This window comes from Ranitomeya imitator, chromosome 5, assembly GCF_032444005.1.
Source record: "Ranitomeya imitator isolate aRanImi1 chromosome 5, aRanImi1.pri, whole genome shotgun sequence".
NCBI lineage: Eukaryota > Metazoa > Chordata > Amphibia > Anura > Dendrobatidae > Ranitomeya > Ranitomeya imitator.
Window position 1 is genome coordinate 674392397 of NC_091286.1, and position 138775 is coordinate 674531171.

Here is a 138775-nt window from a genome sequence, read left to right on the forward strand (position 1 = left end):
CCCTGGAACCAATTATAAAGTGCCTACTGCCATATGTTATTATGTTAGGCCTTCGAAGCCTGTCTGCGGCCCGTTCTTTCTACTACTCCTAAACTGACCAGACCACTGCTGCCCGTGTACCCCTGAAACCTATTTAAAAGTGCCTACAGCCCAATTTTTTTTTTATGTTAGGCCTTCGAAGCCCGTCTGCTGTCCCTCCTTCCACTAGGCCTCCACTGACCAGACCACTGCTGCCCGTGTAACCCTGGAACCAATTATAAATTGCCTACAGCCATATGTTATTATGTTAAGCCTTAGAAGCCTGTCTGCGGCCCGTTCTTTCTACTACTCCTACACTGACCAGACCACTGCTGCCCGTGTACCCCTGAAACCTATTTAAAAGTGCCTACAGCCCAATTTTTTTTATGCTAGGCCTTCGAAGCCTGTCTGCGGTCCCTCCTTCCAATAGGCCTCCACTGACCAGACCACTGCTGCCCGTGTACCCCTGGAACCTATTTAAAAGTGCCTACAGCCCAATTTTATTATGTTAGGCCTTAGAAGCCTGTCTACGGCCCGTTCTTTCTACTACTCCTCCACTGACCAGACCACTGCTGCCCGTGTACCCCTGGAACCAATTATAAAGTGCCTACAGCCATATGTTATTATGTTAGGCCTTCGAAGCCTGTCTGCGGCCCGTTCTTTCTACTACTCCTACACTGACCAGACCACTGCTGCCCGTGTATCCCTGGAACCTATTTAAAAGTGCCTACAGCCCGATTTTATTATGTTAGGCCTTAGAAGCCTGTCTGCGGCCCGTTCTTTCTACTACTCCTCCACTGACCAGACCACTGCTGCCCGTGTACCCCTGAAACCTATTTAAAAGTGCCTACAGCCCAATTTTATTATGTTAGGCCTTAGAAGCCTGTCTGCGGCCCGTTCTTTCTACTACTCCTCCACTGACCAGACCACTGCTGCCCGTATACCCCTGGAACCTATTTAAATGTGCCTACAGCCCAATTTTTTTATGTTAGGCCTTCGAAGCCTGTCTGCGGTCCCTCATTCCACTAGGCCTCCACTGACCAGACCACTGCTGCCCGTGTACCCCTGGAACCAATTATAAAGTGCCTGCAGCCATATGTTATTATGTTAGGCCTTAGAAGCCTGTCTGCGGCCCGTTCTTTCTACTACTCCCACACTGACCAGACCACTGCTGCCCGTGTACCCCTGAAACCTATTTAAAAGTGCCTACAGCCCAATTTTTTTTTATGTTAGGCCTTCGAAGCCTGTCTGCGGTCCCTCCTTCCACTAGGCCTCCACTGACCAGACCACTGCTGCCCGTGTACCCCTGGAACCAATTATAAAGTGCCTACAGCCATATGTTATTATGTTAGGCCTTCAAAGCCTGTCTGCGGCCCGTTCTTTCTACTACTCCTACACTGACCAGACCACTGCTGCCCGTGTACCCCTGAAACCTATTTAAAAGTGCCTACAGCCCAATTTTTTTTTATTTTAGGCCTTCGAAGCCTGTCTGCGGTCCCTCCTTCCACTAGGCCTCCACTGACCAGACCACTGCTGCCCGTGTACCCCTGGAACCAATTATAAAGTGCCTACAGCCATATGTTATTATGTTAGGCCTTCGAAGCCTGTCTGCGGCCCGTTCTTTCTACTACTCCTACACTGACCAGACCACTGCTGCCTGTGTACCCCTGAAACCTATTTAAAAGTGCCTACAGCCCAATTTCTTTTTATGTTAGGCCTTCGAAGCCTGTCTGCGGTCCCTCCTTCCACTAGGCCTCCACTAACCAGACCAGTGTTGCCCGTGTACCCCTGGAACCAATTATAAAGTGCCTACAGCCATATGTTATTATGTTAGGCCTTCGAAGCCTGTCTGCGGCCTGTTCTTTCTACTACTCCTACACTGACCAGACCACTGCTGCCCGTGTACCCCTGGAACCAATTATAAAGTGCCTACAGCCATATGTTATTATGTTAGGTCTTAGAAGCCTGTCTGCGGCCCGTTCTTTCTACTACTCCTACACTGACCAGACCACTGCTGCCCGTGTACCTCTGAAACCTATTTAATAGTGCCTACAGCCCAATTTTTTTTTATGTTAGGCCTTCAAAGCCTGTCTGCGGTCCCTCCTTCCACTAGGCCTCCACTGACCAGACCACTGCTGCCCGTGTACCCCTGGAACCAATTATAAAGTGCCTACAGCCATATGTTATTATGTTAGGCCTTCGAAGCCTGTCTGCGGTCAATCCTTCCACTAGGCCTCCACTGACCAGACCACTGCTGCCTGTGTACCCCTGGAACCAATTATAAAGTGCCTACAGCCATATGTTATTATGTTAGGCCTCGAAGCCTGTCTGCGGCCTGTTCTTTCTACTACTCCTACACTGACCAGACCACTGCTGCCCGTGTACCCCTGGAACCAATTATAAAGTGCCTACAGCCATATGTTATTATGTTAGGCCTTCGAAGCCTGTCTGCGGCCTGTTCTTTCTACTACTCCTACACTGACCAGACCACTGCTGCCTGTGTACCCCTGGAACCAATTATAAAGTGCCTACAGCCATATGTTATTATGTTAGGCCTTAGAAGCCTGTCTGCGGCCCGTTCTTTCTACTACTCCTCCACTGACCACACCACTGCTGCCCGTGGACCCCTGGAACCTATTTTTAATTGCATAGAGCATCCTTTTTTTAATAGTAGGCGTACAAAGTCTGTCTGCGGTCCACTATTGAAAATTTCCTCCACTGCCCAGAGCAATGCTGCCTGTGTACCCCTGTAATCTTTTTGAAACTGCAGTGAGCCACATTTTTGGTTTAAGGCCTACTACCTGTGTCTGTCAGCGCCACTCAATACAGCTGTCTTCCTTTGAAAAAAGCAGAGCGTCAATAGTCTTGTTTTCAGCCTCTGGAATTTTAAAACTGCATTGGGGCTACAACTTTGGTAGGGCCTACTAACGGTGTCTGCCGCCCCAAGGTGTGCCCCAGGTTTCGTCCACATTGCTTCAATCTTCCTACTCTTGTTTAGTAGTTGTTGCAAACTACACTGCATTAGGCCTACAAATTTGGTATGGGGTGTAGAGAGACGGTGTGTTACACTCCAAGGTGTTCCCTAGGTTTCGTCCACATTGCTTCGATCTTCCTACTCTCGTTTAGTAGTTGTTGGAAACTACACTGCATTAGGCCTACAAATTGGGTATGGGGTGTAGAGACGGTGTCTTCCGCTCCAAGGTGTTCTCCAGGTTGCCTTTCCTGAGCTTCTATCTTCAGGCTCTTGTTAAATAGTGGTTAAATGGAACAACTGCATTTGGCGTACTAGTTGGTTTGGGGCCTACTAACAGTGTCTGCCGCTCCTTGCTGTTCTCCTGGTTTCCTGCCCTGAAATTCCATTTTCAGGCTCTCGTTAAGTAGTTGTTAATGTTAGACTGCATTTGGCCTACTAGTTGGGTTGGGGCCTCCTTGCTGTTCTCCTCCACTGAACAAAGCTGTGCCGCCTGTTTACTACGGTTGCCAATTTTGAACTGCATTTCGACTACTTACTGATTTGGGCCTACTCTCTGTGTCAGCCTCTCATTCCAGTTGTCCTCCACTGCAATGCCCCCTGGTTAGTCCTGTGTTACCAATTTTGAACTGCATTTAGCCCACTTTATTCTTTGGGCCTATATCTGTGTTTCCTCCTCATCCTGCCCATTGCCCAGCCAGTGATAGATGAGTCTGCTGGTACATTGATCCATAACGCAACATTTCCCGTGCACGCTACACTGCAAGATTGTGACCCTGCTGAAAGTCAGGTCCCCCTTCCCGCATACCATACCACCTTACACAGGGACAAAGAGGAAGGTGCAGATGAAAGTGCAGGTTCCTTCATCAGGTGGGGGGAGGAATACTAGTTGGCGACGTCACTGGCACAGGGCCCCTCATAGTACGCAAAAGTGTTGCTGCCGGTGGGAGGCGCCCCGCCGTGCAAACACACCGCTGTACTTTGAGGGGCCCAGTGCCAATGCCAACGAGTGGGCCCCCCCTGCTTGCTCTGGATCACAGCACTTGCAAAGTTGAAATACTTACCTCTCCCTGCTCCACTGCCGTGACGTGGTCCAGATTTACTGGGCCCACTAATTACTTGAACCAGCCCTACCCACCACAACTTTAGCCAAATGACCCCCAATTTCAAATGCCTTCCAATTATTATAAGCTAAATTACGATTGACAAGCTTCTGTAACAAGAATGGATGTTTTTGCCATTAAAATGGGCAGTGTAGGTGTTTTCCTGGCCTCCACTCACTGCCGACTATGCTCCCCCATTGACTTGCATTGGGTTTCGTGTTTCGGTCGATACCCGACTTTTCGCGTTAATCGGCCGATTCCACTCGACTCGACTTTTAAGATAGTCGGTTTTCGCTAAACATGGCTCGACTCTAAAAAGGTCAAGGTCGCTCAACCCTATTTATTACTCCTACTCCTCTGACTATATTTGTCAATAGTGGTATCTATTATTAACCTGCTTTGTTGCTCCTTTGGTCCAATATTAACAGCTATTTCTCTTTTTTCTATAACCGATTATATTGATGCTTATATGTGACTTCATCCTTCTGGCACAATGCCTCCCACTGAGGCTACTTCCACTGGATCGCTCCACCACCACGAGCTGTTCCATCTATCCACCTCTATTTAGACCTGTGTCCTATTCGCCTTCCTATAGACTTCACTATAGCCTCTCTGACTGCTCCGTTACCTCCCCCTCTCAGGGACCTCCCCCTACAGCATGAAAAACCGGCCCCTCACATAGTGGAACACACAGCGTTCATTTAGTGACACGCACGGCCATACCACTTCTGCCGGCGTCACTTCCGGTCTCACCACAGCGCTCTCCCATTGACCGGCAACACATCCCGATACCGCCCCTTGTCTATATAACGCGCGTAGCTACTCTCCACACCAGACGAGCGGGGGACACCGCGTCTGGACACTGAGGCACACTTGCTGCTAGAGGTAAATTCTGTTCTCCGGTAGTAGATTTTTTTCTCTGGCTATTTATCCTTTACCATATTCCCTGCATATTTACACATGAGCCGTTCTGTCCAGCGTGTCCACATGGACATTCCTTTTCTGAATCCTGCTCATACAGGTATTGTACATATGACCAGGTTCAGGTTTTAAATACATCAGATAGGGATTACATACATCAGTTAGGACTGCTCTATATGGGTATACCTTGACGTTTGGTAGAGCTGCTTAACATACATTTTTTGCAAAAAACGTATCAACCAAATACCCTGTTTTTTCCATCTTTTACTAGCACTTGCTGTCCACTGTGTATTTTTTTTGCAACAGAGTGTTTTTGGTTTTACTGTGCTTTTTGTGTTTTCAAGTCTCTTGGTGGTGTGAACATGTCTCTACTGGCTTGTTCACTGTGCGCGCAACTCATGTGTTCTGGTTTCACGTGTTTACACATGAGTCTAATGCTATTTATTGTAACTCCTTTTTATTATAGCCCATCCTAATCGCTATACGGCAAAATATAAGCTACTCATTAGCAGCTATGATTCATTACTCCCTCCACATATGTCTTCAGTACGCACGGGCATTATCAGCAACTATATCCAATTTTCTCTAGACGCAGATTACAGTGTATCCTCTGACACAATTACCTGATACATCCACCAATTAGTACGGTACGTTTTCTCATGGTCTTTACTTCACGCCTGATCACTCACATGTGCCTGATACTTTTTTGGTCTCATTCTGCTGGACGCTAAACCGTCTTTTCCTTGTTTCTCCATTGAGACCATATCATGTTGTTTCTCACTGTCATATTTGTTCATTTTGTATATACTTCTTGTCATGTATTTATTCTATTTTTTCTTTCATATATATATGACGTATAACTTTCATTTCCCCTCTGTAGTAACTGATGAAGGTCCTGAACTAGGACCGAAACGTTTCGGGCACTACAATTAAACCTCTCACAAGCATTAAGTTGAGTGCCGGAATCTTTCTTTTCAGATGAGAAGTCAGACTTTTGAACCTAACTTCGCTGATGGTATTTTAAGTTTAATGTTTGTGTATGACAGCCGGAGCCTATCACCCACTTTTAAAACAAGATTCGCCGAACATCTTCTATTAACCTTCTGTTTTTGGCAAGCCCCAATATTCCATTAAACTGTTTTTAAAACATTCTTGAGCTTTTTTTATAACGACCTCCACCATATCTTACACTCAGAACTTATCCTGAAAAATTCACTAATATGGGGATGAAAACCGTAATTACAGAAAAATGAAAAAAGTTCAATATGGATTGATTGACCCGACTTTTAACGGTTTAGCTCTGCCAGATATAGGAATGAGTACCCGTCCTCCTGCAGAGTTGGAACAAATCTGCAGGTGGGGACTACAGACCACATCTCAGTACCAATGCTTTCTGGCTGATGTTTTGGTCACTTTTGAATGTTGGTTGTGCTTTCACACTCGTGTTAACATGAGATGGACTCTACAACCCACACAAGTGGCTTAGGTAGTGCAGCTCATACAGGATGGCACATCAATGTGAGCTGTGGCAAGAAGGTTTGCTGTGTCTGTCAGCGTAGTGTCCAGAGGCTGGAGGCGCTATCAGGAGAGAGGCCAGTACACCAGGAGACGTGGAGGGGGTCGTAGGAGGGCATCAACCCAGCTGCAGAACTGCTACCTCCACATTTGTGCAGGGAAGAACAGGAGGAGCACTGCCAGAGCCCTGCAAAATGACCTCCAGTAGGCCAAACATGTGCGTGTGTTTCTGCACAAATGGTTAGAAACTGAATTCACGAGGATGGTCTGAGGGACCGATGTCCACAGATGGGGGATGTGCTCACAGCCCAACACTGTGAAGGACACTTGGTATTTGCCACAGAACACCAGGATTGGCAAATTTGCCACTGGTGCCCTGTGCTCTTCACAGATGAAAGCAGGTTCACACTGAGCATATGTGACAGACGTGACAGAGTCTGGAGATTGTTATGAAAGGCAATTCAGTACTACAATGGACATAGCGGTCAGAGCACATACAGTGATCTGACAATAACCCCAAATCATAGAACGAGCTCTGAGACGTGGGAAATCTGCAGACCGCAATCCCTAATCCTCTCCAAACAACACTAGAGGCAGCCGTGGATTGCGCCTAACTCTGCCTATGCAACTTGGCACAGCCTGAGAAACTAACTAGCCTGAAGATAGAAAATAAGCCTACCTTGCCTCAGAGAAATACCCCAAAGGAAAAGGCAGCCCCCCACATATAATGACTGTGAGTTAAGATGAAAAGACAAACGTAGAGATGAAATAGATTCAGCAAAGTGAGGCCTGACTTTCTTAACAGATCGAGGATAGAAAAGGTAACTTTGCGGTCTACACAAAACCCTAAAGAAAACCACGCAAAGGGGGCAAAAAGACCCTCCGTACCGAACTAACGGCACGGAGGTACACCCTTTGCGTCCCAGAGCTTCCAGCAACAAATTAGACAAGCTGGACAGAAAAAATAGCAAACAAATAGCAAAGAAGAACTTAGCTATGCAGAGCAGCAGGCCACAGGAATGATCTAGGGAAAAGCAAGTCCAACACTGGAACATTGACAGATAGCCAGGATCAAAGCATTAGGTGGAGTTAAGTAGAGAAGCACCTAACGACCTCACCAGATCACCTGAGGGAGGAAACTCAGAAGCCGCAGTACCACTTCCCTTCACCAACAGAAGCTCACAGAGAGAACCAGCCGAAGTACCACTTGTGACCACAGGAGGGAGCTCTGCCACAGAATTCACAACAGTACCCCCCCCTTGAGGAGGGGTCACCGAACCCTCACCAGAGCCCCCAGGCCGACCAGGATGAGCCACATGAAAGGCACGAACAAGATCGGGAGCATGGACATCAGAGGCAAAAACCCAGGAATTATCTTCCTGAGCATAACCCTTCCATTTAACCAGATTCTGGAGTTTCCGTCTAGAAACACGAGAATCCAAAATCTTCTCCACAATATACTTCAATTCCCCCTCCACCAAAACCGGGGCAGGAGGATCAACAGATGGAACCATAGGTGCCACGTATCTCCGCAACAATGACCTATGGAATACGTTATGTATGGAAAAAGAATCTGGAAGGGTCAGACGAAAAGACACAGGATTAAGAACCTCAGAAATCCCAATGAAACGAGGTTTAAACTTAGGAGAGGAAACCTTTATAGGAATATGACGAGAAGATAACCAAACCAGATCCCCAACACGAAGTCGGGGACCCACACGGCATCTGCGATTAGCGAAACGTTGAGCCTACTCCTGGGACAAGGTCAAATTGTCCACTACATGAGTCCAAATCTGCTGCAACCTGTCCACCACAGTATCCACACCAGGACAGTCCGAAGACTCAACCTGTCCTGAAGAGAAACGAGGATGGAACCCAGAATTGCAGAAAAATGGCGAAACCAAGGTAGCCGAGCTGGCCCGATTATTAAGGGCGAACTCAGCCAAAGGCAAAAAGGACACCCAGTCATCCTGATCGGCAGAAACAAAGCATCTCAGATATGTTTCCAAGGTCTGATTGGTTCGTTCGGTCTGGCCATTAGTCTGAGGATGGAAAGCCGAGGAAAAAGACAAGTCAATGCCCATCCTACCACAAAAGGCTCGCCAAAACCTTGAAACAAACTGGGAACCTCTGTCAGAAACGATATTCTCTGGAATGCCATGTAAACGAACCACATGCTGGAAGAACAATGGCACCAAATCAGAGGAGGAAGGCAATTTAGACAAGGGTACCAGATGGACCATCTTAGAAAAGCGATCACAGACCACCCAAATGACTGACATCTTTTGAGAAACGGGAAGATCAGAAATAAAATCCATAGAGATATGTGTCCAAGGCCTCTTCGGGACCGGCAAGGGCAAAAGCAACCCACTGGCACGAGAACAGCAGGGCTTAGCCGAGCACAAATCCCACAGGACTGCACAAAAACACGCCTACTGCCATATGTTATTATGTTAGGCCTTCGAAGCCTGTCTGCGGCCCGTTCTTTCTACTACTCCTACACTGAACAGACCACTGCTGCCCGTGTACCCCTGAAACCTATTTAAAAGTGCCTACAGCCCAATTTTTTTTTATGTTAGGCCTTCGAAGCCTGTCTGCGGTCCCTCCTTCCACTAGGCCTCCACTGACCAGACCACTGCTGCCCGTGTAACCCTGGAACCAATTATAAATTGCCTACAGCCATATGTTATTATGTTAAGCCTTAGAAGCCTGTCTGCGGCCCGTTCTTTCTACTACTCCTACACTGACCAGACCACTGCTGCCCGTGTACCCCTGAAACCTATTTAAAAGTGCCTACAGCCCAATTTTTTTTATGCTAGGCCTTCGAAGCCTGTCTGCGGTCTCTCCTTCCACTAGGCCTCCACTGACCAGACCACTGCTGCCCGTGTACCCCTGGAACCTATTTAAAAGTGCCTACAGCCCAATTTTATTATGTTAGGCCTTAGAAGCCTGTCTGCGGCCCGTTCTTTCTACTACTCCTCCACTGTCCAGACCACTGCTGCCCGTGTACCCCTGGAACCAATTATAAAGTGCCTACAGCCATATGTTATTATGTTAGGCCTTCGAAGCCTGTCTGCGGCCCGTTCTTTCTACTACTCCTACACTGACCAGACCACTGCTGCCCGTGTACCCCTGGAACCTATTTAAAAGTGCCTACAGCCCAATTTTATTATGTTAGGCCTTAGAAGCCTGTCTGCGGCCCGTTCTTTCTACTACTCCTCCACTGACCAGACCACTGCTGCCCGTGTACCCCTGAAACCTATTTAAAAGTGCCTACAGCCCAATTTTATTATGTTAGGCCTTAGAAGCCTGTCTGCGGCCTGTTCTTTCTACTACTCCTCCACTGACCAGACCACTGCTGCCCGTGTACCCCTGGAACCTATTTAAATGTGCCAACAGCCCAATTTTTTTATGTTAGGCCTTCGAAGCCTGTCTGCGGTCCCTCCTTCCACTAGGCCTCTACTGACCAGACCACTGCTGCCCGTGTACCCCTGGAAACAATTATAAAGTGCCTACAGCCATATGTTATAATGTTAGGCCTTAGAAGCCTGTCTGCGGCCCGTTCTTTCTACTACTCCCACACTGACCAGACCACTGCTGCCCGTGTACCCCTGAAACCTATTTAAAAGTGCCTACAGCCCAATTTTTTTTTATGTTAGGCCTTCGAAGCCTGTCTGCGGTCCCTCCTTCCACTAGGCCTCCACTGACCAGACCACTGCTGCCCGTGTACCCCTGGAACCAATTATAAAGTGCCTACAGCCATATGTTATTATGTTAGGCCTTCGAAGCCTGTCTGCGGCCCGTTCTTTCTACTACTCCTACACTGACCAGACCACTGCTGCCCGTGTACCCCTGAAACCTATTTAAAAGTGCCTACAGCCCAATTTTTTTTTATTTTAGGCCTTCGAAGCCTGTCTGCGGTCCCTCCTTCCACTAGGCCTCCACTGACCAGACCACTGCTGCCCATGTACCCCTGGAACCAATTATAAAGTGCCTACAGCCATATGTTATTATGTTAGGCCTTCGAAGCCTGTCTGCGGCCCGTTCTTTCTACTACTCCTACACTGACCAGACCACTGCTGCCTGTGTACCCCTGAAACCTATTTAAAAGTGCCTACAGCCCAATTTTTTTTTATGTTAGGCCTTCGAAGCCTGTCTGCGGTCCCTCCTTCCACTAGGCCTCCACTGACCAGACCACTGCTGCCCGTGTACCCCTGGAACCAATTATAAAGTGCCTACAGCCATATGTTATTATGTTAGGCCTTCGAAGCCTGTCTGCGGCCCGTTCTTTCTACTACTCCTACACTGACCAGACCACTGCTGCCCGTGTACCCCTGAAACCTATTTAAAAGTGCCTACAGCCCAATTTTTTTTTATGTTAGGCCTTCAAAGCCTTTCTGCGGTCCCTCCTTCCACTAGGCCTCCACTGACCAGACCACTGCTGCCTGTGTACCCCTGGAACCAATTATAAAGTGCCTACAGCCATATGTTATTATGTTAGGCCTTAGAAGCCTGTCTGCGGCCCGTTCTTTCTACTACTCCTCCACTGACCACACCACTGCTGCCCGTGGACCCCTGGAACCTATTTTTAATTGCATAGAGCATCCTTTTTTTAATAGTAGGCGTACAAAGTCTGTCTGCGGTCCACTATTGAAAATGTCCTCCACTGCCCAGAGCAATGCTGCCTGTGTACCCCTGTAATCTTTTTGAAACTGCAGTGAGCCACATTTTTGGTTTAAGGCCTACTACCTGTGTCTGTCAGCGCCACTCAATACAGCTGTCTTCCTTTGAAAAAAGCAGAGCGTCAATAGTCTTGATTTCAGCCTCTAGGAATTTTAAAACTGCATTGGGGCTACAACTTTGGTAGGGCCTACTAACGGTGTCTGCCGCCCCAAGGTGTGCCCCAGGTTTCGTCCACATTGCTTCGATCTTCCTACTCTCGTTTAGTAGTTGTTGCAAACTACACTGCATTAGGCCTACAAATTTGGTATGGGGTGTAGAGAGACGGTGTGTTACACTCCAAGGTGTTCCCTAGGTTTCGTCCACATTGCTTCGATCTTCCTACTCTCGTTTAGTAGTTGTTGGAAACTACACTGCATTAGGCCTACAAATTGGGTATGGGGTGTAGAGACGGTGTCTTCCGCTCCAAGGTGTTCTCCAGGTTGCCTTTCCTGAGCTTCTATCTTCAGGCTCTTGTTAAATAGTGGTTAAATGGAACAACTGCATTTGGCGTACTAGTTGGTTTGGGGCCTACTAACAGTGTCTGCCGCTCCTTGCTGTTCTCCTGGTTTCCTGCCCTGAAATTCCATTTTCAGGCTCTCGTTAAGTAGTTGTTAATGTTAGACTGCATTTGGCCTACTAGTTGGGTTGGGGCCTCCTTGCTGTTCTCCTCCACTGAACAAAGCTGTGCCACCTGTTTACTACTGTTGCCAATTTTGAACTGCATTTCGACTACTTACTGATTTGGGCCTACTCTCTGTGTCAGCCTCTCATTCCAGTTGTCCTCCACTGCAATGCCCCCTGGTTAGTCCTGTGTTACCAATTTTGAACTGCATTTAGCCCACTTTATTCTTTGGGCCTATATCTGTGTTTCCTCCTCATCCTGCCCATTGCCCAGCCAGTGATAGATGAGTCTGCTGGTACATTGATCCATAACGCAACATTTCCCGTGCACGCTACACTGCAAGATTGTGACCCTGCTGAAAGTCAGGTCCCCCTTCCCGCATACCATACCACCTTACACGGGGACAAAGAGGAAGGTGCAGATGAAAGTGCAGGTTCCTTCATCAGGTGGGGGGAGGAATACTAGTTGGCCACGTCACTGGCACAGGGCCCCTCATAGTACGCAAAAGTGTTGCTGCCGGTTGGAGGCGCCCCCGCCGTGCAAACACACCGCTGTACTTTGAGGGGCCCAGTGCCAATGCCAACGAGTGGGCCCCCCCTGCTTGCTCTGGATCACAGCACTTGCAAAGTTGAAATACTTACCTCTCCCTGCTCCACTGCCGTGACGTGGTCCAGATTTACTGGGCCCACTAATTACTTGAACCAGCCCTACCCCCCACAACTTTAGCCAAATGACCCCCAATTTCAAATGCCTTCCAATTATTATAAGCTAAATTACGATTGACAAGCTTCTGTAACAAGAATGGATGTTTTTGCCATTAAAATGGGCAGTGTAGGTGTTTTCCTGGCCTCCACTCACTGCCGACTATGCTCCCCCATTGACTTGCATTGGGTTTCGTGTTTCGGTCGATACCCGACTTTTCGCGTTAATCGGCCGATTCCACTCGACTCGACTTTTAAGATAGTCGGTTTTCGCTAAACACGGCTCGACTCTAAAAGGTCAAGGTCGCTCAACCCTATTTATTACTCCTACTCCTCTGACTATATTTGTCAATAGTGGTATCTATTATTAACCTGCTTTGTTGCTCCTTTGGTCCAATATTAACAGCTATTTCTCTTTTTTCTATAACCGATTATATTGATGCTTACATGTGACTTCATCCTTCTGGCACAATGCCTCCCACTGAGGCTACTTCCACTGGATCGCTCCACCACCACGAGCTGTTCCATCTATCCACCTCTATTTAGACCTGTGTCCTATTCGCCTTCCTATAGACTTCACTATAGCCTCTCTGACTGCTCCGTTACCTCCCCCTCTCAGGGACCTCCCCCTACAGCATGAAAAACCGGCCCCTCACATAGTGGAACACACAGCGTTCATTTAGTGACACGCACGGCCATACCACTTCTGCCGGCGTCACTTCCGGTCTCACCACAGCGCTCTCCCATTGACCGGCAACACATCCCCGATACCGCCCCTTGTCTATATAACGCGCGTAGCTACTCTCCACACCAGACGAGCGGGGGACACCGCGTCTGGACACTGAGGCACACTTGCTGCTAGAGGTAAATTCTGTTCTCCGGTAGTAGATTTTTTTCTCTGGCTATTTATCCTTTACCATATTCCCTGCATATTTACACATGAGCCGTTCTGTCCAGCGTGTCCACATGGACATTCCTTTTCTGAATCCTGCTCATACAGGTATTGTACATATGACCAGGTTCAGGTTTTAAATACATCAGATAGGGATTACATACATCAGTTAGGACTGCGCTATATGGGTATACCTTGACGTTTGGTAGAGCTGCTTAACATACATTTTTTGCAAAAAACGTATCAACCAAATACCCTGTTTTTTCCATCTTTTACTAGCACTTGCTGTCCACTGTGTTTTTTTTTTTGCAACAGAGTGTTTTTGGTTTTACTGTGCTTTTTGTGTTTTCAAGTCTCTTGGTGGTGTGAACATGTCTCTACTGGCTTGTTCACTGTGCGCGCAACTCATGTGTTCTGGTTTCACGTGTTTACACATGAGTCTAATGCTATTTATTGTAACTCATTTTTATTATAGCCCATCCTAATCGCTATACGGCAAAATATAAGCTACTCATTAGCAGCTATGATTCATTACTCCCTCCACATATGTCTTCAGTACGCACGGGCATTATCAGCAACTATATCCAATTTTCTCTAGACGCAGATTACAGTGTATCCTCTGACACAATTACCTGATACATCCACCAATTAGTACGGTACGTTTTCTCATGGTCTTTACTTCACCCCTGATCACTCACATGTGCCTGATACTTTTTTGGTCTCATTCTGCTGGACGCTAAACCGTCTTTTCCTTGTTTCTCCATTGAGACCATATCATGTTGTTTCTCACTGTCATATTTGTTCATTTTGTATATACTTCTTGTCATGTATTTATTCTATTTTTTCTTTTATATACAGTTAGGTCCATATATATTTGGACAAAGACAACATTTTTCTAATTTTATTTAGAGACATTACCACAATGAATTTTAAACAAAACAATTCAGATGCAGTTGAAGTTTAGACATTCAGCTTTCATTTAAGGGTATCCACATTAAAATTGGATGAAGGGTTTAGGAGTTTCAGCTCCTTAACATGTGCCACCCTGTTTTTAAAGGGACCAAAAGTAATTGGACAGATTCAATAATTTTAAATAAAATGTTCATTTTTAGTACTTGGTTGAAAACCCTTTGTTGGCAATGACTGCCTGAAGTCTTGAACTCATGGACATCACCAGACGCCGTGTTTCCTCCTTTTTGATGCTCTGCCAGGCCTTCACTGCAGTGGTTTTCAGTTGCTGTTTGTTTTTGGGCCTTTCTTCCTGAAGTTTAGTCTTTAACAAGTGAAATGCTGCTCAATTGGGTTGAGATCAGGTGACTAACTTGGCCATTCAAGAATATTCCACTTCTTTGCTTTAATAAACTCCTGGGTTGCTTTGGCTTTATGTTTTGGGTCATTGTCCATCTGTAGTATGAAACGACGACCAATCAGTTTGGCTGCATTTGGCTGGATCTGAGCACACAGTATGTCTCTGAATACCTCAGAATTCATTCGGCTGCTTCTGTCCTGTGTCACATCATCAATAAACACTAGTGACCCAGTGCCACTGGCAGTCATGCATGCCCAAGCCATTACACTGCCTCCGCCGTGTTTTACAGATGATGTGCTATGCTTTGGATCATGAGCTGTACCACGCCTTTGCCATACTTTTCTCTTTCCATCATTCTGGTAGAGGTTGATCTTGGTTTCATCTGTCCAAAGAAAGTTCTTCCAGAACTTTGCTGGCTTTTTTAGATGGTTTTTAGCATAGTCAAGTCTAGCCTTTTTATTCTTGAATCTTGTGAGTGGCTTGCACCGTTCAGTGAACCCTCTGTATTTACTTTCATGCAGTCTTCTCTTTATGGTAGATTAGAATATTGATACGCCTACCTCCTGGAGAGTGTTGTTCACTTGGTTGGCTGTTGTGAAGGGGTTTCTCTTGACCATGGAGATTATTCTGCGATCATCCACCACTGTTGTCTTCCGTGGGCGCCCAGGTCTTTTTGCATTGATGAGTTCACCAGTGCTTTCTTTCTTTCTCAGGATGTACCAAATTGTAGATTTTGCCACTCCTAATATTGTAGCAGTTTCTCGGATGGGTTTTTTCTGTTTTCGCAGCTTAAGGATGGCTTGTTTCACCTGCATGGAGAGCTCCTTTGACCGCATGTTTACTTCACAGCAAAATCTTCCAAATGCAAGCACCACACCTCGAATCAACTCCAGGCCTTTTATCTGCTTAATTGAGAATGACATAACGAAGGGATTGCCCACACCTTTCCATGAAATAGCTTTGGATTCAATTGTCCAATTACTTTTGGTCCCTTTAAAAACAGGGTGGCACATGTTAAGGAGCTGAAACTCCTAAACCCTTCAACCAATTTTAATGTGGATACCCTCAAATGAAAGCTGAAAGTCTGAACTTCAACTGCATCTGAATTGTTTTGTTTAAAATTCATTGTGGTAATGTCTATAACCAAAATTAGAAAAATGTTGTCTCTGTCCAAATATATATGGACCTAACTGTATATATGACGTATAACTTTCATATCCCCTCTGTAGTAACTGATGAAGGTCCTGAACTAGGACCGAAACGTTTCGGGCACTACAATTAAACCTCTCACAAGCATTAAGTTGAGTGCCGGAATCTTTCTTTTCAGATGAGAAGTCAGACTTTTGAACCTAACTTCGCTGATGGTATTTTAAGTTTAATGTTTGTGTATGACAGCCGGAGCCTATCGCCCACTTTTAAAACAAGACTCGCCGAACATCTTCTATTAACCTTCTGTTTTTGGCAAGCCCCAATATTCCATTAAACTGTTTTTAAAACATTCTTGAGCTTTTTTTATAACGACCTCCACCATATCTTACACTCAGAACTTATTCTGAAAAATTCACTAATATGGGGATGAAAACCGTAATTACAGAAAAATGAAAAAAGTTCAATATGGATTGATTGACCCGACTTTTAACGGTAAGCTCTGCCAGATATAGAAATGAGTACCCGTCCTCCTGCAAAGTTGGAACAAATCTGCAGGTGGGGACTACAGACCACATCTCAGTACCAATGCTTTCTGGCTGATGTTTTGGTCACTTTTGAATGTTGGTTGTGCTTTCACACTCGTGTTAACATGAGATGGACTCTACAACCCACACAAGTGGCTTAGGTAGTGCAGCTCATACAGGATGGCACATCAATGCGAGCTGTGGCAAGAAGGTTTGCTGTGTCTGTCAGCGTAGTGTCCAGAGGCTGGAGGCGCTATCAGGAGACAGGCCAGTACACCAGGAGACGTGGAGGGGGTCGTAGGAGGGCATCAACCCAGCTGCAGAACTGCTACCTCCACATTTGTGCAGGGAAGAACAGGAGGAGCACTGCCAGAGCCCTGCAAAATGGCCTCCAGTAGGCCAAACATGTGCGTGTGTTTCTGCACAAATGGTTAGAAACTGAATTCACGAGGATGGTCTGAGGGACCGATGTCCACAGATGAGGGATGTGCTCACAGCCCAGCACTGTGCAGGACACTTGGTATTTGCCACAGAACACCAGGATTGGCAAATTTGCCACTGGTGCCCTGTGCTCTTCACAGATGAAAGCAGGTTCACACTGAGCATATGTGACAGACGTGACAGAGTCTGGAGATGCCGTGGAAAGCAATATGCTGCCTGCAACATCCTTCAGCATGACCTTTTTGGCGGTTGGTTAGTAATGGTGTGGGGTGGCATTTCTTTGGAGGGCCGCACAGCCATCCATGTGCTCGGCAGAAGTAGCCTGACTGCCATTAGGTACTGAGATGAGATCCTCAGATCCCTTTTGAGGCCATATCCTTGTGTGGTTGGCCATGGTTTTCTCCTAATGCAGGACAATGCCAGACCTCATGTGGCTGGAGTGTGTCAGCAGTACCAGCAAGATGAAAGCATTGAAGCTATGGGCTAGCCCACCCGTTCCCCAGACCTGAATCCGATTGAGCATATCTGGGACATCATGTCTCACTCCATCCACCAATGTCACATTGCACCACAGACTGAGGAGTTGGCGGATGCTTTAGTCCAGGTCTGGGAGGAGATCCCTAAGGAGACTATCCGCCGCCTCATGAGCATGCCCAAGCATTTTAGGTAGTTCATACAGGCACGTAGAGGCCACACACAATACTGAGAAACTTTTCCTTGTCATGAGGCATTTCCACTGAAGTAGGATCAAACTGTAATTTGATTTTCCACTTTAATTTTGAGTATCTTTCCAATTCCAGACCTCCATGGGATATTAATTTTGATTTACATTGAAAATTGTTATGATTTACTGTTATGAACACTTTCCACTATGCAATGAATAAAAATTTGCAGCTGGAATATTTCATTCAGAGATATCTAGGATGTGGTATTTTAGTGTTTCCATTATTTTTTGAGCAGTATATATATATATATATATATGTATATATATATATGTATATATATATATATACATATACAGTGGGGCAAAAAAGTATTTAGTCAGTCAGCAATAGTGCAAGTTCCACCACTTAAAAAAATGAGAGGCGTCTGTAATTTACATCATAGGTAGACCTCAACTATGGGAGACAAACTGAGAAAAAAAATCCAGAAAATCACATTGTCTGTTTTTTTAACATTTTATTTGCATATTATGGTGGAAAATAAGTATTTGGTCAGAAACAAACAATCAAGATTTCTGGCTCTCACAGACCTGTAACTTCTTCTTTAAGAGTCTCCTCTTTCCTCCACTCATTACCTTTAGTAATGGCACCTGTTTAAACTTGTTATCAGTATGAAAAGACACCTGTGCACACCCTCAAAAAGTCTGACTCCAAACTCCACTATGGTGAAGACCAAAGAGCTGTCAAAGGACACCAGAAACAAAATTGTAGCCCTGCACCAGGCTGGGAAGACTGAATCTGCAATAGCCAACCAGCTTGGAGTGAAGAAATCAACAGTGGGAGCAATAATTAGAAAATGGAAGACATACAAGACCACTGATAATCTCCCTCGATCTGGGGCTCCACGCAAAATCCCACCTCGTGGGGTCAGAATGATCACAAGAACGGTGAGCAAAAATCCCAGAACCACGCGGGGGGACCTAGTGAATGAACTGCAGAGAGCTGGGACCAATGTAACAAGGCCTACCATAAGTAACACACTATGCCACCATGGACTCAGATCCTGCAGTGCCAGACGTGTCCCACTGCTTAAGCCAGTACATGTCCAGGCCCGTCTGAAGTTTGCTAGAGAGCATTTGGATGATCCATTAGAGTTTTGGGAGAATGTCCTATGGTCTGATGAAACCAAACTGGAACTGTTTGGTAGAAACACAACTTGTCGTGTTTGGAGGAAAAAGAATACTGAGTTGCATCCATCAAACACCATACCTACTGTAAAGCATGGTGGTGGAAACATCATGCTTTGGGGCTGTTTCTCTGCAAAGGGGCCAGGACGACTGATCCGGGTACATGAAAGAATGAATGGGGCCATGTATCGTGAGATTTTGAGTGCAAACCTCCTTCCATCAGCAAGGGCATTGAAGATGAAACGTGGCTGGGTCTTTCAACATGACAATGATCCAAAGCACACCGCCAGGGCAACGAAGGAGTGGCTTCGTAAGAAGCATTTCAAGGTCCTGGAGTGGCCTAGCCAGTCTCCAGATCTCAACCCTATAGAAAACCTTTGGAGGGAGTTGAAAGTCCGTGTTGCCAAGCGAAAAGCCAAAAACATCACTGCTCTAGAGGAGATCTGCATGGAGGAATGGGCCAACATACCAACAACAGTGTGTGGCAACCTTGTGAAGACTTACAGAAAACGTTTGACCTCTGTCATTGCTGTTGTGAATTCTGTGGCTGAATTCACTCCTGTGGTCACAAGTGGTACTGCAGCTTCTGAGCTTCCTCCCTCAGGTGTTCTGGTGAGCTCGTTAACTGCTTCATTACTTAACTCCGCCTGATGCTGCTATCCTTGCTCCTTGTCAATGTTTCAATGTTGGATCTGAGCTTCTCCTGATTGTTCCTGTGACCTGCTGCTCTGTATAGCTAAGTGCTTTTTGCTTTTTTGTTGCTTTTTTTCTGTCCAGCTTGTCTTTTGTTTTGCTGGAAGCTCTGAGACGCAAAGGGTGTACCGCCGTGCCGTTAGTTCGGCACGGTGGGTTTTTTTTTTGCCTCCTTTGCGTGGTTTTGCTTTAGGGTTTTTTGTAGACTGCAAAGTTCGCTTTACTGTCCTCGCTCTGTCCTAGAATATCGGGCCCCACTTTGCTGAATCTATTTCATCCCTACGTTTTGTCTTTTCATCTTACTCACAGTCATTATATGTGGGGGGCTGCCTTTTCCTTTGGGGAATTTCTCTGGGGCAAGTCAGGCCTATTTTTCTATCTTCAGGCTAGCTAGTTTCTTAGGCTGTGCCGAGTTGCCTAGGTAGTTGTTAGGCGCAATCCACAGCCGCTTTTAGTTGTGTTTAGGATAGGATCAGGTGTGCAGTCTACAGAGTTTCCACGTCTCAGAGCTCGTTCTTGTATTTTTGGGTATTTGTCAGATCACTGTGTGCGCTCTGATCGCTAAGCACACTGTGTTTCTGGATTGCCTTCATAACACCTGTCATTAGCAAACATAACAGTACAAGGAGCCCAACTAATGATTCTCAATAGAGGGAAAGAAAAAGTTCTGACATCATTTTTTTTTTTTTTTTTCTCAGCTCTGTGTTCACTTTTTTTTTTTTTCCCCTAGACATTTGGGTGATTCTGGACACAGGTGTGGACATGGATATTCAGGGTCTGTGCTCTTCAATGGATAATCTCGTTATAAATGTACAAAAAATTCAAGATACTATTGATCAGAAATCTATGTTAGAACCAAGAATTCCTATTCCTGATTTGTTTTTTGGAGATAGAACTAAGTTTCTAAGTTTCAAAAATAATTGTAAGCTATTTCTGGCCTTGAAACCTCATTCTTCTGGTAATCCTATTCAACAGGTTTTGATTATTATTTCTTTTTTGCGCGGCGACCCTCAAGACTGGGCATTTTCTCTTGCGCCAGGAGACCCTGCATTGAGTAGTGTCGATGAGTTTTTCCTGGCGCTCGGATTGCTGTACGATGAGCCTAATTCAGTGGATCAGGCTGAGAAAAATTTGCTGGCTTTGTGCCAGGGTCAGGATGATATAGAAGTATATTGTCAGAAATTTAGGAAATGGTCAGTACTCACTCAGTGGAATGAATCTGCGCTGGCAGCTGTTAGGGGTCGAGTTCCCGCTTCTGCACAGGGGGAATCTCGAGCCACTTCCGCTGCGGTCTCCCATTCTTGTCCAGCCGCAGTGGAGCCTGCTCAGCAAGGACGTCGGTCCCAGCGTCTTGCTCATTCTCACTCTGTTCTGAGAGTTACTGCTGCTTCTCCAGTCTCTGCCATTAAAGTCAGTGCTGGTCAGCAGCGAGCGGACTTCTCTGGGACTAAGTCCTTGTCTGCATGTACTGAGCATGCCCAGCGTAAGGTCTCCCGTTGGAGATCGAGGGTCATGTGCTCAGGCTCTGCAGCACATTCCATTGGTCCTCTTGGCAGGTCCTAGAAGGGCAAAAGTGCTGTGGCCACTTCCTGTGCTGCTGCTATATAAACTGCGCATGACCGCACGGCCATGCGCTAGTATTGTCAAACAATTGCTAATGTGTGTATGTTGTGAGTGCAAGTCGTCCTTGGATACCCCTACCCTATAGTATGACTGTTTGCGGAAGGTGTATGGCTGCTACCTAGCGCCCGACTTATCCTACAGCACTAGTCACACATTATAGCGTCCAGTTGCTGTGACCGCCAGTACGGCGCCGTGCACTTCCTCTGTGCTTTCCTTACCCAAGCCTGGGTAGTTAGTGGCGTTCGTCAGTGCGGCACTGCATGCTCTTCTGTTTCTTTTCACACCCAGTTGCGGTGTTGCGCCAGCAAGGGTCTAATCGGACTTCAATCCCAGTTGGGGTTAAGTTCGCTGACTACTTGCTCGCGCTTTAGGTGCGGTACCGCGGTCCTGTGCCTTAACAGGATTGCTTCTTTCACGCTGGGTGAGGTTAACCCACGCGTGTATACTCTAGTGTACCGCCATATAGTCTGCTAATTGCTAGCAGCAGGTTTTCACCTGCACGGTGGACCCCGGACTGCGAACGCATCTATACCATCTGTCTTGGTGCGTTCCGCCAGTCCTAACAGCAGCTTTGTTCAGAAAGGGTCTCTCTGAGGCTCTTAAGGATGTCATGGTGGGATTTCCTATGCCTGCTGGTTTGAATGAGTCTTTGTCTTTGGCCATTCAGATTGGTCGACGCTTGCGCGAGCGTAAATCTGTGCACCATTTGGCGGTACTGCCTGAGGTTAAACCTGAGCCTATGCAGTGCGATAGGACTATGACTAGAGTTGAACGGCAGGAATACAGACGTCTGAATGGGCTGTGTTTCTACTGTGGTGATTCCACTCATGCTATTTCTGATTGTCCTAAGCGCACTAAGCGGTCCGCTAGGTCTGCCGTCATTGGTACTGTACAGTCCAAATTCCTTCTGTCCATTACCTTGATATGCTCTTTGTCGTCGTTTTCTGTCATGGCGTTTGTGGATTCGGGCGCTGCCCTGAATCTGATGGATTTGGATTATGCTAAACGTTGTGGGTTTTTCTTGGAGCCTTTGCGGTGTCCTATTCCATTGAGAGGAATTGATGCTACACCTTTGGCCAAGAATAAACCTCAATACTGGGCCCAGCTGACCATGTGCATGGCTCCTACACATCAGGAAGTTATTCGCTTTCTGGTGTTGCATAATCTGCATGATGTGGTCGTGTTGGGGTTGCCATGGCTACAAACCCATAATCCAGTATTGGATTGGAATTCCATGTCGGTATCCAGCTGGGGTTGTCAGGGGGTACATGGTGATGTTCCATTTTTGTCGATTTCGTCATCCACCCCTTCTGAAGTCCCAGAGTTCTTGTCTGATTATCAGGATGTATTTGAAGAGCCCAAGTCCGATGCTCTACCTCCGCATAGGGATTGTGATTGTGCTATCAATTTGATTCCTGGTAGTAAATTCCCTAAAGGTCGATTATTTTATTTATCCGTGCCCGAACACGCCGCTATGCGCAGTTATGTGAAGGAATCCCTGGAGAAGGGACATATTCGCCCATCGTCATCACCACTGGGAGCAGGGTTCTTCTTTGTAGCCAAGAAGGATGGTTCGCTGAGACCGTGTATTGATTACCGCCTTCTTAATAAGATCACTGTTAAATTTCAGTATCCCTTGCCATTGTTATCTGACTTGTTTGCTCGGATTAAGGGGGCTAGTTGGTTCACTAAGATAGATCTTCGTGGTGCGTATAATCTGGTGAGAATCAGGCAAGGAGATGAATGGAAAACTGCATTCAATACGCCCGAGGGTCATTTTGAGTATCTAGTGATGCCGTTCGGACTTGCCAATGCTCCATCTGTGTTTCAGTCTTTTATGCATGACATCTTCCGTGAGTATCTGGATAAATTCCTGATTGTTTACTTGGATGACATTTTGATCTTCTCAGATGATTGGGAGTCTCATGTGAAGCAGGTCAGAATGGTTTTTCAGGTCCTGCGTGCTAACTCTTTGTTTGTGAAGGGATCAAAGTGTCTCTTCGGTGTGCAGAAAGTTTCCTTTTTTGGGTTCATCTTTACCCCTTCTACTATCGAGATGGATCCAGTTAAGGTCCAAGCCATCCAGGATTGGATTCAGCCGACATCTCTGAAAAGTCTGCAAAAGTTCCTGGGCTTTGCTAATTTTTATCGTCGCTTCATCTGTAATTTTTCTAGCATTGCCAAACCATTGACCGATTTGACCAAGAAGGGTGCTGATTTGGTTAATTGGTCTTCTGCTGCTGTGGAAGCTTTTCAGGAGTTGAAGCGTCGTTTTTGTTCTGCCCCTGTGTTGTGTCAGCCAGATGTTTCTCTTCCGTTCCAGGTCGAGGTTGATGCTTCTGAGATTGGAGCAGGGGCGGTTTTGTCACAGAGAGGTTCTGATTGCTCAGTGATGAAACCATGTGCTTTCTTTTCCAGGAAGTTTTCGCCCGCTGAGCGTAATTATGATGTGGGCAATCGAGAGTTGCTGGCCATGAAGTGGGCATTCGAGGAGTGGCGTCATTGACTTGAAGTAGCTAAGCATCGCGTGGTGGTATTGACTGATCATAAGAACTTGACTTATCTCGAGTCTGCCAAGCACTTGAATCCTAGACAGGCCCGTTGGTCGTTATTTTTTGCCCGCTTCGACTTTGTGATTTCGTACCTTCTGGGCTCTAAAAATGTGAAGGCGGATGCTCTGTCTAGGAGTTTTGTGCCCGACTCTCCGGGTTTATCTGAGCCAGCGGGTATCCTCAAGGAAGGAGTCATTGTGTCTGCCATCTCCCCTGATTTGCGGCGGGTGCTGCAAAAATTTCAGGCGAATAAACCTGATCGTTGTCCAGCAGAGAAACTGTTCGTCCCTGATAGGTGGACTAATAAACTTATCTCTGAACTTGTTCGGTGTTGGCTGGTCATCCTGGAATCTTTGGTACCACAGAGTTAGTGGCTAGATCCTTCTGGTGGCCATCTCTGTCACGGGATGTACGTACTTTTGTGCAGTCCTGTGGGATTTGTGCTAGGGCTAAGCCCTGCTGTTCTCGTGCCAGTGGGTTGCTTTTGCCCTTGCCGGTCCCAAAGAGGCCTTGGACACATATTTCGATGGATTTCATTTCTGACCTTCCCGTTTCTCAAAAGATGTCAGTCATTTGGGTGGTCTGTGATCGCTTTTCTAAAATGGTCCATCTGGTGCCCTTGGCTAAATTGCCTTCCTCCTCTGATTTGGTACCTTTGTTCTTTCAGCATGTGGTTCGGTTGCATGGCATTCCTGAGAATATTGTTTCTGACAGAGGTTCCCAGTTTGTTTCAAGGTTTTGGCGAGCCTTTTGTGGTAGGATGGGCATTGACCTATCCTTTTCCTCGGCTTTCCATCCTCAGACTAATGGCCAGACCGAACGAACCAATCAGACCTTGGAAACATATCTGAGATGTTTTGTTTCTGCAGACTAGGATGATTGGGTGTCCTTTTTGCCGTTGGCTGAGTTCGCCCTTAATAATCGGGCCAGCTCGGCTACCTTGGTTTCTCCATTTTTTTGCAATTCTGGGTTCCATCCTCGTTTCTCTTCAGGACAGGTTGAGTCTTCGGACTGTCCTGGTGTGGATTCTGTGGTGGATAGGTTGCAGCAGATCTGGACTCAGGTAGTGGACAATTTGATCTTGTCCCAGGAGAAAGCTCAACTTTTCGCTAATCGCAGACGCCGTGTGGGTCCCCGACTTCGTGTTGGGGATCTGGTTTGGTTATCTTCTCGTCATATTCCTATGAAGGTTTCCTCTCCTAAATTTAAACCTCATTTTATTGGTCCGTATAGGATTTCTGAGGTTCTCCATCCTGTGTCTTTTCGTTTTACCCTCCCAGACTCCTTTTCCATACATAATGTATTCCATAGGTCGTTGTTGCGGAGATACGTGGCACCTATGGTTCCATCTGTTGAGCCTCCTGCCCCGGTTTTGGTGGAGGGGGAATTGGAGTATATTGTGGAGAAGATTTTGGATTCTCGTGTTTCTAGACGGAAACTCCAGTATCTGGTTAAATGGAAGGGTTATGCTCAGGAAGATAATTCCTGGGTTTTTGCCTCTGATGTTCATGCTTCCGATCTTGTTCGTGCCTTTCATGCGGCTCATCCTGGTCGGCCTGGGGGCTCTGGTGAGGGTTCGGTGACCCCTCCTCAAGGGGGGGGTACTGTTGTGAATTCTGTGGCTGAATTCACTCCTGTGGTCACAAGTGGTACTGCAGCTTCTGAGCTTCCTCCCTCAGGTGTTCTGGTGAGCTCGTTAACTGCTTCATTACTTAACTCCGCCTGATGCTGCTATCCTTGCTCCTTGTCAATGTTTCAATGTTGGATCTGAGCTTCTCCTGATTGTTCCTGTGACCTGCTGCTCTGTATAGCTAAGTGCTTTTTGCTTTTTTGTTGCTTTTTTTCTGTCCAGCTTGTCTTTTGTTTTGCTGGAAGCTCTGAGACGCAAAGGGTGTACCGCCGTGCCGTTAGTTCGGCACGGTGGGTTTTTTTTTTGCCTCCTTTGCGTGGTTTTGCTTTAGGGTTTTTTGTAGACTGCAAAGTTCGCTTTACTGTCCTCGCTCTGTCCTAGAATATCGGGCCCCACTTTGCTGAATCTATTTCATCCCTACGTTTTGTCTTTTCATCTTACTCACAGTCATTATATGTGGGGGGCTGCCTTTTCCTTTGGGGAATTTCTCTGGGGCAAGTCAGGCCTATTTTTCTATTTTCAGGCTAGCTAGTTTCTTAGGCTGTGCCGAGTTGCCTAGGTAGTTGTTAGGCGCAATCCACAGCCGCTTTTAGTTGTGTTTAGGATAGGATCAGGTGTGCAGTCTACAGAGTTTCCACGTCTCAGAGCTCGTTCTTGTATTTTTGGGTATTTGTCAGATCACTGTGTGCGCTCTGATCGCTAAGCACACTGTGTTTCTGGATTGCCTTCATAACACCTGTCATTAGCAAACATAACACATTGCCAACAAAGGATATATTTCAAAGTATTGAGATGAAATTTTGTTTCTGACCAAATACTTATTTTCCACCATAATATGCAAATAAAATGTTAAAAAAACAGACAATGTGATTTTCTGGATTTTTTTTTCTCAGTTTGTCTTCCATAGTGGAGGTCTACCTATGATGTAAATTACAGACGCCTCTCATCTTTTTAAGTGGTGGAACTTGCACTATTGCTGACTGACTAAATACTTTTTTGCCCCACTGTATATATATATATATATACATATATATGACCAATACCTGGTCATAAAGTTTTTTTGGATGATGAAAAGCCACCTGATAATAAGCAGCGACAGTGCAGATGCAAAATACTGATAAAATAATCACTCACACACTTGCCAATCATGGGGGGTTGATTGTCTAACATTCTTGATGCCAATAGATTTGGCTAATAAAGGGTGCCAGTCACATAATCTGTGTAACTCCAGTATATATCTGATATGCTATATATGGCTTCAGTCAGCTAACAAGTTCATACTTCCAATTTTAGGCTAAGTTCACATTGCGTTAGCAGCAGCCCGTTCAGCACAAAAGCTCACGGGCTGCTGCTAGCGCAAGTGCCGGCACTACACCATGGTAGCGCAGATGGAGCATCTGCTAGCTCCATCTGCGCTAGCAGTGACGGACCCGGAAACGCTGCAGCCCGCGTCTCGGGTCCGTCACTCAAATGACGGCACATATCGCAAGCGCACGCCCATTGTGGGCGTGCACTAGCGAGATGCGTCCAACATTGCATTCAATGGCGCCGTTAATGGACTACGTTACACCGCGTTATGCTTTGGTGTAACGTAGTCCAGTTAACGTAGTCACTGAATGCAGTGTGAACTTAGCCTTAGAGTAGCATAGACATACTAACATAGAGATGAGGAAAGGTCGTGGTTATGCATAAACTGAGAAGGAAAAATGCAGCTAGAGTTTGCATATAGGAGGGCTACATTTAAAGGGGCTATTGTTTGTGATTACATGGCAGCTTTAATAATGACTACAACAGACAGGCTTGGCTTTAGCCCCTTCATTTACCAGATCCCTGGGATGTATTTACGCTCCCTCCAATCTCCAAATGGCTGTCATATACCGACCACCTGGCTCAGCCACTGCCTTCATCGACCAATTCTCTACCTGGCTCCTTCACTTTCTCTCTGCCGACATCCCCACCATCATCATGGGCGACTTTAATATCCCTACTGACACCCACCAGCCAGCAGCCTCCAAACTACTGTCCCTTACTTCATCCATTGGACTCACCCAGTGGTCCTCCACAGCCACCCACACAGACGGACATACGCTAGACCTCCTCTTCACCCGCCTCTGTTCCATATCTAATCTCACAACCTCTCCCTTCCCCCTATCTGACCACCATCTACTGACCTTCTCATCCTTGTCCTCCTCACCTGCCCCCCAGGTCCAGCCACTACCACATCCTCGCAGAAACCTCGCAAACCTAGACATTCACAGACTCTCAGACTCTTTCCTACCCCTGTCCTCCATATCTTCACTCCACGACAAGGACAGCGCCACCGTTTCCTATAACTCCACCCTCATATCAGCCATAGACTCAGTTGCCCCTCTCATGCATGGCAGAGTGCGACAAACCAATAGGCAACCCTGGCATAACAATATCACAAAAAAACTTCGACAAACATCCAGGGTCGCGGAGCGGCGTTGGAAAAAAACACGCCTGCCAGACGACTTCACTGCTTTCAAACAAGCTACACTTGACTTCAAATCAGCCCTCACCTCCGCTAAACAGACCTATTTTACCAAACTTGTATCTTCACTATCCTACAACCCAAATCAACTATTCAGCACATTTAACTCTCTCCTCTGCCCACCACTGCCACCTCCAACTCCCTTCATCTCTTCCGAGGACTTTGCCACCTACTTCAAAAACAAGATCGACCAAACAAGGCAAACCTTTACTGTTCCATCACCCCAACCACTCCATATACCAGACCTCTGCCCTTCCCTAATAACCTCCCTCTCCAACATCACTGAAGGAGAGCTTACTCGCCTCTTTCCAAATCACACCTCACCACCTGTGCACTTGACCCCATCCCTTCCCACCTGCTCCCCAACCTCACTAACATGCTCATTCCAGCTCTAACCCATCTCTTCAACCTATCGCTATCTTCCGGTACCTTCCCCTCTGCCTTCAAACATGCCACCATCACACCCATCCTCAAAAAACTAACCTTGACCCAACTGCTATGCCCAGCTATTGCCCCATATCACTGCTCCCGTTTGCTTCAAAACTCCTTGAGAAGCATGTCCATGCTCAACTTTCCTCCCACCTCTCATCTAACTCTCTTCTTGACAACCTCCATTCTGGCTTCCGCCCCCACTACTCCACCGAAACTGCCCTGACAAAAATTACTAATGACTTAGTCACAGCCAAAACTAACAGACAGTTCTCCATCCTCCTCCTTCTTGACCTGTCCACTGCTTTCGACACAGTCGATCACTGCCTACTGCTAGAGATTCTCTCTTCCCTTGCGCTATCCTGGATTGCCTCATACCTATCCAACCGCACATTTAGCGTTTCCCACTCCCATACTACCTCCTCATCCCGCCCTCTCTCTATTGGAGTCCCTCAAGGCTCTGTCCTTGGGCCCCTACTTTTTTCCATCTATACCCTTGGCCAAGGACAACTCATAGAGTCCCATGGCATCCAGTACCACCTGTATGCGGACGACACTCAGATCTACCTCTCTGGTCCAGATGTCACCTCTCTGCTGTCCAGAATCCCGAAATGTCTGTCAGCCATATCCTCCTTCTTCACCTCTCGCTTCATTAAACTCAATGTAGACAAAACCGAATTCATCATCTTTTCCCCACCTCACGTGTTCCCCCCACTTGATCTATCTATTATGGTAAATGGCATCACGCTCTCACCCGCACCTGAAATCCGCTGCCTCGGGGTAACTCTCGACTCTGCACTGTCCTTCAAACCTCACGTCCAAGCTCTTGCCACCTCATGTCGCCTCCAACTCAAAAATATTGCTAGAATCCGTTCCTTCCTCAGCCCACAATCTACCAAAACTCTTGTGCATGCTCTCATCATCTCCCGCCTCGATTACTGCAACACCCTCCTCTGTGGCCTCCCAGCTAACTCTCTTGCACCACTCCAGTCTGTCCTTAACTCTGCTGCCCGGCTAGTCCACCTCTCTCCTCGCTACTCCCCTGCTTCTCCCCTCTGCAAATCCCTCCACTGGCTCCCAATTGCCCAACAAATCCAGTTCAAACTACTAACACTGATCTACAAAGCCATTCACAACCTGTCCCCTCCCTATATCTCTGAACTAATCTCCCAATATCTTCCCTCACGTAATCTTCGATCCTCCCAAGACCTCCTCCACACTTATTCGTTCCTCACACAACCGCCTCCAAGATTTCTCCCTAATATCCCCCATCCTCTGGAATTCCATGCCTCAACACGTCCGATTATCCACCACCCTCAGATCCTCCAGACGGAACCTGAAAACCCACCTCTTCAGGAAAGCCTACAGCCTACAATAACCAAGCCGCCGCCTCGCCGCTGCCTCAGCCTCACCGCCGCCGCCTCGCTGCCTCAACGCCGCCAGAGCCGCTACCTCACCGCTGCCAGAGCCGCCGCCTCACCCCTACCTTCCGTCTCTTCCCCACTATCCCATAGAATGTAAGTCCGCAAGGGCAGGGTCCTCTCCCCTCTGTACCAGTCTGTCACTGTAAACCTGTTTACTGTAAACGATATCTATAACCCTGTATGTAACCCCTTTCTCATGTACAGCACCATGGAATTAATAGTGCTATAAAAATAAATAATAATAATAATGTCCTGGCCTTCAAAATTGTACCTTTGTTTCGGGATCTGTACTTTCACAGGGTCCCCAGGGTTGGGGCCATGGAGTAGACAATTGACTGGTGGTGCAGGCTGACAGGATTGTCCAAGTTACCAATGTAGAATCAGGAGGGCAGAGATGGTACAAAATCGAAATGCAGAAGAATCATTATGAAAAGGTCTGACATCAAAACAAGTGTAACTCTGGCTTAACATGCTGGAGAAGAGATGTAGATAAGGGCTAGTAAAACTATATCTGGCAGATCTCAGCAGTAAACTGGGAGTATTAGAAGGGTGTTTTTGTCCCAATGGCCAAAGCAGGGAGGGACAGGATGCACAGTCAAATTTCCAGACTGGACAGCATTATATGTCCAACTTCTCCATCACCAGTGATGCACACAGAAAAAATATGATGATAGTGGTCTATGAAAACAGTGTCTGTGTTCTGCACCTTTTAGGAAATAACGTTGTTCCTAAAAATGCTCACTAGATTGCTAACAATTCACAGGTATCAGTTTAATTTGTCTGTTTTATGAAAAGTGTTGGTGTACCTTGAGATAACACTGAACCATGTCCACTAGGGTTGAGCGAAACGGGTCGGCCAGATTCAGAAGTCGCCGACTTTTGGCAAAGTCGGGTTTCATGAAACCCGACCCGACCCCTTTGTGGGGTCGGCCATGAGGTCGGCGATCTTCTGAACTGGAATCGGAATTCCAATACCGATTCCCGATATGTTTAAGATATCGGGAATCGGTATCGGAATTCAGATTTAAGTGTAAAATAAAGATGCCCACGTGATGCCCACGTGAGCAGTCACATGGGCATCACGCGACCAATCACAAGCCGCGACATCATCGAAGGTCCTTTAGGCGCTAATTCTTAGGAAGGAAGCGTCCGAGGGCGCGTCCGAGGGTGAGTATATTCCTAATAGGTATATACTTACCCTCGGATGCGCCCTGGTTCTAATCCGCAGCCTTCCTTCCTAAGAATCAGCGCTTGAAGGACCTTTCGATGACGTCGTGGCTTGTGATTGGTCGCGTGACGCCCATGTGACCGCTCACGCGACCAATCACAAGCCGCGACATCATCGAAAGGTCCTTCAGGTGCTCATTCTTAGGAAGGAAGGCTCCCGGTTACAACCAGGGCGCGTCCGAGGGTGAGTATAGCAATATTTTTTATTTTTATTCTTTATTTTACACATTAATATGGATCGCAGGGCCTGAAGGAGAGTTTCCTCTCCTTCAGACCCTGGGAACCATTAGAAACCCAATGCACTGCATTGGGTTTCGTGTTTCGGCCGACCCCGACCCCGACTTTTCTATAGGATTGGCTGATTTCACTCGACCTGACTTTTGAAAAAGTCGGGTTTTGTGAAATCCGTCCCGATCCTATAAAAACAAAAGTCACTCAACCCTAATGTCCACTGAAAGATCTATGCAAATGAAGATTATTTAGAAGTTTGCTTAATTTAGCATTTATAAAGCAATCACACAATAATGTTTAATGGCTGACACAGTGTTGCATTCATTTTGCTTTACATCTGTACATCACACACAGATTAAAGACAAGTGCAATTTTTCTAGATACTGTATCATTCACAAATATTCCCATGTATTTTATAACTAGCTTTCTATGCATCTTCTTGGATCCGTGGAATAGCACAAATCTTTTGAGGAACTGGAGCTCGAGTAAATCCAACAGCTGTGGTTAGATTTGCCTCACTGACCCCAGGAGGAAGTCGGAAAGTAAATTTCTGTAAAAGACTGGTAAAAAAGAGGAAAAGCTCCATTCTGGCCAAATTTTCTCCTGCACATACTCTACGACCTGCAGAATAAAGCAAAGGCAATAAATATGAATTTGACAGCAAAGACATGATTGCATTACTTTGCAGATACAGTGAATCCTTTAAAATAAAAATATGGAGAGATGTGAAAGATAAATATGAGATAGATAAATAGATAGATAGATAGATAGATAGATAGATAGATAGATAGACTTTGTCTAGGTTACTCTTAAAGCTAATAAGGACCTCTTATGCACATCTAAAACTATAGAGACGTCCAAATCTGGAGAAACAATTAATTAGAAGCTTATGAATTTTAATGATCAGGAACCCACTGCTCCCATGCTTTACATATACTCTTTCATCCTACATAAAAATTCCCCCCTTACGATGTGTCTTTCTAGTAGTGAGATATTACATAGTTATTAAGGTTGAAGGAAGACTATAAGTCCATCTAGTTCAACCCATAGCCTAACCTAACATGCCCTAACATGTTGATCCAGAGGAAGGCAAAAAAATAAAACCATGTAGCAATGAGTAAGCTCCACATTGAGGAAAAAAATTCCTTCCCGCCTCCACATACGGCAATCAGACTAATTCCCTGGATCAGCGCCCTATCAAGGAATCTAGTGTATATACCCTGTAACATTTTACTTTTCCAGAAATGTATCCAGTCCTCTCTTAAATTTAAGTAATGAATCACTCATTACAACATCATACGGCAGAGAGTTCCATAGTCTCACTGCTCTTACAGTAAAGAACCCGCATCTGTTATTATGCTTAAACCTTCTTTCCTCCAGATGCAGAGGATGCCCCCTTGTCCCTGTTTCAGGTCTATGATTAAAAAGATCATCAGAAAGGTCTTTGTACTGTCCCCTCATATATTTATACATTAACATAAGATCACCCCTTAGTCTTCGTTTTTCCAAACTAAATAGCCCCAAGTGTAATAACCTATCTTGGTATTGCAGACCCCCCAGTCCTCTAATAACCTTGGTCGCTCTTCTCTGCACCCGCTCCAGTTCAGCTATGTATTTCTTTTACACCGGAGACCAGAACTGTGCACAGTATTCTAAGTGTGGTCGAACTAGTGACTTGTAAAAGTGACTTGGTAAAATTATGTTCTCCTCATGAGCATCTATGCCTCTTTTAATGCATCCTATTATTTTATTTGCCTTTGTAGCAGCTGCCTGACACTGGCCACTAAATGTGAGTTAGTCATCCACCCATACACCCAGGTCTTTTTCATTAACGGTTTTGCCCAGAGTTTTAGAATTAAGCATATAATTATACATCTTATTACTTCTACCCAAGTGCATGACCTTACATGTATCCCCATTAAAGCTCATTTGCCATTTATCAGCCCAAGCTTCTAGTTTACATAAATCATCCTGTAATATAAAATTGTCCTCCTCTGTATTGATTACCCTGCAGAGTTTAGTGTCATCTGCAAATATTGAAATTCTACTCTGAATGCCCCCTACAAGGTCATTAATAAATATGTTAAAAAGAAGAGGGCCCAATACTGACCCCTGTGGTACCCCACTGCTAACCGCTACCCAGTCTGAGTGTGCTCCATTAATAACCACCCTTTGTTTCCTATCCCTGAGCCAGCTCTTAACCCACTTACACATATTTTCCCCTATCCCCATTATTCTCATTTCATGTATCAACCTTTTGTGTGGCACCGTATCAAAAGCTTTTGAAAAGTCCATATACACTACATCCACTGGGTTCCCTTGGTCCAGTCCGGAACTTACCTCTTCATAGAAACTGATCAAATTAGTCTGACATGAACGGTCCCTAGTAAACCCGTGCTGATACTGGGTCATGAGGTTATTCCTCTTCAGATACTCCAGTATATCATCCCTTAGAATGCCCTCCAGTATTTTACCCACAGTAGAGGTTAAGCTTACTGGCCTATAATTTCCGAGTTCAGTTTTTGTCCCCTTTTTGAATATTGGCACCACATTTGCTATACGCCAGTCCTGCGGCACAGACCCTGTTATTATGGAGTCTTTAAAGATTAAAAATAATGGTCTATCAATGACTGTACTTAATTCCTGCAGTACTCGAGGGTGAATCCCATCCGGGCCCGGAGATTTGTCAATTTTAGTGATTTTTAGACGCCGCCGCACTTCCTGCTGGGTTAAGCAGGTGACATTTAATTGGGAATTTTTATCACTAGTCATTTTGTCTGACATTGGATTTTCTTTTGTAAATACTGATGAAAAAAAGTCATTTAGCATATTGGCTTTTTCCTCATCCTCATCCACCATTTCACCCAGACTATTTTTAAGGGGGCCAACACTATCATTTTTTAGTTTCTTACTATTTTGCATAGTTAAAGAATATTTTGGGATTATTTTTACTCTCTCTGGCACTGAGTCTCTCTGTCTCAATCTTTGCTGCCTTGATTTGCTTTTTACAGAATTTATTTAATTTTCTGTATTTATTTAATGCCTCCTCGTTACCTACTGCCTTTAATTCTCTAAATGCTTTCTTTTTGTCACTTATTGCGCCCCTTACAGCTCTATTTAGCCATATTGGTTTCCTCCTATTTCTAATATGTTTATTCCCATACGGTATATACTGTGCACAGGTCCTATCCAGGATGCTAATAAATGTCTCCCATTTTCTTTGTGTATTTTTGTGTCTCAGGATATCGTCCCAGTTAATTGCACCAAGATCCTCTCTCATCCTTTGGAAATTTGCCCTCCTGAAGTTTAGTGTCCTTGTAACCCCTCTATTACGCATCTTTTTAAAGGATACAAGAAAACTTATTATTTTGTGATCGCTATTTCCCAAGTGACCCCCAACCCTTATATTTGATATGCGGTCTGGCCTGTTGGTTAATATTAGGTCTAGCAGTGCCCCCCTTCTTGTTGGGTCCTGAACCAGTTGTGAAAGGTAATTGTCTCTCATAGTTGTCAAAAACCGATTGCCTTTGCTGGAACTGCAGGTTTCTGTTCTTCAATCTATTTCAGGGTAGTTGAAGTCCTCCATAATAATGACTTCGCCTTGAGCTGCAGCTTCATCTATTTGCTTTACGAGGATATTCTCCATTGCTTCCAATATTTTTGGAGATTTAGAACCAACCCCTATCAGTAATTTATTATTTTTCCCCTCCCCTTATCTCCACCCACAGGGATTCTACATTTTCATTAAATTCACCTATATTATCACGCAGTATGGGTTTTAAGGACAATTTTACATATAGACACACCCCACCCCCTCGCTTATCTGTACGGTCATTTCTGAACAGACTATAGCCCTGCAAGTTAACAGCCCAGTCATGGCTCTCATCCAGCCATGTCTCAGATATCCCCACCATGTCATAATTATGCTCCAACCACATTAGTTCTAATTCGTCCATTTTGTTGGCAAAACAGAGAAGGTAGTGGTGTCAAGATATTGGTGAGGTTACCTCTGAAAAATTCCATCCATACAATGAAAATCTCATGTCTGGTTATGATGTCCTCCTCTAGACTTCCATTTGGCTAATGGCACCTAATTGTGACTGGAACTAAAGAAATGTATGAAGCGAATACCTGCTGAAAATGCCAAGAAGGCTTCATTCTTCACGAACTGCCCATTTGAGTCGAGGAAATTATTTGGGTCAAATTCTTTTGGGACTTTGAATTGTTTCTTGTCACGTAAGACAGATGTCAGCAATGTAATGATGTATGTACCCTATAAAAAAGGCATGACATATATGATATATCTCTCATACTTGCTAACATTTATCACTATGATATCTTTTATTTACATTAACTCATGAACGTAAATTTTCATGATAAGTCATTGAGGAAAGCATGGAGCCAGCCCAGGAGCTAAGTCTGGTTTATTTGCGGCGGATATCGGCTGTGTTATATTTAGGATAACGTAGCCTACCCATGCCAAAGTCTTTGTTATCTTTAATCTAAATCTCTAATAGTAAGGATGCAAATTGCTTCTTCTGAGAAAAAGAGGACTTAAACTCTATAGCACCATCTGTTGGAAGTAGCGATCCTACAAGTCACAATCAACTCTTTAACGAGTCATGCAATATGACTTAGGGTAAACGCCAAATCAGTATCTCAATTCGCAGACACGGTGTTTCGGGCTGTTGGCCCTCGTTAGTGCGAAGCATGAGAACGAATTTGGCTAGATGAGAGGCTCTGGACTGGGGTCTAAGGGGTATCGTTTCTCCTTATGAAGAGTGACATACCATAAGAGTAAGGAGACACCCAATAGTCTTGTTGTACTTTTCCATTTTTGTTTCTTTTTTACCACTACTCGGCAAGATATCAGTCCTTGCCATAAGAAGATTTTCTGTGTTATGAGGAGAACCTACCCAAAGCAAGAAATGGTAAGAAAATAATAAAATAATCTGTACTTCCCAATTTACTTTGCTGCTTAAATGCCATATCGTCATTCATCCAGCCGCTTTTAGTGCACTTACAGGCGCTTCTCACAAAATTAGAATATCGCCAAAAAGTTAATTTATTTCAGTTCTTCAATACAAAAAGTGAAACTCATATATTACATAGAGTCATTACAAACAGAGTGATCTATTTCAAGTGTTTATTTCTGTTAATGTTGATGATTATGGCTTACAGCCAATGAAAACCCAAAAGTTATAATAAGTTATGAATACTTTATAGAATACTTTATAACATCAGCTTGAAAAATTATTTTAAAATCCGAAATGTTGGCCTACTGAAATGTATGTTCAGTAAATGCACTCAATACTTGGTCGGAGCTCCTTTTGCATTAATTACTGCATCAATGCGGCTTGGTATGGAGGCGATCAGTCTGAGGCACTGCTGAGGTGTTATGGAAGCCCAGGTTGCTTTGATAGCAGCCTTCAGCTCATCTGCATTGTTGGGTCTGGTGTCTCTCATCTTCCTCTTGCCAATACCCCATAGATTCTCTATGGGTTTAAGGTCAGGTGAGTTTGCTGCCAATCAAGCCCAGTGATACTGTTGTTTTTACACCAGGTACTGATACTTTTGGCAGTGTGGACAGGTGCCAAGTCCTGCTGGAGAATCATATTTCTCTCTCCAGAAAGCTTGTTGGCAGAGGGAAGCATAACTTGATCTAAAATTTCCTGGTAGACGGCTGCACTGACTTTTGTCTTGATAAAAGACCGTGGACTTACACCAGCAGATGACGTGTCTCCCCAAACCATCACTGATTGTGGATACTTCACACTAGACCTCAAGAATCATAGATTGTATGCCTTTACACTCTTCCTCCAGACTCTGGGACCTTGATTTCCAAATGAAATGCAAAATATCCTTTCATCTGAAAACAACACCTTGGACCACTGATCAACAGTTTAGTTCTTTTTCTCCTTGGCCCAGGTAACACACTTCTGACATTGTTTATTAGTCATGAGTGGCTAGACGCAAGGAATGAGACACTTGCAGCCCATGTCCTGGATACGTCTGTGTGTGAAGCTTTTCTTAACAATCCTATCAAGGCTGCGGTTATCCCGGTTGCTTGTGCACTTTTTTCTACCACACTTTTTCTTTCCACTCAACTTTCCATTAATATGCTTGGATACAGCCCTCTGTGAACAGCCGGCTTCTTTAGCAATGACCTTTTGTAGCTTACCCTCCTTTTGAAGTTTGCCAATGACTGCCTTAGGAACATCTGTCAAGTCAGCAGTCTTCCCCATGATTGTGGAGCCTACTGAAACAGACTAAAGGACCTTTTTAAATGCTTAGGAAGCCTTTGCAGAGGCTTTTTGTTAATTATTCCAATTTAATGGGATAATGCTCTTGGGTTTTCATTGGGTGTAAGCCATAATCATCAACATTAGCAGTCTTCATCCCAACACTAACCCATCTCTTCAACCTATCACTAACAACTGATGTTTTCCCCTCAGGCTTTAATGCCTTTCTGACATTAGATGTACTATCCCGCTGAGGTGGGGTGGGCCCGTATGCCCACCAACGGGATAGTATGTCATAGCGATCAGCCACGCTCACGGGGAGAGCGCGGCCGATTGTGTTCAGATGTCAGCTGACTATCGCAGCTGACATCTGGCACTATGTGCCAGGAGCGGTCACGGACCACCGGCACATTAACCCCCGGCACCTTGCGGTCAAACATGATTGCAGTGTTCTGGCAGTATAGAGAAGCATCGCGCAGAGAGGGGGCTCCCTACGTGCTTCCCTGACACCCTCGGAGCAAAGTGATATGATAGCGTTGCTCCGAGGGTCTCCTACCTTCTTCTCCCTACAGGCCCCGCATCCAAAATGGCTGCAGGGCTGCATCCAGGTCCTGCAGGGAGGTGGCTTACCAGTGCCTGCTCAGAGCACAGTGCACAGCAAAGTGTCAGATCAGAGATCTTACACTATAATATGATGCCCCCCGGGTCAATGTTATAGTGTAAAAAAAAATATTCAGATGTTTTAAAAAATAATTAATTCCTAAAAAAAAAGAAAAGAAATTGTTCCCATAAATACATTTCTTTATCTAAAAACAAACAAACAATAAAAGTACACATATTTAGTATCGCACGTCCGCAACGACCCGACCTCTAAAATGGTCCCACTAGTTAACCCCTTCAGTGAACAACGTAAAAAAACAAAAGCGAGGCAAAAAACAACGCTTTATTATCATACCGCTGAACAAAAAGTGGTATAACACGCGATCAAAAAGATGGATATAAATAACCATGGTACCGCTGAAAACGCCATCTTGTCCCGCCAAAAAGAAGCTGCAATACAGCATCATCAGCGAAAAAATAAAAACGTTATAGTTCTCAGAATAAAGCGATGCAAAAATAATTATTTTTTCTATAAAATAGTTTTTATCGTACAAAAGCGTCAACTTAAAAAAATGACATAAATGAGGTATCACTGTGTTAAGGCTAGCGGAACGCACCGAGTAAATAGAGATGTTTATTGATATTGGTGCGTTCGCAGCCCGGGGTCCACCGTGCAGGAGTACCTGCTGCTAGCAAACGGCGGAGCTATATGGCGGTATAGACTAACTCAGTTAATTCACTGAGTAGCCGTGAAAGGAAAGCACTGTGCCCTGTTAGACTCCACAGAGGCACAGGCTAACTGCCCAAACAGAGAGCAGTCAGTGGTCACGCAAATACACAAAACTCCTCGCCGGAGGAGCCAGCATTCTAGGGGCTTATTTCAGCCGGGTCCCTGAATACACTCAGACTCAATCTCCTCGCCGGAGGAGCCAGCATTCTAGGGGCTTATTTCAGCCGGGTCCCTGAACACACACACATGTGACCACACTGGCGCAAAGCACATAAGTTTAGACAATACTAGCGCATGGCCGTGCGGTCATGCGCAGCTTATATAGTTGCAGCACAGGAAGCTGCTACCGAAGTTTTGCCCTTTCAGGACCTTCCTGGAGGACCAATGGGATGCGCTGCAGTACCTGAGCATGTGACCCTCGACCTCCAATGGGAGACCTTGCCCTGGGCATGCTCAGTGTGTGTAAATATGGACTTAGTCCCAGAGAGGTCTGCTCGCCGCAGATCAGTGCAGGGTACCATAGGAAAGCCAGGAAAGGCAGTAGTGACCCTATGCACAGAATCAGCCTCAGCGAGACGCTGGGAGCGACGTCTCCGCTGAGCAGACCCCACTGCGGCCGATGCTGAATGGGAGACCACAGCAGACACGGATTGAGATTCCCCCTGTGCAGCAGAGTTAACTCGACTCCTAACATTACTCCCCCTCCTAGGGCCCCCCCCTCCTTGAGCTTCACTACGCTCAAAATCTGCAATAAGCAGTGGAGCCCGAATGTACTCCACAGGCTCCCAGGTTCTATCCTCTGGGCCGTGACCCTTCCAGTCCACCAGATAAAATTTCTTGCCACGTACCACCTTGCACCCCACAATAGCATTCACCTCAAACTCATCCGTGGATGAACCCGATGTCCCAGCAGATGACTCAGAAAACCGGGACAAACGAACAGGCTTTAAGAGGGAAACGTGAAAAGTATCGGTGATACCAAGGCGTGGAGGAATAGCCAAACGGTAGACCACAGGGTTGACCTGTTCCAGAACCTTAAACGGGCCAATGTAGCGAGGAGCAAACTTAGTGGACTCAACTCGCAGCCTGATGTTACAGGCAGAGAGCCACACTAAGTCGCCAGGAGCAAAGACCGGAGCGGGGCGCCGATGTGTATCAGCCGAAACCCTCATTCTCTCCTTGGAGGCCCGGATGGCATCCTGTGTGCGGTCCCAGATGTCACATGCCTCCACCGCCCAGTCTGCCACCCTAGAACCGGTGGATGACACGGGCATGGGCACAGGGACACGCGGATGCTGGCCGTCATTAAGGAGAAAAGGAGTCTGGCCAGTGGAATCGGCTACGGCGTTGTTCAAGGCAAATTCCGCCCAAGGTAGCAAAGATGCCCAGTCATCCTGCCTAGCAGAGACAAAATGTCGCAAATATGTCACCAGAGTCTGGTTGGTTCTCTCCACCAACCCATTCGTCTCGGGATGATATGCAGAGGAGAGGTTCAACTCTATGCTGAGTAAACGGCAGAGCTCTCTCAAAAACCGAGACGCGAACTGGGGACCCCGATTGCTGACAATCTTATCAGGCATACCATGTAATCGGAAAATGTGCTTAATGAACAACACCGCCAAGGCCCGTGCAGAAGGTAACCGAGGGAGTGGCACCACATGCACCATCTTAGAGAAATGGTGGGTGACAACCCAAATAACGGAGCAGCCACGCGACTTGGGTAAGCCCACCACAAAGTCCATCCCGACCATCTCACAGGGCCTGTCTGCCACCGGTAGAGGGTAAAGCAACCCAGCAGGCCGTTGCCGAGGAGACCGATTCTGGGCGCAAGAAACGCACGCCTGAATATAGTCCCTGACATCTCGGACCATATGCGGCCACCAGTATGTTCCCGCCAAAAGCTCAGATGTCCTCTTGGTCCCAAAATGCCCACCCACTCTGGAGGAGTGAGCCCAAGAGAGAACCTCCGGTCGCAAGTTAGCTGGCATGAAAGTCTTGCCCGGGGGCACAAACTCTAGCGAAACCGGAGCTACAGTTCTCAGGCTCTCAGAAGGGACAATAAGCCGAGGCTCCTCCTTCTCCTCCTCAGATGACACTACGGAGTGGGAGAGAGCGTCGGCACAAACGTTCTTCTCCCCGGAGAGAAAATGGAGCGTAAAATGGAACCGGGAGAAGAACAGGGACCATCTAGCCTGGCGAGAATTCAGCCGCTGGGCCGTCTGTACAGTATATACACCAAGTTCTTGTGGTCAGTGAAGACTTGGAAGGGAAAGCGAGCTCCCTCCAAGAGATGTCTCCACTCTGAAAAAGCCAACTTCATGGCTAGCAACTCCCTGTCCCCGATGGAATAATTCCTCTCCGCTGGTGTGAAGGTCTTGGAGAAGAAGAAGCAAGGATGCTTCCGACCTTGAGCATCCTTTTGGAAAAGGACTGCTCCAGCACCAACGGATGAAGCATCCACCTCCAAGATAACTGGTTTATCTACTTCGGGGCGATGTAGGATGGGAGCGCTAGCGAAGTGTGACTTAATCGAGAGAAAAGCCTTGGAGACCTCCTCTGACCACAACTTGGGATTTGCTCCCTTCTTGGTGAGGGCAACCAAGGGAGCTACCAAAGTTGAGAAGTGTGGAATGAACTGGCGATAGTAATTAATGAACCCCATAAAGCGCTGCACCACTTTAAGAGAATGGGGTTCCTGCCAGTCCATTACAGCCTGTAGCTTGGCAGGATCCATAGCCAAACCCTGGGCAGAGATGATATAACCAAGGAAAGGCAAGGACTCCTGCTCAAACACACACTTCTCCAACTTGGCGTAGAGGGAGTTTGCCCGTAAGAGGTCGAAGACTTTACGAACATCTCTCCGATGGGAGTCAATATCTGGAGAGTAGATGAGAATATCATCCAGATAGACTACGACCGAGGTGGTGAGCATATCCCAGAAGATGTCGTTCACAAAGTCTTGGAAAACGGCTGGGGCATTACAGAGCCCGAAGGGCATCACCAGATATTCATAGTGCCCATCCCTGGTGTTAAAAGCCGTCTTCCATTCATCCCCCTCACAGATGCTAATCAGGTTGTAAGCACCCCGCAGATCTAACTTTGTAAATACCCTTGCTCCCCGTAGCCTGTCAAAAAGCTCAGATATCAGGGGTAATGGGTACTTGTTCTTAACGGTGATGGCGTTAAGACCCCTGTAGTCTATGCATTGACGTAAGTCTCCAGTCTTCTTCTGTACGAAGAAGAACCCAACCCCTGCCGGTGACACTGACTTCCTAATGAATCCTATTGCCAGATTCTCTTGGATGTACTGGGACATTGCCTCCGTCTCCGGGAGAGATAACGGATAGACTCGACCCCGGGGAGGCTTAGCACCAGGCAAGAGGTCAATAGGACAGTCATAGGGGCGGTGAGGCGGAAGGGTCTCCGCAGCTCTTTTGGAGAACACGTCTGCATAGGGCCAATAGTGCTTGGGGAGAGAGGAAAGATCTGCGGGTACCTGTGTAGTAGCAACCTGAATGCACTCCCTCTGACATCTACCCTTGCAGGATTTACTCCTTCCCAAAATTCTCCCAGAGGACCACTCAATATGAGGAGAATGGTAGCGAAGCCATGGTATCCCCAACAGGACCTCATCAATTCCCTCAGGAATGGCTAATAGGGAGATTATCTCCTGATGTGATGGAGACACAGATAGCGTGAAAGGAATGGTTTGGTGGGTAATCTGTGAAGGTAGTGTTGACCCATTTACCACTCGAACGGTTACTGGTTTGGCGAGCATCACCAAGGGTATTGCGTGACGCTGGGCAAAAGCGGAAGACATAAAGTTACCCTCTGCCCTAGAATCCACGCATAGCTTGACCATAAGAGTGGATGGGCCTATGGTAATTGTCCCCTTGAAGGACAACTTTGAGGCAAACGTCGCCATGTCTAGTGTACCTCCTCCAACTGCCACTAGACGCTGACATTTCCCCGACCACTGAGGACCCTTGGAGGCAAGATGTCCTGACTGCTGGCAAACATGACGGACCTTATGTGCACGGGCGGACTGAGACTTGGATCCCGCTCGTGTCACCTCTAAGGCCTCATGTGACTCGGATGCCTGGTCTGGAGATTCCAAAGGTTTGGCGAAGGTGGGAGCCAGCCGAAACCTCTGCCTACACTGGGCTCGCTCCAACTCCGCTCGTTAAAACAGAGGTCAATACGAGTAGAGACAGTTATTAACTCCTCCAGTGTGGCAGGAATCTCCCTAGTGGCCAGAGAGTCCTTAACGTGGTCAGCCAGGCCCCTCCAAAATATGGGGATAAGGGCTTTATCTGACCACTCCAGCTCGGAAGCTAAAGTACGGAAGCGGACGGAAAAATGGCTGACCAAGGACTCACCCTGAGTTAATGCCAGTAGTTGGAGCGCTGTGTCATGGGTGACTTGAGGTCCTAAAAAGACCTGTTTCAGAGTGCTCAGGAACAACGGAGCACTCTTGTTGTGAATTCTGTGGCAGAGCTCCCTCCTGTGGTCACAAGTGGTACTTCGGCTGGTTCTCTCTGTGAGCTTCCGTTGGTGGAGGAAAGTGGTACTGCGGCTTCTGAGTTTCCTTCCTCAGGTGATATGGTGAAGTCGTTAGGTGCTGCTCTATTTAACTCCACCTAGTGCTTTGATCCTGGCCTCCAGTCAATGTTCTAGTATTGGACCTGTTTCCTCCTGGATCGTTCCTGTGGCCTGCTGCTCTGCATAGCTAAGTTCCTCTTTGCTATGTGTTTGCTGTTTTTTTCTGTCCAGCTTGTCAATTTGTTTTTTTCTGCTTGCTGGAAGCTCTGGGACACAGAGGCTGTACCTCCGTGCCGTTAGTTCGGTACGGAGGGTCTTTTTGCCCCCTTTGCGTGGTTTTTGTAGGGTTTTGTGTTGACCGCAAAGTTACCTTTCCTATCCTCGCTCTGTTCAGAAAGTTGGGCCTCACTTTGCTAAATCTATTTCATCTCTACGTTTGTCTTTTCATCTTAACTCACAGTCATTATATGTGGGGGCTGCCTTTTCCTTTGGGGTATTTCTCTGAGGCAAGGTAGGCTTATTTTCTATCTTCAGGCTAGCTAGTTTCTCAGGCCATGCCAAGTTGCATAGGGTGCGTTAGCCGCAATCCACGGCTGCCTTTAGTGTGGTTGGAGAGGATTAGGGATTGCGGTCAACAGAGTTCCCACGTCTCAGAGCTCGTTCTTGTTTTTTGGGTTATTGCCAGGTCACTGTATGTGCGCTGACCTCTATGTCCATTGTGGTACTGAATTACCTTTCATAACAGTACTGGAGGCCCAAAGTACTAATGATTCCCAATAGAGGGAAAAAAGAAGTTCTGAGACCATTTTTTTTTTTTTTGCACTGTGTTTTGCCTTTTTTTTCCCCTAGACATTTGGGTGGTTCAGGACACAGGTGTAGCAATGGACATTAAAGGTCTGTCTTCATGTGTGGATCAGCTCACGGCAAGAGTACAAAGTATTCAAGACTTTGTGGTTCAGAATTCTATGTTAGAACCGAGGATTCCTATTCCTGATTTGTTTTTTGGAGATAGAACTAAATTTCTGAGTTTCAAAAATAATTGTTACATAGTTACATAGTTATTAAGGTTGAAGGAAGACTATATGTCCATCTAGTTCAACCCATAGCCTAACCTAACATGTTGATCCAGAGGAAGGCAAAAAAAACCCAGGTGCAAAGAGTAAGCTCCACATTGGGGAAAAAAATTCCTTCCCGACTCCACATACGGCAATCAGACTAGTTCCCTGGATCAACGCCCTATCAAGGAATCTAGTGTATATACCCTGTAACATTATACTTTTCCAGAAAGGTATCCAGTCCCCTCTTAAATTTAAGTAATCAATCACTCATTACAACATCATACGGCAGAGAGTTCCATAGTCTCACTGCTCTTACAGTAAAGAATCCGCGTCTGTTATTATGCTTAAACCTTTTTTCCTCCAACCGCAGAGGATGCCCCCTTGTCCCTGTTTCAGGTCTATGATTAAAAAGATCATCAGAAAGGTCTTTGTACTGTCCCCTCATATATTTATACATTAAAATAAGATCACCCCTTAGTCTTCGTTTTTCCAAACTAAATAGCCCCAAGTGTAATAACCTATCTTGGTATTGCAGACCCCCCAGTCCTCTAATAACCTTGGTCGCTCTTCTCTGCACCCGCTCCAGTTCAGCTATGTCTTTCTTAAACACCGGAGACCAGAACTGTGCACAGTATTCTAAGTGTGGTCGAACTAGTGACTTGTATAGAGGTAAAATTATGTTCTCCTCATGAGCATCTATGCCTCTTTTAATGCATCCCATTATTTTATTTGCCTTTGTAGCAGCTGCCTGACACTGGCCACTGAATTTAAGTTTGTCATCCACCCATACACCCAGGTCTTTTTCATTGACGGTTTTGCCCAGAGTTTTAGAATTAAGCACATAATTATACATCTTATTACTTCTACCCAAGTGCATGACCTTACATTTATCCCCATTAAAGCTCATTTGCCATTTATCAGCCCAAGCTTCTAGTTTACATAAATCATCCTGTAATATAAAATTGTCCTCCTCTGTATTGATTACCCTGCAGAGTTTAGTGTCATCTGCAAATATTGAAATTCTACTGTGAATGCCCCCTACAAGGTCATTAATAAATATGTTAAAAAGAAGAGGGCCCAATACTGACCCCTGTGGTACCCCACTGCTAACCGCTACCCAGTCCGAGTGTGCTCCATTAATAACCACCCTTTGTTTCCTATCCCTGAGCCAGCTCTCAACCCACTTGCACACATTTTCCCCTATCCCCATTATTCTCATTTTATGTATCAACCTTTTGTGTGGCACCGTATCAAAAGCTTTTGAAAAGTCCATATACACTACATCCACTGGGTTCCCTTGGTCCAATCTGGAACTTACCTCTTCATAGAAACTGATCAAATTAGTCTGACATGAACGGTCCCTAGTAAACCCGTGCTGATACTGGGTCATGAGGTTATTCCTCTTCAGATACTCCAGTATAGCATCCCTTAGAATGCCCTCCAGTATTTTACCCACAGTAGAGGTTAAGCTTACTGGCCTATAATTTCCGAGTTCAGTTTTTGTCCCCTTTTTGAATATTGGCACCACATTTGCAATACGCCAGTCCTGTGGCACAGACCCTGTTATTTATGGAGTCTTTAAAGATTAAAAATAATGGTCTATCAATGACTGTACTTAATTCCTGCAGTAGATTTGTCAATTTTAGTGATTTTTAGACGCCGCCGCACCTCCTGCTGGGTTAAGCAGGTGACATTTAATTGGGAATTTTTATCACTAGACATTTTGTCTGCCATGGGATTTTCTTGTGTAAATACTGATGAAAAAAAGTCATTTAGCATATTGGCTTTTTCCTCATCCTCATCCACCATCTCACCCAGACTATTTTTAAGGGGGCCAACACTATCATTTTTTAGTTTCTTACTATTTATGTAGGTAAAGAATATTTTAGGATTATTTTTACTCTCTCTGGCAATGAGTCTCTCTGTCTCAATCTTTGCTGCCTTGATTTGCTTTTTACAGAATTTATTTAATTTTCTGTATTTATTTAATGCCTCCTCACTACCTACTTCCTTTAATTCTCTAAATGCTTTCTTTTTGTCACTTATTGCGCCCCTTACAGCTCTATTTAGCCATATTGGTTTCCTCCTATTTCTAGTATGTTTATTCCCATACGGTATATACTGTGCACAGGTCCTATCCAGGATGCTAATAAACGTCTCCCATTTTCTTTGTGTATTTTTGTGTCTCAGGATATCGTCCCATTTAATTGCACCAAGATCCTCTCTCATCCGTTGGAAATTTGCCCTCCTGAAGTTTAGTGTCCTTGTAACCCCTCTACTACACATCTTTTTAAAGGATACTTGAAAACTTATTATTTTGTGATCGCTATTTCCCAAGTGACCCCCAACCCTTATATTTGATATGCGGTCTGGCCTGTTGGTTAATATTAGGTCTAGCAGTGCCCCCCTTCTTGTTGGGTCCTGAACCAGTTGTGAAAGGTAATTGTCTCTCATAATTGTCAAAAACTGATTACCTTTGCTGGAACTGCAGGTTTCTATTCCCCAATCTATTTCAGGGTAGTTGAAGTCCCCCATAATAATGACTTCTCCTTGAGTCGCAGCTTCATCTATTTGCTTTACGAGGATATTCTCCATTGCTTCCATTATTTTTGGAGATTTATAACAAACCCCTATCAGGAATTTATTATTTTTTCCCCCTCCCCTTATCTCCACCCACAGGGATTCTACATTTTCATTAAATTCACCTATATTATCGCGCAGGATGGGTTTTAAGGATGATTTTACATATAGACACACCCCTCCCCCTCGCTTATCTGTACGGTCATTTCTGAACAGGCTGTAGCCCTGCAAGTTAACAGCCCAGTCATGGCTCTCATCCAGCCACGTTTCAGATATCCCCACCATGTCATAATTATGCTCCAACAACATTAGTTCTAATTCTTCCATTTTGTTGGCGAGGCTTCTGGCATTAGTATACATGCACTTTATGTTCCTCTCTGTACTTCTATTTCTTAAATTATTAACTGTTCTGACCCCAACCCCCATGCCACCGCCACCCCCAACTTCCCTATTTGTGCCCAGGTCTCTGTCTGCACTATCTTCCCCTCCTATAAAATGAATACCCTCCCCCCCAATTCCTAGTTTAAACACTCCTCCAACCTTCTAGCCATTTTCTCCCCCAGCACAGCTGCACCCTCCCCATTGAGGTGCAGCCCGTCCCTAGCGTAGAGCCTGTAGCCAACTGAGAAGTCGTCCTAGTTCTGCAGGAACCCAAACCCCTCTTTCCTACACCAATTCTTGAGCCACTTATTAACCTCCCTAATCTCCCGTTGCCTCTCTGGCGTGGCACGTGGTACCGGCAGTATTTCGGAAAATACCACGTTGGAGGTCCTTGCTTTCAGCTTGCAGCCTAATTCCCTGAAATCATCTTTAAGGACCTTCCACCTACCTCTAACTTTGTCATTAGTGCCAATGTGCACCATGACCGCTGGGTCCTCACCAGCCCCTCCCAATAATCTGTCCACCCGATCAGCGATGTGTCGGACTCGAGCGCCAGGTAGGCAGCACACCGTTCGACGATCCCTGTCTTTGTGACAGATTGCCCTATCTGTTCCCCTAATAATTGAGTCCCCCACTACCAGCACCTGTCTGGCCTGCCCTGCTCTCCTATTTCCCTCCTTACTGGAGCAGTCACTCCTCCGGCTTTCAGAGGACATGCCTGGCTGCAGCAGTGCTACCCCTGTACTGGCACCCCCCTCATCTGCCAACTTAGCAAACTTATTGGGGTGTTCCAGATCAGGACTAGCCTCCCTGGCACTCTTCCCTCTACCCCGCTTCCTAACTGTCACCCAGCTTGCTACTTCATTGTCCTGCAGCTCCATCCCACCATCACCCCCCTCATCTGTCCCATTGAGCGTCTGCTCCGTGAGCAGAAGACTCCTCTCCATATTGTCTATGGATCTCAGTGTTGCCAGCTGCACATTTAGAGTCAGAATCTGGGTTTCCAAATGCACAACGTGCTCACATCTCGCACAGCAGTATGCACCCTCGATCGGCTGCTCAAGGACTGCATACATGTGGCAAGATGTGCACTGGATGGCATTAACAATCGTGGAGCACATTTCCTAATGGGGATTGCACCAGACAGAACAGTTCAATTAAAAATAAATAAATAAATAAATACAAAGTATTAATAAAAATCAGACAGCAATTCCTCCCCTGGAAACTCCCTGAATCCAAAGTCACTGAATCACAAGTCACACTTACCGCCGTCCACACTTACGCTCAGGACACACTCAGCTCGCTCACACTCGCTCTGCTGAAGATTTATAGATTTTTTTTTTTCTAGTTCCCCTCAACAGCAATCAACCTTGCTGTTCAAATGCACTTCCAAAAACTATTTCTGGCTTTGAAACCTCGCTCCTCTGGTGACCCAGTTCAACAAAGTTAGGATCGTTATTTCTTTTTTGCGTGGCGACCCTCAGGACTGGGCATTTTCTCTTGCGTCAGGAGATCCTGCATTAAGTAATATCGATGCATTTTTCCTGGCGCTCGGATTGCTGTACGATGAGCCTAATTCTGTGGATCAGGCAGAGAAGAATTTGCTGGCTCTGTGTCAGGGTCAGGATGAAATAGAGGTATATTGTCAGAAATTTAGAAAGTGGTCCGTACTCACTCAGTGGAATGAAGGTGCGCTCGCAGCTATTTTCAGAAAAGGTCTCTCTGAAGACCTTAAGGATGTCATGGTGGGATTTCCTATGCCTGCTGGTCTGAATGAGTCTATGTCTTTGGCCATTCAGATCGGTCGACGCTTGTGCGAGCGTAAATCTGTGCACCATTTGGCGGTATTACCTGAGCTTAAACCTGAGCCTATGCAGTGCGATAGGACTTTGACCAGAGTTGAACGGCAAGAACACATACGTCTGAATGGGCTGTGTTTCTACTGTGGTGATTCCACTCATGCTATCTCTGATTGTCCTAAGCGCACTAAGCGGTTCGCTAGGTCTGCCACCATTGGTACGGTACAGTCAAAATTTCTTCTGTCTGTTAACTTGATCTGCTCTTTGTCATCGTATTCTGTCATGGCATTTGTGGACTCAGGCGCTGCTCTGAATTTGATGGACTTGGAGTATGCTAGGCTATGTGGGTTTTTCTTGGAGCCCTTGCAGTGTCCTATTGCATTAAGAGGAATTGATGCTACGCCTTTGGCCAAGAATAAGCCTCAGTACTGGACCCAGCTGACCATGTGCATGGCTCCTGCACATCAGGAGGTTATTCGCTTTCTGGTGTTGCATAATCTGCATGATGTGGTCGTGTTGGGGTTGCCATGGCTACAAGTCCATAATTCAGTATTAGATTGGAAATCCATGTCTGTGTCCAGCTGGGGTTGTCAGGGGGTACATGGTGATGTCCCATTTCTGACTATTTCGTCATCCACCCCTTCTGAGGTTCCTGAGTTCTTGCCTGATTACCGGGATTTATTTGATGAGCCCAAGTCTGATACCCTACCTCCGCATAGGGATTGTGATTGTGCTATCGATTTGATTCCTGGTAGTAACTTCCCAAAAGGTCGACTGTTGAATTTGTCTGTGCCTGAGCACGCCGCTATACGGAGTTATGTGAAGGAGTCTTTGGAGAAGGGGCATATTCGCCCGTCATCGTCGCCATTAGGAGCAGGGTTCTTTTTTGTAGCCAAGAAGGATGGTTCACTGAGACCTTGTATAGATTACCGCCTTCTAAATAAGATCACGGTTAAATTTCAGTACCCCTTGCCATTGTTATCTGATTTGTTTGCTCGGATTAAGGGGGCTAGTTGGTTCACCAAGATAGATCTTCGTGGTGCGTATAATCTTGTGCGTATTAAGAGAGGCGATGAGTGGAAAACTGCATTTAATATGCCCGAGGGTCATTTTGAGTATCTAGTAATGCCATTCGGACTTGCCAATGCTCCATCAGTGTTTCAGTCCTTAATGCATGACATCTTCCGAGAGTACCTGGATAAATTCCTGATTGTGTACTTAGATGACATTTTGATCTTCTCGGATGATTGGGAGTCTCATGTGAAGCAGGTCAGAACGGTGTTTCAGGTCCTGCGTGCTAATTCTTTGTTTGTGAAGGGATCAAAGTGTCTCTTTGGTGTTCAGAAGGTTTCATTTTTGGGGTTCATCTTTTCCCCTTCTACTATCGAGATGGACCCTGTTAAGGTCCAAGCCATCCATAATTGGACTCAGCCGACATCTCTGAAAAGTCTGCAAAAGTTCCTGGGCTTTGCTAATTTTTATCGTCGCTTCATCTGCAATTTTTCTGGTATTGCTAAACCATTGACCGATTTGACCAAGAAGGGTGCTGATGTGGTCAATTGGTCTTCTGCTGCTGTGGAAGCTTTTCAAGAGTTGAAGCATCATTTTCCTTCTGCCCCTGTGTTGTGTCAACCAGATGTTTCGCTTCCGTTCCAGGTCGAGGTTGATGCTTCTGAGATTGGAGCAGGGGCTGTTTTGTCGCAGAGAAGTTCTGATTGCTCGGTGATGAAACCATGCGCCTTCTTTTCCAGGAAGTTTTCGCCTGCTGAGCGAAATTATGATGTGGGCAATCGAGAGTTGCTGGCCATGAAGTGGGCATTCGAGGAGTGGCGTCATTGGCTTGAAGGAGCTAAGCATCGCGTGGTGGTCTTGACTGATCATAAGAACTTGACTTATCTCGAGTCCGCCAAGCGGTTGAATCCTAGACAAGCTCGTTGGTCGTTGTTTTTTGCCCGTTTTGACTTTGTGATTTCATACCTTCCGGGCTCTAAAAATGTGAAGGCGGATGCTCTGTCTAGGAGTTTTGTGCCCGACTCTCCGGGTGTATCTGAGCCGGCGGGTATCCTCAAAGAGGGAGTAATTGTGTCTGCCATCTCCCCTGATTTGCGGCGGGTGCTGCAAAAATTTCAGGCTAATAAACCTGATCGTTGCCCAGCGGAGAAACTGTTTGTCCCTGATAGGTGGACGAATAAAGTTATCTCTGAGGTTCATTGTTGGGTGTTGGCTGGTCATCCTGGAATCTTTGGTACCAGAGAGTTAGTGGCTAGATCCTTTTGGTGGCCATCTCTGTCGCGGGATGTGCGTACTTTTGTGCAGTCCTGTGGGATTTGTGCTCGGGCTAAGCCCTGCTGTTCTCGTGCCAGTGGGTTGCTTTTGCCCTTGCCGGTCCCGAAGAGGCCTTGGACACATATCTCTATGGATTTTATTTCAGATCTTCCCGTCTCTCAAAAGATGTCAGTCATTTGGGTGGTCTGTGATCGCTTCTCTAAGATGGTCCATTTGGTACCCTTGTCTAAATTGCCTTCCTCCTCTGATTTGGTGCCATTGTTTTTCCAGCATGTGGTTCGTTTACATGGCATTCCAGAGAATATCATTTCTGACAGAGGTTCCCAGTTTGTTTCGAGGTTTTGGCGAGCCTTTTGTGGTAGGATGGGCATTGACTTGTCTTTTTCCTCGGTTTTCCATCCTCAGACTAATAGCCAGACCGAACGAACCAATCAGACCTTGGAAACATATCTGAGATGCTTTGTTTCTGCTGATCAGGATGACTGGGTGTCCTTTTTGCCTTTGGCTGAGTTCGCCCTTAATAATCGGGCCAGCTCGGCTACCTTGGTTTCACCGTTTTTCTGCAACCCTGGGTTCCATCCTCGTTTCTCTTCAGGGCAGGTTGAGTCTTTGGACTGTCCTGGTGTGGATACTGTGGTGGACAGGTTGCAGCAGATTTGGACTCATGTAGTGGACAATTTGACTTTGTCCCAGGAGAAGGCTCAACGTTTCGCTAATCGCAGACGCTGTGTGGGTCCCCGACTTCGGGTTGGGGACTTGGTTTGGTTATCTTCTCGTCATATTCCTATGAAGGTTTCCTTTCCTAAGTTTAAACCTCGTTTTATTGGTCCGTATAGGATTTCTGAGGTTCTTAATCCTGTGTCTTTTCGTCTGACCCTTCCAGATTCTTTTTCCATACATAACGTATTCCATAGGTCATTGTTGCGGAGATACGTGGCACCTATGGTTCCATCTGTTGATCCTCCTGCCCCGGTTTTGGTGGAGGGGGAGTTGGAGTATATTGTGGAGAAGATTTTGGATTCTCGTATTTCAAGGCGGAAACTCCAGTATCTGGTTAAGTGGAAGGGTTATGCTCAGGAAGATAATTCCTGGGTCTTTGCATCTGATGTCTATGCTCCCGATCTTGTTCGTGCCTTTCATATGGCTCATCCTGGTCGTCCTGGGAGCTCTGGTGAGGGTTCGGTGACCCCTCCTCAAGGGGGGGGGTACTGTTGTGAATTCTGTGGCAGAGCTCCCTCCTTTGGTCACAAGTGGTACTTCGGCTGGTTCTCTCTGTGTTGTGAATTCTGTGGCTGAATTCACTCCTGTGGTTACAAGTGGTACTGCAGCTTCTGAGCTTCCTCCCTCAGGTGTTCTGGTGAGCTCGTTGGCTGCTTTGTTATTTAACTCCACCTGATTCTGTCTTCCTTGCTCCTTGTCAATGTTCCAGTGTTGGATCTGAGCTTCTGGATCTTTCCTGTGGCCTGCTGCTCTGCTTAGATTAGTGCTTCTTTGCTTTTGTTGCTACTTTTTCTGTCCAGCTTGTCAATTCATTCTGCTGGAAGCTCTGAGACGCAAAGGGTGTACCGCCGTGCCGTTAGTTCGGCACGGTGGGTTTTTTTTTTGCCTCCTTTGCGTGGTTTTGCTTTAGGGTTTTTTGTAGACTGCAAAGTTCTCTTTGCTATCCTCGCTCTGTCTAGAATATCGGGCCTCACTTTGCTGAATCTATTTCATCCCTACGTTTGTCTTTTCATCTTGCTAACAGTCATTATATGTGGGGGGCTGCCTTTTCCTTTGGGGTATTTCTCTGAGGCAAGTCAGGCTTGTTTTTCTATCTTCAGGCTAGTCAGCTCCTCAGGCTGTGCCGAGTTGCATAGGTAGTGTCAGGCGCAATCCACAGCTGCCTTTAGTTGTGTTTAGGATAGGTTCAGGTATTGCGGTCTACAGAGATTCCACGTCTCAGAGCTCGTTCTATTGTTTTTGGGTTATTATCAGATCACTGTATGTGCTCTGATTGCTGGCACACTGTGTCACTGGATTGCCTACATAACAGTACAAGGAGCCCCAAACCTAATGATTCTCAATAGAGGGAAAAAAGAAGTTCTGACATCATTTTTTTTTTCTCAGCTCTGTGTTCAGTCTTTTTTTTCCCCTAGACATTTGGGTGTTTCAGGACACAGGTGTGGACATGGATATTCAGAGTCTGTGCTCTTCAATGGATAATCTCGTTACAAATGTACAAAGGATTCAAGATACTATTGATCAGAAATCTATGTTAGAACCAAGAATTCCTATTCCTGATTTGTTTTTTGGTGATAGAACTAAGTTTCTTAATTTCAAAAATAATTGTAAGCTATTTCTGGCCTTGAAACCTCATTCTTCTGGTAATCCTATTCAACAGGTTTTGATTATTATTTCTTTTTTGCACGGCGACCCTCAGGACTGGGCATTTTCTCTTGCGCTGGGAGACCCTGCATTGAGTAATGTCAATGCGTTTTTCCTGGCGCTCGGATTGCTTTACGATGAGCCTAATTCAGTGGATCAGGCTGAGAAAAATTTGCTGGCTTTGTGCCAGGGTCAGGATGATATAGAAGTATATTGTCAGAAATTTAGGAAGTGGTCAGTACTCACTCTGTGGAATGAATCTGCGCTGGCAGCTTTGTTCAGAAAGGGTCTCTCTGAGGCTCTTAAGGATGTCATGGTGGGTTTTCCTATGCCTGCTGGTTTGAATGAGTCTGTCTTTGGCCATTCAGATCGGTCGACGCTTGCGCGAGCGTAAATCTGTGCACCATTTGGCGGTATTGTCTAAGATTAAACCTGAGCCTATGCAGTGCGATAGGACTATGACCAGAGTTGAACGGCAAGAACACAGACGTCTGAATGGTTTGTGTTTCTACTGTGGTGATTCCACTCATGCTATTTCTGATTGTCCTAAGCGCACTAAGCGGTTCGATAGGTCTGCCGTCATTGGTACTGTACAATCCAAATTCCTTCTGTCCATTACCTTGATATGCTCTTTGTCATCGTATTCTGTCATGGCGTTTGTGGATTCAGGCGCTGCCCTGAATCTGATGGATTTGGATTATGCTAAACGTTGTGGGTTTTTCTTGGAGCCTTTGCGGTGTCCTATTCCGTTGAGAGGAATTGATGCTACACCTTTGGCCAAGAATAAACCTCAGTACTGGACCCAGCTGACCATGTGCATGGCTCCTGCACATCAGGAAGTTATTCGCTTTCTGGTGCTACATAATCTGCATGATGTGGTCGTGTTTGGGTTGCCATGGCTGCAAACCCATAATCCAATATTGGATTGGAACTCTATGTCGGTATCCAGCTGGGGTTGTCAGGGGGTACATGGTGATGTTCCATTTTTGTCTATTTCGTCATCCACTCCTTCTGAGGTCCCAGAGTTCTTGTCTGATTATCAGGATGTATTTGAAGAGCCCAAGTCCGATGCCCTACCTCCGCATAGGGATTGTGATTGTGCTATCAATTTGATTCCTGGTAGTAAATTCCCTAAAGGTCGATTATTTAATTTATCCGTGCCTGAACACGCCGCTATGCGCAGTTATGTGAAGGAATCCCTGGAGAAGGGACATATTCGCCCATCGTCATCACCACTGGGAGCAGGGTTCTTTTTGTAGCCAAGAAGGATGGTTCGCTGAGACCGTGTATTGATTACCGCCTTCTTAATAAGATCACTGTTAAATTTCAGTATCCCTTGCCATTGTTATCTGACTTGTTTGCTCGGATTAAGGGGGCTAGTTGGTTCACGTGGTGCGTATAATCTGGTGAGAATCAGGCAAGGAGATGAATGGAAAACTGCATTCAATACGCCCGAGGGTCATTTTGAGTATCTAGTGATGCCGTTCGGACTTGCCAATGCTCCATCTGTGTTTCAGTCTTTTATGCATGACATCTTCCGTGAGTATCTGGATAAATTCCTGATTGTTTACTTGGATGACATTTTGATCTTCTCGGATGATTGGGACTCTCATGTGAAGCAGGTTAGAATGGTTTTCCAGCTCCTGCGTGCTAATTCTTTGTTTGTGAAGGGATCAAAGTGTCTCTTCGGTGTGCAGAAAGTTTCATTTTTGGGGTTCATCTTTTCCCCTTCTACTATCGAGATGGATCCGGTTAAGGTCCAAGCCATCCAGGATTGGACTCAGCCAACATCTCTGAAAAGTCTGCAAAAATTCCTGGGCTTTGCTAATTTTTATCGTCGCTTCATCTGTAATTTTTCTAGCATTGCCAAACCATTGACCGATTTGACCAAGAAGGGTGCTGATTTGGTTAATTGGTCTTCTGCTGCTGTGGAGGCTTTTCAGGAGTTGAAGCATCGTTTTTGTTCTGCCCCTGTGTTGTGTCAACCAGATGTTTCTCTTCCGTTCCAGGTCGAGGTTGATGCTTCTGAGATTGGAGCAGGGGCGGTTTTGTCACAGAGAGGTTCTGGTTGCTCAGTGTTGAAACCATGTGCTTTCTTTTCCAGGAAGTTTTCGGCTGCTGAGCGTAATTATGATGTGGGCAACCGAGAGTTGCTGGCCATGAAGTGGGCATTCGAGGAATGGCGTCATTGGCTTGAAGGAGCTAAGCATCGCGTGGTGGTATTGACTGATCATAAGAACCTTACTTATCTCGAGTCTGCCAAGCGCTTGAATCCTAGACAGACCCGTTGGTCGTTATTTTTTGCCCGCTTCGATTTTGTGATTTCGTACCTTCCGGGCTCTAAAAATGTGAAGGCGGATGCTCTGTCTAGGAGTTTTGTGCCCGACTCTCCGGGTTCAACTGAGCCGGCGAGTATCCTCAAGGAAGGAGTCATTGTGTCTGCCATCTCCCCTGATTTGCGGCGAGTGTTGCAAAAATTTCAAGCGAATAAACCTGATCGTTGTCCGGCGGACAAAACTGTTCGTCCCTGATAGGTGGATTAGTAAAGTTATCTCTGAACTTCATTGTTCGGTGTTGGCTGGTCATCCTGGAATCTTTGGTACCAGAGAGTTAGTGGCTAGATCCTTCTGGTGGCCATCTCTGTCACGGGATGTACGTACTTTTGTGCAGTCCTGTGGGATTTGTGCTAGGGCTAAGCCCTGCTGTTCACATGCCAGTGGGTTGCTTTTGCCCTTGCCGGTCCCAAAGAGGCCTTGGACACATATTTCGATGGATTTCATTTCTGACCTTCCCGTTTCTCAAAAGATGTCAGTCATTTGGGTGGTCTGTGATCGCTTTTCTAAAATGGTCCATCTGGTGCCCTTGGTTAAATTGCCTTCCTCCTCTGATTTGGTGCCTTTGTTCTTCCAGCATGTGGTTCGTTTGCATGGCATTCCTGAGAATATTGTTTCTGACAGAGGTTCCCAGTTTGTTTCGAGGTTTTGGCGAGCCTTTTGTGGTAGGATGGGCATTGACCTATCTTTTTCCTCGGCTTTCCATCCTCAGACTAATGGCCAGACCGAACGAACCAATCAGACCTTGGAAACATATCTGAGATGTTTTGTTTCTGCAGACCAGGATGATTGGGTGTCCTTTTTGCCGTTGGCTGAGTTCGCCCTTAATAATCGGGCCAGCTCGGCTACCTTGGTCTCTCCATTTTTCTGCAATTCTGGGTTCCATCCTCGTTTCTCTTCAGGACAGGTTGAGTCTTCGGACTGTCCTGGTGTGGATTCTGTGGTGGACAGGTTGCAGCAGATCTGGACTCAGGTAGTGGACAATTTGACCTTGTCCCAGGAGAAGGCTCAACTTTTCGCTAATCGCAGACGCCGTGTGGGTCCCCGACTTCGTGTTGGGGATCTGGTTTGGTTATCTTCTCGTCATATTCCTATGAAGGTTTCCTCTCCTAAATTTAAACCTCGTTTTATTGGTCCGTATAGGATTTCTGAGATTCTCAATCCTGTGTCTTTTCGTCTGACCCTCCCAGACTCCTTTTCCATACATAATGTATTCCATAGGTCGTTGTTGCGGAGATACGTGGCACCTATGGTTCCATCTGTTGAGCCTCCTGCCCCGGTTTTGGTGGAGGGGGAATTGGAGTATATTGTGGAGAAAATTTTGGAATCTCGTGTTTCTAGACGGAAACTCCAGTATCTGGTTAAATGGAAGGGTTATGCTCAGGAAGATAATTCCTGGGTTTTTGCCTCTGATGTCCATGCTCCAGACCTTGTTCGTGCCTTTCATGTGGCTCATCCTGGTCGGCCTGGGGGCTCTGGTGAGGGTTCGGTGACCCCTCCTCAAGGGGGGGTACTGTTGTGAATTCTGTGGCTGAATTCACTCCTGTGGTTACAAGTGGTACTGCAGCTTCTGAGCTTCCTCCCTCAGGTGTTCTGGTGAGCTCGTTGGCTGCTTTGTTATTTAACTCCACCTGATTCTGTCTTCCTTGCTCCTTGTCAATGTTCCAGTGTTGGATCTGAGCTTCTGGATCTTTCCTGTGGCCTGCTGCTCTGCTTAGATTAGTGCTTCTTTGCTTTTGTTGCTACTTTTTCTGTCCAGCTTGTCAATTCGTTCTGCTGGAAGCTCTGAGACGCAAAGAGTGTACCGCCGTGCCGTTAGTTCGGCACGGTGGGTCTTTTTGCCCCCTTTGCGTGGTTTTTTTGCTTTAGGGTTTTTTGTAGACTGCAAAGTTCTCTTTGCTATCCTCGCTCTGTCTAGAATATCGGGCCTCACTTTGCTGAATCTATTTCATCCCTACGTTTGTCTTTTCATCTTGCTAACAGTCATTATATGTGGGGGGCTGCCTTTTCCTTTGGGGTATTTCTCTGAGGCAAGTCAGGCTTGTTTTTCTATCTTCAGGCTAGTCAGCTCCTCAGGCTGTGCCGGGTTGCATAGGTAGTGTCAGGCGCAATCCACAGCTGCCTTTAGTTGTGTTTAGGATAGGTTCAGGTATTACGGTCTACAGAGATTCCACGTCTCAGAGCTCGTTCTATTGTTTTTGGGTTATTATCAGATCACTGTATGTGCTCTGATTGCTGGCACACTGTGTCACTGGATTGCCTACATTACAGTACAAGGAGCCCCAAACCTAATGATTCTCAATAGAGGGAAAAAAGAAGTTCTGACATCATTTTTTTTTTCTCAGCTCTGTGTTCAGTCTTTTTTTTCCCCTAGACATTTGGGTGTTTCAGGACACAGGTGTGGACATGGATATTCAGAGTCTGTGCTCTTCAATGGATAATCTTGTTTCAAATGTACAAAGGATTCAAGATACTATTGATCAGAAATCTATGTTAGAACCAAGAATTCCTATTCCTGATTTGTTTTTTGGTGATAGAACTAAGTTTCTTAATTTCAAAAATAATTGTAAGCTATTTCTGGCCTTGAAACCTCATTCTTCTGGTAATCCTATTCAACAGGTTTTGATTATTATTTCTTTTTTGCGCGGCGACCCTCAGGACTGGGCATTTTCTCTTGCGCTGGGAGACCCTGCATTGAGTAATGTCAATGCGTTTTTCCTGGCGCTCGGATTGCTTTACGATGAGCCTAATTCAGTGGATCAGGCTGAGAAAAATTTGCTGGCTTTGTGCCAGGGTCAGGATGATATAGAAGTATATTGTCAGAAATTTAGGAAGTGGTCAGTACTCACTCTGTGGAATGAATCTGCGCTGGCAGCTTTGTTCAGAAAGGGTCTCTCTGAGGCTCTTAAGGATGTCATGGTGGGTTTTCCTATGCCTGCTGGTTTGAATGAGTCTGTCTTTGGCCATTCAGATCGGTCGACGCTTGCGCGAGCGTAAATCTGTGCACCATTTGGCGGTATTGTCTAAGATTAAACCTGAGCCTATGCAGTGCGATAGGACTATGACCAGAGTTGAACGGCAAGAACACAGACGTCTGAATGGTTTGTGTTTCTACTGTGGTGATTCCACTCATGCTATTTCTGATTGTCCTAAGCGCACTAAGCGGTTCGATAGGTCTGCCGTCATTGGTACTGTACAATCCAAATTCCTTCTGTCCATTACCTTGATATGCTCTTTGTCATCGTATTCTGTCATGGCGTTTGTGGATTCAGGTGCTGCCCTGAATCTGATGGATTTGGATTATGCTAAACGTTGTGGGTTTTTCTTGGAGCCTTTGCGGTGTCCTATTCCGTTGAGAGGAATTGATGTTACACCTTTGGCCAAGAATAAACCTCAGTACTAGACCCAGCTGACCATGTGCATGGCTCCTGCACATCAGGAAGTTATTCGCTTTCTGGTGCTACATAATCTGCATGATGTGGTCGTGTTGGGGTTGCCATGGCTGCAAACCCATAATCCAATATTGGATTGGAACTCTATGTCGGTATCCAGCTGGGGTTGTCAGGGGGTACATGGTGATGTTCCATTTTTGTCTATTTCGTCATCCACTCCTTCTGAGGTCCCAGAGTTCTTGTCTGATTATCAGGATGTATTTGAAGAGCCCAAGTCCGATGCCCTACCTCCGCATAGGGATTGTGATTGTGCTATCAATTTGATTCCTGGTAGTAAATTCCCTAAAGGTCGATTATTTAATTTATCCGTGCCTGAACACGCCGCTATGCGCAGTTATGTGAAGGAATCCCTGGAGAAGGGACATATTCGCCCATCGTCATCACCACTGGGAGCAGGGTTCTTTTTGTAGCCAAGAAGGATGGTTCGCTGAGACCGTGTATTGATTACCGCCTTCTTAATAAGATCACTGTTAAATTTCAGTATCCCTTGCCATTGTTATCTGACTTGTTTGCTCGGATTAAGGGGGCTAGTTGGTTCACTAAGATAGATCTTCGTGGTGCGTATAATCTGGTGAGAATCAGGCAAGGAGATGAATGGAAAACTGCATTCAATACGCCCGAGGGTCATTTTGAGTATCTAGTGATGCCGTTCGGACTTGCCAATGCTCCATCTGTGTTTCAGTCTTTTATGCATGACATCTTCCGTGAGTATCTGGATAAATTCCTGATTGTTTACTTGGATGACATTTTGATCTTCTCGGATGATTGGGACTCTCATGTGAAGCAGGTCAGAATGGTTTTCCAGCTCCTGCGTGCTAATTCTTTGTTTGTGAAGGGATCAAAGTGTCTCTTCGGTATGCAGAAAGTTTCATTTTTGGGGTTCATCTTTTCCCCTTCTACTATCGAGATGGATCCGGTTAAGGTCCAAGCCATCCAGGATTGGACTCAGCCAACATCTCTGAAAAGTCTGCAAAAATTCCTGGGCTTTGCTAATTTTTATCGTCGCTTCATCTGTAATTTTTCTAGCATTGCCAAACCATTGACCGATTTGACCAAGAAGGGTGCTGATTTGGTTAATTGGTCTTCTGCTGCTGTGGAGGCTTTTCAGGAGTTGAAGCATCGTTTTTGTTCTGCCCCTGTGTTGTGTCAACCAGATGTTTCTCTTCCGTTCCAGGTCGAGGTTGATGCTTCTGAGATTGGAGCAGGGGCGGTTTTGTCACAGAGAGGTTCTGGTTGCTCAGTGTTGAAACCATGTGCTTTCTTTTCCAGGAAGTTTTCGGCTGCTGAGCGTAATTATGATGTGGGCAACCGAGAGTTGCTGGCCATGAAGTGGGCATTCGAGGAATGGCGTCATTGGCTTGAAGGAGCTAAGCATCGCGTGGTGGTATTGACTGATCATAAGAACCTTACTTATCTCGAGTCTGCCAAGCGCTTGAATCCTAGACAGGCCCGTTGGTCGTTATTTTTTGCCCGCTTCGATTTTGTGATTTCGTACCTTCCGGGCTCTAAAAATGTGAAGGCGGATGCTCTGTCTAGGAGTTTTGTGCCCGACTCTCCGGGTTCATCTGAGCCGGCGAGTATCCTCAAGGAAGGAGTCATTGTGTCTGCCATCTCCCCTGATTTGCGGCGAGTGTTGCAAAAATATCAAGCGAATAAACCTGATCGTTGTCCGGCGGACAAAACTGTTCGTCCCTGATAGGTGGATTAGTAAAGTTATCTCTGAACTTCATTGTTCGGTGTTGGCTGGTCATCCTGGAATCTTTGGTACCAGAGAGTTAGTGGCTAGATCCTTCTGGTGGCCATCTCTGTCACGGGATGTACGTACTTTTGTGCAGTCCTGTGGGATTTGTGCTAGGGCTAAGCCCTGCTGTTCACATGCCAGTGGGTTGCTTTTGCCCTTGCCGGTCCCAAAGAGGCCTTGGACACATATTTCGATGGATTTCATTTCTGACCTTCCCGTTTCTCAAAAGATGTCAGTCATTTGGGTGGTCTGTGATCGCTTTTCTAAAATGGTCCATCTGGTGCCCTTGGTTAAATTGCCTTCCTCCTCTGATTTGGTGCCTTTGTTCTTCCAGCATGTGGTTCGTTTGCATGGCATTCCTGAGAATATTGTTTCTGACAGAGGTTCCCAGTTTGTTTCGAGGTTTTGGCGAGCCTTTTGTGGTAGGATGGGCATTGACCTATCTTTTTCCTCGGCTTTCCATCCTCAGACTAATGGCCAGACCGAACGAACCAATCAGACCTTGGAAACATATCTGAGATGTTTTGTTTCTGCAGACCAGGATGATTGGGTGTCCTTTTTGCCGTTGGCTGAGTTCGCCCTTAATAATCGGGCCAGCTCGGCTACCTTGGTCTCTCCATTTTTCTGCAATTCTGGGTTCCATCCTCGTTTCTCTTCAGGACAGGTTGAGTCTTCGGACTGTCCTGGTGTGGATTCTGTGGTGGACAGGTTGCAGCAGATCTGGACTCAGGTAGTGGACAATTTGACCTTGTCCCAGGAGAAGGCTCAACTTTTCGCTAATCGCAGACGCCGTGTGGGTCCCCGACTTCGTGTTGGGGATCTGGTTTGGTTATCTTCTCGTCATATTCCTATGAAGGTTTCCTCTCCTAAATTTAAACCTCGTTTTATTGGTCCGTACAGGATTTCTGAGATTCTCAATCCTGTGTCTTTTCGTCTGACCCTCCCAGACTCCTTTTCCATACATAATGTATTCCATAGGTCGTTGTTGCGGAGATACGTGGCACCTATGGTTCCATCTGTTGAGCCTCCTGCCCCGGTTTTGGTGGAGGGGGAATTGGAGTATATTGTGGAGAAAATTTTGGAATCTCGTGTTTCTAGACGGAAACTCCAGTATCTGGTTAAATGGAAGGGTTATGCTCAGGAAGATAATTCCTGGGTTTTTGCCTCTGATGTCCATGCTCCAGACCTTGTTCGTGCCTTTCATGTGGCTCATCCTGGTCGGCCTGGGGGCTCTGGTGAGGGTTCGGTGACCCCTCCTCAAGGGGGGGTACTGTTGTGAATTCTGTGGCTGAATTCACTCCTGTGGTTACAAGTGGTACTGCAGCTTCTGAGCTTCCTCTCTCAGGTGTTCTGGTGAGCTCGTTGGCTGCTTTGTTATTTAACTCCACCTGATTCTGTCTTCCTTGCTCCTTGTCAATGTTCCAGTGTTGGATCTGAGCTTCTGGATCTTTCCTGTGGCCTGCTGCTCTGCTTAGATTAGTGCTTCTTTGCTTTTGTTGCTACTTTTTCTGTCCAGCTTGTCAATTCGTTCTGCTGGAAGCTCTGAGACGCAAAGAGTGTACCGCCGTGCCGTTAGTTCGGCACGGTGGGTCTTTTTGCCCCCTTTGCGTGGTTTTTTTGCTTTAGGGTTTTTTGTAGACTGCAAAGTTCTCTTTGCTATCCTCGCTCTGTCTAGAATATCGGGCCTCACTTTGCTGAATCTATTTCATCCCTACGTTTGTCTTTTCATCTTGCTAACAGTCATTATATGTGGGGGGCTGCCTTTTCCTTTGGGGTATTTCTCTGAGGCAAGTCAGGCTTGTTTTTCTATCTTCAGGCTAGTCAGCTCCTCAGGCTGTGCCGAGTTGCATAGGTAGTGTCAGGCGCAATCCACAGCTGCCTTTAGTTGTGTTTAGGATAGGTTCAGGTATTGCGGTCTACAGAGATTCCACGTCTCAGAGCTCGTTCTATTGTTTTTGGGTTATTATCAGATCACTGTATGTGCTCTGATTGCTGGCACACTGTGTCACTGGATTGCCTACATAACACTCTGTGAGCTTCCGTTGGTGGAGGAAAGTGGTACTGCGGCTTCTGAGTTTCCTTCCTCAGGTGATGTGGTGAAGTCGTTAGGTGCTGCTCTATTTAACTCCACCTAGTGCTTTGATCCTGGCCTCCAGTCAATGTTCTAGTATTGGACCTGTTTCCTCCTGGATCGTTCCTGTGGCCTGCTGCTCTGCATAGCTAAGTTCCTCTTTGCTATTTGTTTGCTGTTTTTTTCTGTCCAGATTGTCAATTTGTTTTTTTCTGCTTGCTGGAAGCTCTGGGACGCAGAGGGTGTACCTCCATGCCGTTAGTTCGGTACGGAGGGTCTTTTTGCCCCCTTTGCGTGGTTTTTGTAGGGTTTTGTGTTGACCGCAAAGTTACCTTTCCTATCCTCGCTCTGTTCAGAAAGTTGGGCCTCACTTTGCTAAATATATTTCATCTCTACGTTTGTCTTTTCATCTTAAGTCACAGTCATTATATGTGGGGGCTGCCTTTTCCTTTGGGGCATTTCTCTGAGGCAAGGTAGGCTTATTTTCTATCTTCAGGCTAGCTAGTTTCTCAGGCCGTGCCGAGTTGCATAGGGAGCGTTAGGCGCAATCCACGGCTGCCTTTAGTGTGGTTGGAGAGGATTAGGGATTGCGGTCAACAGAGTTCCCACGTCTCAGAGCTTGTTCTTGTTTTTTGGGTTATTGCCAGGTCACTGTATGTGCGCTGACCTCTATGTCCATTGTGGTACTGAATTACCTTTCATAACACACTCAGCACCACATGATCACCACGCTCCCACAGCGGCGTAGCCCACTCCAACGCCCTGTCCGACAAGAGAGACACAATAAATCCCACCTTAGCCCGCTCTGTAGGAAAACGTGCAGCCAGGAGCTCGAGGTGAATAGAGCACTGACTCACGAATCCCCTACAAGTTTTGCTATTTCCAGAAAATTTTTCTGGCAGCGGGAGGTGAGATAATGTCGGAACAGGGGTGGCAGTGGACAAGGTTGCTGCAGCCACGCTAGCAGCCTGAACAGCAACTGCGGTAACATCCACAGCTGAGGTTGAGCTCTCGAGAGCTGCCAACCTACCCTCCAGCTGCTGGATATACCGCAAAGATTGCTGAATGTCCGCCATTTACTAGCCAGACACTGGTGCTAGTATTCTGTTAAGGATAGCGGAAAGCACCGAGTAAATAGAGATGTTTATTGATATTGGTGCGTTCGCAGCCCGGGGTCCACCGTGCAGGAATACCTGCTGCTAGCAAACGGCGGAGCTATATGGCGGTATAGACTAAATCACTTAATTCACTGAGTAGCCGTGAAAGGAAAGCACTGTGCCCTGTTAGACTCCTCAGAGGCACAGGCTAACTGCCCAAACAGAGAGCAGTCAGTGGTCACGCAAATACACAAAACTCCTCGCCGGAGGAGCCAGCATTCTAGGGGCTTATTTCAGCCGGGTCCCTGAATACACTCAGACTCAATCTCCTCGCCGGAGGAGCCAGCATTCTAGGGGCTTATTTCAGCCGGGTCCCTGAACACACACACATGTGACCACACTGGCGCAAAGCACATAAGTTTAGACAATACTAGCGCATGGCAGTGCGGTCATGCGCAGCTTATATAGTTGCAGCACAAGAAGCTGCTACCGAAGTTTTGCCCTTTCAGGACCTTCCTGGAGGACCAATGAGATGCGCTGCAGTACCTGAGCATGTGACCCTCGACCTCCAATGGGAGACCTTGCCCTGGGCATGCTCAGTGTGTATAAATATGGACTTAGTCCCAGAGAGGCCTGCTCGCCGCAGATCAGTGCAGGGTACCATAGGAAAGCCAGGAAAGGCAGTAGTGACCCTATGCACAGAATCAGCCTCAGCGAGACGCTGGGAGCGACGTCTCCGCTGAGCAGACCCCACTGCGGCCGATGCTGAATGGGAGACCACAGCAGACACGGATCGAGATTCCCCCTGTGCAGCAGAGGAAACTCGACTCCTAACATCACTGTAATTGTACCGACCCAAAGAATAAAACTGCTTCATCCATTTTACCAAACGGGAATTGGTATAAACGGTCATTCTGCCTCACAAATATCGGAATTAAAAGCGATCAAAAAATGTCACATGCCCAAAAATGTTAGCAATAAAAACGCCAACTCGCCCCGCAAAAAATAAGACCTCACATGACTCTGTGGCCCAAAATATGGAAAAATTATAGCTCTCAAAATGTGGTAACGCAAAAAATATTTTTTGCAATAAAAAGCGTCTTTCAGTGTGTGACGGCTGCCAGTCATAAAAATCCGCTAGAAAACCCGCTAGAAAAGTAAATCAAACCCCCCTTCATCACCCCCTTTGTTAGGGAAAAATTAAAAAGGTAAAAAAAAGTATTTATTTCCATTTTCCCATTAGGGTTAGGGCTAGGGTTAGGGTTAGGGCTAGGGTTAGGGCTAGGGTTAGGGTTAGGGCTAGGGTTTGGATTACATTTACGGTTGGGATTAGGGTTAGAGGTGTGTCAGGGTTAGCGGTATGGTTAGGGTTGTGGTTGGGATTAGGGTTAGGGGTGTGGTTAGGGTTGGGATTAGGGTTAGGGTTGTGTTGAGAAATAACCAAACGAATATAGAAAAATAGAACATGAATAATTTTTGTCAACCAAAAAAGGACCAAAAAGCATGACCCTAAAATATAACTTAATTTTTATAGGTAAAAATTGACCTAGGTTAGGGTCAGGAGACAATGGTTAATCTTAACAATATAATCTTAATGCTAAAAAGGATAGAGGTAAAAAAGTGAGGAGGTGCTTTTTACCTTCCTCACCCTACCTTACCGTGGAGGTTGGCACCCTAAGTTCGATATGGCGCCCCCACTAAACGACGGCTCTCCCTTAAGACCCTAAGGGGGACTAACAAAGAAACACCATCACTAACACCAGTACATTAAAGTGCTAATGTACTTAATCAATAACACCTGCAAGGTATATTTTGATAGTTTAATATACCAACCTTTTTTTTCAGGATTATTAGTTGTATAGATCCTGATACCTTATAGCTAAGGTGCAGCTGTGAGCAAGAGTATAAGAGAGATATTCTTAGTAATTAATTACTCCTTATGTCATGTCTTATAGCTGTTCATATTTTTACGCCCGCTGCATACTCAAAAACTAAAGGACACAAATATGCCCTACAACACGAAGGTATATGTGTTTACTCAAATTTAGCAGAGTTACATCTGGGAGCACTATTATGGATCAAAGAGGTATTCCTCTAAGTTGGTAGATATTTATACTTAATATCTAATAGAATTTTAGTCAGTCATAACTATAACCTACTACCAAAAAATAAGAGGCCACAATATGTCCAAAAATAGATAATACCAGTATACTCCACAGATAGTATATTTCTTAATTATATATCACATTTTAGATATAATGCAGGGAAACAATAAATCCATATATTGATCGTGGTCATAGAAAAATAATTGTACAAGTTGTACTTATCTTATTCAGTTGCCCATCCCTGTGTGTTAGGGTTAGGGGTGTGGTTGGGGTGGTTGGGGTTAGGGGTGTGTTTGCGATTAGGGTTAGGGGTGTGTTTGCGATTAGGGTTAGGGGAGTGTTTGGGTTAAGGTTTCAGTTAGAATTGTGGGTTTCCGCTGTTTAGGCACATCAGGGGCTCTCCAAATGCAACATGGTGTTCCATCTCAATTCCAGTCAATTTTGCATTGAAAAGTCAAACGGTGCTCCTTCCCTTCCGAGCTCTGCCATGTGCCCAAACAGTGGTTTACCCTCATGTATCAGCATACTCAGGACAAATTGAACAACAACTTTTGGGGTCCAATTTCTTCTCTTACCCTTGGGAAAATAAAAAATTGGGGGCAAAAAGATCATTTTTGTGAAAAAATATGATTTTTTATTTTTACGGCTCTGCATTATAAACTTCTGTGAAGCACTTGGTGGGTCAAAGTGCTCACCACAAATCTAGATAAGTTCCTTAGGGGGTCTAGTTTCCAAAAAGGTGTCACTTATGGGGGTTTCAATGTTTAGGCACATCAGTGGCTCTCCAAACTCAACATGGCGTCCCATCTCAATTCCAGTCAATTTTGCATTGAAAAAGTCAAATGGCGCTCCTTCCTTTCCGAGCTCTGCCATGCGCCAAAACAGTGCTTTACCCCCACAAATAGGGTATCAGGGTACTTAGGACAAATTGTACAACAACTTTTGTGGTCCAATTTCTCCTGTTACTCTTGGAAAAATAAAACAAATTGGAGCTGAAGAAATTTTTTTGTGAAAAAAAGGTAAATGTTCATTTTTTTTTAAACATTCCAAAAATTCCTGTGAAACACCTGAAGGGTTAATAAACTTCTTGAATGTGGTTTTGAGCACCTTGAGGGGTGCAGTTTTTAGAATGGTGTCACACTTGATTACCCACTTGATTACACACCCCTCAAAATGACATCAAATGTGATGTGGTCGATAGAAAAAAAAATGGTGTTGTTAAAATTAGAAATTGCTGGTCAATTTTTAACCCTTATAACTCCCTAACAAAAAAACATTTCGGCTCCAAAATTGTGCTGATGTAAAGTTGATATGTGGGAAATGTTACTTATTAAGTATTTTGTGTGACATATCTCTATTATTTAAGGGCACAAAAATTCAAATTTGGAAAATTGCTAAATTTTCAAAATTTTCACCAAATTTCCGTTTTTTTTCACAAATAAAAACAGGTAATATAAAAAAAAATGTATGCCTGTTATGAAGTACAATATGTCATGAGAAAACAGTGTAAGAATCACCGGGATCCGTTGAAGAGTTCCAAAGTTATAACCTCATAAAGGGACAGTGGTCAGAATTGTAAAAATTCGCCTGGTCATTAACGTGCAAACCACCCTTGGGGGTAAAGGGGTTAAACCTGCCTCAATCACATGTATCCTCAAAAAGCCCTCTCTTGACCCATCCTCTTTATCTAGCTATTGCCCTATATCACTTCTCCCCTATGCCTCAAAACTACTGGAACAACACGTCCATCTTGAACTGTCCTCCCATCTCTCTTCCTGCTCCCACTTCGACCGCTTACAATCCGGCTTCTGGTCACACCATTCCACTGAAACTGCCCTAAGGTCACCATTGACCTATTAACTGCCAAGAGCAAGCGACACTACTTTGTCCTCCTCCTCCTGGACCTGTCCTCTGCCTTTGACACAGTGGACCATTCCCTATTATTACAGACGCTCTCATCCCTTTGCATCACAGACTTGGCCCTTTCCTGGATCTCATCATACCTAACAGACAGGACATTCAGCATCTCCCACTCACACATCACCTCCTCACTTCGCCCCCTATCTGTCAGAGTCCAGCAAGGTTCAGTCCTAGCTCCACTGCTCTTATCCATTTACACCTTTGGCCTGGGATAGCTCATAAAATCACACGGCTTTCAGTATCACCTCTATGCTGACGACACACAGATCTACATCTCTGGACCAGATATCACCACTACTAACCAGAATCCCGCAATGTCTGTCCCCTATTTTATCCTTCTTCTCTGCCAGATTTCTAAAACTTAACATGGAGAAAACAGAATTCATAATCTTTCCCCTATTTCACGCAACCCCCCCAACGAACCTATCCATTACAGTAAACGGCTGCCTACTCTCCCCAGTTGCACAAGCTCGCTGCCTCGGGTTAATCCTTGACACTGTTCTCTCCTTCAAATCACATATCCAAGCAGTTTCCACTTCCTGTTGCATTCAACTCAAAAATATTTCACAAATCCGTACATTCCTAAACCAAGAATCTGCAAAAACCCTAGTCAATGCCCTCATCATCTCCCGATTTGACTACTGCAACCTCCTGCTCTGTGGCCGCCCCTAGAACACTCTCACACACCTCCAATCTATTCTAAACTCTGCTGCCCGAATAATACACCTGTCCTCCCACTGTTCCCCAGCCTCTCCCCTCTGTCAATCCCTTCACTGGCTCCCCATTGCCCAGTCACTCCAGTACAAAACCCTAACCATGATGACCTACAAAGCCATCCACAACCTGTTTCCTCCATACATCTGTGACCTCGTCTCCTGGTACTTTCCTGCACGCAACCTCAGATCCTCACAAGATCTCCTTCTCTACTCCCCTCTTATCTCCTCTTCCCATAGTCGCATACAAGATTTCTCTTGCGCATCACCCCTACTCTGGAACTCTCTACCACATCATATCAGTCTCTTGCCTACCATCAAAACGAACCTGAAGACCTACCGCTTCCGACAAGCCTACAACCTGCAGTAACCACCGATCGACCAAACCACTGCACAATCAGCTCTACCCTCACCTATTGTATCCTCACCCATCCCTTGTAGATTGGTATATAAATAAATAAATAATAATAATAATAAAATTGTGAGCCCTCGTGGGCTGTTTCCTCTCTCCTACTGTATCAGTCGACTCGTGACTTGTATCGTTTAAGATTATTGTACTTGTTTTTATTATGTATACCCCTCCTCACATGTAAAGCGCCATGGAACAAATGGTACTATAATAATAAATAATAATAATAATAATAATAATAATAATAATAAACACTTGAAATAGATCATTCTGTTTGTAATGACTATAAATAATACAGCTCTGTCAAAAAATTAAGAGACCACCACATCAAAACCCTGTCATGGGCAGTCCAATCTACAGACCTGGAAATTGAAAACATCTTGAATATAATCAAGGGGATGATGGATAGTCACAAGCCATCAAGCAAGAAGAACTGCTTACATTTTTTGTGCCAGAAGCAGTGTGAAAGACGGGTGGAAAGAATGCCAAGATGTATGAAAGCTGTGATTAAAAATCATGGTTATTCCACAAAATATTGATTTCTGAACTCTTCTTGAGTTAAAACATTAATATTGTTGTTTCTAAATGATTCTGAACTTGTTTTCTTTTTATATTACTTGAGGTCTGAAAGCACTGTATGTTTGTTTTAAATTTTGACCATTTCTCCTTTTCAGAAAAAAATACAAAATGTATTGCTTGGAAATTCGGAGACATGTTGTCAGAAGTTTATAGAATAAATGAACAATTTACATTTTACTCAAAAATATACCTATAAAGAGAAACATCAGACAAACTGAACATTTTGCAGTGGTCTCTTAATTTTTGCCAGAGCTATATAATAAATGAGTTTCACTTTTAGTATTGAAGAACTGAAATAAATCAACTTTTTGATGATATTCTAATTTTGTGAGAAGCACCTGTTTATATGTACCTTAATGAGATGCAAATGTGTATGACTATGGAAATGTTTTAAATAAATAATATTTTGGATGGTAGACCCAAAGAAATGGGAAAATTATAGTTTTCTTGATGCTTCACTTACTTTTGGAAGATGGTAGCCTCTAAAGTTGACATCTCTTGTGGTTTCGCGTGGCAAACTCAATGGTACAATGTCTGTGAATCTCTGGGTCTCGTGTATGACTGCATTGGTGAAGGGCATTTGTAGACGATGGCTACAATTGGGTTCAGCTGCTCCAATTACTTTTGAAATTTCTTCTTGTACTTTTTCTAAAAAAAATATAATTAAGTGATTCATTGGATACTGATTGGCACAAAAAAACATTGAGAACACTCAACTACCGTATATACTCGAGTATAAGCCAAGATTTTTAGCACATTTTTTGTGCTGAAAAAGCCCCCATCATGTTATGCTTGAGTGAAGGTCCAACAAGACAGAGGGGGTGCGGCAGCGGTGGAGTAGCGGGTCACAGGAGGCAGGAGCCGGCTTCTGCGGTTAATGCTTGTGCCCACTGCTAAAAAGAAATTACTATTCACTGCTCTTTATTACAGTAGTCGCAGCCTCCGGCTGCAGCTGACGGGCAATCACGTGTGTTTGCTAATTAAGGGAATGAGTATTCACTGCTCTCCACTCCCATGGGAGTGGAGAGCAGTGAATATTCATTCCCTTTTGTAGTGGGCACACATCATCGCCTGACAGCTGCAGCAAACCAGCAGCTAAGTTTACTGTGCGTGCTATTAAAAGGCAATGAATATTCACTGCCCTTCACGCACATAGTCTCGGCATGGGGAGCAGTGAGTATTTTGGCAGCTGTCCTCGGTTTGTAAGCAGTGCATGACATCACTGCCATGCGCTGCTTACAACCATAAATCAGTTGCTGGCATTGTAACAAGACACTGCGAGGGAGCACAGGAAGGTAAGTAGGATTTTTTTAATACTTTTCTGATGCAGGCCATGTATACCAGGATAGGGATGAGGTGGCAATGCATACCAGCATAAGAATGAGGAGGCCATGCATCCAAGGCATGCGATGAGGAGGCGATGCATACCAGGATAGGGATGAGGAGGCCATGCATACCAGGATGAAGATGAGGAGGCCGTGCATACCATGATGGGGATGAATGGGCAATGCATACCAGGATGGGATGAGGAGGCCGTGCATACCATGATAGGATGAAGGGGTCATGCATATTAGGATAAGGATGAGGAGGCCTTGCATACCAGGATGGGGTTGAGGAGGCCATGCATACCAGGATGGGGATGAGGGGGCCAGGAATACCAGGATGGGGTTGAGGAGGCTATGCATACCAGGATAGGGATGAGGAGGCCATGCATACCAGGATGGGGATGAGGGGGCCATGCATATCAGGATAGAGAGGAAGGGGCCATGCATACCAGGATGGGGATGAGGAGGCCATGCATACCAGGATGGGGATGAGGGGGCCATGCATACCAGGATGGGGATGAGGAGGCCATGCATACCAGGATAGGGATGAGGGGGGCAGGCATATTAGGATAGGGATGAGGAGGCCTTGCATACCAAGATGGGGATGAGGAGGCCATGCATACCAGGATAGGGATGAGGAGGTCATGCATACCAGGATGGGGGTGAAAAGGCCATTCATACCAGGATGGGGATGAGGAGACTATGCTTACCAGGATAGGGATGAGGGGGGCGTGTATACCAAGATAGGGATGAGGGGGCCATGCATACCAGGCTTATACTCAAGTCCTTAAGTTTTCAGTTTTTGCCGCAAAATTAGGTTTCCTCTGGATATTCCAGTTTTTTCCCACACTACCTACTGATAGGGGATGTAGGCAGTGATGACAATATCTGTACAGTGCTGCAGAAAATGTTAACATTGTATAAGCAAGCATAATAAATATTAACTTTTGGTGCATCTTTACTCCAGTGGAATACAGGTCGTACAACAGTATTAATTAATTTTTCCATAATAAATGAGTTGTCCGGTCATCTGCTTAAAATCTGCAGTCACTTTATGTGACTTCAGACTTATGAATGCTTACAGAATGCACACGATTTAGATAGATTACAACTAGACTTGCTTGGCCTCACTCAATACAAAAGAATTGAGCTAAGCCACAGTTTTCTAGTTGGAAATCGCATACAAATTGCACACTTGTGGTCACCACCCTGTTCCGTCAAAAATGCCCAAGAATCCTGACAGCGTATAGTGAGCAACCTGCAAGCATTAAGAAATCTTTTTGCAAAAGACTAACCAACTTTGACCCTATAAACAGTTTTGGACTTTGCTATATTTTTGAAATAAATCAATCACAAGTACATTTTCTTGTCCTAAGCCCAATCCATTAACCCTTACCATGTCCATAAGTTGTTTTTCCTAGTTTGTATGAAATTATTGCGCAAGCCATGCTATCCTAAATAAATTACCTTGATAATGAGGATATTTAATCATCATCAGTATACCCCAACGGATTGTGGTAGATGTGGTCTCTGTCCCCGCAGTAAAAATAGATCTTATCAAACCGGTCAGGTTGTCATTATGAAAATAGGACTGGGCATTTGCCTTTTCCTAAAATATCCAAAAATAAAAGTTTTAGATTATTTTTTCTAATATTTCCATTTGAAAATTTCTAATGAGACTTTTAGCAATTACTTATTAAGACATATCATTGCAAACTAGATAATCTTGGACCTTTAAATGGAAGAATTGAAAAACAAAAAAGAAAGTAGCCAACTATGTTTTTCAGGTTACAGTGGGGAGGTTGAAAATGCAGATCCTAGTTCATCATTGAATTTCCACCAGTTTTTTTTTTACATGAAATATAAATCGAATGTGTCCTCATTGCCATTACAAAAGCTGCTTTTTAATACACTAAAGCATCCTGACCCAAAGAATAATTAACAGATGTAGAGAATTTCACTGCGGTGAATTTGGCCCAGCTGTGAATGCAGCCTCAGTGACCTGCGGTAACCTCGATGAGGACACCGCTGCTCATTAATGCTGTGCTTGCAGCAGCTCATTCATCAGTGGTTCTCAGGCTGGATGGTCAAATCATGTCACCCTCCATGTTGAAAACTATTTATCCCCCAGACATGGATTACAGCATGGGACAGAACGTCGGATAGGTGAGGGATACTGTTTTTTTTATTTTTATTAATTTATTACAGGAGACAAGGGATTCGATGGAATGGACGTTAGATGAATATAACTGTGTTTATTATTTTTAAATAAAAAAGGAAAAGTGTGGTTTGTTTTTATTTCAAATAAAATACATTATTCTGGCTGTGTCTTAATTTACCATTAGTGATGAGAGAGTGTAGTCGTTGCTGGGGTTTTCCCGAGCAGGCTCGGGTGATCTCCGAGTATTTGTTAGTGCTCAGAGACTTAATTTTCCTCGCCTCAGCTGCATGATTTATGGCTGCTGGACAGCCTGAATACATGTATGAAGTCCTCAGAGACTCGGAGACCACCCGAGCGTGCTCAGGAAAACCCGAGCAAAGAGTATACTCACTCATCACTATTTACCATGTAACTATTGGATTAGTAATGAATATAGACACATCTCCACTACTAATCCGTGGGCTTGATGTCACCAGAAAATACAAAGGTGACATCAACCCCACAAATATGAACCTCTCTTGCCACCGCTACAGGGCAAGTAGGAAGAGCAGGGCAAAGCACAAAAATTGGCACATCTAATGGTTGTGCCTTTTCTGAGGCAGCTGTGAGCTGCTATTTTTATTCAGGAGGGTCAATATCCATGGTTCATTACCAGCTGAGAATACCAGCCCCAAGCTGTCTGCTTTAGCAAGGCTGGTTGTCAAGAATGATAATAATAACAATGATAATAATTTAAAAAATAATAATAATAATTTAAAAAAAAGCTTGGGGAATCCTCTACTCTTGAAAACCAACCTTGCTAATACGGACAGATGAGGGTTGCAGCCCGCAGCTGTCCGTTTTGCCTGGATGATTATCAAAAACACAGGGGAACTCACAGGATTTTTTTATTATTATTTATTTAAAGTGCAGGCACCAGGTGATGAATATTCCCATTAGCTGCTGTCTGCTCTCACTGTTATTAGGGGCAGAAGGCCTCGGTTAATGGGAGCAGTTGTCCCATCAGCCGACACAAGTGACTGGAGGTAAACTTTATACCTCAAATCCCAGCTGCGGGTTCATGCTGTCATTTGACAGCGTGGGAACTCCGGCTGTCTGACTGGCGGTAATAATTTTACTGCCAATCAGAAGCAGTGTTTACTGCGCTATCATGTACATGACTGCATGGCAAACATTGAACGTTCGGACCCCCCATTCAAGTGAATGGGGTTCAGGTTCGGGTTCTGGTACCCGAACCTGAACTTTTTTTAAACTGTTTGGCCAAACCCGTGAGACCCGAACATCCAGAGTTCCACCCATCTCTAACAGGGACACCATATTATGTACATAAGAGTCCTTTTGAGGTGAAAATTCTTATAAAATGGGTTTTTAATTTGTGAAGAGACTTTGAGTGCAAAGCTAAAGACCCTGTGGCAGTCTGGAATCTACCCAGTCACCTGCAGCACAAATTCAGGAGTTGTTGGCTATATTGGGACCTGGAGCCTCAAGTGGTGAAAGAGCTTGTGTTATGGAATCAGTTTGGGGAGTTCCAGTACCCCTACAGCCAGCATCGGACCCTAACCCCATGGTAATCCCCCAACAAGGAATGCAGCTCCGCTACAGAAATGTGCCAGTGTTTAATGAGTCCAACACCGAAGTCGATAAACATCTGCAAGAATTTATGACTTTAATGCTGATGCACCAGGTGCTCATATCAAACTGGGCTAAATATCTGTGGACTAATTTGACTGGTCGGGCTCGGCATGCTGCCCGGTCACTTGGGCTTCAATACTGCCAGGATTATGGAACTATTAAGAACACCCTGCTGGCACTTTTTACCATCACCCCTGAGAGGTATCGCATCAAGTTCCAGACATTGTCTCACCAAGGGGTCTCCTATATAGAATTTGGCAGTCAACTCCGGAGACACTGCAACCACTGGCTTGACAGTTGGGCTGCCCACTCTGTTGCAGCCCTTCGGGACATGATTGTGCTTGAGCAACTTAGGGAGAAGATGGCCCTAGAAATTTGAGAATGGATAGTTGACCAGAAGCCAGACACTCCAGAGCAAGCAGCCCTATTGGCTGAAGAATTTACAGCCAACCAACCCCACTAGAGACCCGATGTTCCCATCAATCCAAGAACATCCTTCAACCAAAGTTTTGACTCACAACCAGGACCAAGGGTTAGCAACAGTACCCGTGAGTTGACCAACCCACGGCACTGCTATACATGTGGGTGCCTTGGACACATTGCCAAAGATTGTTTCCAGTGCCGGGGCCTCATGCCTGGAGCCCGATTGCCAGCTCAGCCAGTCAACATCTGCCAACACGAGCCAGCAGGGTTGGAGGGATGCTATTCCCAGGATACACCAGCAACAGTGATATATCCTGTCCATACTACACAGCAGATTGGCCAGCCTACACCCGCCAACCTCCTATGCCACATCCAGCCAGTCAAGGTCAGTGATATCCAGGCCCAGGGACTTCGGGACACTGGGTCCTCTATCACAGTGGTCTGCCCAGATATTGTCCCACCTGAACACCATTTACCATGTCGCCAAGTGACCATCTCCCTTGCTGGAGGTCAGCGCTTGGACATCCCTCTAGCCCCATGCGGCTGGACTGGGGTACTGACCAGGGAGAAGTTGAAGTGGGACTCATGGACGACCTCCACACACCGGTTATTTTGGGTTATGACCTCGGACAAGGACTGTCCAGCCAATATGTTACTGTCGTCACCTGAAGCCAAGCCAAGAAACACCCTGATGTGGATCCTTCTGCCACCCATACCAAGAATGACCAACACTCCAAGCCCCCACCAACCCCCTATGAGCCGACGGTGGTAAGTACACTTGACCAGACTTTTGTCATTGACTGGGGGAGACAGATTACAAAGAGTTTAGGAAAGCCCAACTGACAGATCCCACCCTAGAATTTGCCCACAGTACAGCCACTCGACCTGGGGAAACAAATCAGGGAGAGGTGTATAGATGGTAAAATGGACTGCTATATAGGGAAAACCCCGCATCATGCCCAGAGAAACCTTTAACCTATGTCCATGAGCTCTTGGTGCCCTAGCAGTATCGGCTCCAACTCCTGCGCTTGGCACATGATGTTCCTGCAGCTGGGCACATGGGGGTGAGAAAGACCCAGGCTCGACTACTTCGTAGTTTCTTATGGCCAAAGGTCGCTCAAGAGGTGCGGAGATAGCGAGCCTCTTGTCCAGTTTGTTAACGGATGGGGGGAGCACCCTGTCGTGCCCTGCTCCAATCCATGCCCTTGATAGGTGAACCCTTCCAGAGGGTAGCCATTGATTTAGTGGGTCCTTTAGCTATCCCCAGCCACAGTGGAAAGAGGTTCATCCTCACCCTGGTTGACTTTGCCCACCGGCTATCCGGAGGCTGTTGCCCTGTCATCCATAGATGCAGAGCACATGGCTGCTCAAGCTCTACTGGACATTCTTAGTCAAGTAGGGTTTCTACAGGAGGTATTGACTGACCAGGGGACCCAATTCCAAAGCAAGCTGATTCAGACGCTCTGGGAAAATCCTGGTGTCTGCCTCATGCGTACCACCCCCTACCACCTCGAAACTAATGGGCTTTGTGAACGTTTCAATGAAACGCTCACGCATTTCATTAGTTGGTATGTGGAGTCTGAGAGAGGGGACTTGGAGAAAAACCTGCGGCAGCTCCTGTTTGCCTACCAGGAGGTGCCACAGGATTCTACCGTTTTTCTCCTTTTGAATTGCTGTATGGCACATAGGGTACACATCGGACGCAGCTGAAAGAACACAGGACTGCTCACGGATACATCCCTATGCTTGTCATTACCTCCTCTCTGCATGCATACCACAGATGGAGTAGCGACCCTGGGAGCTCTGACATAACATCTACCATTATCTTGGTGAGTTAGCGGAAGGGTGAGGCCCTGTAATGTGCACCATTTTGGTTTAATTGCTGAGATTGTTCTGTTTGCTATTGTGTGTCGTGGTTCAATAAAGTATTGCCACACTGTTTTACCTTAACCTTGTGTTGTCTGTGTAGTGCATTGCCCACCAGGAGATAGAGCGGGCGTTCAGTGGTAAGAGCCTTGGTCAATGCAGTCTTGCTAAAGACAGCCGGGCCAGTGGACATGAGCACTGACCCCGTTTCTTCATAAGTAGGTATTCGGTATAAATGCCTAACTTTACTGTTTGGGTTGGCATATCTCTATTCCCTATATTAAGGAAAATAACAATGAATTGACAAGTGTGTCAGCAGTCCTAGACAAAAAAATAGTGTACCATTCTCTGCTTTGCAAGAAATACATCAATGAAGCTTCGCTGATCATTCATGTCCAACTCTTTAAGATTCTTCATAAATGTGCCTTGAATGAACGTATGCAGCTCCTTGACATTCTTCTGAAATCTTTTGTGGCTTCCCGGTAAAATTCCCAGAACTGGATATAAATTGTATAACTGGAATGATAAAATGTAGAAAAAAAATGTATAAAGTAAACCATACATGATAGTGTAAAACAACATGGACACCTCTCCTAATATATGTATGCTGGAATTACAGATCTGCTAGTTCTGCCCTGGTCACCTGTAAGTGTTATTATAGTGAAGTTTTTAGTAGTAACAACAGTTGAAAGGGTTGTTTCTAGTGTTCAGACACTCTGAGGTCTCTTACAACTGTATCCATTCCCTTTCAAGTTACTTGGAACAAGCACAATCTTAGTAATGTCAACATATTTATTTATTTTTCTTTCCGCAATATTGGTGGCTTGCTTAAACTTAAATGCATAGATAAAGTGTTACTGAATTGCAGCAGCACTATAAACATACTCGTAAAGCAAGCAACTTTGTTTCCCTTCCTGGTCATGCTTCACAGACAAAAAAAACTTTGCAATGCCTCACCCTTACAATTAAATCTTTGTTATTCTCTTTCCGCACATCCTACTCTTTCTTACAGTTCTGCTGTCACACATGGTTTTTACAGTTTTTCAGTGATTTATGGCTTTCTCTCCCCATATTTATGGATAAGCTGTGAGTTGTGATGTTGCTTTACTATCCAGATTCACCACAGAATGGCTGCTGCATTCTCCGCTTCAGCTTTTACACAGGCTATGATACTAACTGCTGTATATATGGGCTTTAACATGTGATGACGGTAGCTGCAAAGTATTATTTGTAGAAAAAGAGACCTGATTCACATCAAATAAACTTGCTCATATATATATATATATATATATACACACACATATATATATATATATATATATATATATATATATATATGTATTATTTGTAGAAAAAGAGACCTGATTCACATCAAATAAACTTGCTTATATACATATATATATATATATATATATATATATATATATATATATACCCAAAGTATGAAATATCCACAGTATAAGATATAACTTGTGAAGGTCATTCCTGAGAACATGTCTCCAAGGGCATGTCAGATCTTCCATCACAGAATTGGAAGTTTTTGTTGCTGACCCTAATTGGTAGCTTTTGAGCAAACCACATTAAATTATCCATAGGTAGAACTGTCCATTGCCATTATATAATGACATTTATATTAGAAATAGTACATTATAAGAAAATAAAACAAGAAAAATAGTAAGAAGGGTAACCTAACTAAAATCATTTTGTCTGCCAGAAGCCGAATATTTTCATTAATTAAATCCAAGAGCCTGTTAAATTGTGGATCTTCATAATCCATACGATTCCCAAGTAACATTGAGACGATGATATTGGAAACTGCTGAGGATATGATCCTGGTGTTATCAAATGGCTCTCCTGGAAATACAGAAATACAGATTATAAAATATGTTCATCCTCCTATAAAACATATTGCAGATTAGACCATTTACCTTTTTTTAATTACCAAAGTTGGGAAAATAGTCTCAGCTAAATGTGTCAGAATTTAAGCTCAACTGTTGTAAGAAAAATGAAAAACATATGTGTCCAATTTTGAGAAGAAAAATCATAAATGGCACTCTGGTGTAGATAGATGAGGTGCCTGAGCCAATCTGTACAAGTAACATAGCAACGTAGTAACATAGTAACATAGTTAGTAAGGCCGAAAAAAGACATTTGTCCATCCAGTTCAGCCTATATTCCATCATAATAAATCCCCAGATCTACGTCCTTCTACAGAACCTAATAATTGTATGATACAATATTGTTCTGCTCCAGGAAGACATCCAGGCCTCTCTTGAACCCCTCGACTGAGTTTGCCATCACCACCTCCTCAGGCAAGCAATTCCAGATTCTCACCGCCCTAACAGTAAAGAATCCTCTTCTATGTTGGTGGAAAAACCTTCTCTCCTCCAGACGCAAAGAATGCCCTCTTGTGCCCGTCACCTTACTTGGTATAAACAGATCCTCAGCGAGATATTTGTATTGTCCCCTTATATACTTATACATGGTTATTAGATCGCCCCTCAGTCGTCTTTTTTCTAGACTAAATAATCCTAATTTCGCTAATCTATCTGGGTATTGTAGTTCTCCCATCCCCTTTGTTAATTTTGTTGCCCTCCTTTGTACTCTAGTTCCATCATATCCTTCCTGAGCACCGGTGCCCAAAACTGGACACAGTACTCCATGTGCGGTCTAACTAGGGATTTGTACAGAGGCAGTATAATGCTCTCATCATGTGTATCCAGACCTCTTTTAATGCACCCCATGATCCTGTTTGCCTTGGCAGCTGCTGCCGGGCACTGGCTGCTCCAGGTAAGTTTATCATTAACTAGGATCCCCAAGTCCTTCTCCCTGTCAGATTTACCCAATGGTTTCCCGTTCAGTGTGTAATGGTGATATTGATTCCTTCTTCCCATGTGTATAACCTTACATTTATCATTGTTAAACCTCATCTGCCACCTTTCAGCCCAAGTTTCCAACTTATCCAGATCCATCTGTAGCAGAATACTATCTTCTCTTGTATTAACTGCTTTGCATAGTTTTGTATCATCTGCAAATATCGATATTTTACTGTGTAAACCTTCTAACAGATCGTTAATAAATATGTTGAAGAGAAAAGGTCCCAATACAGACCCCTGCGGTATCCCACTGGTCACAGCGACCCAGTTAGAGACTATACCATTTATAACCAGTAGTAGTAGTAGTAGAAAAACTCGACACTCAAGAGGATATGTTGCAAAACATTGTGAATTGATTTACAATGAATCAGTCTGTAGATAACAGCTGGTAGATATAACATTTCGGTCCGCATGGACCTTCATCAGATAAATGCTGTATTGGTGTGGTGGAGAGTGAGTTAAGGTACCGTCACATTTAGCGATGCTCCAGCGACATAGACAACGATCCGACCTAAACTAGATCGCTGCAGCGTCGCTGTTTAGGTTGCTGTAGAGACGTCAAACACAGCAACTCCAGAACGATGCAGGAGCGATCCAGTGACGTTACGGCGACTCACTTATCGTTCTCGCTGGTTTTTAGCTCCGTGAAAAAACATTGCAGGCATCGTTGCTTTTGCTGTCAAACATGACGAATCACGCCGACCTGACAACCAAATCAAGTTCTGGACTTTCAGCTACGACCAGCGATGTCACAACGGGATCTTGATCGCTGCTGCGTGTCAAACACAACGAGATACGCTATCCAGGACGCTGCAACGTCACGGATCGCTGTCATTCTCGTTGTAAAGTTGCTCAGTGTGAAGGTACCCTAATTGAACATCACTGGGGCTAGTGAAAATTATACGGAGTAAAGCTAGAAAAATGTGTAGGTATGTCTGCGCTGGAGTATGGTGGCAAGATCCACTAAGAGGAAGTGCTTCCTGACAGTGGCTCTTCCCACTATACCTTCCCACCACAATAATACAGCATTTATCTGATGAAGGCCTGTGGGGACTGAAACGTTATATCTACCGGACTGATAAATTGTAAATAAATATTTTACAACATAACTGTCATGATCCAGTTCTGAGCTTATGTTCATCTTTTTTCTCTATGGACTGGTCATGTGGGAGTTAATCCTCTCTGCCTCACTTTGAAACTGGCTGAGCTATTTAAGTTCTCTGCAGCCTGTGGGTCAGTGTCAGCTATAGTTCATGCTGCATAGTTTGAGCACCTGACCTGGATTCCTGTACTAGTGTTCCTCTTTGCCTCTGACTGCCTGCACCCGTTTCTGACTTGCTCCGACCTTTGGCCTGTACCCCGACTCCATCTTATGTCTCACGTTTTGGTTACCACGTTCCCGGTAGGCTCTGACGTTTTGCTTGTCCCCGACTATTCTCTGCTCGCCCCTTCTGTACGGCGCTGCTATCTCTGTGTATGACCTTGGCTTGTCTCACGTCTCTTTCATTACCTGTGACACCTGTGTTGTTGTTCAGTGTTGCTGCGCTGTGTGTACAACCTCCTTTCCTTAACCAGCAACCCCTGGTGGAGGTTGCTCTATACTGCACTGCAGCAGCACTTTACAATATCCTCTTGAGTGCAGAGTTTACTACTAATTCTGTGTCCAATTTTGTGTTTCGGATACTATTATCTTAGCTTTACTTGAGATTTTTGAATAGTGTATGCAAAAAGAAGAGATGGCTCACAGTGCATCAAAAATGGCCAAAATGTGCTCAAGTGTGCCATAGAACACAAATGCTTCACCTATGCAAGCCTTGTTTTGTGTTTTCTTAAGTGTGAACTGCATGGCTGTGAACAAGGCTGGAGTCACACACAATGTATAAAAAATCTGTCCGATTTTGTCTGCCGAGAATCGCACAAATGTTCTCCGTATGGTGAGCCGTATCTCATCCCTGTGCGATGCCAGGATGCGCTTTTTTCTCAAAAAAGTATCCGTGTGTCATCCGTGTGTCATCCGTATGGTGAGATTTCCTCACACACTTGCAAAATGAGCAAATAATGGCTGAGCCTTTCCTGTCACCTGGCCAATGCCTGAGAATTTCTCGCAAGTCTCACTGATGGTCCGTGTGCTGTGCGTTTTTTTCTCGCACCCATAGACTTGCATTGGCGTTTCTCAGCTGAGATACGGGGACAATCGCAGCATGCTACAATTTCACGCAAGTGTAATACGGACGAGAAAAAAACGGAAGATGTGAGCTGCCCCATAGAGAAATACTGGTCAGAGTGCGATTTTTTATCTCATAGCACTCGTCCGTATTACAGACTAGTGTGACTCCGGCCTTATGAGTTTCTTTTCAGTTGAAAAACAAACTGGTTCTAGCTCAACTCTAGGACTTTGCTTTTCTCATTGGAATTTATAATAAGTCAATTAGTTTTGCTGCTTTTTGAAGACTATAGTAGTCTTTCTTACCTACTGCAATATCCAACTCCTGTCTTGTCTGTAAACTTTGCAGCTATACAATATTAAAGTGTTTTTTTTGTTTCGACCATCTTTGTGAAACTCAATAACACAATCAAACGTAAGAAACTTTATAAAATATTTCATTAGAGAATTATTTCTTTCCCCACTTATGAGTCATTTTTTCTGCTCCCTCTTTTCATTAAACTTATCAATCACTCTGAAAAGCAACAAAAACCTGCACTTCTCAAGACTAGATGACCTTTTAGCTCACTGTGGGATCATATTATTAATGTCTATTCAAGATTATAGAAAGGGGGAGCTGTATCAGAATGAGAGTGAGCAGCAGACAGACATGCAGATCAAATGATAGCGGTGTATAGTAATTTATTTTTCTCACCCCCGTAGATGGATTCCCAGCTACACCGCTTAGTAGTGCTGCAAAATGTTCTTTATTCCACCCCAGAGCTGGACTTCCAGGTACACTGCTCAGTAGTGCTGCAAAATGTTCTTTATTCCACCCCAGAGCTGGATTTCCAGGTACACTGCTCAGTACTGCTGTATAATATTTTTCATGCTACTGCTGCTCCCCAATACAATCATTGCTAAAAATGCAGTCCACATTGCTGCTTCACTTACAGTGATGCTGTAATCCAACACTGTTTTTTTTTGTTTTGGAAGTGACTTAAAACAATCTACAACTTATAAAACAAAATTAGCTGTATCGAACAACGAAGCATAATTCCAAGTGGAGAAAGAGGTGAAGGTGTCTTTATGGGTGGTAGTAGCAAGGTAGGAGTAATCCAACTTTCTTTGCATGTTTTGTATTTTTTTCCTTGTGTTTCTTTTTTTATGTAGAGCACTTAAAACAACCTAGAATTTAAAAACACAAAGCTAGCTATCTAGAACGGCAAGGCGTAAACCTAAATCGAGGAAGAGGTGGATGTGGCGGTTTAAGTGGAAGAGACAAGGGAGGAGTAAGCCAACACTGAAGTCAGTTCAATAAATAAAAATGGAACAAAGAATACAGAATGATCACAAAATAAATTATCAAGCTACCACCAGGTGGCTGAGGTCCAACTGGAGGAGTAGGTGGACATGGTAGTTTAGGTGTAAGAGGAGGAGGAGAAGGTAGTCAGCATAGTTTCTTGGGGAGGAGGCACCCAAATGGAACAAATAGCAATAAGAGTCGAAGATTGGCTGAGTGTGGCTGCTCTAGTTGTCCAGTTATGCAAAAGTATGAGCAAGTCTTGTGGGATCCAAGACTCGTTCATTTTAAGGAATGTTAGTTTCCCCACGTGGTATGTGGACAGGCGGATGCGTCTGTCTGTGATCACACCCCTCCTGCAGTGCTAAATACACTTTCCGACAGTACACCTGCTGCAGGGCAAGCCAATACCTCCATGGCATCAAAGGAAAGCTCAGACTATGTGTCCAATATGTAGACTCAGAAAATAAATGGGGCAAACCCATCTGTTAATATGTGGAGATGTGCGGACACGTTCTCTTCCACCATGTTGCTGTAATGCTGCCTCCTACTAACACGGACCCTATCAGATGGTGGTGCTTGATGTTTTGGTGTGCTCATAAAGTTTTGCCACAGTTTGGCCATTCTAAACCCACCTTCCGAGGTGCTGGCAGTGCCCCAGATGTGTTGGTGACTTCCCCCACTGCCTCTGCCTTGTTGTTCCTCTGAGCCACTGCTCTCAGGTGCGAAAGGCATTAGTAGTTTTTCTATCAGTGTGTGTTTGTATTCACACATTTTGCAATCCCTCTCCAGTGACAGAAGTAATGATTAGAGTTGAGCGACCTTGACCTTTTTAGAGTCGAGCCGGGTTTCGCGAAACCCGACTATCTCAAAATTCGGGTCGAGTGAAATCGGCCGATTATGACGTAAAGTCGGGATCGACCGAAACACGAAACCCAATGCAAGTCAATGGGGCAGCATAGTCGGCAGTGAGTGGGGGCCAGGAAAACACCTAGAGTGCCCATTTTAATGTCAAAACCATCCATTCTTCTTAATGAAGCTTGTCAAGCGTAATTTACCTTATAATAATTGTAAGGCATTTGAAATTGGGGGTCATTTGGCTAAAGTTGTGGTGGGTAGGGCTGGTTCAAGTAATTAGTGGGCCCAGGAAATCTGGAACACGTCACGGCAGTGGAGCAGGGAGAGGTAAGTATTTCAACTTTGCAAGTGCTGTGAACCTGAGCAAGCAGGGGGGGCCCACTCGTTGGCATTGGCACTGGCACAGGGCCCCTCAAAGTACAGCGATGTGTTTGCACGGCGGGGGCGCCTCCCACCGGCAGCAACACTTTTGCGTACTATGAGAGGCCCTGTGCCAGTGACGTCGCCAACTAGTATTCCTCTCCCCACCTGATGAAGGAACCTGCACTTTCATCTGCACCTTCCTCTTTGTCCCCGTGTAAGGTGGTATGGTATGCGGGAAGAGCAACCTGACTTTCAGCAGGGTCACAATGTTGTTGTGTAGCGTGCACGGGGAATGTTGCGTTATGGGTCAATGTACCAGCAGACTCATCTATCACTGGCTGGGCAATGGGCAGGATGAGGAGGAAACACAGATATAGGCCCAAAGAATAAAGTTGGCTAAATGCAGTTCAAAATTGGTAACACAGGAATAACCAGGGGGCATTGCAGTGGAGGACAACTGGAATGAGAGGCTGACACAGAGAGTAGGCCCAAATCAGTAAGTAGTCGAAATGCAGTTCAAAATTGGCAACCGTAGTAAACAGGCGGCACAGCTTTGTTCAGTGGAGGAGAACAGCAAGGAGTGGCAGACACCGATAGTAGGCCCCAACCCAACTAGTAGGCCAAATGCAGTCTAACATTAACAACTACTTAACGAGCGCCTGAAAACGGAATTTCAGGACAGGAAACCAGGAGAACAGCAAGGAGTGGCAGAAACCGATAGTAGGCCCCAAACCAACTAGTACGCCAAATGCAGTTGTTCCGTTTAACCACAATTTAATGAGAGCCTGAAGATAGAAGTTCAGGAAAGGAAACCTGGAGAACACCTTGGAGTGGAACACACCATCTCTCTACACCCCATACCCAATTTGTAGGCCTAATGCAGTGTAGTTTCCAAGAACTACTAAACGAGAGCCGGAAGATCGAAGCTCAGGAAAGGCAACCTGGAGAACACCTTGGAGTGGAACACACCATCTCTCTACACCCCATACCCAATTTGTAGGCCTAATGCAGTGTAGTTTCCAACAACTACTAAACGAGAGCCGGAAGATCGAAGCTCAGGAAAGGCAACCTGGAGAACACCTTGGAGTGGAACACACCATCTCTCTACACCCCATACCCAATTTGTAGGCCTAATGCAGTGTAGTTTCCAACAACTACTAAACGAGAGCCGGAAGATCGAAGCTCAGGAAAGGCAACCTGGAGAACACCTTGGAGTGGAACACACCATCTCTCTACACCCCATACCCAATTTGTAGGCCTAATGCAGCGTAGTTTCCAACAACTACTAAACGAGAGCCGGAAGATCGAAGCTCAGGAAAGGCAACCTGGAGAACACCTTGGAGTGGAACACACCATCTCTCTACACCCCATACCCAATTTGTAGGCCTAATGCAGTGTAGTTTCCAAGAACTACTAAACGAGAGCCGGAAGATCGAAGCTCAGGAAAGGCAACCTGGAGAACACCTTGGAGTGGAACACACCATCTCTCTACACCCCATACCCAATTTGTAGGCCTAATGCAGCGTAGTTTCCAACAACTACTAAACGAGAGCCGGAAGATCGAAGCTCAGGAAAGGCAACCTGGAGAACACCTTGGAGTGGAACACACCATCTCTCTACACCCCATACCCAATTTGTAGGCCTAATGCAGTGTAGTTTCCAAGAACTACTAAACGAGAGCCGGAAGATCGAAGCTCAGGAAAGGCAACCTGGAGAACACCTTGGAGTGGAACACACCATCTCTCTACACCCCATACCCAATTTGTAGGCCTAATGCAGCGTAGTTTCCAACAACTACTAAACGAGAGCATGAAGATCGAAGCATTGGCGAGGAAACCTGGGGAACACCTTGGAGTGGAACACACCATCTCTCTACACCCCATACCCAATTTGTAGGCCTAATGCAGCGTAGTTTCCAACAACTACTAAACGAGAGCATGAAGATCGAAGCATTGGCGAGGAAACCTGGGGAACACCTTGGAGTGGAACACACCATCTCTCTACACCCCATACCCAATTTGTAGGCCTAATGCAGCGTAGTTTCCAACAACTACTAAACGAGAGCCGGAAGATCGAAGCTCAGGAAAGGCAACCTGGAGAACACCTTGGAGTGGAACACACCATCTCTCTACACCCCATACCAAATTTGTAGGCCTAATGCAGTGTAGTTTCCAACAACTACTAAACGAGAGCCGGAAGATCGAAGCTCAGGAAAGGCAAAATGGGGAACACCTTGGAGTGGAACACACCATCTCTCTCCACCCGATACCCATTTTGTAGGCCTAATGCAGTGTAGTTTTCTACAACTACTAAACGAGAGTCGGAAGACCGAAGCAATGGCAAGGCAACCTGGAGAACACCTTGGAGTTGAACACACCATCTCTCTCCACCCCATACCCAATTTGTAGTCCTAATGCAGCCTACTTTCCGACAACTACTAAACGAGAGCATGAAGATCGAAGCTCAGGAAAGGCAACCTGGGGAACATCTTGGAGTGTAACAAACCCTCTCTCTACACCACGGAAGGGCTGATTCTTAGGAAGGAAGGCTGTCGGAAAGAAGCAGGGCGCGTCCGAGGGTGATTTTATTCCTATTAGGTATATACTCACCCTCGGACGCGCCCTGCTTCTTTATTTGTAATGAATGTTTATTTGCAATGTGGTTTTGACTTACTCTATTTTTTTGGTAAATAATGATTTTATTATTTTCATTGTTTTGCATCTTCTTGGCAATAATATAAAGAAAGCGCGACAGGACAACACTCGGTGGATGCCATATCTGTGTTTTAAATTGAAAAAAACTTTCAGTTAACTACTTGCAGGAGAAAGTTATTGTAGCTGGTGGCCATTTTTAGTACTGTACCAGATTTTTGTTGTATGTGTTTGTTTTTAATGTTAAAATGTCTGCATTTGATATCTCTCCAGTATTTTCTTTTTTATAAGCAAAATATTTATTTTTATATTTTCTGATGTTGGTTCAAGGGGTACACGGGCAGCAGTAGACAGGTCAGTGGAGGCCTAGTGGAAGGAGGGACCGCAGACAGGCTTCGAAGCCCTAACATAATAAATTGGGCTGGCTGTAGGCAATTTAAAATTGGTTCCAGGGGAACACGGGCAGCAGTAGACAGGTCAGTGGAGGCCTAGTGGAAGGAGGGACCGCAGACAGGCTTGGAAGCCCTAACATAATAAATTGGGCTGGCTGTAGGCAATTTAAAATTGGTTCCAGGGGAACACGGGCAGCAGTAGACAGGTCAGTGGAGGCCTAGTGGAAGGAGGGACCGCAGACAGGCTTGGAAGCCCTAACATAATAAATTGGGCTGGATGTAGGCAATTTAAAATTGGTTCCAGGGGAACACGGGCAGCAGTAGACAGGTCAGTGGAGGCCTAGTGGAAGGAGGGACCGCAGACAGGCTTCGAAGCCCTAACATAATAAATTGGGCTGGCTGTAGGCAATTTAAAATTGGTTCCAGGGGAACACGGGCAGCAGTAGACAGGTCAGTGGAGGCCTAGTGGAAGGAGGGACCGCAGACAGGCTTCGAAGCCCTAACATAATAATTTGGGCTGGCTGTAGGCAATTTAAAATTGGTTCCAGGGGAACACGGGCGGCAGTAGACAGGTCAGTGGAGGCCTAGTGGAAGGAGGGACCGCAGACAGGCTTCGAAGCCCTAACATAATAAATTGGGCTGCCTGTAGGCAATTTAAAATTGGTTCCAGGGGAACACGGGCGGCAGTAGACAGGTCAGTGGAGGCCTAGTGGAAGGAGGGACCGCAGACAGGCTTTGAAGCCCTAACATAATAAATTGGGCTGGCTGTAGGCAATTTAAAATTGGTTCCAGGGGAACACGGGCAGCAGTAGACAGGTCAGTGGAGGCCTAGTGGAAGGAGGGACCGCAGACAGGCTTCGAAGCCCTAACATAATAAATTGGGCTGGCTGTAGGCAATTTAAAATTGGTTCCAGGGGAACACGGGCGGCAGTAGACAGGTCAGTGGAGGCCTAGTGGAAGGAGGGACCGCAGACAGGCTTGGAAGCCCTAACATAATAAATTGGGCTGGCTGTAGGCAATTTAAAATTGGTTCCAGGGGAACACGGGCAGCAGTAGACAGGTCAGTGGAGGCCTAGTGGAAGGAGGGACCGCAGACAGGCTTCGAAGCCCTAACATAATAAATTGGGCTGGCTGTAGGCAATTTAAAATTGGTTCCAGGGGAACACGGGCGGCAGTAGACAGGTCAGTGGAGGCCTAGTGGAAGGAGGGACCGCAGACAGGCTTCGAAGCCCTAACATAATAAATTGGGCTGGCTGTAGGCAATTTACAATTGGTTCCAGGGGAACACGGGCGGCAGTAGACAGGTCAGTGGAGGCCTAGTGGAAGGAGGGACCGCAGACAGGCTTCGAAGCCCTAACATAATCAATTGGGCTGGCTGTAGGCAATTTAAAATTGGTTCCAGGGGAACACGGGCAGCAGTAGACAGGTCAGTGGAGGCCTAGTGGAAGGAGGGACCGCAGACAGGCTTCGAAGCCCTAACATAATAAATTGGGCTGGCTGTAGGCAATTTAAAATTGGTTCCAGGGGAACACGGGCAGCAGTAGACAGGTCAGTGGAGGCCTAGTGGAAGGAGGGACCGCAGACAGGCTTCGAAGCCCTAAAATAATAAATTGGGCTGGCTGTAGGCAATTTAAAATTGGTTCCAGGGGAACACGGGCAGCAGTAGACAGGTCAGTGGAGGCCTAGTGGAAGGAGGGACCGCAAACAGGCTTCAAAGCCCTAACATAATAAATTGGGCTGGCTGTAGGCAATTTAAAATTGGTTCCAGGGGAACACGGGCAGCAGTAGACAGGTCAGTGGAGGCCTAGTGGAAGGAGGGGCCGCAGACAGGCTTCGAAGCCCTAACATAATAAATTGGGCTGGCTGTAGGCAATTTAAAATTGGTTCCAGGGGAACACGGGCAGCAGTAGACAGGTCAGTGGAGGCCTAGTGGAAGGAGGGACCGCAGACAGGCTTCGAAGGCCTAACATAAGAAAAATGTCAATACAATGGTATTGACAGTGCCAGGCATTGAAGGATGTCAGCGCATAGACTAAACATTGGTGGAGCTGTGAGAGAAAATTTTGCAAGTCGTAGAGCACTGTTTGACCTGGGGGGGGACTGTCTTGTGGCCGGCGGTACAGGCCCAGGGCCCCTCATATTACAACGGTGTGTCTGACGTTGGGTGCGCACCACCACCGCCAGAGACACTTTATTGTACTATGAGGGACCTAGTGGCAGTGCCGTCGACCAAAAGCGGGCACACCCACCTCTTCAGACAAACAGTACTCTCACGGGTGCTGGCGCCAAGTGGCGATACCACGGCCCCGTGTGGGGACTTTGGCCATTTAGGGAGGTGTTAACATGTCGGATGCTGGACAATCAGGTGCTGCAAATTACGAGATTGGAAAAGTCGTTCAGAATAGTCCACAGGCAAGACCTTTACATAGGAAAGCTAGGTGTCAGCCGGGCAAGGTGGGGCAAAAGATTTCGAAATCCAGTTGTGGTTCATTTTAATGAAGGTTAGATCATCTACATTTTGGGTAGCCAGACGAGTCCTTTTTTCTGTTAGTATTGAACCTGCAGCACTGAATACTCTTTCTGATAGGACACTAGCTGCCGGGCAAGCAAGCTCCTGCAATGCATATTCTGTCAATTCTGGCCAGGTGTCTAATTTTGATGCCCAGTAATCAAATGGGAATGACGGTTGAGGGAGAACATCGATAAGGGATGAAAAATAGTTTGTAACCATACTGGACAAATGTTGTCTCCTGTCACTTTGAATTGATGCTGCAGTACCTGTCCTGTCTGCGGTCATAGCAAAATCACTCCACAACCTGGTCAGAAAACCCCTCTGGCCAACGCCACTTCTGATTTCTGCCCCTCTAACTCCTCTGGTCTGCTGGCCCCTGCAGCTCGTGTGAGAACGATCACGGGCGCTGTGTGCAGGGAATGCCAGAAGCAAACGGTCAACAAGAGTTGATTGTTTGGTTGCTAATATTAGTTCCAAGTTCTCATGTGGCATTATATTTTGCAATTTGCCTTTATAGCGAGGATCAAGGAGGCAGACCAACCAGTAATCGTCATCGTTCATCATTTTAGTTATGCGTGTGTCCCTTTTGAGGATACGTAAGGCATAATCCGCCATGTGGGCCAAAGTTCCAGTTCTCAAATCTCCGGTTGTGCTTGGTTGAGGGGCAGTTTCAGGCAAATCCACGTCACTTGTGTCCCTCCAAAAACCAGAACCCTGCCTTGCCGCGCCACCAATTTCCAGTGGCCCCGGAAAAGCTTCCTCATTACAAATATAATCATCCCCATCATCCTCCTCGTCCTCCTCCTCCTCTTCGCCCGCTAACTCGTCCTGTACACTGCCCTGGCCAGACAATGGCTGACTGTCATCAAGGCTTTCCTCTTCCTCAGCTGCAGACGCCTGATCCTTTATGTGCGTCAAACTTTGCATCAGCAGACGCATTAGGGGGATGCTCATGCTTATTATGGCGTTGTCTGCACTAACCAGCCGTGTGCATTCCTCAAAACACTGAAGGACTTGACACATGTCTTGAATCTTCGACCACTGCACACCTGACAACTCCATGTCTGCCATCCTACTGCCTGCCCGTGTATGTGTATCCTCCCACAAAAACATAACAGCCCGCCTCTGTTCGCACAGTCTCTGAAGCATGTGCAGTGTTGAGTTCCACCTTGTTGCAACGTCTATGATTAGGCGATGCTGGGGAAGGTTCAAAGAACGCTGATAGATCTGCATACGGCTGGAGTGTACGGGCGAACGGCGGATATGTGAGCAAAGTCCACGCACTTTGAGGAGCAGGTCGGATAACCCCGGATAACTTTTCAGGAAGCACTGCACCACCAGGTTTAAGGTGTGAGCCAGGCAAGGAATGTGTTTCAGTTGGGAAAGGGAGATGGCAGCCATGAAATTCCTTCCGTTATCACTCACTACCTTGCCTGCCTCAAGATCTACAGTGCCCAGCCACGACTGCGTTTCTTTCTGCAAGAACTCGGACAGAACTTCCGCGGTGTGTCTGTTGTCGCCCAAACACTTCATAGCCAATACAGCCTGCTGACGTTTGCCAGTAGCTGCCCCATAATGGGAGACCTGGTGTGCAACAGTGGCAGCTGCGGATGGAGTGGTTGTGCGACTGCGGTCTGTGGACGAGCTCTCGCTTCTGCAGGAGGACGAAGAGGAGGAGGAGGGGGTGCGAACGGCTACAGCCAACTGTTTCCTAGACCGTGGGCTAGGCAGAACTGTCCCAAACTTGCTGTCCCCTGTGGACCCTGCATCCACCACATTTACCCAGTGTGCCGTGATGGACACGTAACGTCCCTGGCCATGCCTACTGGTCCATGCATCTGTTGTCAGGTGCACCTTTGTGCTCACAGATTGCCTGAGTGCATGGACGATGCGCTCTTTAACATGCTGGTGGAGGGCTGGGATGGCTTTTCTGGAAAAAAAGTGTCGACTGGGTAGCTCGTAGCATGGTACAGCGTAGTCCATCAGGGCTTTGAAAGCTTCGCTTTCAACTAACCGGTAGGGCATCATCTCTAACGAGATTAGTCTAGCTATGTGGGCGTTCAAACCCTGTGTACGCGGATGCGAGGCTAAATACTTCCTTTTTCTAACCATAGTCTCATGTAGGGTGAGCTGGACTGGAGAGCTGGAGATCGTGGAACTAGCGGGGGTGCCGGTGGACATGGCAGACTGAGAGACGGTGGGAGATGGTATTGTTGCCGCCGGTGTCCTAGATGCAGTGTTTCCTACTACGAAACTGGTGATTCCCTGACCCTGACTGCTTTGGCCTGGCAAAGAAACCTGCACAGATACTGCAGGTGGTGCGGAAAATGGTGGCCCTACACTGCCGGAAGGGATGTTGCGTTGCTGACTAGCTTCATTGGCCGAGGGTGCTACAACCTTAAGGGACGTTTGGTAGTTAGTCCAGGCTTGCAAATGCATGGTGGTTAAATGTCTATGCATGCAACTTGTATTGAGACTTTTCAGATTCTGTCCTCTGCTTAAGGTAGTTGAACATTTTTGACAGATGACTTTGCGCTGATCAATTGGATGTTGTTTAAAAAAATGCCAGACTGCACTCTTTCTAGCATCGGATACCTTTTCAGACATTGCGACTGAGCTTTAACCGGATGGCCACGCTGTCCTCCAACAGGTTTTGGCTTTGCCACGCGTTTTGGGCAAGATACGGGCCCGGCAGATGGAACCTGTTGCGATGTTGATGCCTGCTGCGGCCCCTCCTCCTCCGCTTCAGAACTACTGCCGCCTGCACCCTGTTCCCCCAATGGCTGCCAATCGGGGTCAAGAACTGTGTCATCTATTACCTCTTCTTGTAGCTCGTGTGCAACTTCGTCTGTGTCACCGTGTCGGTCGGTGGTATAGCGTTCGTGATGGGGCAACATAGTCCCATCAGGGTCTGATTCTTGATCATTACCCTGCGAGGGCAATGTTGTGGTCTGAGTCAAAGGACCAGCATAGTAGTCTGGCTGTGGCTGTGCATCAGTGCACTCCATGTCAGATTCAACTTGTAATGGGCATGGACTGTTAACTGCTTCACTTTCTAAGCCAGGGACGGTATGTGTAAAGAGCTCCATGGAGTAACCCGTTGTGTCGCCTGCTGCATTCTTCTCTGTTGTTGTTTTTGCTGAAGAGGACAAGGAAGCGACTTGTCCCTGACCGTGAACATCCACTAACGACGCGCTGCTTTGACATTTACCAGTTTCACGAGAGGAGGGAAAAGAGCTAGAGGCTGAGTCAGCAAGATAAGCCAAAACTTGCTCTTGCTGCTCCGGCTTTAAAAGCGGTTTTCCTACTCCCAGAAAAGGGAGCGTTCGAGGCCTTGTGTAGCCAGACGACGAACCTGGCTCCACAGCTCCAGACTTAGGTGCAATATTTTTTTTCCCACGACCAGCTGATGCTCCACCACTACCACTACCCTCATTACCAGCTGACAATGAACGCCCCCGGCCACGACCTCTTCCACCAGACTTCCTCATTGTTTTAAAAACGTAAACAAACTAACGGTATTTGTTGCTGTCACACAAATTACACGGTGAGCTATAACTTCAGTATGATTTAGCTACCCCTTTACAGGTGAGTGAGACCACAACGAAAATCAGGCACAATGTTACACACTCTGTTGTTGGTGGCAACAAATGAGAGAGATGCCACACACGCAGGACTGTCACTGAAGCACAAATGTAAATATTAATCTCCCACTGATTTGATTTTTTTTTTTTTTTCAGGGAGACTTTAGGAAAAAAAATAATAGAATAAAATGATTTTTTCAGGAAGAATTTAGAAACCAAATAAAATAAAATGATTTTTTCAGGGAGAATTTAGAAAACAAATAAAACAAAAAAAGGCTTTCTATGGCCCACTGAGTGAGAGATGACGCACACAGGAGTCAGGAGTGGCACACAAGCCCAGAGGCCAATATTTATCTCCCACTGATTGATGTAGTGATTTTTTCAGGTAGATTTTGGAAACCAAATCAAGCAAAAAAAATAATAGGCTTTCTATGGCCCACAATTGGAGAGAGAGAGAGAGATGGCACACCCAGGAGTCAAGACTGGCACACAAGCAGAAAGGGCAATATTAATCTCCCACTGTTTTTTTTTTTTTTTTTTTTCAGGGAGACTTTAGGAAAAAAAAATAATAGAATAAAATGATTTTTTCAGGAAGAATTTAGAAACCAAATAAAATAAAATGATTTTTTCAGGGAGAATTTAGAAAACAAATAAAACAAAAAAAGGCTTTCTATGGCCCACTGAGTGAGAGATGACGCACACAGGAGTCAGGAGTGGCACACAAGCCCAGAGGCCAATATTTATCTCCCACTGATTGATGTAGTGATTTTTTCAGGTAGATTTTGGAACCCAAATCAAGCTAAAAAAATAATAGGCTTTCTATGGCCCACAATTGGAGAGAGAGAGAGAGAGATGGCACACCCAGGAGTCAAGACTGGCACACAAGCAGAAAGGGCAATATTAATCTCCCTCTGATTTGTTTTTTTTGTTTTTTTCAGGGAGACTTTAGGAAAAAAAAATAATAGAATAAAATGATTTTTTCAGGAAGAATTTAGAAACCAAATAAAATAAAATGATTTTTTCAGGGAGAATTTAGAAAACAAATAAAACAAAAAAAGGTTTTCTATGGCCCACTGAGTGAGAGATGATGCACACAGGAGTCAGGAGTGGCACACAAGCCCAGAGGCCAATATTTATCTCCCACTGATTGATGTAGTGATTTTTTCAGGTAGATTTTGGAACCCAAATCAAGCTAAAAAAATAATAGGCTTTCTATGGCCCACAATTGGAGAGAGAGAGAGAGATGGCACACCCAGGAGTCAAGACTGGCACACAAGCAGAAAGGGCAATATTAATCTCCCACTGATTTGATTTTTTTTTTTTTTTTCAGGGAGACTTTAGGAAAAAAAAATAATAGAATAAAACGATTTTTTCAGGAAGAATTTAGAAACCAAATAAAATAAAATGATTTTTTCAGGAAGAATTTAGAAAACAAATAAAACAAAAAAAGGCTTTCTATGGCCCACTGAGTGAGAGATGACGCACACAGGAGTCAGGAGTGGCACACAAGCCCAGAGGCCAATATTTATCTCCTACTGATTGATGTAGCGATTTTTTCAGGTAGGTCACTGAGTGAGAGATGACGCACACAGGAGTCAGGAGTGGCACACAAGCCCAGAGGCCAATATTTATCTCCCACTGATTGATGTAGTGATTTTTTCAGGTAGATTTTGGAACCCAAATCAAGCTAAAAAAATAATAGGCTTTCTATGGCCCACAATTGGAGAGAGAGAGAGAGATGGCACACCCAGGAGTCAAGACTGGCACACAAGCAGAAAGGGCAATATTAATCTCCCACTGATTTGTTTTTTTTGTTTTTTCAGGGAGACTTTAGGAAAAAAAAATAATAGAATAAAACGATTTTTTCAGGAAGAATTTAGAAACCAAATAAAATAAAATGATTTTTTCAGGAAGAATTTAGAAAACAAATAAAACAAAAAAAGGCTTTCTATGGCCCACTGAGTGAGAGATGACGCACACAGGAGTCAGGAGTGGCACACAAGCCCAGAGGCCAATATTTATCTCCTACTGATTGATGTAGCGATTTTTTCAGGTAGATTTTAGAACCCAAATCAAGCTAAAAAAATAATAGGCTTTCTATGGCCCACAATTGGAGAGAGAGAGAGATGGCACACCCAGGAGTCAAGACTGGCACACAAGCAGAAAGGGCAATATTAATCTCCCACTGATTTGTTTTTTGTTTTTTTTTCAGGGAGACTTTAGGAAAAAAAAATAATAGAATAAAATGATTTTTTCAGGAAGAATTTAGAAACCAAATAAAATAAAATGATTTTTTTCAGGGAGAATTTAGAAAACAAATAAAACAAAAAAAGGCTTTCTATGGCCCACTGAGTGAGAGATGACACACACAGGAGTCAGGAGTGGCACACAAGCCCAGAGGCCAATATTTATCTCCCACTGATTGATGTAGTGATTTTTTCAGGTAGATTTTGGAACCCAAATCAAGCTAAAAAAATAATAGGCTTTCTATGGCCCACAATTGGAGAGAGAGAGAGAGATGGCACACCCAGGAGTCAAGACTGGCACACAAGCAGAAAGGGCAATATTAATCTCCCACTGATTTGTTTTTTTTTTTTTTTCAGGGAGACTTTAGGAAAAAAAAATAATAGAATAAAATGATTTTTTCAGGAAGAATTTAGAAACCAAATAAAATAAAATGATTTTTTCAGGGAGAATTTAGAAAACACATAAAACAAAAAAAGGCTTTCTATGGCCCACTGAGTGAGAGATGACGCACACAGGAGTCAGGAGTGGCACACAAGCCCAGGGGCCAATATTTATCTCCCACTTTTTTTTTTTGGTTCCAGGGAAAATTTATAAACCCAATAAAAAAAATAATAAATAGGCTTTCTATGGCCCATTATCTGAGAGAGAGAGAGAGATGGCACGCTTAGGACTGGCACACAAGCCCAAAGGCCAATATTAATCTCCCTTTTTTTTTTCAGGGAGAATTTATAAAACCAAAAAAAAATAAATAAATAGGCTTTCTATGGCCCACTATTTGTGAGAGAGATGGCACGCTCAGGACTGGCACACAAGCCCAGAGGCCAATATTAATCTCCCACTTTTTTTTTTTTTGTTCCAGGGAAAATTTATAAACCCAATAAAAAAAATAATAAATAGGCTTTCTATGGCCCACTATCTGAGAGAGAGAGATGGCACGCTTAGGACTGGCACACAAGCCCAAAGGCCAATATTAATCTCCCACTGATTGATTTATTGATTTTTTCAGGTAGAATTTAGAACCCAAATAAAGCAAAAAAAAAAAATGGGCTTTCTATGGCCCACTGAGTGAGTGATGATGCACACAGGAGTCAGGAGTGGCACACAAGCCCTGAGGCCAATATTTTTCTCCCACTGATTGATGTAGTGATTTTTTCAGGTAGATTTTATAACCCAAATCAAGCAAAAAAATAAATAGGCTTTCTATGGCCCACTGACTGAGAGATGACACAGACAGGGATGGCACTCTAGCAGAAATGTCAATCTTAATCTCCCACAAAAAAAAAAAAAAAAAAAAAAAACAACAGGGTGTGTCCTTCAATTACTATCTCCCTGCAGTAATCTCAGCCAGGTATGGCAGGCAGCAATAAGGAGTGGACTGATGCACAAATTAAATAAAAAGTGTGTACAAACAAAAAAGATAGCTGTGCAGAAAGGAAGGAACAAGAGGATTTGTGCTTTGAAAAAAGCAGTTGGTTTGCACAGCGGCGTACACACAGCAATGCAGCTATCAGGGAGCCTTCTAGGGCAGCCCAATGAGCTATAGCGCTGAGGGGAAAAAAAAAAAATGTAGCTTCCACTGTCCCTGCACACCGAAGGTGGTGTTGGGCAGTGGAAATCGCTACAGCACAAGCGGTTTGGTGGTTAATTGACCCTGCCTAACGCTATCCCTGCTTCTGACGAAGCGGCAGCAACCTCTCCCTAAGCTCAGATCAGCAGCAGTAAGATGGCGGTCGGCGGGAACTCCCCTTTATAGCCCCTGTGACGCCGCAGACAGCAAGCCAATCACTGCAATGCCCTTCTCTAAGATGGTGGGGACCAGGACCTATGTCATCACGCTGCCCACACTCTGCGTTTACCTTCATTGGCTGAGAAATGGCGCTTTTCGCGTCATTGAAACGCGACTTTGGCGCGAAAGTCGCGTACCGCATGGCCGACCCCGCACAGGGGTCGGATTGGGTTTCATGAAACCCGACTTTGCCAAAAGTCGGCGACTTTTGAAAATGAACGACCCGTTTCGCTCAACCCTAGTAATGATGGTACATTGTCCTTGTAGCGGGGATCCATCAGGGTGGACACTCAGTAATCTGCACTAGTAGCAATACAGGCTTCTCAGCAGTCGTTGTGCAGGCACTGCAGCATGTATTGTCTCACGTGTGCCAGGCTGCCTAAAGACAACAACAAGCTGTCCTCGGTGGGAGGTGTAGTGTCTGTATACTGTGTACTCTCTATCCCCCCAGCCAAACTACTGTGATGCCGTTGATCTGATCTGAATTCCACCCTGATGTAAACAAAGTTATTCCTCCTCCCCTGCCTCCTCCTCCTCCTCCTCCTCATCATCATTATCCTCTCAAACTGTCTCCTGCCTGTACATTTTGGTACCTGGCTGATGTAGGGTTTGTAACCAACCCTCTGAGTCATGTGTGGACGATAGGCCTGATAACGGTGTGAATTAGTTCTGTTCGTCCTCCTGAACCTCTTCCTCCTGTATCACCACCTCATCCATTATGGTCTGAATTGTTTTTTTTCAGCAAGCATCTAAGTGGTATAGTAGCACTGATTATGACGTCATCAGCGCTTGCCATATTTGTGGAATATTTGAGGCAGAGCATATCAAACAGTGAGCAGTTTGCTGTAGCCATATTAGGATTCAGATGTATGCTCCTCTGTTTGGGATTACTCTTTGTTTGTTGTTACTCTAATGCTTTGTTAATGATATTATTTCCATCCCATGTAACATTTGTGTCTGGGGAGACTGGAGATTGGGGGGTAGGGGGCTTTTGATACTTACCACCTGGGTCTTTTATGAAAATTAGTAAAAGAAGCCCCCATACAGTAACCAAGAGCTGCATCACATTTACAGCACTGCTCCAGTATTTTTTTTATTTCACCTCTGGAGTAGTGCTGAAAATCCAAGTCCCCTGCCCCCTGTCTGATACTCACCTTCCGGCATTTTCATCAGTTTTTGTCTCCGCTCGGCTTCGTCTCCTGCAGTTTGTGACCTGTCCGCGGCTCCAGTGTTTCATGGAGCAGCGCAGAGGTCACTAATCAATGTAAGTCTATGGGAGCCTCGTTCTGGCCTCTTTCTCGCTCTCATAGTCTTACATTGAGCGCTTGTGACATAGCTTCTATCTTCTGGCTAATCAGAAGCTGCGCTCACAAGTTTAAGCCGCGGCACTGCAGCAGTGCCACCAAACAGTGAATACTAATATAACAAGGGCAGGGGACTTGCACTTAAAGCACCACTCATAGTTACATAGTTACATAGTTATTAAGGTTGAAGGAAGACTATATGTCCTTCTAGTTCAACCCATAGCGTAACCTAACATGCCCTAACATGTTGATCCAGAGGAAGGCAAAAAAAACCCATGTGGCAAAGAGTAAGCTCCACATTGGGGAAAAAAATTCCTTCCCGACTCCACATACGGCAATCAGACTAGTTCCCTGGATCAACGCCCTATCAAGGAATCTAGTGTATATACCCTGTAACATTATACTTTTCCAGAAAGGTATCCAGTCCCCTCTTAAATTTAAGTAATGAATCACTCATTACAACATCATACGGCAGAGAGTTCCATAGTCTCACTGCTCTTACAGTAAAGAATCCGCATCTGTTATTATGCTTAAACCTTCTTTCCTCCAGATGTAGAGGATGCCCCCTTGTCCCGGTTTCAGGTCTATGATTAAAAAGATCATCAGAAAGGTCTTTGTACTGTCCCCTCATATATTTATACATTAACATAAGATCACCCCTTAGTCTTCGTTTTTCCAAACTAAATAGCCCCAAGTGTAATAACCTATCTTGGTATTGCAGACCCCCCAGTCCTCTAATAACCTTGGTCGCTCTTCTCTGCACCCGCTCCAGTTCAGCTATGTCTTTCTTAAACACCGGAGACCAGAACTGTGCACAGTATTCTAAGTGTGGTCGAACTAGTGACTTGTATAGAGGTAAAATTATGTTCTCCTCATGAGCATCTATGCCTCTTTTAATGCATCCCATTATTTTATTTGCCTTTGTAGCAGCTGCCTGACACTGGCCCCTGAATATGAGTTTGTCATCCACCCATACACCCAGGTCTTTTTCATTGACGGTTTTGCCCAGAGTTTTAGAATTAAGCACATAATTATACATCTTATTACTTCTACCCAAGTGCATGACCTTACATTTATCCCCATTAAAGCTCATTTGCCATTTATCAGCCCAAGCTTCTAGTTTACATAAATCATCCTGTAATATAAAATTGTCCTCCTCTGTATTGATTACCCTGCAGAGTTTAGTGTCATCTGCAAATATTGAGATTCTACTCTGAATGCCCCCTACAAGGTCATTAATAAATATGTTAAAAAGAATAGGGCCCAATACTGACCCCTGTGGTACCCCGCTGCTAACCGCTACCCAGTCCGAGTGTGCTCCATTAATAACCACCCTTTGTTTCCTATCCCTGAGCCAGCTCTCAACCCACTTGCACAGCGGTGAAAAAAAAACCCTGCTAGAGTGGTGCTTTAATAATTTATTAATAAGAAATGTATTACTATAAAGTTGAAAAAGACTTGGAATAAATGTCTGCAGTCACTTTAAGTGACTGCAGACTGCCAAATCATGACAGGGAGCTGTGGGCCCATCATACTGTGTATAGGGGAGCAGAGGGCCCATCATACTGTGTATAGGGGAGCTGCGGGCCCATCATATTGTCTTTATTCCCATAGTCCTATTTAGTAGAGGCTAAAGTCAACAATACATCAAAAACATAATCTGATATGGCACATGCCACAAAAGAAAAAAAGTGATAAAGGGTACAATTAAAAATTCTATATTTCTTATAAATAGTTAAAAGATTGTATATTTATACACGACAAAAAAGGGGGGGGGAAGAACCTCCAAATACAGGGGGAGGTTACCAGGCACAAATCCAACAAATTGTGTAACTTTAAATATTCAAACCTCAATACAGCTGAAATTAGTGGTTGAAACAAATAGATAAATTGCAGAGTAACAATAAATGTAAATGCAGGAAAAGACGACTGGAATATTAATATGTCGCGGTTTACTATATTCCCTAAAAGAGAGAGGCAGATGGAGGTATGCCCAGCAATGCAAAGCTTATTGCCATTAGAACTGGGGAGTGATACAACCACTACACCGCATATACACCACCTGAGAAGTCAAAAGGGAATGAAAGAATTACACTGCAATAAGTCAATTACCTGCTATGCAGCTGTTAATGTAGCAAGTCCGTGCGCTATATGTGGAGTGCTGGTGCTGCTCCCCCGTGCCCGACGAGCGCCGTAGCGCAATAGCTTCTTCAAAAGGGGCGTGGACGGGTTAGGAATGTGCTTGGGGTATTTATATACTGTGTACGCAATGGTGCTGAGTTCCGGAAGTGTCCAAGGAGTTCGTATCAGGGTGCGCTTACAGGGTCGTCCCACCTTACAAATGGGACTTACGAAATTGCGCATCGTGACATGCAGTGGAATGCACCGCGGTCACATGGGTCAGCGCTTCCTGAAGTCAGAGGGGGCGTACGAAACCTGCGCGTGCGCAATGATCTCCTGGACATGGCGATAAGGGAATTAAGAAGAAGAGGAAACTTATATAACCTGCGCATGCGCAATGATCTCCTGGACACTGCGATAAGGGAATTAAGAAGAAGAGGAAACATACAGAACCTGCACGTGCGCAATGATCTCCTGGACACTACGATAAGGGAATTAAGAAGATGAGGAAACATATGAAACCTGCGCATGCGCAATGATCTCCTGGGCACGGCAATAAGGGAATTAAGAAGAAGAGGAATTATATGGAATCTGCGCATGCGCAATGATCCCCTAGACATGGTGAGAAAGGAATTGGAAAGGAGAGGAGAACGAAGGTTTGACCGGAGAAAAGAACAGAGACAAATGGAGAGTATGGGACTTAGGAATAAACATATTAGTAATATTATATGTGAATAATATTTTATGTGAATAATATTAAGTAAATAAATACTCACCTTCTCTTCACTTTCCTGCCAAACGCTTCCTCTTGTGAAGTCAGCAACTGACTTCGGTGTCCGAAAGGAGCGTATGACATCACTGCCATGCGTCCATTACATGCATGCCGATGTCAGCTGCTAGCCTCTGATTGTATGGCAGCATGTATTGTTGCGCACATACCCGATACACTTCAGCTGGATGTACTTCCAAGGATGTACATTCAGTTGAAGTATCTGCTGACGTCGGCACGCTCCTGGTCCTCCGGGCCAGGTCTGAACAGTGACTGCTGCGACTACAGAGGAAAACTGTAAATGAAAAAATGAAAAGATGCAGGGTACAAGTTATACTATGACCAAAAATGGGATTGCTCCTCATATATACACATCACAGCTTTTTCTGTAAAGTCATTTCAAACTATAGCTAGACTTGAAATCACGCTGCCTATAAGTATTTACATGGTCAATAAATCAGAATGAGAAAAAATGAAGATCCTACAAATGGGACAGAAAGTTTTAGTAAGGTTAATATTGCAGGTGTCATTTATGGCTTTTCAAAGCACTGAAATTCAAAGTTATCATAAAAGATTTTTTTCTATTTATATAAAAAATGGGTGTATTTTTTTCCCCAAAACTGCCCCAGTCTTGTCTCCTTTTGATGATCACACCCATTCATTTTACATGACAAGTTTACTGATTACCATAGTGAAGTATGCCCTGGGGCGACCACTCTGAAATCTTCCTTCTGCTGCAAAAAAGGATTCTATAAATATTTTTAATAAACTTAATATTTGTTTATTTATACTACAAACCTTTAAATTTTTTAATGTTCTTTATTAAGTGTGAACACTCCTCAGTTATTTTCTCCTCTAGGCTCCTCTTGCCCATCCCGAGGTCTCGTAGAGTGGAAATGGTGAATCTTCTCATGATCCTCCAGTTTTCACCATGAGAAAAACTTAGACCTGGAGAACAAAGGAGCCATCAGATTTCACTTTGGAATTAACCCAACTCGCCGTGTTTGGAGGAAGAGAAATTCTGCCTATGACCCCATGAACACCATCCCCACTGTCAAGCATGGATGGGGAATCATTATGTTTTGGGGTTTTTCTCTGCTAAGGGCGCAGGACTACTTCACTGCAGCAGTGGGAGAATGGATGGAGTCATGTACCATAAAGTCCTGAGTGACAACCTCCTTCCCTCCACCAGGACATTAAAAATGGATCGTGCCTGGGTCTTCCAGCAAGACAATGAACCAAAACATACAGCCAAGGCAACAAAGAAGTGGCTCAAAAAGAAGCACATTAAGATCATGGAGTGGCCTAGCCAGTCTCCGGACCTCAATCCCATAGAGAACCTATGGAGGACGTTGAAGCTCTGAGTTGCCAAGCGACAGACTCTTCTTTTGTCAAAGAGATCACGTTTTTTTTAAGTTAACCAGCTGAGATCAGATTTTTCTGATTCCAACTGTTATTATGGATATGCCCTTCCTCATCATTCCTTTTGCCGTTATAAATTCCAAGGTTAATGACTTTGTGATACTCTGTCGGGAGATGATTATGTTATATGTGTAGTAGTTTTGATGTGATTTGGTGTCTGCAGAGGGTTTTGTTGACATGTCGTGAAAATGTATTGAGAGTATTTATTGTGAGAAATTAGGGCTTCTATTGAAACTTTTGGAAAGTTAAAGAGGTGGACACATCGGCACATGGAGGCAGCAAAAATAAAATAGTGTCCCATCATGGTGTGGCAAGTAAAATGATATTTAAGAAGAAAAGTAATCGCAGGATGTTTTTAAACAACATATGGGTCAATTGTATTTTATTTTATTGCTTTTTTGCTGTTGTTAGACAAGTAGGTTTCATTAACAATTATAAACCGTTTACCTTCTATGGACTAAGCTATGTATTGTCTATTCCTGGCTGCAGAATAAATTTACTGAGAATCCATCAGCGATCTCATTCTGGTGGAAGACTATGCAACACCAATGTTCCTTATCTATGCTCCCCTTAGGGCATGTATGCACGGTCAGGATTGCATCAGGATTTGGCGCAGGTAAAATCTGCACCAAATCTGCACCGGAGGTCACTGGCAGGTCACCTGCATTTTTGATGCGTTTTTACATGTGGATTTGTGTGTGTTTTTGAAAACTAAATAAAGAAATAAAAAAAATAAAGTTTTGTGATGTCATTTCTTGTCCAACCTCTTTTACATACTCCATTGAAGAATAATGTTAACTCACACAGATAGATAGATACATAGGCGGATGGATAGATAGATAGATAGATAGATAGATAGATAGATAGATAGATAGATAGATAGATAGATAGATAGATAGATAGATAGATAGATAGATCTATAGATAATACCAAGTCCGATGTTTAGTAATAAATATAATGGTAATAAAGAGTTAGGCCGGGATCACACATGCAAGAAACTCATACGAGTCACACATCTTAATACCCGGCCCTGCCGCCGGCACTCGGGAGCGGACCGTGCTGTTGCATCTATTTCTATGCAGCTAAGGGCTCCGGTCCCGAGTGACGGCGGCAGTGCCGGGTTTTAAGATGCGAGACTCGTCTGAGTTTCTCTCATGTGTGATCCCGGCCTTAAATAAAGACACACACACAAAATTTGAGTTAGGCTGGGGTCACCCTTGCAAGAAACTCGCATGAGTCTCGCACCTTAATACCCGGCACTTGGGACCGAAGTGTCCAGCTGCATATATTTCTATGTAGCTGGAGGCTCCGGTCCGAGTGTCGGTGGCAGTGCCAGGTATTGAGGCGAGAGAGTCGTGCGAGTTTCTCACAAGTGTGACCCCAGCCTTAAACGCAATATCTGTTTAATGAAAAAATTTTTTGAAAAAAATGGTGTGGGCTTGCATGCTATTTTCTGCTGCAGAGAGGGAAAGCCAGTGACTGGGGCCGAAGGTTGTAGGCTGGGAAGGGGTTAATACCCATGGAGCTTCCCAGGCTATGAATAGCAGCCTGCAGCTGTATATAGCCTTTCCTGTTAATTCAAATAGGGGACACCCCCAAAAAATGACGTGGGGTCCCCCTATAATGTATAGCCAGAAAGGCTACGCATACAGCTGCAGGCTGATATTCATAGCCTAGAAAGGGGCCATGGATATCGCCCCTCCCTTGGCTACAAATACCAGTCCACAGCCGCCCCAGAAATGTAGTCAATTCCGGCGCCTAGCCTCTCTCTTCCCACTCCCATGTAGTGGTGGGATATGGGGTAATAAGGGGTTAATGTCACTTTCGTAAGGTGACATTAAGCTGGCTTAGTAATGGAGAGGCATCAATACGATACCTACCATTACTAATCCTATAGTTGTGAAAGGGTTAATAAAACACACACACATGCAGAATAAAGTATTTTAATTACATAAAACACCACACAGTTTTGACATCTTTATTACACTGGTTATCCAAGCGAAGCCATCGAACATCTGGAAAAAATGAAAAAATAATAAACCAACACTATACTCCCTGTGTCCAACATACTCCTTAATAATGAATGTCCCACGACGAGTCCAGCTCTGCTACTTCTTGATGCCTGACATCCAGGCATAGCAGGGCCTGTAGATGATCGCTGGAGATAACTCTCCAGCGATCACCTACACTGCCGCGGTCGCACAGCTGATCAGCTGATCGTGAGAACCAGCCTAGTGACCGAAGAAAACCCCCGGTCACGTGCACGGCAGTTTTCACAGTAAGGCTAGGTACACATTGCGTTAGTGCGGTCTGTTTAGCACATACGCTAAAGGACTGCGTTAAAGCAATGTCCAAAAAGGATCGCATTTAGCGATCGCACTAGCGCTGATGCCCGATCAGTGCTAGCGAGAACGGACCCAAAAACGCTGCAGACAGCGTTTGAGGTTCATCAGAAAATAACGGGACATCGGTAACGTATGCCAAAAATGGCATGCGTTAGGGATGCGTTATACATTGCGCTCAATGGGTGCACTAATGGATCCATTATATTGTGTTAGTGGCGCTATATAACAGATTCCGTTAGTGGATGCCCACTAACGCAATGCAAACTTGTATGTAGGCAACTGGGAGCAACAATATATCTTTAAAGGGGGTTCATTACATGCAGGTCTTATATTGTGGCGTCGATTCATCGACGATATTTTGTTTATCTGGGAGGGTACATCTACTGACCTCGATTTGTTCATTTCCAACCTCAACAATAATTCTTTTGGTCTGGAGTTTACACCTACGGTAAGCCACTCTCAAATTAACTTTCTGGATCTCACAATTTATGTGGAAAACAACACACTAAAAACTAAATGTTTCCACAAGGAGGTGGACTCAAACAGCTACATACACATTCAAAGCTGTCACCTCCCAGTCTGGCTCACAAATATCCCCAGGGGCCAATACACCCGTATTAGAAGGAACTGCACGGATCTCAAGGATTATATGGATGAGACGTCACACATCACCAAATACTTTGAAGCCAAGGGATATGACTCACAAACTTTGAATGAAGCCAGACAGGCAGTGAGTCAAGTACCCAGGGAAAATTTGATTCACAAAATGTGCAATAATAACCCTTCCAAAGATTTATATCAACAGATTAATAGACTATCAATAGTCACTCAGTTCCATTCAGGATATAAGAAATTTATGAATATAGTTAGGAAACATTGGCCCATTTTACAAGGGGATAAGATCATTGGGGATCTCCTATCTAAGAACCCCAGATTTGTGTACACGAGGGCACCAAATTTGGGCCTCCTTGTAGCACCTACAATAAAACCGATCTCAAAAAAGGGTATACCCACACCAGTGGCAAACCACCGCCCTGTAGGTTTTACACCATGTGGACAGTGCTCTTGCTGTACACGCACATCCCGTAAAAAATGTACCCAAACAACATTTAAAGATTCTAGTGGCACCAAAAGTTTTTCTATAAAAGACTCGATCTCCTGTGCAACAGTTGGGGTCATTTATGTACTTATTTGCCCTTGCAAGAAGATCTACGTGGGCCGAACTAAAAGGCCTTTGAAAGTTAGAATTAAAGAACATCTGGATAACATCCAGAAAGGTTTTAAAGGACACCCCCTATCGCGCCACTTCTTAGAACAACATAACCGGTCCTGCATGAATGTTTCATTTTGTGGTATACAAGTAGTCCAACAAAATCCAAGGGGAGGTGATTTCTTAAAATTGATGTCCCGGGTGGAATCCAAATGGATTTTTACTCTGGACAGCTTGGTCCCCAAAGGGCTTAATCAGGAGATCGAGCTATATGCATTCCAATAGTATGATTTTTTACCCCTTTTATGTACTATGATAGCGTACTAGCAGTCATTTTATATATTATTTTATAGATTTTAATTTATTCATAGGGACTGATGCATATATTTCTAACAAATACCTTTGGTGATCCGAAGGATCATCCAAACCCATTCCATTCTAATTCTAATTTTAGTATTTTATATATAGATTTAGTCATTTATTTATAGTAACATAGTAACATAGTTAGTAAGGCCGAAAAAAGACATTTGTCCATCCAGTTCAGCCTGTATTCCATCATAATAAATCCCCAGATCTACGGGGTTTTGTCCGAGTTCAGAAGTTATACATACCTATCTGGTTTTTTATACATATAGTGCAATTTTAATAAATGATTATTAAACAGTGGTTTTTAATTTTTATATATTTGTAACCTTTTCCCCTTCTTTAATTCTCCCCCCTTTTTTCCCCCCATCCCCCCTTTTTTTCTTTAGTGTGTTTAGGGTTACACACATACACCATTTAGGTATCATTACTAGGGCACTTATCATGATTTAGTGTCTCTTTATTTTAGATTTACTTATGGCCCCATTTCAGAATGTATATGGTACTATCCGGCAACAAACAGGGGCAGGTCTGAATCCCAGCAAAAGAAAGGGGGGGCGGAGGCTATATTAGGTCGGGTCTTTCAGGGAACTCCAGCCCTGATGAAGAAGGAGCACCTCCTTCGAAACGCATTGGATTGGTTCCCCCTGCTACTATACCCGCCCTACTGGTGATGTCACAATCTTAGCCACGCCCCCCTCACACACCGCTACTGCTCCGGTGTTGCTTCCGGCCGGGGCACGCCAGGAGTTGGCGGTCTTCACCTTTTCAGACGCCCCAGCATTCAGCGGTTGTTCTGGACACAGCCGCTCTTAGCACTCATCGGCTATTTCACAACGCAGCCCAGCACATCATCCGACGCAAGTCTGGGACTTCCATTGCTTTCTGCAGCTATCCGGACCTTCAGTATTAGTAAGTGAACGTTTCACTACCTGTGGTCACTCCAATACAGATGGTCCTCAGCTGACATATTCTCATGCCACTAATAGGAGGCGGTCAGTACACTATTGTTGTTGCAGGCATAGCCCATTTATTTCATACATATCTATTGCATTTATCGGAGCGCAAGTGGCTCCGTCCATGTTGCTGTATTGCTAGTACTGTATTTGTTTTCTGAGCGCAGGTGGGTCATTAATACATAGTTTCCAGTCTATTCTTTTAGACAGGGTATAGCACAGACCCTGCCATCCCACCAGCAGCTCTATCCCCTCCTCTCTCCCTCCTTCATTTCTCTCCATTAGCCTCTTTCCCCCTTCCTTCCATTTCTCGTAGTGTACAGTGCCAGTGTTCATTACTTTGCAATGTGAACCTAGCCTAAGCCAAGTTATCGTGAGAACTGCAGTGGACGCGGACTTCCGGGGGTGGAACAGGAAAGACCCTATTTAAATTATGAGACGTACGCAGTTAGCTGCGTTTACGCAGTTACTACTCATGTGACTAATCATTAGATGCGGTTTTACTTCATCTAATGATTATCTAAGGGTAATTTACGGTGTGGCGATGGAGCGTCTCCGCATTGTAAACAGACATGCTGTGTTCTGAAAAGATGCGCCGTATGTCCGTTTACGCGGGTCTGCCGCAGGCATCTTTTAACGCATAGTGGAAACGGGATTTCAGGAAATCCCGTCCACAATGCTGTAACATCTGGACACTGCAGGTTTGACACCGCGGCTCTACGCAGCGTCAAACACGCAGCATTTCCTGACAGTGGAAACACAACCTTAGTTCATTTGTGACAGATGAAAGTTGAGCTGAACACTGAGGTCATAAATCAGCCAAGAGGACATAAAATAAGGGTCAGAAATTCTGTTCGGACCAGCTACATGATCGGATACTTATTAAACTCATTCTGCAGCCAACAATAGCAAAGCAGAGCAGCTTGAAGGTGATTGAAGGAAAATGATGCAAACGTTTTAACGAAACCCAACTGCAAAAATGAATATTGACCAAATTTGGCCAAATTGTTACCATCTTTTCAGTTAGCCATTAAAAGGGTTTAACCACTGAGGACTCTCAATTCTAAAAACATTTCTATTTGCCAAAAATGCATGCAAGGGAATCTGTTAGGTGATTTAAGATGTCCAAATCGCGGGCTGTATAAATCTCAAAGAAATTTGAAGATCCATGTGTATACGCGAGTAATAGACATGTCAATAACCTCTAGCAATGTTGAGAAGAGCCAGACAAGGGCACAGTCAGATGAGTCTTGTCTTTGGCCATGGTCCAATGATCTTGAAATAATTTTTACCCTGAATAACTAGATCGGTTCCCTTTAAGTGAAAAAAAAATTACCTAAAGGTTTTCATATGTAAAATTATAGAGGACCAGACCCACTGGATCCCCATCAATTAGCAGAACAAGAGGGGAATAGTGACATCTGGAGCTCTGGTGCTCTTTAAGGGTTGAGTTGTAGCACCAAACACAGCTGTGAGAATGCTGCAGGTTCTGCAGGGGTGTTGACTCTCCAGTAATTTCCACTGCCTCCTTGTTTAGCTGAACCCAGAGGTCCCACAGTTCAAGCCCCTACTAATAAAATATCGATAACCTATCCTCTTGAACTTGGACTCTTGCATTATCCCCTGTTCCTTTACTTATGGCTTTTTTCCTGACATCCCCTATTTATTTTCCTTTTTTTAGCCCATTTGGGACCTACCCCTACATTTCGTTTTCCCTTACATTTTCTCTTGTCACAAGGTCAGTACATTGTTTTAACAGCTTGATCAATTTCCCTGAGATATCTGAATGTATATAACCTCTGCATAATGTTTGCGATTCTTTTGCGTTTGTCCTGCTGCTCCTGCATATATAATAATAATAATTTTATTTATATAGCGCCAACATATTCCGCAGCACTTTACAAATTATAGAGGGGACTTGTACAGACAATAAACATTACAGCATAACAGAAATACAATATATGTGATGGTATTTTTCTGAGATAGTGTATGATTGTATATCTTTTGCACTACGCCAGACAATTGCATATAATATTGTATATAGTGTCTATATTTCTGTCTACTGGGATTTATTGAGTTGACATGAAGTTCCTGATTTTGATTTATGTGTATGCTCATGTATATCTGTAAAGCACATTAAATTATGTATTTATTTTTTCAGTGAGGTTTTGACAAAGACCGCCCCTGGTCGAAACGTTAACCTTATTGTCCGCAACTACTATATGTCATGTGCACCCGGTGATGTTTATATGCATGAATAAAGAAATACTATTTTTTGCATAATCTTCAAACTACTTGAGTGCGGCTGATTCTCTTTTTGATTTCCAGAGGACAGGTCATCAATGCAACATTCTGGAAAGTCCCTTTGAGTTTTTAACGGTCATTAACTGATGGTAAAGTATGATGGTAAAGTATGAAGAAGTCATAGTATAGGATACTTTTTTCTTGTTACTATCTTACCCATTCCATTATCCATTTTCTCAAATATTGGAACTTTAGGTCGTTCTTCAAAATCTTCAGCATGCGTTATCAGGGCATCTTTAACAGCATCATATCCAGCTAACACCACCATCTTCGTCATGCCCATCTGAATACTAAACACCGGACCATAGACCTTTGAGAGCTTCAAAAAGGCAATCATAGTAAAATAAATACTAGATAACTTCATTATGTGGAATTCATGATATGAGACACAGCAGGCCATGAAGAAGTGAATATTATATATGGTTATATGGTGGCTGCCAAACACATAGTGTATGAGAGATATGTATCACAGATGTGGATGTCCTCTGTGATGTAAACCTGGAGTAATGCTCTAGTACATAAAGTAAAAAAGGAGATTAATTGGCCATGAGAGGGTTAGTTTTAAACCCTTAACGACCAGAGATATTTTTGGTTTTGCATTTCATTTTTTGCTATCCTTCTTCCCATAGCCATTACTTTTTTATTTTTGGGTGAAAATGGCCATGTGAGGGCTTGTTTTTTGCAGAATGAGTTGTAATTTTGAACGACACCATTAGTTTTACCAAGTCATATACTTGACAACAGGAATGAAATACCAAGCGCGGTGAAATTGCAAAAACAGTGCAATCCCACTCGGCGATACCAAATATGTGTAAGTTTGATTTTTTTATTGCTTTATATTGAATGGGTCGAAAGGGGGATGATTTGAACTTTCATATTTTTAAATTTTATTTTATATTTTGCAAAACTTTTTTTTACTTTTTGCATGCTTCAATAGTCTCCCAGGGTGGACCAGAAGCTGCACTTGTCTGATTGGCTCTGTTACATCCAGGCGATGATCAGATCACCTGTATGCATCAGAGTTGCTGACTTACTATGATGGCCGACTACCTGTTGTCATGGCAACCCATTGGTGACCCACGATCATGTGACGGGTGTCCCCAATGGGCGTTTTTCTGGTGCGATTGCCTGAAGCGAATGCTATATGCTGCTGTCAGAGTTTGACAGTGGCATTTAATGGGTTAATAGCCATGGGTGGATTGATTGCGATTTCCCAGCTGACATGTGCTGGGAAAGATGTGGACTCACCTACAGAGCCCACAACAAAGTGAGGGAGTCCGACATCGGCATGCATTTACACCCGAAGTCGGAAAGGGGTTAATGTGTGCAGCTGAAGAATTTGGTGGGACAGCTTTTCACAATATTAAAACCCCTGGTGTGGTTCTCATTGCAAAATGGGGCCTGTTTGTCTCACAAATGTTCAGTGTATAGAGGTGTGCGGATCTCTAGGATTGTGTGCCTTTGCTAAAGGACTAAAAAGCTGAACTCTTACCCAAGTGGGCAAACCCACAATATTGTATGGAATTTTTAGTATATGTTTATTTTTGTGCAAAACAAAGGCTGTAGTTAAGTGTTGCTGTCATGTAGTTTATGAGGAGTGAAAAAAACCAGCATAACTGTTAAAGAAATGGTTCCTGAGATACCTCGTTCCACTCCCGAGTAGCATTAGGAGGGAATAAGTATTTGATCCCTTGCAGATTTTGTAAGTTTGTCCACTGACAAAGACATGAACAGTCTATAATTTTAAGGATAGGTTAATATTAACATTGAGAGCTAGAATATCACAAATAAAATCCAGAAAATCACATTGTATGAATTAAATAAATTTATTTGCTTTTTGCAGTGAGAAATAAGTATTTGATCCCCTACTAACCATTAAGAGTTCTGGCTCCTACAGACCAGTTAGATTCTCCTAATCAGCTTGCTACCTGCATTACAGACAGCTGTCTTACATAGTCACCTTTATAAAAGACTCCTGTCCTCAGACTCAAATAATCAGTCAAACTCTAACCTCTACAATATGGGCAAGATCAAACAGCTTTATAAGGACAAGATCATAGACCTGCACAAAGCTGGAATGGGCTACAAAACCATAAGTAAGACGCTGGCTGAAAAGGAGACAATTGTTGGTGCAATAGTAAGAAAATGAAAGAAATACAAAATTACTGTCAATCAACATCGATGTGGAGCACCATGCAAAATTTCACCTCGTGGGGTATCTTTGATCATGAGGAAGGTGAGAGATCAGCCTAAAACTACATGAGGGGAACTTGTTAATGATCTCAAGGCAGCTGGGACCACAGTCACCAAGAAAACCATTGGTAACACATTACGCCGTAAATGTTTAAAATCTTGTGATGCTCGTAAGATCCCCCTGCTCAAGGCACATGTGAAGGCCCATCTGAAGTTTACCAATGAACATCTGGATGAATATGTGAGTGATTGGGAGAAGGGGCTGTGGTCAGATGAGACAAAAATTGATGTATTTTGCATTAACTCAACTCGTCGTGTTTGGAGGAAGAGAAATGCTGCCTTTGATCAAAGGAACTGTCAAACATGGTGGTGGAATCATTATGTTTTGGGGTGTTTTTCTGCTAAGGGCACAGGACTACTTCACCGCATCAATGGGAGAATGGATGGAGCCATGTACCGTAAAATCCTGTGTGACAACCTCCTTCCCTCCGCCAGGACATTAAAAAGGGTCATGGCTTGATCTTCCAGCAAGAAAATGACACAAAACATACAGCCAAGGCAACAAAGGAGTGGCTCAAAAAGAAGCACATTAAGGTCATGGAGTGGCCTAGCCAGTCTCCAGACCATAATCCCTTAGAAAACTTATGGAGGGAGTTAAAGCTCTGAGTTGCCAAGCGACAGCCTCAAAATCTTACTGATTTAGACAAGATCTGCAAAGAGGAGTGGACCAAAATTCTTCCTGACATGTGCGCAAACCTCATCATCAAATACAAAAAATCATCTAACTGCTGTCCTTGCCAACAAGATTTTTTGCCACCAAGTATTAAGTCTTGTTTGCCAGAGGTATCAAATACTTATTTCTCACTGCAAAATGCAAATAAATGTATATATAGTTTATACAGTGTAATTTTCTGGACTTTATTTTTGATATTCTGTCTATTCTATGCTTACTGAGCATCTTCTCATTTATGGATGGATGTCATCTGCTCTGGTGATGTGGCAGTTCTGAATTGGTCCACGGGCAAGGTCCTATCCATCTGAACATGTGTCTAGTGTATAAAAGCCTCTCAGAGGCACATGCTGGTGCGCTAGTATCATTTATGTCTGGCTGTTGTCAGTGGATACTCTACCACTCTGTCTGCATGTGTTGTGTGTCTGTCTAGCCTTGGGACTGTACACTTAGGCAGGCAGCTAGTGTCAGTGGGGGGAATTAGCCATTGGCTTAGCATCTGGTTACTGCATGTATGCGGTTAGCACAGTAGAGTTCCAGCACAAGCACAACCCTAGTCAGGGTATTATACAGAGCATCTGTTTTGTTTCTGTGTGTAAGTGATACAGCTCAGTTGCAGAGCATCTCTTTTGTTTCTGTGTGCGAGTGACACAGCTCAGTTGCTGAGCATCTCTTTCTTTTCTGTGTTCAAATGACACAACTCAGTTACAGAGCATCTGTTCCGCTTCTGTGTGTGAGTGACACAGCTCAGTTGCAGAGCATCTCCTTCATTTCTGTGTGCGAGTGACACAGCTCAGTTGCAGAGCATCTGTTTCATTTCTGCGTGTGAGTTCAGTTCATGTGCTGTTCACACTGAGTGGCGTTCAACCTAGTGTGTACGGACCAGGACCACCACAACAGAAAATGTTTAAAATACAGTTAGGGCCAGAAATATTTGGACAGTGACACAAGTTTTGTTATTTTAGCTGTTTATAAAAACATGTTCAGAAATACAATTATATATATAATATGGGCTGAAAGTGCACACTCCCAGCTGCAATATGATAGTTTCCACATCCAAATCGGAGAAAGGGTTTAGGAATCATAGCTCTGTAATGCATAGCGTCCTCTTTTTCAAGGGACCAAAAGTAATTGGACAATGGACTCTAAGGGCTGCAATTAACTCTGAAGGCGTCTCCCTCGTTAACCTGTAATCAATGAAGTAGTTAAAAGGTCAGGGGTGGATTCCAGGTGTGTGGTTTTGCATTTGGAAGCTGTTGCTGTGAGCAGACAACATGCGGTCAAAGGAACTCTCAATTGAGGTGAAGCAGAACATCCTGAGGCTGAAAAAAAAGAAAAAATCCATCAGAGAGATAGCAGACATGCTTGGAGTAGCAAAATCAACAGTTGGGTACATTCTGAGAAAAAAGGAATTGACTGGTGAGCTTGGGAACTCAAAAAGGCCTGGGCGTCCACGGATGACAACAGTGGTGGATGATCGCCGCATACTTAATTTGGTGAAGAAGAACCCGTTCACAACATCAACTGAAGTCCAGAACACTCTCAGTGAAGTAGGTGTATCTGTCTCTAAGTCAACAGTAAAGAGAAGACTCCATGACAGTAAATACAAAGGGTTCACATCTAGATGCAAACCATTCATCAATACCAAAAATAGACAGGCCAGAGTTAAATTTGCAGAAAAACACCTCAAGAAGCCAGCTCAGTTCTGGAAAAGTATTCTATGGACAGATGAGACAAAGATCAACCTGTACCAGAATGATGGGAAGAAAAAAGTTTGGAGAAGAAAGGGAACGGCACATGATCCAAGGCACACCACATCCTCTGTAAAACATGGTGGAGGCAACGTGATGGCATGGGCATGCATGGCTTTCAATGGCACTGGGTCACTTGTGTTTATTGATGACATAAGAGCAGACAAGAGTAGCCGGATGAATTCTGAAGTGTACCGGGATATACTTTCAGCCCAGATTCAGCCAAATGCTGCAAAGTTGATTGGATGGCGCTTCATAGTACAGATGGACAATGACCCCAAGCATACATTCAAAGCTACCCAGGAGTTCATGAGTGCCAAAAAGTGGCACATTCTGCAATGGCCAAGTCAATCTCCAGATCTAAACCCAATTGAGCATGCATTTCACTTGCTCAAATCCAGACTTAAGACGGAAAGACCCACAAACAAGCAAGACCTGAAGGCTGCGGCTGTAAAGGCCTGGCAAAGCATTAAGAAGGAGGAAACCCAGCGTTTGGTGATGTCCATGGGTTCCAGACTTAAGGCAGTGATTGCCTCCAAAGGATTTGCAACAAAATATTGAAAATAAAAATATTTTGTTTGGGTTATGTTTATTTGTCCAATTACTTTTGACCTCCTAAAATGTGGAGTGTTTGTAAAGAAATGTGTACAATTCCTACATTTTCTATCAGATATTTTTGTTCAACCCTTCAAATTAAACGTTACAATCTGCACTTGAATTCTGTTGTAGAGGTTTCATTTCAAATCCAATGTGGTGGCATGCAGAGCCCAACTCGCGAAAATTGTGTCACTGTCCAAATATTTCTGGCCCTAACTGTATATATATTTTTATTTAATAACAATAGAGACCATTAAAATATACAACCATTATATTACATGAATATGTATATGCATATATATAGTATCATGAATGTGCACGTATCAATCAAATCATTAGGTGGCAGGTCACTACATATTATCTAGTATACCCCTAAGGACTCCATATGTATCAACAAACCATATTGCTCATATCATAAAGTGCTTGTGCCAAAAAATCTATATAATAAGAATGTGCTTACAATGTGCATCTCACCAAAATAAGTCAGATATTCTGAGAAATTAATTACAGTGCATGATGTGCAAAACCATAAAGTGCTGTATAAAGGTGCTATATGTAAATACTGTCAGGAGTCACTTACTTATAAAGATAGGGGAGTTGTTCTGGGACCGCCAAAAACTTGATAGCGTGCACCCCGACGTGCGTTTCGGAAGCACTGTTTCTTCGTCCCCCTTTAATTAATTTCTCAGAATATCTGACTTATTTTGGTGAGATGCCTTGTTAAAGCATCTTGAGGCTTAGTCAAGAGCAAGATACAGGTGAATTTTACACTTTTTAACCCCTTTTATTACTCTCTAAGGAGTGGAGGGACTTCAGAGCATAACAAGAATCGTTAAATGGAAAATTTGAATAAATATAAATAAATTTGATGCAAATGGAATTTACTTGCTGAATTTGATTGAATCTGACACAATCATATTTTGGCAGACTCACACATTTCTAGAATCATCCTCCAGCAGTTGTAAACTTCTTCTGTTATCTTGCTCATGTTGGAAAAATGGGAAAACAAAACTACGACCATTTACGTAAGCCAAATTATTTTTTGTCTTACCTGTATTAAACATGACAAGCCTAAATGTTTTGTGCCTAAACTGCTATAATTACTAAAACACATCATTTGGAGATTAAATTATAGCTTCAAATATGACCTTTAGCTTATTTATTTTAATGAGAAATGTGTAAAGCTGCACTTTTCCTGTGGTGCAACTTCGGGGCAATTCAACATTTGTAAATAGGTTTCCTCTACTTAATTCAGTTGATCACTTAAGAGGTAGCACAGGTGAACAGTCTACAATGTCATGTAAAAGTTTGGGCACCCCTGGTCAAAGTTACAATTATTTTGAACAGTTAAGCAAGCTGAAGAACATTTCCTTTGTATTTTAGGTTATGCATATATACTGTATACATATAGCAAAGTGTTTTCAAGTTGCCCTTTCCTTAGTTTGAAATGGGATTATAAATTAGAAATTAGAAATAGAAATTAAGAGGAACAGTGGAGGTCAAGATAAGGTCTGGAAGACCAAGCAAAATATCAGTGAGAGATGCTTGTAAGATTCCTAGAGAGAAAAATTAGAACCCTCACTTGACTGCAAAAGACTTAGCAGGAAAGAAAGATTTAGCAGACTCTGGAGTTGTGGTACATTGTTCTAATTTTCAGAGATGCTTTTACAAATACAAATATGACCTTCATAGAAGAGTCATCAGAAGAAAACCTCTCCTGCATCCTCACCATAAAATCCATAATCAGAAGTATGCAAAAGAACATCTATACAAGCCTGATGCATTTTGGAAACAAGTCCTGTATACCGATCAGGTTAAAATAGAACGCTTTTGGCCACAATGATCAAAGGTATGTGTGAAGAAAAAAGAATACAATATAGGAAAATGTGGTTAAATTCTGCGTTGCTGAATCATCGTAGTCCAAAAGTATTATTAAAAGTGGTTTTTATTCAACACATTTCTGAGTTTCAAAGAACTCCTTCATCAGGATCTCAGAAGCCCGTTGAATAAAAACCACTTTTAATAATACCTTTGGACTACAATGATTGAGCAGCGCAGAATTTGACCACGTTCTCCTATATTGTATTCTTAACGGCCGGTCCTTCATGGATCTGTGGCAGCGAATCATTCCAATGCTTGTGGATCGCCCCCACGTTAGGGCAATGGGGCACTCGGAGCTGGGCCGTTCGGTTCTTATCAGGGATGTCACGGTGGCCTGACCCAGTCCGTGGCCCCTTTAGAGGGCGTCCAATAAAAGGACAAAAGTTAATAGGATAATGTTTGTGACGCCACCTGTGGTATTCGGTCAGGGTGACCGACGCTGCTTAGGGTTCCGCTGGGGTGATGTTATGGCAGCTAGATGGTATACCTTCCCACAGGTGAAGTGTATCCCCAGGGCTTCCCAGAGTGTAGATGGTGAATGGTGGATGTTGTAAGGTGCAGTGAAGAACGAGGATACAAGGTTGCAGTCTCTTTACCTTTACTGAAGGCTTCAGTGTCCACAGTCAAGAGCACAGACCACAGGGCAGGCAGAGTCCGGCCGGTCTGAAGGCAATTCCAGAGTCCACCTTATCCAGGTGGAAATCAGTAGCCTTCCTCTAGTGCCTGAGTGTTGTAGTTCCTCCCTGCTGAGCTCCTCGGTGAAGTCCTCACAACTATCATAGATGTAATGTCCATTCTCTCTGTCTCCCTTATGGATAGGATAGGACAAACCCGTATGACAGATGGCCTGAGGCTTTTTACAGGGACCCTATGATGCCCCAGCCCCCACAAGTTGCCACTGTGCCTCCTGGGTATAAGGTCGGGCAGCCAATGTGGAATCAACTGTCCTGCCAGTCTCTGAAGTAAAGCATAGAGATCCTTACTCCCTTGGTGTTCTGGCTACCGGCTTCTGCGCTTCAGAAGGAAGCAGCCTGCTCCTGGATGGTCTCCCTCATATTCCTCTCCTTTTCCATGACTTCGTTTCTACCTCTCTGCAACGCAATTCCCTTTGTGTCCTTTCCTAGGATGCTGCAGCACGTGGGGCATGCGCAGCTCTGTAAACCCTCGTTCTCCGCAGACCTCAGTCTGCATCTGGCTACCTCTCACTCCAGCCAGCATCAGCTTCAGTCTGCATCTCCTCTGTCTCTCTCTAACTTTCTGTCCAGACTCCCAGTTTTACCTAATTGTGAGGAGTGCCCTAGTAGATAGAAGCATGGCTCCCCCTGGCGGCCTGGAGTGTGAAGTGTGTTGTGTGGTTTGTGATACCTGGTAAGGTGATCTCCTTTATTGCCTTCAAACGTAACGTCACTCCCCCTGGTGGAAGAATGACATTACTGCAACGACCCGGACTTTGGGGCGCTGCACTTGTCTTAAGCTACATCTGGTGAGGGCTATTACCATGCATTGACTACTTAATCTCGGATAAAACCCTATTGTGCTATTTCTCTCCAACAGTTTTTATTGAAGAAAAGAGGGCACAGAAAATTAGGAAAAGGACATCTCACCAACCATTAAGCATTTGGTTTTCATGTTTTGGGGTTGTGTTGCAGCTAATGGCACAAGGAAATTTTCATGAGTAAAAGAAAGAATGGATTTAATGACATTTCAACAAATTATTGATGCACACATAACACAATCTATAAAGAAAAGCTGAAGCTTAAAAGGTGAAATCCAAAACAGACTACCACAAAAGGTGCAAGCTGAAGGTTTTACAATGGCCCTCACAGTCAACTGATCTGAACATAATTAAAAATCTGTGGCTAGACCTTAAAATAGCAGTGCATGCAAGACGACCCAGGAATCTCACAGAACTGGAAGAAATTTCCAATGAAGAATGGATGAAAATCCCTCAAAAAAGAAGTGAAAGACTCCTAGCTGGCTACAAATAGGTTTTACAAGCTGTGGTGCTATCAAAAGGTGGTGCTACAAGATACTAACCATGTAGGGTGCCCAAACTTTTACATTGGTCAGTTTTCCTTTTTGTATTTTAAAAAATGTAAAGGATGAAAAAATATATATATATATTTGTGTCTAATATACAAAGGAAACGTGTCATCTTTAACTTTAGTCCTTTTAGAGATGATTTCATGTTCAGTTTGCTTAACTGTCACAACAGTAATTTTGACCAGGGGTGCCCCAAACCTTTACTTGCCACTTTAATATTGGCGAGCACTTCTAACAAATCCCCTAGTTACCTCTTTAGCTCTATAAAAAGTCATATAAAAGAGATTGTCACTTACCTTTAATAAAGTTTGATGAAGCCCCTTTAAGAACACAAAATGCAGATTTCCAATCAGTGGCAGTTTTCTGGGTCCCGGAGGAAATTTTTTGTTCTTGTTATTCATCCAGTTGTGTAAATAATGTATAATATAGAGAGTGAATAATGTTATTAACACAATAGCTATGACCTCCATTTGAAACTCTTGATCTGGATGACTTTACTCGGGATTTGAGATTGAAAAGGATTATAAATTAAGGACTATAAATAATTAAAAGAGATCAAAGTTTGAGCCATTAGTAAACATTTTGAAATCTGTTTTGAGATAGAGAGAGAGCAAACACTGATGCCAAAGGTTGGATTCAACTTGAAATACCATAGCGGGGTGATAATGGAATTGTGAAAGGTTACATAAGGCTGCTTTCTTACACAAAAATATGCCACCCATGCCCACAGGTTGTGGTTAGTAGGGTTGAGCGAAACGGGTCGAACATTTTCAAAAGTCGCCGACTTTTGACAAAGTCGGGTTTCATGAAACCCGATCCGACCCCTGTGCGGGGTCGACCATGCGGTACGCGACTTTCGCGCCAAAGTCGCGTTTCAATGACGCGAAAAGTGCCATTTCTCAGCCAATGAAGGTAAACGCAGAGTGTGGGCAGCGTGATGACATAGGTCCTGGTCCCCACCATCTTAGAGAAGGGCATTGCAGTGATTGGCTTGCTGTCCGCGGCGTCACAGGGGCTATAAAGGGGCGTTCCCGCCGACCGCCATGTTACTGCTGCTGATCTGAGCCTAGGGAGAGGTTGCTGCCGCTTCGTCAGATGCAGGGATAGCGTTAGGCAGGGTCCATTAACCACCAAACCGCTTGTGCTGTAGCGATTTCCACTGCCCAACACCACCTTCGGTGTGCAGGGACAGTGGAAGCTACATTTTTTTTTTTTTCGCCTCAGCGCTGTAGCTCATTGGGCTGCCCTAGAAGGCTCCCTGATAGCTGCATTGCTGTGTGTACGCCGCTGTGCAAACCAACTGCTTTTTTCAAAGCACAAATCCTCTTGTTCCTTCCTTTCTGCACAGCTATCTTGTTTGTTTGTCCACACTTTTTATTTAATTTGTGCATCAGTCCACTCCTTATTGCTGCCTGCCATACCTGGCTGAGATTACTGCAGGGAGATAGTAATTGAAGGACAGTTCCTTTTTTTTTTTTTTTTTTTGTGGGAGATTAAGATTGGCATTTCTGCTAGAGTGCCATCCCTGTCTGTGTCATCTCTCACTCAGTGGGCCATAGAAAGCCTATTTATTTTTTTGCTTGATTTGGGTTCCAAAATCTACCTGAAAAAATCAATAAATCAATCAGTGGGAGATTAATATTGGCCTTTGGGCTTGTGTGCCAGTCCTAAGCGTGCCATCTCTCTCTCTCAGATAGTGGGCCATAGAAAGCCTATTTATTATTTTTTTTATTGGGTTTATAAATTTTCCCTGGAAAAAAAAAAAAAAAGTGGGAGATTAATATTGGCCTCTGGGCTTGTGTGCCAGTCCTGAGCGTGCCATCTATCTCACAAATAGTGGGCCATAGAAAGCCTATTTATTTTTTTGGTTGATTTGGGTTCTAAATTCTACCTGAAAAAATCAATAAATCAATCAGTGGGAGAAAAATATTGGCCTCTGGGCTTGTGTGCCACTCCTGACTCCTGTGTGCGTCCTCTCTCACTCAGTGGGCCCTAGAAAGCCTATTTTTTGTTTTATTTGTTTTCTAAATTCTCCCTGAAAAAATCATTTTATTTTATTTGGTTTCTAAATTATTCCTGAAAAAAATCATTTTTTTTGTATTTTTTTTTTCTAAAGTCTCCCTGAAAAAAAAAAAAAAAAACAAATCAGTGGGAGATTAATATTGCCCTTTCTGCTTGTGTGCCAGTCTTGACTCCTGGGTGTGCCATCTCTCTCTCTCTCCAATTGTGGGCCATAGAAAGCCTATTAATTTTTTTGCTTGATTTGGGTTCCAAAATCTACCTGAAAAAATCACTAAATCAATCAGTGGAAGATAAATATTGGCCTCTGGGCTTGTGTGCCACTCCTGACTCCTGTGTGCGTCCTCTCTCACTCAGTGGGCCCTAGAAAGCCTATTTTTTGTTTTATTTGTTTTCTAAATTCTCCCTGAAAAAATCATTTTATTTTATTTGGTTTCTAAATTATTCCTGAAAAAAATCATTTTTTTTGTATTTTTTTTTTCTAAAGTCTCCCTGAAAAAAAACAAAAAAACAAATCAGTGGGAGATTAATATTGCCCTTTCTGCTTGTGTGCCAGTCTTGACTCCTGGGTGTGCCATCTCTCTCTCTCCAATTGTGGGCCATAGAAAGCCTATTAATTTTTTTGCTTGATTTGGGTTCCAAAATCTACCTGAAAAAATCACTAAATCAATCAGTGGGAGATAAATATTGGCCTCTGGGCTTGTGTGCCACTCCTGACTCCTGTGTGCGTCCTCTCTCACTCAGTGGGCCCTAGAAAGCCTATTTTTTGTTTTATTTGTTTTCTAAATTCTCCCTGAAAAAATCATTTTATTTTATTTGGTTTCTAAATTATTCCTGAAAAAATTCATTTTTTTTGTATTTTTTTTTTCTAAAGTCTCCCTGAAAAAAAAAAAAAAAAAACAAATCAGTGGGAGATTAATATTGCCCTTTCTGCTTGTGTGCCAGTCTTGACTCCTGGGTGTGCCATCTCTCTCTCTCCAATTGTGGGCCATAGAAAGCCTATTAATTTTTTTTGCTTGATTTGGGTTCCAAAATCTACCTGAAAAAATCACTAAATCAATCAGTGGGAGATAAATATTGGCCTCTGGGCTTGTGTGCCACTCCTGACTCCTGTGTGCGTCCTCTCTCACTCAGTGGGCCCTAGAAAGCCTATTTATTGTTTTATTTGTTTTCTAAATTCTCCCTGAAAAAAATCATTTTATTTTATTTGGTTTCTAAATTATTCCTGAAAAAAATCATTTTTTTTGTATTTTTTTTTTCTAAAGTCTCCCTGAAAAAAACAAAAAAAACAAATCAGTGGGAGATTAATATTGCCCTTTCTGCTTGTGTGCCAGTCTTGACTCCTGGGTGTGCCATCTCTCTCTATCCAATTGTGGGCCATAGAAAGCCTATTAATTTTTTTGCTTGATTTGGGTTCCAAAATCTACCTGAAAAAATCACTAAATCAATCAGTGGGAGATAAATATTGGCCTCTGGGCTTGTGTGCCACTCCTGACTCCTGTGTGCGTCCTCTCTCACTCAGTGGGCCCTAGAAAGCCTATTTTTTGTTTTATTTGTTTTCTAAATTCTCCCTGAAAAAATCATTTTATTTTATTTGGTTTCTAAATTATTCCTGAAAAAAATCATTTTTTTTGTATTTTTTTTTTCTAATGTCTCCCTGAAAAAAAAAAAAAAAACAAATCAGTGGGAGATTAATATTGCCCTTTCTGCTTGTGTGCCAGTCTTGACTCCTGGGTGTGCCATCTCTCTCTCTCTCCAATTGTGGGCCATAGAAAGCCTATTAATTTTTTTGCTTGATTTGGGTTCCAAAATCTACCTGAAAAAATCACTAAATCAATCAGTGGGAGATAAATATTGGCCTCTGGGCTTGTGTGCCACTCCTGACTCCTGTGTGCGTCCTCTCTCACTCAGTGGGCCCTAGAAAGCCTATTTTTTGTTTTATTTGTTTTCTAAATTCTCCCTGAAAAAATCATTTTATTTTATTTGGTTTCTAAATTATTCCTGAAAAAATTCATTTTTTTTGTATTTTTTTTTTCTAAAGTCTTCCTGAAAAACAAAAAACAAAAAACAAATCAGTGGGAGATTAATATTGCCCTTTCTGCTTGTGTACCAGTCTTGACTCCTGGGTGTGCCATCTCTCTCTCTCTCCAATTGTGGGCCATAGAAAGCCTATTAATTTTTTTGCTTGATTTGGGTTCCAAAATCTACCTGAAAAAATCACTAAATCAATCAGTGGGAGATAAATATTGGCCTCTGGGCTTGTGTGCCACTCCTGACTCCTGTGTGCGTCCTCTCTCACTCAGTGGGCCCTAGAAAGCCTATTTATTGTTTTATTTGTTTTCTAAATTCTCCCTGAAAAAATCATTTTATTTTATTTGGTTTCTAAATTATTCCTGAAAAAAATCATTTTTTTTGTATTTTTTTTTTCTAAAGTCTCCCTGAAAAAAACAAAAAAAACAAATCAGTGGGAGATTAATATTGCCCTTTCTGCTTGTGTGCCAGTCTTGACTCCTGGGTGTGCCATCTCTCTCTCTCCAATTGTGGGCCATAGAAAGCCTATTAATTTTTTTGCTTGATTTGGGTTCCAAAATCTACCTGAAAAAATCACTTAATCAATCAGTGGGAGATAAATATTGGCCTCTGGGCTTGTGTGCCACTCCTGACTCCTGTGTGCGTCCTCTCTCACTCAGTGGGCCCTAGAAAGCCTATTTTTTGTTTTATTTGTTTTCTAAATTCTCCCTGAAAAAATCATTTTATTTTATTTGGTTTCTAAATTATTCCTGAAAAAAATCATTTTTTTTTTCTAAAGTCTCCCTGAAAAAAAAAAAAAAATCAAATCAGTGGGAGATTAATATTGCCCTTTCTGCTTGTGTGCCAGTCTTGACTCCTGGGTGTGCCATCTATCTCTCTCCAATTGTGGGCCATAGAAAGCCTATTAATTTTTTTGCTTGATTTGGGTTCCAAAATCTACCTGAAAAAATCACTAAATCAATCAGTGGGAGATAAATATTGGCCTCTGGGCTTGTGTGCCACTCCTGACTCCTGTGTGCGTCCTCTCTCACTCAGTGGGCCCTACAAAGCCTATTTTTTTTTTATTTGTTTTCTAAATTCTCCCTGAAACAATCATTTTATTTTATTTTGTTTCTAAATTCTTCCTGAAAAATTCATTTTTTTGTATTTTTTTTTCTAAAGTCTCCCTGAAAAAAAAAAAAAAAAAAAATCAAATCAGTGGGAGATTAATATTGCCCTTTCTGCTTGTGTGCCAGTCTTGACTCCTGGGTGTGCCATCACTCTCTCTCCAATTGTGGGCCATAGAAAGCCTATTAATTTTTTTGCTTGATTTGGGTTCCAAAATCTACCTGAAAAAATCACTACATCAATCAGTGGGAGATAAATATTGGCCTCTGGGCTTGTGTGCCACTCCTGACTCCTGTGTGCGTCCTCTCTCACTCACTGGGCCCTAGAAAGCCTATTTTTTGTTTTATTTGTTTTCTAAATTCTCCCTGAAAAAATCATTTTATTTTATTTGGTTTCTAAATTATTCCTGAAAAAAATCATTTTTTTTTCTAAAGTCTCCCTGAAAAAAAAAAAAAAAATCAAATCAGTGGGAGATTAATATTGCCCTTTCTGCTTGTGTTCCAGTCTTGACTCCTGGGTGTGCCATCTCTCTCTCTCCAATTGTGGGCCATAGAAAGCCTATTAATTTTTTTGCTTGATTTGGGTTCCAAAATCTACCTGAAAAAATCACTAAATCAATCAGTGGGAGATAAATATTGGCCTCTGGGCTTGTGTGCCACTCCTGACTCCTGTGTGCGTCCTCTCTCACTCAGTGGGCCCTACAAAGCCTATTTTTTTTTTATTTGTTTTCTAAATTCTCCCTGAAACAATCATTTTATTTTATTTTGTTTCTAAATTCTTCCTGAAAAATTCATTTTTTTGTATTTTTTTTCTAAAGTCTCCCTGAAAAAAAAAAAAAAAATCAAATCAGTGGGAGATTAATATTGCCCTTTCTGCTTGTGTGCCAGTCTTGACTCCTGGGTGTGCCATCTCTCTCTCTCCAATTGTGGGCCATAGAAAGCCTATTAATTTTTTTGCTTGATTTGGGTTCCAAAATCTACCTGAAAAAATCACTACATCAATCAGTGGGAGATAAATATTGGCCTCTGGGCTTGTGTGCCACTCCTGACTCCTGTGTGCGTCCTTTCTCACTCACTGGGCCCTAGAAAGGCTATTTTATGTTTTATTTGTTTTCTAAATTCTCCCTGAAAAAATCATTTCATTTTATTTGGTTTATAAATTCTTCCTTAAAAAATCATTTTTTTTTTTTTTTTCTAAAGTCTCCTTTTTAAAAAAAAAAACACAAATCAGTGGGAGATTAATATTTACATTTGCGCTTCAGTGACAGTCCTGCGTGTGTGGCATCTCTCTCATTTGTTGCCACCAACAACAGAGTGTGTAACATTGTGCCTGATTTTCGTTGTGGTCTCACCCACCTGTAAAGGGGTAGCTAAATCATACTGAAGTTATAGCTCACCGTGTAAGTTGTGTGACTGCAACAAATACCGCTAGTTTGGTAACGTTTTTAAAACAATGAGGAAGTCTGGTGGAAGAGGTCGTGGCCAGGGGCGTTCATTGTCAGCTGGTAATGAGGGTAGTGGTAGTGGTGGAGCATCAGGTGGTCGTGGGAAAAAAAATATTGCACCTAAGTCTGGAGCTGTGGAGCCAGGTTCGTCGTCTGGCTACACAAGGCCTCGAACGCTCCCTTTTCTGGGAGTAGGAAAACCGCTTTTAAAGCCGGAGCAGCAAGAGCAAGTTTTGGCTTATCTTGCTGACTCAGCCTCTAGCTCTTTTGCCTCCTCTCGTGAAACTGGTAAAAGTAAAAGCAGCGCGTCGTTAGTGGATGTTCACGGTCAGGGACAAGTCGCTTCCTTGTCCTCTTCAGCAAAAGCAACAACAGAGAAGAATGCAGCAGGCGACACAACGGGTTACTCCATGGAGCTCTTTACACATACCGTCCCTGGCTTAGAAAGTGAAGCAGTTAACAGTCCATGCCCATTACAAGTTGAATCTGACATGGAGTGCACTGATGCACAGCCACAGCCAGACTACTATGCTGGTCCTTTGACTCAGACCACAACATTGCCCTCGCAGGGTGCTGATCAAGAATCAGACCCTGATGAGACTATGTTGCCCCATCACGAACGCTATACCACCGACCGACACGGTGACACAGACGAAGTTGCACACGAGCTACAAGAAGAGGTAATAGATGACCCAGTTGTTGACCCCGATTGGCAGCCATTGGGGGAACAGGGTGCAGGCGGCAGCAGTTCAGAAGCGGAGGAGGAGGGGCCGCAGCAGGCATCAACATCGCAACAGGTTCCATCTGCCGGGCCCGTATCTTGCCCAAAACGCGTGGCAAAGCCAAAACCTGTTGGAGGACAGCGTGGCCATCCGGTTAAAGCTCAGTCTGCAATGCCTGAAAAGGTATCCGATGCTAGAAAGAGTGCAGTCTGGCATTTTTTTAAACAACATCCAATTGATCAGCGCAAAGTCATCTGTCAAAAATGTTCAACTACCTTAAGCAGAGGACAGAATCTGAAAAGTCTCAATACAAGTTGCATGCATAGACATTTAACCACCATGCATTTGCAAGCCTGGACTAACTACCAAACGTCCCTTAAGGTTGTAGCACCCTCGGCCAATGAAGCTAGTCAGCAACGCAACATCCCTTCCGGCAGTGTAGGGCCACCATTTTCCGCACCACCTGCAGTATCTGTGCAGGTTTCTTTGCCAGGCCAAAGCCGTCAGGGTCAGGGAATCACCAGTTTCGTAGTAGGAAACACTGCATCTAGGGCACTGGTGGCAACAATACCATCTCCCACCGTCTCTCAGTCTGCCATGTCCACCGGCACCCCCGCTAGTTCCACGATCTCCAGCTCTCCAGTCCAGCTTACCCTACATGAGACTATGGTTAGAAAAAGGAAGTACTTAGCCTCGCATCCGCGTACACAGGGTTTGAACGCACACATAGCTAGACTAATCTCGTTAGAGATGATGCCCTACCGGTTAGTTGAAAGCGAAGCTTTCAAAGCCCTGATGGACTACGCTGTACCACGCTACGAGCTACCCAGTCGACACTTTTTTTCCAGAAAAGCCATCCCAGCCCTCCACCAGCATGTTAAAGAGCGCATCGTCCATGCACTCAGGCAATCTGTGAGCACAAAGGTGCATCTGACAACAGATGCATGGACCAGTAGGCATGGCCAGGGACGTTACGTGTCCATAACGGCACACTGGGTAAATGTGGTGGATGCAGGGTCCACAGGGGACAGCAAGTTTGGGACAGTTCTGCCTAGCCCACGGTCTAGGAAATAATTGGCTGTAGCCGTTCGCACCCCCTCCTCCTCCTCTTCGTCCTCCTGCAGAAGCGAGAGCTCGTCCACAGACCGCAGTCGCACAACCACTCCATCCGCAGCTGCCACTGTTGCACACCAGGTCTCCCATTATGGGGCAGCTACTGGCAAACGTCAGCAGGCTGTATTGGCTATGAAGTGTTTGGGCGACAACAGACACACCGCGGAAGTTCTGTCCGAGTTCTTGCAGAAAGAAACGCAGTCGTGGCTGGGCACTGTAGATCTTGAGGCAGGCAAGGTAGTGAGTGATAACGGAAGGAATTTCATGGCTGCCATCTCCCTTTCCCAACTGAAACACATTCCTTGCCTGGCTCACACCTTAAACCTGGTGGTGCAGTGCTTCCTGAAAAGTTATCCGGGGTTATCCGACCTGCTCCTCAAAGTGCGTGGACTTTGCTCACATATCCGCCGTTCGCCCGTACACTCCAGCCGTATGCAGACCTATCAGCGTTCTTTGAACCTTCCCCAGCATCGCCTAATCATAGACGTTGCAACAAGGTGGAACTCAACACTGCACATGCTTCAGAGACTGTGTGAACAGAGGCGGGCTGTTATGTTTTTATTTGAGGATACACATACACGGGCAGGCAGTAGGATGGCAGACATGGAGTTGTCAGGTGTGCAGTGGTCGAAGATTCAAGACATGTGTCAAGTCCTTCAGTGTTTTGAGGAATGCACACGGCTGGTTAGTGCAGACAACGCCATAATAAGCATGAGCATCCCCCTAATGCGTCTGCTGATGCAAAGTTTGACGCACATAAAGGATCAGGCGTCTGCAGCTGAGGAAGAGGAAAGCCTTGATGACAGTCAGCCATTGTCTGGCCAGGGCAGTGTACAGGACGAGGTAGCGGGCGAAGAGGAGGAGGAGGACAAGGAGGATGATGGGGATGATTATATTTTTAATGAGGAAACTTTTCCGGGGCCACTGGAAATTGGTGGCGCGGCAAGGCCGGGTTCTGGTTTTTTGAGGGACACAAGTGACGTGGATTTGCCTGAAACTGCCCCTCAACCAAGCACAACCGCAGATTTGAGAACTGGAACTTTGGCCCACATGGCGGATTATGCCTTACGTATCCTCAAAAGGGACACACGCATAACTAAAATGATGAATGATGACGATTACTGGTTGGCCTGCCTCCTTGATCCTCGCTATAAAGGCAAATTGCAAAATATAATGTCACATGAGAACTTGGAACTAATATTAGCAACCAAACAATCAACTCTTGTTGACCGTTTGCTTCTGGCATTCCCTGCACACAGCGCCCGTGATCGTTCTCACACGAGCTGCAGGGGCCAGCAGACCATAGGAGTTAGAGGGGCAGAAATCAGAAGTGGCGTTGGCCAGAGGGGTTTTCTGACCAGGTTGTGGAGTGATTTTGCTATGACCGCAGACAGGACAGGTACTGCAGCATCAATTCAAAGTGACAGGAGACAACATTTGTCCAGTATGGTTACAAACTATTTTTCATCCCTTATCGATGTTCTCCCTCAACCGTCATTCCCATTTGATTACTGGGCATCAAAATTAGACACCTGGCCAGAATTGGCAGAATATGCATTGCAGGAGCTTGCTTGCCCGGCAGCTAGTGTCCTATCAGAAAGAGTATTCAGTGCTGCAGGTTCAATACTAACAGAAAAAAGGACTCGTCTGGCTACCCAAAATGTAGATGATCTAACCTTCATTAAAACGAACCACAACTGGATTTCGAAATCTTTTGCCCCACCTTGCCCGGCTGACACCTAGCTTTCCTATGAAAAGGTCTTGCCTGTGGACTATTCTGAATGCCTTTTCCAATCTCGTAATTTTCTGCACCTGATTGTCCAGCATACGACATGTTTACACCTCATTAAATGGCCAAACTCCCCACACGGGGCCGTGGTATCGACACTTGGCGACAGCACCCGTGAGAGTGCAGTTTGTCTGAAGAGGTGGGTGAGCCCGCTTTTGGTCGACGGCACTGCCACTGGGTCCCTCCTAGTACAATAAAGTGTCTCTGGCGGTGGTGGTGCGCACCCAACGTCAGACACACCGTTGTAATATGAGGGGCCCTGGGCCTGTACCGCCGGCCACAAGACAGTTTCCCCCCACCCCAGCTCAAACAGTGCTCTACCACTTGCAAAATTATCTCACAGCTCCACCAATGTTTAGTCTATGCGCTGACATCCTTCAATGCCTGCCACTGACAATACCATTGTATTGACATTTTTGTTATGTTAGGCCTTCGATGCCTGTCTGTGGTCACTCCTTCCACTAGGCCTCCACTGACCACACCACTGCTGCCCGTGTGCCCCTGTAACCAATTTAAAATTGCCTACAGCCATGTGTTATTATTTTAGGCCTTCGATGCCTGTCTGCGGTGACTCCTTCCACTAGGCCTCCACTGACCACACCACTGCTGCCCGTGTACCCCTGGAACCAATTTAAAATTGCCTACAGCCATGTGTTATTATTTTAGGCCTTCGATGCCTGTCTGCGGTGACTCCTTCCACTAGGCCTCCACTGACCACACCACTGCTGCCCGTGTACCCCTGTAACCAATTTAGAATTGCCTACAGCCATGTGTTATTATTTTAGGCCTTCGATGCCTGTCTGCGGTCACTCCTTCCACTAGGCCTCCACTGACCACACCACTGCTGCCCGTGTACCCCTGGAACCAATTTAAAATTGCCTACAGCCATGTGTTATTATTTTAGGCCTTCGATGCCTGTCTGCGGTCACTCCTTCCACTAGGCCTCCACTGACCACACCACTGCTGCCCGTGTACCCCTGGAACCTATTTATAATTGCATAGAGCATCCTTTTTTAATAGTAGGCGTACAAAGTCTATCTGCGGTTCACTATTGAAATTGTCCTCCACTGCCCAGAGCACTGCAGCTTGTGTACCCCTGTAACTTTTTTCTGCTGCAGTGAGCCACATTTTTGGTTTGAGTCCTACTACCTGTGTCTGTCTGCGCCACTCAATTCAGCTGTGTTCCTTTGAAAAAAGCTGAGCGTCAATAGTCTTGTTTTCAGCCTCTAGGAATTTTAAAACTGCATTGGGTGTACAACTTTGGTAGGGCCTACTAACGGTGTCTGCCTCCCCAAGGTGTTCCCCAGGTTTCCTCTCCATTGCTTCAATCTTCATGCTCTCGTTTAGTAGTTGTTGGAAACTACGCTGCATTAGGCCTACAAATTGGGTATGGGGTGTAGAGAGATGGTGTGTTCCACTCCAAGGTGTTCCCCAGGTTTCCTCTCCATTGCTTCGATCTTCATGCTCTCGTTTAGTAGTTGTTGGAAACTACACTGCATTAGGCCTACAAATTGGGTATGGGGTGTAGAGAGATGGTGTGTTCCACTCCAAGGTGTTCTCCAGGTTGCCTTTCCTGAACTTCTATCTTCAGGCTCTCATTAAATTGTAGTTAAATGGAACAACTGCATTTGGCGTACTAGTTGGTTTGGGGCCTACTATCGGTGTCTGCCACTCCTTGCTGTTCTCCTGGTTTCCTGTCCTGAAATTCCATTTTCAGGCTCTTGTTAAGTAGTTGTTAATGTTAGACTGCATTTGGCCTACTAGTTGGATTGGGGCCTACTATCGGTGTCTGCCACTCCTTGCTGTTCTCCTCAACTGAACAAAGCTGGGCCGCCTGTTTACTACGGTTGCCAATTTTGAACTGCATGTCGACTACTTACTGATTTGGGCCTACTCTCTGTGTCAGCCTCTCATTCCAGTTGTCCTCCACTGCAATGGCCCCTGGTTAGTCCTGTGTTACCAATTTTGAACTGCATTTAGCCCACTTTATTCTTTGGTCCTATATCTTTGTTTCCTCCTCATCCTGCCCATTGCCCAGCCAGTGATAGATGAGTCTGCTGGTACATTGACCCATAACGCAAAATTCCCCGTGCACGCTACACAGCAAGATTGTGACCCTGCTGAAAGTCAGGTTCCTCTTCCCGCATACCATACCACCTTACACGGGGACAAAGAGGAAGGTGCAGATGAAAGTGCAGGTTCCTTCATCAGGTGGGGGGAGGAATACTAGTTGGCGACGTCACTGGCACAGGGCCTCTTATAGTACGCAAAAGTGTTGCTGCCGGTGGGAGGCGCCCCCGCCGTGCAAACACACCGCTGTACTTTGAGGGGCCCTGTGCCAGTGCCAATGCCAACGAGTGGGCCCCCCCTACTTGCTCAGGATCACAGCACTTGCAAAGTTTAAATACTTACCTCTCCCTGCTCCACTGCCGTGACATGGTCCAGATTTACTGGGCCCACTAATTACTTGAACCAGCCCTACCCCCCACAACTTTAGCCAAATGACCCCCTATTTCAAATGCCTTCCAATTATTATAAGGTAAATTACGATTGACAAGCTTCTTTAACAAGAATGGATGTTTTTGCCATTAAAATGGGCAGTGTAGGTGTTTTCCTGGCCTCCACTCACTGCCGACTATGCTCCCCCATTGACTTGCATTGGGTTTCGTGTTTCGGGCGATACCCGACTTTTCGCGATAATCGGCCGATTCCACTCGACTCGACTTCTAAGATAGTCGGTTTTCGCGAAACACGGCTCGACTCTAAAAAGGTCAAGGTCAAGCTTCAGGAGGCTAATTTGCATATTCCAGGTGCCTTCTGGGAGAAGCGAAGTCTCCCTAAGCTAGAAGATCGTTGGGTACAGCCGGGACCAGCTGCTTCGAAAGCATCACCAAACCAGGGATTCAAGCTTCAGGAGGCTAATTTGCATATTCCAGGTGCCTTCTGGGAGAAGCGAAGTCTCCCTAAGCTAGAAGATCGTTGGGTACAGCCGGGACCAGCTGCTTCGAAAGCATCACCAAACCAGGGATTCAAGCTTCAGGAGGCTAATTTGCATATTCCAGGTGCCTTCTGGGAGAAGCGAAGTCTCCCTAAGCTAGAAGATCGTTGGGTACAGCCGGGACCAGCTGCTTCGAAAGCATCACCAAACCAGGGATTCAAGCTTCAGGAGGCTAATTTGCATATTCCAGGTGCCTTCTGGGAGAAGCGAAGTCTCCCTAAGCTAGAAGATCGTTGGGTACAGCCGGGACCAGCTGCTTCGAAAGCATCACCAAACCAGGGATTCAAGCTTCAGGAGGCTAATTTGCATATTCCAGGTGCCTTCTGGGAGAAGCGAAGTCTCCCTAAGCTAGAAGATCGTTGGGTACAGCCGGGACCAGCTGCTTCGAAAGCATCACCAAACCAGGGATTCAAGCTTCAGGAGGCTAATTTGCATATTCCAGGTGCCTTCTGGGAGAAGCGAAGTCTCCCTAAGCTAGAAGATCGTTGGGTACAGCCGGGACCAGCTGCTTCGAAAGCATCACCAAACCAGGGATTCAAGCTTCAGGAGGCTAATTTGCATATTCCAGGTGCCTTCTGGGAGAAGCGAAGTCTCCCTAAGCTAGAAGATCGTTGGGTACAGCCGGGACCAGCTGCTTCGAAAGCATCACCAAACCAGGGATTCAAGCTTCAGGAGGCTAATTTGCATATTCCAGGTGCCTTCTGGGAGAAGCGAAGTCTCCCTAAGCTAGAAGATCGTTGGGTACAGCCGGGACCAGCTGCTTCGAAAGCATCACCAAACCAGGGATTCAAGCTTCAGGAGGCTAATTTGCATATTCCAGGTGCCTTCTGGGAGAAGCGAAGTCTCCCTAAGCTAGAAGATCGTTGGGTACAGCCGGGACCAGCTGCTTCGAAAGCATCACCAAACCAGGGATTCAAGCTTCAGGAGGCTAATTTGCATATTCCAGGTGCCTTCTGGGAGAAGCGAAGTCTCCCTAAGCTAGAAGATCGTTGGGTACAGCCGGGACCAGCTGCTTCGAAAGCATCACCAAACCGCGCGCCTTACGGCGCGCGAATTTTTGCCTGTAGGACATTATTGCAAGAGAGCTTGGCTGAGTAGATTACACAAGAAGGAAAATACACAGCAAGTCAGCAGGATCTAGGAGCAACATGGCAGATGTGACAACCTACATGGTGAGCTGCAGCATGTGCTACATGTTCACAGATCGACCAGAAGAAGAATCCAATTTCACCTGTCAGAAGTGTAGACTAGTGGCCCTTTTAGAAGAAAAGGTGCGGGGTCTGGAAGAAAGAATAGCAACTTTGAAACTCATCAAAGAGAATGAAGACTTTCTAGACAGAACAGAAGCATCTCTACTGGTCACAGAAGGTGCAAAAAGTGTCAGAGAACCTCCAAAAGCAGATGAGTGGAAGCATGTGACCAAAAGAAGCAAGAAGACCATGGAGAAATCACCAACCACACAACTGAAGAACCGATATCAAATCTTTGTAGAGGATGAAGATGGCACACCTAAGAATGAAGCAATACCAGCAAGCAAAAAAGAAAAGGGCACACAGCAACAAGTGACAGCAAAAAGTACAGCCAAGAAGCAACGAAGAGTGGTGGTGGTGGGAGACTCACTACTGAGAGGCACCGAAGCAGCCATCTGCAGACCGGACATAACTGCAAGAGAAGTATGCTGCCTTCCAGGTGCGATGATCAAGGATGTGACCGATAGGATACCAAAGCTCTTCAGCTCCAAGGACGTCCACCCATTTCTTCTGATACATGTTGGCACCAATGACACGGCAAGGAAGGACCTACCGACAATCTGCAAGGACTTTGAAGAGTTGGGGAAGAAAGTAAAGGAACTGGATGCACAGGTAGTTTTTTCTTCTATCCTTCCAGTAGACGGGCATGGCACCAGGAGATGGAACAGGATCCTTGATGCAAACAACTGGCTAAGACGATGGTGCAGACAACAAGGATTTGGATTCCTGGACCACGGTGTGAATTACTGGTATGATGGACTCCTCGCCAGAGACGGACTACACCTCAACAAACCTGGGAAACACACATTCGCCAGAAGACTCGCTACACTCATCAGGAGGGCGTTAAACTAGAAGAAGAGGGGACGGGAAGAAAAACATTAGACTCGAACAAAGACGACCCAGGAAAACATACTCAGAAGGGAGGTAAGAACATTTCTAAAACAATCCACAGTGAGGAGATTGGAACAAAACAAAATCCTCTAAACTGCATGCTCGCAAACGCCAGAAGCCTGACAAACAAGATGGAAGAACTAGAAGCAGAAATATCTACAGGTAACTTTGACATAGTGGGAATAACCGAGACATGGTTAGATGAAAGCTATGACTGGGCAGTTAACTTACAGGGTTACAGTCTGTTTAGAAAGGATCGTAAAAATCGGAGAGGAGGAGGGGTTTGTCTCTATGTAAAATCTTGTCTAAAGTCCACTTTAAGGGAGGATATTAGCGAAGGGAATGAGGATGTCGAGTCCATATGGGTTGAAATTCATGGAGGGAAAAATGGTAACAAAATTCTCATTGGGGTCTGTTACAAACCCCCAAATATAACAGAAAGCATGGAAAGTCTACTTCTAAAGCAGATAGATGAAGCTGCAACCCATAATGAGGTCCTGGTTATGGGGGACTTTAACTACCCGGATATTAACTGGGAAACAGAAACCTGTGAAACCAATAAAGGCAACAGGTTTCTGCTAATAACCAAGAAAAATTATCTTTCACAATTGGTGCAGAATCCAACCAGAGGAGCAGCACTTTTAGACCTAATACTATCTAATAGACCTGACAGAATATCAAATCTGCAGGTGGTTGGGCATTTAGGAAATAGCGACCACAATATTGTGCAGTTTCACCTGTCTTTCACTAGGGGGACTTGTCAGGGAGTCACAAAAACATTGAACTTTAGGAAGGCAAAGTTTGAACAGCTTAGAGATGCCCTTAATCTGGTAGACTGGGACAATATCCTCAGAAATGAGAATACAGATAATAAATGGGAAATGTTTAAGAACATCCTAAATAGGCAGTGCAAGCGGTTTATACCTTGTGGGAATAAAAGGACTAGAAATAGGAAAAACCCAATGTGGCTAAACAAAGAAGTAAGACAGGCAATTAACAGTAAAAAGAAAGCATTTGCACTACTAAAGCAGGATGGCACCATTGAAGCTCTAAAAAACTATAGGGAGAAAAATACTTTATCTAAAAAACTAATTAAAGCTGCCAAAAAGGAAACAGAGAAGCACATTGCTAAGGAGAGTAAAACTAATCCCAAACTGTTCTTCAACTATATCAATAGTAAAAGAATAAAAACTGAAAATGTAGGCCCCTTAAAAAATAGTGAGGAAAGAATGGTTGTAGATGACGAGGAAAAAGCTAACATATTAAACACCTTCTTCTCCACGGTATTCACGGTGGAAAATGAAATGCTAGGTGAAATCCCAAGAAACAATGAAAACCCTATATTAAGGGTCACCAATCTAACCCAAGAAGAGGTGCGAAACCGGCTAAATAAGATTAAAATAGATAAATCTCCGGGTCCGGATGGCATACACCCACGAGTACTAAGAGAACTAAGTAATGTAATAGATAAACCATTATTTCTTATTTTTAGTGACTCTATAGCGACAGGGTCTGTTCCGCAGGACTGGCGCATAGCAAATGTGGTGCCAATATTCAAAAAGGGCTCTAAAAGTGAACCTGGAAATTATAGGCCAGTAAGTCTAACCTCTATTGTTGGTAAAATATTTGAAGGGTTTCTGAGGGATGTTATTCTGGATTATCTCAATGAGAATAACTGTTTAACTCCATATCAGCATGGGTTTATGAGAAATCGCTCCTGTCAAACCAATCTAATCAGTTTTTATGAAGAGGTAAGCTATAGACTGGACCACGGTGAGTCATTGGACGTGGTATATCTCGATTTTTCCAAAGCGTTTGATACCGTGCCGCACAAGAGGTTGGTACACAAAATGAGAATGCTTGGTCTGGGGGAAAATGTGTGTAAATGGGTTAGTAACTGGCTTAGTGATAGAAAGCAGAGGGTGGTTATAAATGGTATAGTCTCTAACTGGGTCGCTGTGACCAGTGGGGTACCGCAGGGGTCAGTATAGGGACCTGTTCTCTTCAACATATTCATTAATGATCTGGTAGAAGGTTTACACAGTAAAATATCGATATTTGCAGATGATACAAAACTATGTAAAGCAGTTAATACAATAGAAGATAGTATTCTGCTACAGATGGATCTGGATAAGTTGGAAACTTGGGCTGAAAGGTGGCAGATGAGGTTTAACAATGATAAATGTAAGGTTATACACATGGGAAGAAGGAATCAATGTCACCATTACACACTGAATGGGAAACCACTGGGTAAATCTGACAGGGAGAAGGACTTGGGGATCCTAGTTAATGATAAACTTACCTGGAGCAGCCAGTGCCAGGCAGCAGCTGCCAAGGCAAACAGGATCATGGGGTGCATTAAAAGAGGTCTGGATACACATGATGAGAGCATTATACTGCCTCTGTACAAATCCCTAGTTAGACCGCACATGGAGTACTGTGTCCAGTTTTGGGCACCGGTGCTCAGGAAGGATATAATGGAACTAGAGAGAGTACAAAGGAGGGCAACAAAATTAATAAAGGGGATGGGAGAACTACAATACCCAGATAGATTAGCGAAATTAGGATTATTTAGTCTAGAAAAAAGACGACTGAGGGGCGATCTAATAACCATGTATAAGTATATAAGGGGACAATACAAATATCTCGCTGAGGATCTGTTTATACCAAGGAAGGTGACGGGCACAAGGGGGCATTCTTTGCGTCTGGAGGAGAGAAGGTTTTTCCACCAACATAGAAGAGGATTCTTTACTGTTAGGGCAGTGAGAATCTGGAATTGCTTGCCTGAGGAGGTGGTGATGGCGAACTCAGTCGAGGGGTTCAAGAGAGGCCTGGATGTCTTCCTGGAGCAGAACAATATTGTATCATACAATTATTAGGTTCTGTAGAAGGACGTAGATCTGGGTATTTATTATGATGGAATATAGGCTGAACTGGATGGACAAATGTCTTTTTTCGGCCTTACTAACTATGTTACTATGTTACTATGTAAGGTCGCTCAACCCTAGTCAGGAGCGCTCCACGGCTACCTTTAGTGTGGTTGGATAGGATCAGGGATTGCGGTCTGCAGAGTTCCCACGTCTCAGAGCTCGTTCTATTATTTTGGGTGTTTGTCAGACCACTGTATGTGTTCTGACCGCTATGTCCATTGTGGTACTGAATTGCCTTCATATCAGTTTTCATAACAGGAGACATGGGGCAGGATGGGAGACACGGGGCAGGATGTAACACATGGTGCAG

General features: G+C 44.6%; 1 protein-coding gene across 1 annotated transcript; it reads right to left on the reverse strand.

Annotated features, from left to right (window-relative positions):
• Positions 1 to 31050: 31050 nt before the first annotated feature.
• On the reverse strand, positions 31051 to 120684 carry LOC138680973 (cytochrome P450 2K4-like). Its single transcript, XM_069768159.1, has 9 exons — positions 120468 to 120684; positions 111133 to 111295; positions 103175 to 103324; positions 79161 to 79321; positions 77810 to 77983; positions 72853 to 72994; positions 70524 to 70708; positions 35190 to 35331; positions 31051 to 31679 (listed from the first exon to the last, which is right to left on the reverse strand). Exons 1-9 carry the CDS (start codon positions 120639 to 120641, stop codon positions 31486 to 31488), a joined length of 1485 nt encoding a protein of 494 aa, XP_069624260.1. The 5' UTR covers positions 120642 to 120684; the 3' UTR covers positions 31051 to 31485.
• Positions 120685 to 138775: the final 18091 nt, after the last annotated feature.

What these genes read in the sequence shown, in the direction of transcription:
- LOC138680973 (XM_069768159.1), bottom strand. Translation starts at nt 120,641, where the DNA reads ATGGAGGTCATAGCTATTGTGTTAATAACATTATTCACTCTCTATATT. An exon ending in TTCTTGCAAAGCAGAGAATG is followed by an intron (nt 72,995 to 77,809) that starts GTACACTATTTT and finishes TGGATATTTTAG; the next exon opens with GAAAAGGCAAATGCCCAGTC. An exon ending in TAAATATCCTCATTATCAAG is followed by an intron (nt 70,709 to 72,852) that starts GTAATTTATTTA and finishes TATTTTTTTTAG; the next exon opens with AAAAAGTACAAGAAGAAATT.